At 44.6% G+C, this 132,593-nt stretch overlaps 3 protein-coding genes and 1 pseudogene across 6 annotated transcripts; 1 reads left to right on the top strand and 3 right to left on the bottom strand.

Annotated features, from left to right (window-relative positions):
• Positions 1–25,784: 25,784 nt before the first annotated feature.
• On the bottom strand, positions 25,785–36,102 carry METTL2A (methyltransferase 2A, tRNA N3-cytidine). Of its 3 annotated transcripts, XM_081108829.1 has the most exons (9): positions 35,981–36,081; positions 35,688–35,779; positions 33,720–34,078; positions 32,173–32,222; positions 31,789–31,849; positions 30,597–30,736; positions 28,723–28,829; positions 27,053–27,118; positions 25,785–26,385 (listed from the first exon to the last, which is right to left on the bottom strand). In XM_081108829.1, exons 1-9 carry the CDS (start codon positions 36,073–36,075, stop codon positions 26,228–26,230), a joined length of 1,128 nt encoding a protein of 375 aa, XP_080964955.1. In that variant the 5' UTR covers positions 36,076–36,081; the 3' UTR covers positions 25,785–26,227. The 3 variants fall into 3 exon arrangements, with proteins under 3 accessions (XP_080964955.1, XP_080964956.1, XP_080964957.1); XM_081108830.1 differs by lacking the exon at positions 27,053–27,118 and having other exon boundaries at positions 35,981–36,102; XM_081108831.1 differs by lacking the exon at positions 35,688–35,779 and having other exon boundaries at positions 35,981–36,084.
• Positions 36,103–40,257: 4,155 nt separating this feature from the next.
• Positions 40,258–59,109, bottom strand: EFCAB3 (EF-hand calcium binding domain 3; the record flags this gene model as incomplete). The annotated part of the gene is made up of 9 exons (XM_081110697.1): positions 59,024–59,109; positions 53,992–54,068; positions 52,028–52,171; positions 50,661–50,732; positions 49,203–49,323; positions 46,294–46,487; positions 45,756–45,940; positions 43,255–43,377; positions 40,258–40,584 (listed from the first exon to the last, which is right to left on the bottom strand). The coding sequence occupies exons 1-9, from the start codon at positions 59,095–59,097 to the stop codon at positions 40,258–40,260; spliced, it is 1,317 nt and encodes a 438-aa protein (XP_080966823.1). The 5' UTR covers positions 59,098–59,109.
• Positions 59,110–72,594: 13,485 nt separating this feature from the next.
• Positions 72,595–126,739, bottom strand: ITGB3 (integrin subunit beta 3). The gene is made up of 15 exons (XM_081110195.1): positions 126,532–126,739; positions 110,228–110,313; positions 102,162–102,357; positions 101,067–101,319; positions 99,345–99,507; positions 98,298–98,459; positions 95,885–95,980; positions 95,388–95,477; positions 94,552–94,686; positions 90,958–91,387; positions 85,609–85,831; positions 84,592–84,692; positions 82,223–82,342; positions 77,014–77,180; positions 72,595–75,432 (listed from the first exon to the last, which is right to left on the bottom strand). Exons 1-15 carry the CDS (start codon positions 126,596–126,598, stop codon positions 75,367–75,369), a joined length of 2,355 nt encoding a protein of 784 aa, XP_080966321.1. The 5' UTR covers positions 126,599–126,739; the 3' UTR covers positions 72,595–75,366.
• On the top strand, positions 92,418–93,822 carry LOC308532349 (leucine-rich repeat flightless-interacting protein 2-like; annotated as a pseudogene). Its single transcript has 2 exons — positions 92,418–93,317; positions 93,584–93,822. The product of its transcript is annotated as a leucine-rich repeat flightless-interacting protein 2-like (transcript).
• Positions 126,740–132,593: the final 5,854 nt, after the last annotated feature.

Genomic DNA, 132,593 nt, shown 5'->3' with positions numbered 1-132,593 from the left:
ACTTCAAGTGGAGTTTCTGCCTTTTTTTCTTCCTGTAATTTCTTCCGTATTTTAACAGAACACAGACCTGCTGAAAGGGCAAAGGATGACAGTTTCCTTTCTGTGAGCCAACCTTCCAAGCCTTTGGGCAAATTCAAGCACTGTGAAAAAACTCCATTAAACCAAGAGTCACCTTGTTCCAGACCCAAGCCAGGTTGGGAAGTGCACACACATATTTCCAAAGATAAGTGTTTGACGGGGATGGAGAGAGAAAGTTGGGGACAAAGGATAGGAAAAAAGGGCAAAATGAAGGACTACCAAGAGAGCAGGAGAACCAAGAGGCTGACAATGGACATATGACTTGCCTTCCACCCCCCAAAAGGAAAGCAAATGAGCCAACCTTTTTCATTATAGTGAGTGATCGAGAAAGTTAAGTCCTACCCTACCCAGTTTGGTTCAGTGGATAGAGCATTGGCCTGTGGCCTGTGTTCGATTCCGGTCAAAAGCATGTATCTAGGTTGCATTCATCCCTGGTGCTGGTCTGGGCGGGTGCAGGAGGCAAGCAATAGGGGTGTGTGTGTGTCTGTCTTTCCCCCTCCCTTCCACTATCTCTAAAATCAATGGAAAAATATCCTCAGGTGAGGATTAATTTTTTAAAAAAAGTTAAGTCGTTAAAATGACACTGGAATGTCTTAAATGAGGAGAGAAAAATTTAAGGGAAGAGCTGTCAGCTGAGTTTCAGCCCAGTTCTTCCACAGACAAGCTGTATGGGCCCCTGACCTAACTTTTTCAAGTTTTGCCAACCTCACCTGTGAAGGAGGGGTTTAGACTAGAGGATTTCTAAAGGCTGTTCCAAGTCTGAAAGGCTATTATTCCCTTTTTTAAGTTATTTAAAGTAATCATTGAAACACAGGGAAAGACGAGATTTTTAGTTTATCTTTTCCTGGTGCATTTTTCTCTGCATGTTAAAGAACTTAACGCTGTCATAGGCCTATTCACAGCCCCACTCTAAATTTAACACTCATCCCAATAGGAATTAGTGTAGGAATTTAATGAATTTGCTTACCACAAAGATTGGTGCTTCTATTTATAGGCACCATGTAAATGAAAGTGTCAAATATCAACAGTAAGAAAAAGAGCAGATCATAGGCTTCACCCTTTCCCAGAGAAAGATGGATAATAATTTCAAAATAAAATCTGTTGTCAAATGGTTCCTCTTACAATGTGATTTAACCTTGGGTTCACGAACCAACTTGTTTAAAGTATGTTTGCTCACATGGCAACTTCAGGGACTCAACTTGTCATGAACTGGCAAATGGTGACATGCCACATGCAAAGGCCCAATCCTTATCAGCTGCAGAAGGCTCAAACCGGGATCCAGCTAGATATGCACACTGGTCATCTAGTCCTTTTTGCCTTTAGGGTGTATATGACAAGACCTCTAGATTCATGTTCAGATTCCCACAGAGAACCATGGAGCTGGTAGACATACCTCAGACTAGTTAAGGTGATCCCCAAGGTGTGCTCTGCAGGCCTTGACAGGTTAATATGCTTTCAAGGGAGTAGATATTATATTGGTCCTTGGGAAACTCTGGGTTAAAGTTAAGTGGAATTCTTTAAGACTAGTTAGAGCCTAAAATGTATAATGTGCATATGGCAATCTCCAGGAGAGGGACTAGGGTATTGAATGTTTTCCTACTTGATTTTGGAACCACCACCTTAGTTCTTGGTTTGTTGGTTGGATGCTTCAGGTACTCGAAGTTACTCTAAGGAAGACATTGGGAGAAACTTGAGTAGTTTAACTCCCTTTTGCTCATCCACATACACCACACTAATGATTGTCCAGTGTATTCTTGAATGTTTCATTAATATCCACCATCTTCAACGAAAAGATCCTGGCATTTGATACTGAGCAAATTGATAGTGCTCAGAAATCATTTTTTTTAAATATATTTTTTATTGATTTTTTACAGAGAGGAAGGGAGAGGAATAGAGAGTTAGAAACATTAATGAGAGAGAAACATTGATCAGCTGCCTCCTGCACACCCTCTACTGGGGATGTGCCTACAACCAAGGTAGGTACCCTTGACTGGAATCGAACCTGGGACCCTTCAGTCTGCAGGCCAACGCTCTATCCACTGAGCCAAACCGGTTAGGGCAGAAATCATTTTTTTTAAGAGGAAGGAAGAGGGAGAGAGAGATGGAAACATCAATGATGAGAGAGAATCATTGATTGGCTGCCTCCTGTACACCCCCTTCTAGGAATCGAGCCCATAACCCAGGCATGTGCCCTGACCAGGATTTGAACCATGACCTCCTGGTTCAGAGGTGGACACTCAACCATTGAGCTACACCAGCCGGGCAGTGCTCAGAAACCTTAACTCTTTTTCTTTTTTAAAAATATATTTTTATTGATTTCAGAGAGGAGGTGAGAGATAGAATATCAATGATAAGAGAAAAATCAGTGATCAGCTGCCTCCTGCACCCCCCACACAGGATGGAGCCTGAAACCTGGGCATGTGCCCTGACTGGGAATCGAACCAGGACCCTTCAGTCCTCAGGCCAATGCTCTATCCATAGAGCCAAACCTACTAGGCTTAACTCCTTTTCTAAAGGAGCCTGCAGGGTGGAGGTAAGAGGATAAACTTCCCAGTCAAGGTCCTTGGTTGTTTTTGGGTTTTTTTTTTTAATCTTCACCCGAGGATATTTTTCCACTGATTTTTAGAGAGAGTGGAGAAGAGAGAGGGAAAGACAAAGAGAAACATCGATGCCTCCTGCACAAGCCCAGACCAGGGGCCGGGTCAGGGAGGAGCCTGCAACCGAGGTACGCGCCCTTGACTGGAATAGAAAATGGGACCCTCCAGTCCGCAGATTGATGCTCTATCCACTGAGCTAAACTGGCTAGGGCAAGGTCCTTGATTTTAATCTTGACCCTGCCTCTCACCAACTGAGTAGCCTTAAGCAAGATATTTAACTTCTCTAAGCCTCAGTTTCTTTATCCATAAAATGGTGTTAAAACCTCACAGGACTGTGGAAGATTAAATGAGATTATATATCATCTTGACAGAGTAATTCCTGAATAAATGGTCCCCAAACTTCACACTTCTGCCAAGGATGTATACATTTGTCATTAGATTGCTTTAGCAATACAGAGTTTAACTCCAGAAACCAGGCTGCCAATGGCTTAATGTCTTTTAGTGGTACTGTTTTCTTCAGAACAGAGAAAGGACTTGATGTCTCTCTAATGAAGACATTTGTTGGGGGGAGTAGAGAAAAACTTAAAATTTGCCTGACCTGTTCTTCCTCGACCCTGAGAATGGAGGGTTTCTAGTGGTATGAAGAAAAAGGAAGTTAGTGGGGAGAGAGGGGGGCGTGCTAGAAGGGGGTCAATGGGAGAAAAAGGGGGACATATGTAATACTTTAAACAATAAAGATTTAATTTTAAAAAAATAAAAGGACCTTCAAACTTTAAAAAGAAAAAGGAATTCAGCAAAGGCAATATTTCCATTATAATTTCTGGGCAGAAAAGTATAGGACATTAGCGTATTTGTGCTCAGGCAGAACTAGGTTCCAGTCTTGTCTCTTCACCCCTCGGTTCCTCATCTGAAAACTGTGGCTTGCATACATAATTCCATGAGTGGCTTTAGTTAAACTAGAAATAATGATGGGAAATGCCGTATAACCTGACATATGTAGGCATTTAGTCAATGATATTTCTTCTCCCATTCCTAACAAAATGGAAAAGTATCTGTTTGCCATGAAAGTACACTACAGATTTAAAAAATTCAGATCTCAGCCTGTTTTTCATATCCTCCTACTGCCCAACTTGCTTCAGAAACCCTTCTTGAGCAAGTCTCCTTGACATAGTTTGCTTTATTTATCAAGTCATGCATTCTTCTGCATAGCCCACTGATACTGAAACAGTCTTCTTTGTTCTCCTGAAGAGCATCTCCCTTCTCTAATTTTCTCTTCCAACTCCTCCTCCAAATGTCACTTTTTAAAAAATATTTTTTTATTTTAGAGAGAGAGGAAAAGAGAGAGAGAGAGAGAGAAATACCAACTCGGTGTCCCACGTACCCATGCATTTGTTGGTTAATTTTTGTATGTGCCCTGATCAGGGATTTAACTTGAAACCCTGGAGCACTGGGACAATGCTCCAACCAACTGAGCTACCCAGTCAGGGCTGTCCCTTCTTCTTAATAACTGTCTTTTCCCTGCATTGTGTATTCCTTCTTTCCAGCAGCCTAAATGTAAAATAGAGAAATAGAGGGGCAAAAGAGAATAAAAGCCACTGAAATGTAACATAAGCCCCCTCCCCTTAAACTATTGAATCTACATATTGGTCTTTCTGAGAAAGAAAACTTTAAGATAGGAAACAACAGCAAATATACCGTTTTTATGGATATGGATACTGATAAAAGTACATTATTAAAATCTCAGTCCTTTCATTCACTTTTCATATTACACTTCAGTAATCAACCTTCAGACAAAATAACCAGGTCATGAGGTAAAGGGGGCCCAAGCCTTGTGCCCACAGAGAAGAAAGAAGGGGATCACTGGTTGGGGGCAGGAGCTTGGGGATGGTCAGCCCAGAAAGGCAAGTCAGAATATTGGTGTGTTTTGTATAGCCTCTGAGCTAAGAATGAGTTTTACATTTTTAAACGGTTGTAAGACCATCAAAAGAAGAATATTTCATGACACATGAAAATTATATAAAATTTTAGTGTTGGTGTCCATAAATAAAGTTTCATTAGGACACAACCTCACTAATCCTCTATATATTGTCTGTGGCTGCTTTTGCACTCCAGTGGCAGAACTGAGTAGTTTTGACAGGCCTGCAAAGCCTAAAATATTTACTGTCTGCCTCTTTACAGAAAAAGTTTGTTGACCTCCGCTCTAGACCAGGGCTTCCCAAATTGTAAGGAGCATATGTATCCCTTGGGCATCTTGCCAAAATGCAGGTTCTGGTTCAATAAGTTGAATGGGGCTTGAGATTCTGCATTTCCCAAAACTCCCAGGTGCTGCTGCTGGGGTTTGCAGACCATACCGAGTAACAAGGCTCTGAAAGGCTTGTCTGTTACATCAGGGTTTTTTTGTTTTGTTTTGTGGTGTTTTTTTAAAAAATATATTTCTTTATTGATTTCAGAGAGGAAGGGAGAAAGAAAGAGAGATAGAAACATCAATGATGAGAATCATTGATTGGCTGCCTCCTGCACACCCCACACTGGGGATCGAGCCTGAAACCCAGGCATGTGCCCTTTGCCGGAATCGAACCTGGGACCCCCCAGTCCGCTGGGTGATGCTCCATCCACTGAGCTAAGCCGGCTAGGGCTACATCAGGGTTTTTTAATGAATGATTTCTAAGTAAACAAATCTTAGAAAATATGAACAGTTGGAGTGTAACCCACGATAACAGCCTCAAAAGGATTTTCCATGTTGTTTGGGCATCACGTGACAGCCTGAATGGTCGCGGAAATGGATTTGCTAGCAATTCCCCTGAGCCTAAAGGGGATGCAGCCCCACAGCACTCCTGTGATGTGGTGCTTCCTGTTATTTGCCCTAAACTTATCAGTCCAACTAGAGAAGGGCCTTCTTTGTCCTGGTATTCCAGGAATTGGGAAAGAAGACTGAGTTCACCTTATCCAAGTTATTCTTGATTTTTTTCATCTTCAGGTAAGTCTCCTCTCAGCTCTACCTTCAGTGACCAATGCTTCTCAGGGTGACAAACCCTTGGAGAGGCAGCTGGGGTTCAAATCCCAGCCCTGGAGGTACATGATCTAAGACCTGGAGATGCATAACTTCTAGTGCCTCACTTTCCTTATCTGTGCAGTGGAGGTACTTATATAAAGCACTTGGCATACTGCCGGGTTCTTGGTAGATGCCTCCAACCTGAAAGCATCGAAAATGTAACACATCCTAAACCTGCTCCCTTCCCAAAGCTGACACGTTTTAGCAAATGCCCATTCCATTGTTTTATTATAGCGACCAAAAACCTTGGAATTATTCTCTCTTCCACTTCCATTGTGAGTTCCTCCACTCCAGCTTCACCACCGGCTCCCACCCAGGGCCTTTGTACTCACTGTCCCTCTACCTGGAACACCCTACAGCATGTGCCTCGCTGGGCATGGCCACATGTTATTACACTGCATGGAGTACGTCCTATCTCCTATGTATATGTGATGATGAGGTGGAGCTGGCAAGTAGCTGCCTTTCCATGATAGAGTGAGAGGAACCTTCAGGCTCTTTCAAGAGATGCCACACGAGGCTTTTGAGTAGGAGGATGTGAGGAGGACATTTTAAAAAGGAGTAGAGCCCAAAATGAAATCCTTGCTCTCTCGTGCATGCTAATGGGAGAAACGGACAATAAACGCATAATTACACGTCGTAGGTAATGACTGCCATGAAAACATAGAAAGCAGGTTACATGGGTAAAGTGCTAGATTCCAGTGGCAGTGTGGATCCTACTTTATATGGGGAATTAGGTCAAGAACAGCTGCTCTCTGATAATGTAACACCTAAGCAGGTATCTAAATGAAAAGAAGGTACAGCCTGGCTGGTGTGGCTCAGTGGTTGAGCATTGATCTATGAACAGTTCGATTCCCGGGTCAGGGCACATGCCCAGGTTGTGGACTCAATCCCCAGTGGAGGGTGTACAGGAGGCAGCCAATCAATGATTCTTTCTCATCAATGTTTCTATCTCTCTCCCTCTCCCTTCTTCTCTGAAATCAATTTAAAAAAATTTTTTTTTAATGAAATGAAGGTGCAAACCCTATCACTGTCTGGGGGAAGAGCCTTCCAAGCAGAACAGTGAGTGAAAGTACCATGGGGCCAGAACTTGGGTGGTTTGCAACAGTTTAGGGGCCTCCTGGGCTTTCTGGGCCTGTGTGACAGAGTGAGAAAGCTGCCTGCTGCTGAGTGCAACACACGGGGCGACCACGATTTCACCAGGTCTTGACATAAAGCACCAGGTACTTTATGCTGTAGGGAGTTTCAATGTCTTGAGCCTGTGTTTAATGCCTAATCCCAAAGGATAGGGATTATAACAAAAGCACTTACTGAGCATTTATGTGGCAGGCACTGGAATAAAAGCATGTTCATTATCACATTTAATCCTTTCAACCTTGAGGGAGGCCCATCTTACAGATGAGGAGGAAGTGGAGAGGAGGGATGAAACCTCCAGCCACAGCTCATGGGCAGCTGAAAGGGAATTCTCTCAAAGACGGTCTGGTTCCAGAGCCCCAGCTACTGGCCCCCTGCTCTGCTGGGTTTTGAGCTGTGTCATGTGCACATAGGACTCAATTCTGCCCCTCCTTCTCCGAGCCCATTCCATCTCATCATTTCCAGGTAGGTCTTAGTTTGCCTGAAAGGCTGTGACCCTAATAGAATGCTACATTATTACCCATATAGCTGGTTTCAGACTCTTTTCTAGGCATTTCCTTCCAAATGAGTAGGCCCAAGTAGACCCAGTAAATAGTCCTCCCAATAAGCTCCCACTTTTTTTTTTAAGCTCCCACTTTTAAAAATATTGAGTTTAAAGAGAAAGGAAGGGCAAGGAAGAGAGAAACATGGACGATAGAGAAACATCAATTGGCTGCCTCCTGCACGCCCCCTACTGGGGATCAAGCTGTAACCCGGGCATGTGCCCTGACCAGGAATCGAACTGGGACCTCTCTGTACATGGGACAATGCTTAACGAACTGAGCCACACCAGCTAGGGCTGGTTAAGCTAACTCTTAACTTTCATTCATCTCCTTCAGGTTTATTGTTTCATTACCCCATATTTATTGTTTCCCACAATTTCCTTACCAGATAGTTTCCGCTTCCTTTGTAGGTTTAGACATGGGCAGTCGGTTCATTACTCAGGTAAGACTTATCAAATTCACCATCACCCAAAACCTAGTTCTCAGTTCTTCAGGTCCCCTTGCACCAGAGTTAATCCGACTCAGGACGAATTAATCAAAATGAGAATGGTGCACATCTGAGTGCCCCAATTCCTTCATTTTGAAAGAAAAGTATGTCTGCCACACAACATCTGACCGACCAGCAGGCTCTCCTCATGGGAAAGCTACTCAGGAAGGCCTCGGGGAGCAAGGAGAAAGAGCAGGATAATCTTAAGGGCTCCACTGAATCAAGCTATATTTATCTACTATTCCCATTTCCTCGAAATAGGGCTCTGTCTCATGGAATTACACCAAAGCCCTGCTTTTTTTTTTTTTTTTTTTTTTTTTACAGCTCCCCCTCCCCCCACCTCTCTCAGATGCTGGATTGGCAGATCACACCTCTTCTGCAACCTCAAACAATGTATAGGCTTACACTTTCTTAGGCACCTGTTTTTAGCCAACAGTGCGTCTTTGTGGGTTGCTGATCATCACTGTGGAGTCTTCCAAGTTTTGTTCTTAGATTTTATAGGTATCTTGGTGAGGCCTCAGGTTTAGACTGCTTTAACATACATTAGCAAAAAAATTTAGGAAAGTTACTTCAATTTCCTCATCATCAAACTTAGAACCAACATCTGTCCTCCTCCCAAGGTTGTTCTATGCACTTAGCCAGTTAAGACAAGAAAGTATTTTGAAATTTTTTGGGGGGCGGGGGGGGGGGAGTGTGTAAATGCAAGATGAAATTATTCTTTCAAGGTAATTATTCTTTCAATAATAAAACAATAGTTGCAAGAGGGAAAGAGAGGGTGACGTACAGCCTTGCTCTGCAGTCGGATTACCTACCTACATGGCAGCCCAGTGTCTGTTATCAATAGGAGTGGGGTTCCATCTGGTCCAAGAACCACTGCCCTAAAAATACTTTACTCTCTCAACGTGAAGCCATCCACAGACTAAGTGTTATGTTCCCCTGGTGTCCCAGTGCTCTTTCCTAAGTCCAGACTTAGTTGCAGAGTAAATGTGATGCTGTGAAAGGAAGAGAAGACACAGAGTCCTAAGTCCTGGGTTGGAAACGGCTCTGCCACACACTCTTGGTGAGGTGCAGCCAAGTGTCATTCACCTGCCTAAGCCCATGGCCTCCCCGACATTAAAAAGGGGCTGCTCAACCCTACCTGGTTTGGCTCTGTGGATAGAGTGTGGGCCTGCGGACTGAAGGGTCCCTGGGTTCCATTCCAGTCAGGGGCACATGCCTGGCTTGTGGGCTTGATCCCCAGTAGGGGGCGTGCAGGAGGCAGCTGATCAATGAGTCTCTCTCATCATTGATGTTTCTCTCTCTCACTCTCTGAAATCAATAAAAAATATTTTTAAAAAAGGGGTGGTGGCCAGCGCAGGTTTGGCTCAGTGGATAGAGCATCAGCCTGCGGACTGAAGGGTCCCAGGTTCGATTCCGGTCAAGGGCATGTGCCTGGGTTGCAGGCACATCCCCAGTGGGACATGTGCAGGAGGCGGCTGATCGATGTTTCTCTCTCATCGATGTTTCTAACTCTCTATCCCTCTCCCTTCCTCTCTGAAAAAAATCAATAAAATATATATTTTTTAAAAAGGGGGGTGGTGGTGGTGGCTGCTCAGATGACCTGCCCCTCAGAGCTGCTGTGAGGATGGGATGCAATAACCTAGGTTAAGAAAGATAAGCAGTGTCTGGCAGGTATAAGACAGTCCAAGATGCTTATTTAAAATAATAAAACTATCACATCCTGGGTATTAATTAGTCTGATGAGAGAAAGCAGTTTATTATTAGTCTTCTCAAAATGCTTGCTTTCTTCAGAGGTTTTAACTTTGGCCTGACATACCACACTCTTCTTTTGTATGTTCATTATTTTTTGGTGTTTTTATCATAACAAAATATTTGGAAGCCAAAACAGGTAACTGGGCTGGGGGCTTTCTTGGTCACTGTTGTAGCCACCTAGACAGTGGTGTTTAGCCCCAGGTTTCTTAAGTGGCAGCCAGGGCAAGACTTTACTTTTGCTATGACTTCCAGTCTCCAGTGTCAACGTTGCCAGGATATCACATAGTAACAGGTTCCCAAATCTGATTACGAAGTTGGCATCTTACTGCCCAGCTCATTCTGCTCCACTCCTGTATCAGAGCAGGAAATATCCTGATAGGTTCTTCTCTCCTCACATGAACACAAGACTCACTGAACCACCAAGTATTTCTTCCCTGGAGAGCCCCTGACTCATACCCACAATGACAATCCAGGAGCTGGACTGAAGGACCTGCAGCCACCCCGACAGTAAAAAGGGGCTCCTCACACGACTGCTTTTTCTCATCAGACAAATTAACACTCATGCAGTAATATTTTTATTATTTTAAACAAGCACCTTGGAATGTCTTCTACATGCCAATGCAGAGTTCGGCTCATGCTGTGAGAGCTGGTCCTGTGCCCTTGTGAGCCCTCCATCTCCTGCCCTCTCCTCACTGCACTCCCCACAAGATTGGACTCCCCCAGGATGCAGGCCTGAGCTGAGTTCTCCAGCCCCTGCTGACCCGTCTCCTCCCTGGAAGCAGTATGAAAGTGCGCGTGTTAACAGATTCCTGTGAGGTGCCCCGTTGTCCATCAGGAGAGTTTCCGTCTTATAACTGGGAAAACAGACGTGGTGGGTAAAGGGCAAAGAGCCTGACTCAGGGGCAAGGATGATCTAGTATCCAGCCCAAGCTCTACTCTGCTGAACTCTAGGAACTTGGACTGTTATTTCATCTTCCCAGCCTCAACTTCCTCATCTGTAAAATGGGGATACAGTACCCATCTTAGTGGAGTTAGGCCAACTAAAGCATCAAGCACAGTGCCCAGCAGTTCTCAACCTGTGGGTTGCGACCATCAGAAAACACATATAGCATATCAGATATTTACATTACGATTCATAACAGTAGCAAAATTACAGTTATGAAGTAGCAACGAAAATAATTTGCCGAGACCGGTTTGGCTCAGTGGATAGAGCGTCGGCCTGGGGACTGAAAGGTCCCGGGTTCGATTCCGGTCGGGGGCATGTACCTGGGTTGCAGGCATATCCCCAGTGGGGGATGTGCAGGAAGCAGCTGGTCGATGTTTCTCTCTCATGGATGTTTCTAACTCTCTATCTCTCTCCTTTCCTCTCCGTTAAAAAATCAATAAAATATATTTAAAAAAAAAAAAAGAAAATAATTTTATGGTTGGGGGTCACCACAACATGAGGAACTGTATTAAAGGGTCGCGGCATTAGGAAGGTTGAGAACCACTGGAGCCGAACAGGCAGTTAGGAACAAGGTTTCCAGGAATGATGGCTTCTTTCTCATTTAAAAAACTCACTTTCCCAATTGTGTTGACTGATGCGTATTGATCATGCATATAATTTTCTGTATTTAAGTTTTCAGGAAGTCCCCAAACTAGATCTGAGCCCAGCACCTAGCTGACTGAAGTTTAGCTGCCAGAGGCCCTAGCAGCACCAGCCACAGAGGTGGGACCCAAGAGGTGGGGCACCAGCCTCTTCCCAGCTGCTACATTTTGGGGGACAGCAATTTTTTCTATAAAGGGCCAGACAGGAAATATCTTAGGTTTTGTGAGCCAGACTGTCTATGTTACAAGTAATCAATTCTGCTATCGTGGCAGGAAAGTGGCCACAGGTGACATGTAAATGCATGACTATGGCTATGCTCTAATTAAACTTTACTTGCAAAGACAGGCTGCTGGGCCTGGTCAGATGGCTCAGTTGGTTAGAGCGTTGTCCCATACACCAAAAAAGGCTGGGGGTTCCATTCCGGGTCAGGGCACATACCTAGGTAGCAGGTTCAATCCAGGGTCAGGGTACCTATGGTAGGCAACTATCGACCGATGTTTCTCTCATATCAATGTTTCTCTCTGTCTCCCTTCTCTCTCTAAAATCTAAAACCAATAATAATAAAAAAAATCCTGGGGTGAGAATAAAAAAATAGACTGTTGGTTGCCAGGGACTTTGCTGACCCTTGCATGATTCTCAACTTTACCACGCAGCAGAATCACCGGCTGGGGCCGGGTGTGGAGGGGGGGGATGGGGAGGGCTTTTTCAAACACAGATTGCTGCGCCCCACCCCCAGAGTTTCTGACAAATCCCAGAAGAGGGAACCACTTTGAGAACCACTGGAGCCTTTTCCACCCCTCTTCTTTCTCTGTGCACCTAAAACACTTCAACCCTACTGTGAATACAGCGTTTATTATGTTCTATTGTGGTTAGTGGTTCGTGTGTGGGTCTCTGGGATCCTTAATCACCTTCCTATCCTAGTGCCTGACAATAGCAATTGCTAATCACTGGCTCAACTCAGGTAGCGTCCTGCCCCCTTGGGGGACTGTTCTCTCTGGAGCTCTGCTACCTGGGCCCAGCCCTGCTACAGAGAAGAGGAAAGGGGACTTTACCCCCTGCCTGTCCAGAAACAGACTCGGAGAGGAAACATTCCCTGCTCAGACTAGACCTTGAACCTGGACTGTTTCCTAAGGAAATAAAATGAGGATGGATTGGGGTTTTGGTTTAATTTGTTACTTTTTGCTTCTAAATGGACTATTTTACTTTGTGATGTGTGAGTATCGGGGTTAAATCCAGAGAGCTGTCTGCTGGGGAAAACCACTATTTGTGAGTTAGAGACTCAGCAGGCATTTAAAATGACCCGCCGTCAGGGCTTTGTCTCAAATCAGACAGAATCAAGTTGGGTTCTGATAAAAGAGGAACAGATGAGTCCTTTCCCCATCTTCGGTGGCATGAGTGGGTCAACCTCCCTCTTTTGGAATTTACTGCCTACCTCCTGGTTTTTATCCCCAAGGGTGCTCTGCAAGGAGGGCCAGGTATGGACCCACATGCTCCCCTCCTCTCTTTGCTGGTTGGCAGGAGCTCCCCAGCGACAGGGGCCACTTGGTCATGGGCTGGCTGTACAAGGCAGGTGTAACAGTAACCTTCTCTTTCCGATTCCCAGGCCTGTCTGATGGAGAATTCCTTTCGTCTTTGAAGTTTCAAGACCACCCCTACCTACCTAACCTCACTCTCTCCATTCCAAAATAATAGACGCCAGGAGGAGGGACTCCTTCCCCTCCCCGTCATGATGGGCTCCGTGAACACTGCCGAAGGCACAGACATTTGCTGCTTATTTAGACTGTAGTGCAGAGAAGCCAGGACACGGAAGTTAGCACAGCAAAGAAGCAGGAATGATCCCAGAGTGGCTTAGCACTCCTCCTGATATTCCCCGTCCCGGAAACCTTGTTACCCCTGCCTGCCAATCAGTTCTGCATCAATAAACTGTATGTTCTGAGCGTTGCCAGATGAATGAAAGGAGAGCGGCTGTAGACTGATCTCTGACCCTGGCACGTAAACAGCCTATGGATTGCACTTGACAGCTATTAAAGAAAAGACCCAGCAATTCTCTGATGCCTTTTTGCCTTAATTAGATTGAGCGTTCGTAAGCTATGGGGAAATCTTCAATTTGAAGAGAAAGACCCCACAAGACAGGAATTCTCATTCCCACTCATTCATCCATTCCAACTGTCAGTCAGTACTCACTGACACTTGTCGAGCGCCTGATTGCCTACGCTCAGCACCGTGCTAACCTCTTTCCAGTAGAGTGGATGCGAAAATTCCCAAAGGCCATACTGTGCTCGCCTGCAAGACAGTGTCCAGCCAGGAAGTCAAGAGCACAAGCTTCTGCTCAGACATATCTGAACTTGAATCTGATACTGCTGGGTGACCTCTGGCAAGTTACTGAACCTCTGTGCCCTCAGTTCTCTCTTGAAGTTAATAATACCACCCGCCAAGGGTTGTCGAAGTGAGACCATCTGTGAAAGCATTCAGCACAGAGCCAAGCTCCCAGCAAGCACATCCATCACAATGCCCTGGGCTCAGGGGCCAGCTCTCAGGCGGAGAGGCTCCTTCCCCTCCCCTGGCACCCTGCCAGTCGCTGGGGAGCTGGTGACACTCACGCTCTCTGCCTTCAAAAACTGCTGTGGACAATGCTCTTAGTTTCTTCATCTATAAAATGGGGTAGCGGTGAGAGTCCCCTGAGAGGATCTGGAGAGAGCATTAGCACAGAAGCCTGAAAATGCACCTTGCCGGAGGGAAGGACTACGGGAATACTAGATTCCGGTAGCAGCCTATGGCTTGTCATCAGATGCCGCTGCAGCCCCGCGGGCTGTCTTTAATAATAGATATTTTTAAATTCCTGAACCCACTTCATGCTATATTTGCTCACACATGGAGGTTTATTCAGTGTTAATCACATTAATGTGCTGCTTCATTTCACGCTGTGCAACGCCAACTTCAGCAAGAGCCGGGAGGGAGCAGAATTTACTCTCAAGGGGACCTCATACTGTGTTCACCCAAAAGGCGCCTCGTCAAGGCATCTCAGAGCCCCAGTGACCTCTGGGCCACCCCCTCATTCCCCTGGGGGGCCCTGAAGCCTTAAGCAGCCTGCCTTTCAAGTGTCTCTCTATATATTGGTTTTTATCCTCAATTAGAAACCTCTTGGGCTTTTTACTAGCTGTCTTTAATTCTTAAACAACCCAAATGCATGCTATTCAGTCAAAGCTCCCCACAAGGTGTCATAAAGGGACCCTGAAGGTACAGGGGTTTAGAGGGCCCTTAGAGGGCTCCCAGTTCAACCCCCTCATGTTACAAATGGAAAAACTGAGGCCCAGACATGTAAGGATTTAAATCTCTCTGTTGGCTTCTTCCCTAAGCCAACGAATAATCTTCATTCCGTGTTAAACATAAAACAACAAATCCACTAGTTTTTTCTTGTCCTTGTGCTCCAATCTACTTGCCCTCCTGGCCCTAGTCAGCCGAGAGCCTCAGATCCCACTTTCTGAAGAAAATAGAGGTCGTCAGATAGGACTTCCACCACCAGTGACGCCCTGGCCCAGCACAGCACCTCAGCGCATGTCCCCCCACGGCCAAAAGCTGCCCTCCCTGCGCTCAGGGCCATCCCCTGCCTGCCCAAGAACTGTGCCCCACACCTCTCACCCCTTTCTTACATCACCAATCTCTGCCTTTCCGTGGGAACATTCCTGTCAACATACACACATGCTCTCATTTCTAAAAATTTTGTATAAAACCCCCCTTTGACCTCACATTTCCCTCCAGCTACTTACTATACAATGTCTTGCCTTGAAAACGACACTGTTTTACCCGAGCCGGTTGGGTTTGGTGGATAGAGTGTGGGCCTGTGGACTGAAGGGTCCTGGGTTCAATTCTGGTCAAGGGCACTTGCCCAGGTTGTGGCTCAATCCCCAGTAGGGGGCGTGCAGGAGGCAGCATCACTGATGTTTCTATCTCTCCCTCTCTGAATCAATAAAAATATATTTTTTAAAACTATGCTATTTCCACTTCTTCATCACGTGCCATTCACTCTAATTTATTTTCCCATATCTTTAAGGACAAATTTAAGCATACAGCAAAGTTGATTGTATTAAAATAACCTCTACCCAGATTCTCCAATTAGCATATTTGCGCTCTTTCTCTGATCGATAATATACCTGTATATAAATATAATTTATATGTAAATAATAGATATATAAGTATATAGATATATGTATGTTTAGCTTGTTGTTATTGCTGAACCACTAGAAAGTATCAATCATCCTGGTCCTTCACCCTTACATACTAAAGTAAATACTACAACATGTGTCTCCTAAGAATCAGAATTCCCTCTTACATAACACACAGACCATTTCACATACAAGAAATTTACACTGATACATAGTATCTATAATAAAATTGTAATATGCTCATTAGACCGACGACCTTCCAGACGTCCTTCCAGACGAAGCCGGGGCCCAGGTCCCAGGTGCCTGGCAGTGGCCAGAGGGCAGCCTGGGTCCCGGGTGCCGGAGGGAAAGCTGGTGCCGGCAGCCGGGGGAAGGAAGGCCTACTCTTGCACGAATTTTGTGCATCGGGCCTCTAGTTTAATATAAACTCCATTTTCAGATTTCCCAATTTACCCCCAAAATATCCTTCACAGCATTTTGAATCGGATTACAAAGATGAGGCCACCCCAGTTTAAATTCCAGATCCACCACTCCACCCATTTGTCAAGGTCAGGGTAACCTCATTGCCAAATCTAAAGGGCCCCTCTCTGGTCTCCGCAGGGACTGAGCCCCTGAGGAGCCAGGGCACCTTATGTCCCCTCCCTCCGTCCTTGCCCCTTCCCTCCACTAGTCCTCCGGGTGCTGGGGCCTCAGCTTCTGTGCAGCCCCTCCTAGGCCCTGCTCTAACACCGGAGATCTGCTGCTGCCACCCCACTCCCGGCATCCGCCCCCTGCAGCCCTGACCCCTCCCCAACGCCTGACTGATGTACCCGCTGCCTTCTTCTCAGCATCTCCCTGGCACGTGCCATGGGCCCCAGACTTACCATGTCCACACGGCAGTCTCCATGTCTTCCCTCTTTCCCATCTCAGTGCAGCATCACCCGCCATCAGTCCCTGTTCCAGCCTTCCCTCTGTCCTGTCTGGACTCTGTTCCCTCCCCCGTCACCCCTGCCACTGCCGCTGCCATGGTCCGCCCTCCGCTGCCTGGAGACGCCGGCCCCTGCACACTCCTGCCCACGCCCTCCCCACAGCGCATTTCCAGCCGCGCTGACCCCCGAGAGGGTCACCCAGCGCTCCCCCTGGTCCTGGGCACAGCCAGCACGGGCGGCTCCCGAGGCCCTGTCCACCGTCCCGCCCGTGGCCGACACCCGCCTGCCTCGCTCAGCGCCTTGCAGGCCAGGGCTCGCCCCGCTCGCTCGGGCTGCTGTTGTACTGGTCTCCCCTCGGCCTGCCATGCTCTTACCTGGGGTCTCCGTGGCTGCAGGCTCCTCGGTCGTCATGGCTGCCCGCCCGCTCGGATGTCCCGGGAAGGGCTCTGATTGGCTTAGCCCGGGGTCACATGCACACCTCTGTCCAATCATTTGCGGCCGTAGAGCAGGTCGCTGGGCAGAAATATGGCTGCCAGGAGCCATTCCGGTTCCCTCCGGAATTGGAGGGCCAGAAAGGGGAGCGGTTCGTGGGGGAGGGTGGGTGATGGACCCCACGCACGGTCTCCACACCTCCGCCTTCTCCTCAGTGGGCTGGTCTCGGCAGCAAGGAACCTACTGGGCCCCAGTGGAAGCTTGCGCGGGGCTCATCCTGCGCCCTCCGCACCCCGGAGCTCTTCCTCCTCTTGATTGAAGCCCTAATCCAGCACCGACATTCCCCCAAGGTGAAAGCCAGAAACGTCAAGGTTATTCTAGGTTTCTTCTCGCAGACTCCCTCGCACACCTCATGCCCACCCCCGGTCCCATCCACGGAGTGGGTCCCTGGGGCCCCTTCCTGTCCCGCTTGCACAGCATCGGTTCATCGGCCTTTTGCAACTGGTGGAACTTTCCGCTCAGGGACCTCCCCGCGCTGGCCGCCGCCACACACACACACACACACACACACACACACACACACCCCGCGCCCTCACCCCCTGTGACTCTCTCTCTCTCCATCTGCATTGCTGTCGGGGGTGACTTAAATGTCCCTGCAGTGATTCTCTTGTTCTTTTTCAGTTTCTCTGCTGGCCCGCCGCTGCCCGCAGGATGAAGCCGCAACTCCTCAGCGTGACCTGTGAGGCCTCCGCCGCCTGCCTGGGAGGGACAGAGACGGAAGACAATTCTAACTCTCAGGAGACACTCAGAGAGCTGCCCCAGGCACCGTCCTTCTGAAACAGCCACGATCCTGCCCACTGGCTGCCCTTCTGGTGAATGGCTTTTTGTGTGAAATTCCATCCCTTTCGCCAGACGCCTCACCCCGTTTCATCCACCTGGAAAAACCCTTGGTCCTCCAAGACCCTGCCGCAGATTTCCTGCTCTGTGACAGCCTCCCCAAGAAGTCCCGTCCTTCTGTGCTCCAGGGAAATGCAGTCATAGCAAGAAGCATATACATAGAAAGTATTTCCATGAGAACAATGTTAAAAGGCTGGATTTCATTCCTCAGTGCCCCAAATGTTACCGTGCCAAACTCCTTACCTATTGATATTTCTCCCAGGTTGCCTCTCGTGCATACAGAAATGCTAAAAGATTTCACACACCATTCTTCCCACACATATGTTTCCCTGGGACAGCGCGACTTGGGCAGAGGAGAGCTGGAGTGAAGCTTCGCCCACATCGACCTCCATCAGCTCTGCCCTTCTGTCTGGAAGGCCAATGCCCATTGAGGGCCTGGCCACATTGTGACTTTCATGGGGCCTGGGCACTTATGCTTTCATGGGCTCTTTCCTCCATTAAAATACTTATATATTTAGAATCTTTTTCTCTCCTCTTTTTGTATATTTTATAATCTTGTTGATATAAAAACAATCTAGGCTGCCTTCATTATCACATATTCATTACTATCATATTCATTTTTGTTCTGGATTTAAAATAACTTAAAATGAAAACATTTTCCAGGGTCCCTAAAGACAGTGTGGGCCCCAGGCACTGCACCCCAATGGAGAAGCTGACCCTGACTGAAGGCACTGGAAACCTCCCTCCTCACTGCTTGAGTCCCCCAAGAAGAAATGGAGATTAGTGTTTTCTGTTACAACCTTATCAAGACTCACTCAATAACATGTCTTTATTCTCTCCAGGCAAAAATTGCCAAGGGACATACCATTGATCCATTTGCTAAATACACAACATATAACAAAGTGTGTCTTACACAAATGAGTCTTGTAAATGTAGAGTTGCCCAGAGAGGTTGGCATTTGATGCGATTTTCTGCAAGGAGTTAGGGTTGTGTGATGGGGCCCACTAGGGCGGAAGGATTATTATTACTGTTTATATCTGATTCATAGTTAAGGAAACTGAAAACCAGAGGAATTTATTAACTGGGCCAAGATGACACAGAGAACAAATGAAATGGCAACTCCAGGATTTCAACTCCAGTCTGTGCTCTTAGGAGCTGCTTTGGACAGATTGAGTTTGAGGTACCCAAGGGCTTTCAGGGGAGAGAATTATCCAGGAAGTATTTAGATAAACTAGTTCAAGAGTTTAGTGAGACCTTAGCTTGCAATATATTTGGGAATTATCTGAGTATTGGTGGCATTTAAAGATTCAAAGATCAGCTCATTCATTCCTTTGCAGTCTCTCTATACGATGGGGTCCAGGCCAGTGGGCTTTCCTAGTATTATTTCTGCATCTTTCAACCATCCTGATGGGGCCTCCTGCTTCAGGGAGCTGTGCAGCCTTGTTCTCTTGCTGGACCTCACCCTATTATTTCCCAGGTATGCCTGGTTTCTGGGAAACATTTTGAGGTCACCTTCTGTCCAAAGACCCTGGGCTATTAGCTCTGGCCCTACTATTTTTCACTGGATTAGATGACAGAATTTGACTTTTCCTCACTTTGACGCCTGATGCTGTCTACAGACCAAGCTTCTAGGTGACATTCTATGCACTCACCCACCCAGCAAATATTTATTGAACACCTACTATGTGCCAGACACCATTGTAAGTACCGAGGATACAATTGTGCACAAAGTAAACCAAGTCCCTGACCCCAAAGATCTTACAGTCTAGAGGCAGGAGGCAGACAATCAGAACAGTGCTACATGTCATGAGGAAGATAGAGCCACATGATGTAATGTGACTGAGGGACAGTGGAGACACTGGCCAAGGGTGTCGACAGGGAAGAACTCTGGGCCTTCAGAGCTAAGTTATGGTCACCTCTGCAACCGGCCTGAGGAGCAGAGAGAAGGTCCTTAGAGGGCCTTGGGCAGCGGGGTGAGCACACACTTTCCGGGGCTGTCCTGAGGCCTGTCTACATCTCTGCCCCGGGGTCCACAGACCCCGTCTCCTACTTGTGTTTTCTCATTCAAGTCAGATTGAGTCGCTGATTCTTGCAACCAGAACCCTGTACTCTGTGGTCTTCTGAAATTAAATGCAAACCATGTGTCAGTGGGTGTCTCAAGAGGTGGGAGGGTACTGAGCAGGGCAGTCCTCATTCATGAGCCCCAACCAAGGGCCAGGTGCTGTGCTAAGTGTTGAGAATACAGAGTTCCCCCAAGGAGCTCATCATTTGGTGAGCTCCACTGAGCGTCAGCCTTAATCACACAATATACAGAGTAATGGGAAGCAAGGATGAGAAGGGTGTGTGTGTGGGGGGAGGGGGCTTGCTGAGGGCAGGGTACAGGGTACGTCAGGGCTTCCTCCAGTCCTGCTCATCCCCTTGGAGGTGTTTTTCTAACATGTTATTGCTGATTAATGTTTAAAATATGACTCTTTCTAAGGATATTTTAAGATTTTATGAAGAAATCCAAACCCAGAGAAAGAAAGATGGGGAATGAATCAATGCAATTTGGGGCTCATCTCAGGAAGAAAATGCCAACCTTGAGCTTTTGGTCAAGACTTCTGGCTATTGCCGTGGCCGGTTTGCCTCAGTGGATAGAGTGTGGGCCTGTGGACTCAGGGGTCCCAGGTTTGATTCCGGTCAAGGGTGTGTGTCTTGGTTGCGGGCGCATCCCCGGTGGGGGGTGTGCAGGAGGCAGCTGATCCGTGTTTCTCTCTCACCGGTGTTTCTAGCTCTCTATCCCTCTTCCTTCCTCTCTGTGGAAAATCAATAAAATACATTAAAAAAAAAAAGACTTCTGGCTATTGTGTCTTAGGGTCCCCCACTGGAGCATAGGATCTGGTTGTGGCTACCTGTCGTATAACTTGGTCACACAGTGCAGTCCACTAACTATAGTCTAGAGCAGCGGTTCTCAGCCTGTGGGTCGCAACCCCTTTGGAGGTCGAACGACCCTTTCACAGGGGTCGCCTAAGACCATCGGAAAACACATATATAATTACATAGTTTTTGTGATTAATCACTATGCTTTAATTATGTTCAATTTGTAACAATGAAATTGGGGGTGACCACAACATGAGGAACTGTATTAAAGGGTCGCGACATTAGGAAGGTTGAGAACCACTGGGCTAGAGACAATGTCCAATCTCAAACCTAGAAATTCATTGAAATAAAGTGAGGTGGCTGTGATCTACCATTTCCGTGTTTTTACTAGCAAAATTCACCACCAGGACTTCTTCCACCTTTCAAATCATAACCTGCACACAAAATTAAGACACATACAGAAATCTGTTATGCATTGATGCAGCCAGGCTCTGAAAATAGCAGCTGCAGCCACAAACCGAAGAACGGGCCTTTGTGAAGAGTGAAAGAAGCTGTTTGTCCTGAGCTCATCTTGTAAGCTACAGATAGAATTCCCCACTATTACTAAAATAACATCTTTAAGCGAAGAGAGGAATCAAATAGAGGAAAATAGGATGTCTTAGTCCATTAGACTTGCCTTTCCTACTAAGGTTCCAAGGCCCTAATTTTCCAATCAGAGCCCAAGAGAGTATGAACTTACATGAAGGCAGGTAGCAGACCATTACAAAGCATAAGTTTGACGGCATTAGCAGAGGCCCGGGTCAAATTAAAGTACAAAAAATCGGAGATGAATCACTTTCGTGGTGTAAAGACCCATGCTCTCTGGGTGATCATGTTACACCCTGACCCTGAACACCACCTTCAGGAACATGGATCCACTCAATGGCTACAATGCACCTGTTTAAAATTAAATTGTCTCTCATTTTTCAAACAACATTGAACTTGATCTCCTCAGCCAAATTAACACTACTTAGGAAGATCAGTCAGTTTCAGAAACACTTCTCTATTAGACTTGAATCTAAACCACACAACTTCCTGAGCAGTTTCACACGTGGAGCTACCTTCCCAGCCAACAGTGCACTTTTCATTTTGCATTAAAAATATCAAAAGAAGCCGTTCGGAGTCAGCCTGGTAGTCCAGTCTGTTTGAGTGGCACTAAGGTCATACTTTAATCTACTCTGACCATGTTTAATTGTCCTCTGTTCATCATTAGCAATTCCATGGCTGAAAAATTACGCAAAGTCCCTTAGGGAGTTCAAGTTAGCCTGACATAATCAGGTAGCTTAGCATATGGCAGAGAAGAAAAGGGACCACGGTCAGGAAAAGGCTCATCTGTTTTACCTAAGCCGAAGGCTAAGTCAGATGCCAGGAAGATGGAATAAAAACTGTTCTTATTGCCCGGCCAGGCTGCTCAGTGGTTGAGTGTTGACCTATGAACCAGATCATGGTTGATTCACCGTCAGGGCACATGACTGGGTTGCAGGCTCCATCCCCAGTAGGGGGCATGCAGGGGGCAGCCAATCAATGATTTTGTCTCATCATTGATGTTTCTATCTCTTTCTTCCTCTTTGAAATCAATAAAAATATATTAAAACAATTAAATAAACAAAAAAAAACCTGTTTCTATTGCTCTGGCCAGTGTGGCTCAGTTGGTCAGGTGTCATCGTGTGCACCAAAAAGTTGCCAGTTCAATTCCAGTTCAGGGTACATGCCCAAGTTGCGGTCTTAATTCCCAGTAGGAGGTATGCAGGAGGCAGCAGATAATGTTTTGCTCTCACATTTAAAAAAATATATATTTTTATTGATTTCAAAGAGGGAGCTAGAGAGATAGAAACATCAGTGATGAGAATCAACTGGCTGCCTCCTACATTCCCTACACTGGGATCAAGTCTGCAACCCAGGCATGTGCTCTGACCGGAACTGAATTGTGATCTCCGGTTCATAGGTTGACGCTCAACCACTGAGCCACGCCGGCCGAGCTCTGCTCTCACATAGGTTTCTCTCTCTAAAATTATTTTCGTTGCTACTTCATAACTGTAATTTTGCTACTGTTATGAATCGTAATGTAAATATCTGACATGCAGGATGTATTGTCATTGTTACAAATTGAACATAATTAAAGCATAGTGATTAATCACAAAAACAATATATAATTATGTATTTTCCGATGGTCTTAGGCGACCTCTGTGAAAGGGTCGTTCAACCCCCAAAGGGGTCTCGACCCACAGGTTGAGAACCGTTGCTTTAGAGGGTCTTCAGTGGACCATGAGTTAATGCATCTGTTCTTCATTACAAAAGATAAATGAAATACCATCCCAGTGATTCAGTCTTTTCCTTTTAAATACATTCCTTGCAATGAAAAGATGGGAGCTCCCTTCCACATTTTTTACATTCATCAGGTGAAGCCAACCAAAGTAGATGTTAGCACAGGGGCAGAGAGGTGGTGGCCTCTGGGGGCACAGGACCCAGGGCAGGGTGAGGAGGGTGTCTGTATAAGTGGTGGCAACAGTGGCTTGGAGTTGGGAATCAGAGCCCTAGAGAGGTGTGGGCATTTATGTGTGGGCAGTGGCAAAAGAATGATTGGTCCAATACAGTGTGGATCATGGGAGTTTGGAATTATTGGAAAAGGGAATTGCAAGTACAGAGAGGGAGAATCAAAACTAGAATAAACTCTGTGGTGTTGGATTGAAATCAAAGGTATTGATCTGAACTGATGGTTTTCAATATATTTAAGTACAGAAACATAGATGTGAGTATATGTATAGGTACATACATATATCCCTCAGCTCCACCCACTTAGGTGGCCTGGGAACAGGAACACCACAATAGCAATAAGCACACTTAGCTTGGTTTCTAAATACCTTTCTCCACTAAAGAAACATCACTCCTTGGGGGAAATGGCTGATTCAGACTGGGGCGGAAAAAGTACAAGATGAGCCTAGAACAACTTGTGCTTGAAGTGCTCAAAGAATAACTGGGACACATCAAAAGGTTACAGAAGCACTTGAAGGAGCTCCTGCTGGCCGAATCTAGGACAATATGAACATTAAAATATTATAGTAGCCCGGCCGGCGTGGCTCAGTGGTTGAGTATCAACCTATGAACCAGGAGGTCACGGTTCGATTCTTGGTCAGGGCACATGCCTGGGTTTGCTGGCTGGATCCCCAGTAGGGGCATACAAGAGGCAGCCATTCAATAATTCTCTCTCATCAGTGATGTTTTATCTCTCTTCCTTTCTGAAATCAATAAAACATATATTTAAAAAAAATATGATAGTACGATAGTAAACCATTGAATAAAAAAGAAACCCGTGAGTCCATATTAAATAAAAGGATGAGAAAATAAAGTCTTCCTTATAGACGCCAACCAATAAAGATAGGAGTAACGGGGTTAGAATCTCTATGTGACCACCATTAGAGTAGCAATCAGGCAAGAAACAGCAAGATGCTGAAACCAGGGGATAAAGTTTGGTGAGGAATGGGTATTTGTAGTCTCAAAACACTCCCCTACAAAGTATTTACTGGTAATTTTTCGTGGAGAATCCCCACAGACACCACCTCAATTAAATAATCAAGGTTAGCCCTGGCTGGTTTGGCTCAACGGATGGAGCATCGGCCTGTGGACTGAAGGGTCCCGGGTTCGATTCTGATCAGGGGCATGTACCTTGGTTGCGGGCACATCCCCGGTGGGAGGTGTGCAGGAGGCAGCTGATCAATGTTTCTCTCTCATCGATGTTTCTGACTCTCTATCCCTCTCCCTTCCTCTCTAAAAAATCAATAAAATATACTTTTAAAAAAATAATAATCAAGGTTAGCATCACCAATGGAGTAATTAAAAAGCATGTATCCTAACAGGAAGGAATGGGAGCAGCACGGCATTACCTGATATTCCTGCCAAAAAGGCAGAACTTGGACCAAATCATAAAGTATCAACAAATCCAATTTGTGGGGCCCTCTGCAAAATAGCCTGTAATCTTCAAATGTCAAGGTTATGAAAACAAGCTTGAAGGAGGCTGAGACATCACTACCAAGTGCAACAAAATGGCTTTCTAAAAAAATAAAGTGATAAAGGCCATATTGGGACCATTGGGAAAACTTGGTTATCTGTGGGTAAGAGCGTTTCCATGTAAACTTCTACTTCTGATAGACTTATTTGGTGATATAGGAGAATGTCTTACAACAGGAATTACATCCTCTTAAAAGTGATTCAGGAAAAAAGTGACTCTTCCTGTAACATTCTTGGTACTATGCTTTTCTGTAAGTTTGGAATTATTTTAAAAATTGCTTGTCTTTTCACATATAAAATAAAACAATTAGGAAAATATTTAAGTTTAATTTGAAACTCCAAAATGTAGGAATGAGGAATTGACATTTTTTATTTGGTAAAATTAAGAATATATAATGCCCTGGCCAGTGTTCTCAGTGGTTAGAGTGTTGGTTGGAGTACAGAGGGGTTTCGGGTTCGGGCACTTTTATCTGAGTTGCAGGTTTGATCCGGGATGCATTCGGGAGGCAACCAATCCATGTGTGTGTGCGCCTCACCCTCCCTCCCTCCCTTCCACTCTCTCTAAATATTAAGGAAAAATATCCTAGGGTGAGGATAAAAAAAAAAAAAAAAAGGAATACCAAAGGTATTGGTATTGCAACCTGGTGTTGCTTAGTGGTTGAGCATCAGCCTATGAACCAGGAGATCACGGTTCGACTCCCGGTGGGGTCACATGCCCAGGTTGTGGGCTCAATTCACAGAAGGAAGCATGCAGGAAGCAGCTGATGATTCTCTCTCATCATTGATGTTTCTATCTCTCTCCCTTCTCCCTCCCTCTCTTTGAAATCAATAAAAACATACTTAAAAAATATATAACATCATATAACTTATAGACCAGCCGTGGGCAAACCACGGCCCGCGGGCCGGATCTGGCCCCTTTGAAATGAATAAAACTAAAAAAAAAAAAAAAAGACCGTACCCTTTTATGTAATGATGTTTACTCTGAATTTATATTAGTTCACACAAACACTCCATCCATGCTTTTGTTCCGGCCCTCCGGTCCAGTTTAAGAACCCATTGTGGCCCTCGAGTCAAAAAGTTTGCCCACCCGTTATAGACCATAAGACAAAAACACGTAAAAATAATAACTGAAAATAAGCAGAACATAAAAGGTAACACTGATGACGATCACATTCAGAAGTGAAGTGGCTAAAATAAAGTTCTCTCAATTCCTTTTGTGTCAAACATTTAAGGACACAATAAAAAATAACACAATTTTGCTAAAAATGAAGATCCTTTTAATTTTTGGACACAGGTTACTTAGAGAAGGGAAAAGTGCTTAAAACACCTTGGAACCAGGTATTTGCATTTCAAATAACTTAATGAAACATACAGTCAAATGGCACTTTATCATACATGATACTTGCACATGGAAATAATTTCTTGATGCCTTTAAAATTCCCAATTTCCATAAATACTTCGGTTATTAAGATACTATAAAATGGCAAGAAAGATTTTTTGAGATCTCAATAAGAAAAAGCTGGAGGAAAGTATACATTAAAGGGCTTCACAAATAGAAAGCGTGATTGTTTGAATCTTGATAAAAGTAACTTTTTCCTAGGTCCAAGGCTCAAGTTTGTTTGATTCCTTGCACTGTCCAACATCAACAAGACACCAGTTGTGAATATTCTGTTAAAAAGCCAAGGAGCCCCATCCTGTCAGGAGCCAGTGTTGGCCAGAAGAGGTTTGCGATATTTGCACTGAATCCAAACTCGGTACATTGTCAGCTGTTTCCCTCGGTTCACTTGCAATCGGCGATCCACCAGGTTCTGAACCTTTTCCAGTCCAGCAGTCGTGAAAAGTGTGTCCAGTTCATCTAGTTTGGAAAATAGATGTTTATGTATTATGGAACCTGAAGGGAGAGCTTCTCTAAGAGTCAGCTGATAGGGAGGTGTTTTCAAGAAGGGCTCTATGAATACCTTAAAATTACATGTAAAGATTTACCTATATGTCTGTGAAAGTCCTTTTTTTGTTTGTTTTTAAGAAGAGAGATTCTATCACTTTAACCAGGGGCTCAGAAAAATATGTGATCTGACAAAGGTCCCAGCAATGGAGTGTTCTTAAGGCACTGGTGGAGAAGGAAACTGCAGCTGGGCGAGCAGCAGGGGCGAGCAGTTCAGAGTGATATCTGGAACCCAGTGAATGGTGAGTTCCCCTAACTAAGGTGCATCTCAGGCACAACCCAGATTAGAGGGTGAAACAGCTGCCCTGGAGTCTTGCAAAATGGGCTAATTTCCCCGTTTTGAACAATGTGACAGAGAGGAAGGGCAGATAGCAGAAGAACAAGGCGGAGGACTGAAGACGTACGAGCTGAGCCTATCTGGAGAACAGTGAGCAGTTCAGGTTGGCTGTGAGGGACGGGAAAGGACAGGAAAAGGTTGTAAAAGGTAGGAAGGCCAGATGACCCTACTTCTGGAAGTCCACCGAGGAACACTTAATATACTTTGGAAGTATTGACATAAAGATGAGTGTTGTTTCCATACCTTGTGTGAAGAAGTAAACTCTGGTGCCATCACCTCTCACATAGAAATTTTCAGATAGACACTGACCTGCAGAGCAATGTGGCAAAAATCAGAGAAACTTTAAAGCACTTCCTTAAATTTCATTGTCAATCAAATGCACACCACAGATCATCTTCCTGGGCAGAGAACAGAATTCTTCCTTGCTTATACTTGGTACTTTGCAGGGATCTGCAATTTTTCTTCTACAAAGGAATGGTGCTTTGGAGAAGAACAGCCAAAGGGAATAATCAAACTGCAGGCTAAGTAACTTATACATGTGACTCTCAGCTCCCTGGTTCTACAGTTCTGTTTCCTGCTGAAACAGGTTGTGTTTTCGCCTTTTCCCCGATTAAATAAATACCATCCACTCTTTGTTAAAAAAAAAAGGGGGGGGGGGGAGTGAGGAGGGAAGAAAAATAAAATAAATAAATATCAAACAATATCGCTAAATTTAAGTCTAAGCCACCAATACCATTTTGGCGAGTGTCATTTTGCATGTCTCTCCATGTGTCTACACACATATTCATATATATAACACATACTCTTTATATGTTAGACATGCTCTCCCTTCTGCTGCTAACTCCCGACTGTATATCAATTTAACACCCTGGTGTGTAATCCTTCACCTTTTGAATGTCAACATAATCTCACTTGCTTTACTTACCTACGTTTCTCTCCCCAGCTACTGTTACATGTGGGCTCAAGTCTGAAATACTCATCTATGCACTGCTCTTCTCACTTGGAAATAAAATGGAACACCTCTTCCCAAGACCGGCAGCATGCCCCTATAGAGGCACTCACTTTGTTTCCAAGATATTGCTCATGTATGTATTATGGCTGGTTCTTGAAAAATTCCCAAAAGGACTGTTGGACTGAGTAGATAATATAGGGTAGCTTTTTAAAAGGCCATAACAGAGTGGCCAGTGTGGCTCAGTGGTTGAGCATCGACCGATGAATCAGGAAGTCATTGCCTGGATTGCCGGTCCGGCAGGGCACATGCCAGGGTTTCAGGCTCAAACCCCAGTAGGAGGTGTGCAGGAGGCAGCTGATCAATGACTCTCTCTTATCACTGACATTTCCATCTCTCTCTCTTTCCTTTCCTTTCTGAAATCAAAAAAATAAATAAATAAAAGGCCATAACAATTTGTTTTACCAGTAGTGGAGAAACATCTCTTTGAACCGGCCAGTAATAGGTTTAAGAACTGATATCTCATTGTTTCTTTTATTCCCTTGAAGTTTTGTTTTTGGCCATTTGAATATGTTCTTCTGTGAACCAAGTCTAAAATATTCCTTCCCTGCTTTTTGGGTGGGTCACTGATCTTTTCCTTATCGATTTGCCAAGAGTCCCCTGAAGAGCACAGATATTAAGTCTTTATCTGTTTTATGCACCAAAAAGACTTGTCTTTTAACTTTTTAATGACATCATTTGCCATCACATTTAAAATTGTTTATGTAATCAAATGTCTTTTTCTAAAAATAGCTCTTTTAAAAGTAGCGGCCTTGGTTAAAAAGACCTCCCTAATACCTAGATTATACAAGCCTTCAAAAACAGACCATCCTTGTCATGTACGAAGTGGTTTTACATATGAGGCTATAATTCTAGTGTCTATTCTGATGGCAAAACTATTGTTTTGATTATAGTAGCAAAATACCTTTTTTAAACCGAAGTTGAGCCATGTCATGGCGGCCATAGTCTCGCAGAAGCATCATCCCTCCAGGCTTCAAAAGCCTGCTCAGCCTACTGATAGCCTTCTGCATCCTGTGGGGTACAGGGAATGAAGATCAGGCCTCTTTAAGGATAACGTTCCCTTTCTTTTTTCTAAAAATATTTTTTATCAATTTCAGAGAGGAAGGGAGGGATAGAAACATCATTGATGAAAGAGAATCATCAATAGGCTGCTTCCTGCACACCCCCTACTGGGGATGGAGCCCACAACCCGGGCATGTGCCCTGACAGGGAATGGAACCGTGACCTCGTAGTTCATAAGTGGACACTCAACCAGGTTGGGCAAGATTCCTTTTCCTTGCTGCATATTCTAAAAAGACCGTGGACTTCCTAACCCTGAAGTCTTAGATCCTCTGCCCTTGCTTTAGTCAGAACGGGAGCAGACATCCAAACTTCTGATGTGCCTTCTGGGGCCTGCTAATAACTGAGGATAACCTCCTTCTGTCTTAGGGCTCCACCATTGGAAAAGTGGCACACTCTGCCTGGCTCACTTCCTTCTCCTCCTGGGATTGCCTCCTGAGGAAGCCATCCCTGCCCTGTGCTCCCACCACCTGCTATGGGACTCTAGTGAACTCATCGTCCTTTCCCCTCTAAGCTCAAGCTGTTTGAATGCAGAGCTTTCCATTTGTTAAGTAAAGACTGAACCTCAAGAACTTACAATTTACATGGTGACAGTCAGTATGCAAATGATAACTGAGCAAAGTGCTTCATATTTCCTACTGCACTTTTCATATTGAGGCGTGGTACAGGATTCTGCTTTTCTAACTTCAGAAGTATAAACACCACAAACTTACAAAAAACCATCTGAAAGTTTATTTAACTACTGAATAACTTATTTTTAACTTTAATGCTGCATTTCAGTCCACGTAAGTTTTTTAAAGGTGTAGCATTTAAACTTCTGCAGTTACTAATGTTTTGAGCCATGCCAGGCACTTTAGGCTGTTCTGTATCTACTTTTACTGCACACTCACAATATTCCTGTCAGGTCAGATGACTCAATGCTATTCTAGAGGAAAGACGGGCTGGAGAAAATTAATCACTCCCCCGGGTCTCCAACCAACACTGCTTCCTTGAGACGGTATTTTACTAGGAAGACAAGATGTCTATGTCGATGCTTTAACGGTATCTTTTAGGGTACAGCAATTGTCTTTTACCTAAATTGATTTTATGAAATTCTACTATACTTGTTTTCCACAGAACTCAAGTATCAGAGAATAGCTGAGTTAGGCTTCACTGTACATTCTGTGCTGTTAATAAGCTTGGTTTATGCCCTTGCTGGGTAGCTCAGTTAGTTAACACAACATCCCAATATGCCAAGGTTGTGGGTTCAATCCCCGGTCAGGGCACATCCAAGAAGCAACCAATGAGTGTATAACTAAGTGGAATAAAGCAACGTTTCTTTCTCTCTCCTTTCCCCTCTCTTTAAAATCAATAAAAAAAAGAGAGAGGAAAAAAAAGCCTTGGTTCACTTGAAAAGGCCAATAATGAGATGTTGAAACAGCATGCTGAGATTATCAATATGAAATTTCTCCAAATACCCATTAAAGATGTCCCCCCCATTCTTTGGGGATATTATACCATAAAAATGAAAAGAAGAATCCACCAATGAAGTCAATAAGCAGTTTTAGAGGCTGAAACAAAAGTTGGACTTCAAGACAAATTCAGGAAAACGGTTGAGATGCTTCTATCACTTCAGATGGAGAGGCTTCTTTCTGTCTGTCAGAACATTTATTTTTATTTAGGGCCCAACTGTGATATCAAGGTCCATGACTAAAGCTTTGCTTTTTTTATACTACTTACTTGTCTGGAACAATCGCTGAAAGAACAAATATGAGGATGATAATATCAAGACTATCCTTGGGAATCGGGTAACTCTGATCTTCATCACACAAATCATGAACAAAGGCAAAACACCTTGCTGCATCATATGCTGAATTTGTCTGCAGATAATTGGAGGAGAGAGACACCACATGGGTTAGAAAATGTTCACAGAGCCTCAAGGTAAACTAATCTTGCTTTAAGTCTAACTGCAGTTACTTCCCTCTGAGGAATAGAGCTCTAATCATTAAGGCACACATTCCTTTTTTTGTTGTTGTTAATCCTCACTCGACGATATTTTTCCATTGATTTTTTGAGTGGGAGGGAAGGGGGGAGACACACAGAGAGAAACAGCAATGTGAAAGAGACACATTGACTGGTTGCCTCCCGGTTGGGGATCAAGCCTACAACCGAGGTATGTGCCTTTGATCAGAATCGAGCCTGGGACCCTTCAGTCCGCAGGCCAACGCTCTATCCACTGAGCCAAACCGGCTAGCAAAAGAGATTACGAGCTGGGCTGGGTTAACCAAGACCGGAGTCTTTGGTACAGTCATTCTGGTGAGGTTCTGAGAATACCTGAACAGGGTGGACTTGTAAGGAACTGGGAGGGGCAAGCATGTGGGGGCCATGTGCAAAACCAGGGAAAACCTACTACAGAAAGCTAGTCTGCAAAGAGAAAACTAATTTGAAAAAGGTAAGTGAGCACTGGGCAATGAGAGATAGGACACTATGAACTCGAGGGAGGTGTAGTGATGGAAGGGGCGGCAACGCCTCACTGGCAAGCCAACTAGCCTTGATATCGGACACCGCTTCAGGGCTGAGTTTCAGTCCTGGCTACACTTGATGCTCTTGGGTTCTATGACATTCCACTGTACTGGTTGAGTTTGTCTACATGTTTCTGCGACTTGTAACACAAAGAACTTTGGCTGAACAATCATCTCATTTCAATCCTTAAAAAATAAGTTAGGAGAGGTCATAAGAGCTGCCCGAAGTTACACAGCTGGCAAGTGGCAGACTCTGTATTTGTCTGACCCTCTCCTCTCCTCCAGGCTATTTCAGTAAATCTTTGACTTTTAGACCACAGTACAGTAAGGAAATAGCTAGAAACCATGATTTTTAGAAGACCCTTCCCCTTTAATCAGTGGAAATTACTGAAAGGAGCCACTGCACTTACCTTGACCAGTTGTATAGCTGTGGAAGAAAAATCACAACAGTAAACAAAGAGTCTTGGGTCACTGAAATGGGAAGAAAAAAAACAGCAGAAGAATTACATTACAAACTGGATTATGTCTATCCTCTTTCCTGAGTAACAGGGTTAAACTATAACAGTACCATATACTAACAATGTAAAAGGTTTAAATCTCACTGATTTCCTTGATGACAAAGGTTAACATATAAATCAGATTAAGTCAAAACAATCTATAACTGGATAATGTAGAAATGCAAATCTCCTGTAACCTATGGCTCCCAATAACCAGTTATATTTGATGTAAAACTTTTGATAAACAACCCCTCACTTTCCTCCTATTTGCTGTCATAAACTTCACAACATACTTACTTGTTGATTTGTAAAATTGGAAAGACTGTGTTTCCCACACCACAACCAACCTGCAGACAGAAATGAATTATTAATCACAGAACTTTCCAAATCAATTACCAAAGCTAGATAAATAATCAACAATAGATAATCTTGCCCACTTGTGTTAGGGATGATGTAGTGACCAGAGCTAAACAGTATCTATGACATTCCCTGACCTTGACCTCAGGAACAAGTACAGAAGTAGCATGGGCTTTTATTAGCCGAAGGGTCTAGAAAAAAAAGGTATGGGTTGCTTTTACTTTAAAAAAAAATTCATTTATTGTCAACAGGGTTGCTTTTACTTTTTCTTTTTCTTTTTAAATATATTTTATTGATTTTTTACAGAGAGGAAAGGAGAGGGATAGAGAGCTAGAAACATCGATGAGAGAGAAACATCGATCAGCTGCCTCCTGCACACTCTCCACTGGGGATGCGCCCGCAACCAAGGTACATGCCCTTGACCGGAACCGAACCTGGGACCCTTGAGTCCACAGGCCGACACTCTATCCACTGAGCCAAACCGGTCAGAGCTGCTTTTACTTTTTGAATTCTAGTGAATGGTCCTGTAGATGAATTATTTTCATATTGAGCTCTACTATATCACAGAAAAACATTTCTAATAGACTGGGAAAATTTAATGAAAAGGGAACCATGATTACAATGTCCTTAAATACAGTACTGGGTGTGGCAATAATAAAAACAGTGACCATTTACTAAGGGCTTACTATGTGCCAGACACTATTCTTAACTATTTTACATAAACCATTTCAACACATCCTCAAAAAACTATGAGGGAAGGAGGGAGGGAGGGAGAGAGAGCCAGAAGCCCCATTCTGCTTGGGGAGGGTAAGAGGTACAAGGCCATGCCACAGGACTCAATCTCAAGGCTAACCAGCTTCCAGTGGAGTAGGTAGTCATCATTTGTGAATTTACATTACAGCACCGAGCTAGACACTTTTCCAGGTCTACCCTGGCCTCTGCAACACCATTAATAGAAGTTGCCTTGGTGCCTGGGACTCTTCCAGATGGCAGGTGCAATACAACCTGTAACTTTCAGATGCAATATGATGTCCTAGGTAGTACCTCAGGTGATCTATCTTTGTTTGCCACAACCACCAAATATCTTGGTCTACATTTAGGGCATTTCAGTTAAAAAATGGAGGTGAGGCTGGCCAGTGTGGCTCAGTGGTTGAGCATCAGCCCATGTACCAGGAGGTTGTTGGTTCAATTCCCAGTCAGGACACATGCCCTGATTGCGGGCTCGATCCCCAGTAGGGGGCACGTAGGAGGCAGCCCATGGATGTTTCTCTCTCATCGGTGTTTCTATCTCTCTCTCCCTCTACCTTCCTTTCCCTGAAATCAATGGGGGAAAAAATTTTTTTTTTTTAATGGAGGTGATTCCTGGCCAACATAAGGGTCAAGTCTTCTGCAGACAGATGTCACTTTGTGGTCAGCCTCTCTATGCTGACCATGTGCACAACATTACAACTTTTCTAGCCTACTACCAGGACAAAAAGAAAAGTTACCTCGAGTATTCGGTAGGTGGCTGAGGATCCAGGAAACTCATCAGCAGAGATTTCCAAGTGACTGAGTTTCTGAGTTACCTTCTCTTCCACAGGAAGAGTCTGTGTTTTATGCCCAAGGCTGTTTGAAGAGCACTTGTGCTGTTCTTCTGTTATTAAACCGGGTCCATCCGCATTGCTCCCACATTCAGGCACTTCGCTCCTCTTATTCTCTGAGAGCAAATCCACCAAGTGATTTTGGTTCTGAATAGGTGCCAGCTCTGGGAATTCAGTGAAAAGCCAATGCCTGTCCTTGAAAAATCCATTTTCATGGATTTTGTAGAAGTCATTCCAATATTTGTGGGCATTAGTCTCATAATCAACTGTAAATGTTTAAGAAAAGATTTTAAGAACCATTTCTCAACATTTTATTTGTATCTACTGTCAACTGTCACCTTGCCATCAAATGTCATTTTATACTGAAAGTATCCTCAATGAGAGCCATAGTCTCAGAGATGGAGATCATTTAGTGCTAGACCTATCATACGTGAATTCCCTCCATACCTTGCCCTTCTATGGAGTCCAACTTCTGCCTAGGCAGAACTACCTATCAATTCTTCTCCCACATCTTTGGATGGCTCTTAGCTATCAGAAAAGTCTAATGTTCAAAAAAAAAAAATCTGTCTAATAACTTCTGGCCAAAAGGTCCCACCATTTCTCAGGACCATACAAAACAACTCTTTCGTGCTTGAGGGCAGTCATTTCCCCTCTAGATCTTCTTTTACAAGCTAAATATCCCAGGTTCTTCCGTTTGTCCCCCATGTGAACTCAATGGTTTTGATACAGGCAGCTCTTCTTTAAATATGTTCCTTTGTCTGTGGTTCTTTAGAGTGTGGATACTAAAAATGGAAAGAAGGTAAGAGGAAAACAGAATGTTGACACGGAAAAAATGTCTTCAGCCGAGTAAGAGTTTCAACGACAGAAGACAGGATATATATACTAAAGAAGCGTGGACTGTTTAAAAGAAAGCTTGGAGGTGATCAAGCTTTGTTGAAGGTGATCAAGGGTGCTCTAGATTTCAGTTTTCTGCTCGTTGCCAATACAGGACCTTGACTAGTGTAGTAGAAGAATAAAAATCTAAGAAGTCGGGTTTTAGTTCCACCACTGCTACTACCAACTGCTTACCTCTGGGTAAGGCACTTCATGTCCTGGGGTCCAAGTTTCTTTAATTGTAAAAAGAGGTTATTGGATCACATGATTTTCAAATTCTCTTTCACCTTTAACTTGCTCTGTCAAACTATGCAAGGTAAATATTTTGTAACTGGGATCTTCTAATTGTTGCACAGAACTCTTTCAGTGGGAGCTACTCTCCAACTGCTAGTCCTACCTTCAATCATCTCTTAGGACACAGGCCCAACATAGAGTTTTAGCGTCTAGGAATATTTTGCAGTGAAATCATCCCCCTCTCCGGAAGCAGTCTCTTTTTCTTTGGCCAGACTTCTCTCCATTCCGTTTCTCCCATCTTTCCCTGCCAGGGGCCCCAAAGCCTCACAGCCAGTACACAAAGAAAAGACACATAATTCACCCGTCATTAGTCCCCTCTTCCAACATTTAGAAGCCAACCACTTGATAGCTTCAGTGGTAACATTTCCTCAGGCAAAGTGTAATCATGCGGAAAATACCTCCTCTAAAACAACCGTGGCGATTGCCAGAGGCCAGCCATATTAATACGGGTCTAGTCAACATAATTAAAAATGTAAGCACTAGAAAACAGTATCAACCCTCTTCCCCCCCCCCCCCAAAAAAAAACACCCTCTATGCCCTAACATGACTTGACCGGGGTACCCCATTTCCATCCTCGCACATCTCCTGTTCTACCCCCGAGCCCAGTTGAACAAAAGGCTCTCGGCAACCTCGGGTGTCCGGCCTCCCGGAGGGCGCGTCCAGCAGGTCGCTGGGCGGTGGGATCCCCTGAGAGACCCCGGGGCGCACCTTGCTTCTCCGGGCAAACCCGCTGGGTGCTGTTCTCCCGGACTTTCCGCTGCGCCGCCGCGGCCTGCTCTGCCGACCACTCCACATTGTCCCTGGGAGAATCAAACAGCCGCTCAGGGGCCTCGCGTCCCAGCTGCGGACAGGCTGGGTCGCCGGCCTCGGAACGCCCCTCCCCGGGGAGCAGAGCGCCTGGCGGGCAGCGGGACCCGTGGCTGCGGCCAGGGGCTCGGCGGGGCGCCCAGGGCGGGGGGCGGAGGGCGGGCCGCCGGCCGCACGCGGGGCAGGGCGGTTACCAGGCATTGTGGTGGAAGACCCGCGCCGGGTCGCTCAGCAAGCGGCTCCCGAACTGCGGCCTCTTCGCGCCGGACTCCGGGCTGGAGTCTGCCATGATACCGGAGCCGGAAATACCTGCCGCTCCGTCACGCGAGAACTTCCTGCGGGCCACGCCCCCTTCCGGAGGCGCGGGGTCCGGGCGGGAAAAGAGGGGGCGGGGCGAGCCGGGTGGCCGGGGTCTGGGTGGCCTCTGGTGGACTCGCTTGGTGGCGAGAGGGCGGGAGACGTTCCACTGGAGCCCCCTTCCGATGCTGGGATCCAAAAGGTCCCCGTTGCACGCAGGTTGGAAGGCAATTCCACGGTAGAGCCGATTGGCCAAAAGAATTGAGGAAGGTAGCTCGCAGCGGGAGGAAATAGGGCAATTTTCCAGCCTCTAGAATCAGCTTTTCATAGTGCGAAAAGCTATGAAATATCCATATACAATTTGGGGGGTTGGGGGAAGTATAGGAAATAAATAACCGAGGAGAATACTTTAAAGTTTTTTTTTTTATAACCTGTTTGAATTATCCATATCCAAGCTTATTTTGCACAGTCCAGAATCAGCCGTGGGCAAACTACGGGCCGATTCGGCCCGTTTGAAATGAATAAAACTAAAAAAAAAAAAAAGACCGTACCTTTTTATGTAATGATGTTTACTTTGAATTTATATTAGTTCACACAAACACTCCATCCATGCTTTTGTTCCGGCCCTCCTCCGGTCCAGTTTAAGAACCCGTTGTGGCCCTCGAGTCAAAAAGTTTGCCCACCCCTGGTCCAGATCATGCACAGATATAGTTTTGTGACATGAGTACATCTCAGCCTTACATTTCTATTTGGATAATTACTACACACCGATTCTCACAAGAGCCTAGAAGAAAGTAGGCTGTCAATAGAAGATAAAGCTAGTTGAGATGATTTCCAGAAGAGGGATGACTACCATTTGGGAGAAGAGAAGGATTAATGACTTGAGGAGAGCAGTACTAGACTTAGCACACGGGTAACCAGTGATCATTGTCTCCATTGCAGATTCTTCCCATAGTCAAAACTAAGGGGAGCCCTAGCCGGTTTGGCTCAGTGGATAGAGCGTCGGCCTGCGGACTTAAGGGTCCCTGGTTCAATTCCCGTCAAGGGTACATGCCTGGGTTGCCTTGATCCCCAGTAGGGGGCATGCAGGAGGCAGCCAATGAATGAGTCTCATCATTGATGTTTCTCTTCCTCTTCCTTCCTCTCTGAAATCAATAAAAATATATTTAAAAAGAAAAAAAAAACCTAAGGGAAGCAATGAGATTCTTCTATACCTCGCCCACCAAAGAAATGGGAACAATTCCCAGACTCTCTCTAATCATCAAGAAAAATACACGAGTGAATAAAAAAGATAAGATAGTAAAGAACTTGTACTTTATTTGAAGACAAAAGACTCTTGCATTGTCATAGTCTTTTGAAACAATTTGAACAAAACTCCTTTCCAAATAAATACAAGGATTTTTATCTTTTCTCAAGGCTAGCTGTTTGCAGATATGATGGTTGGTTTATGCTTATTCTTGGCATCTTATTCTCTCATCTACAGACTTTTTTTCTCTCCCTACACCAAAAGCTATTAGGGCTCAATTGCCTCACTTTGTAATTTCTTGCAGAGAGCTGACTTTTCAGTTACTTATGTTAGTTTCAATAATTGGAGTCTTTAAAATGTCAATCAAGTTGGGCCCTATTGATGATATGTGTTTTTTTTGAAAATTTTTAATTATTTTATTTTCCCCCATCACCTTGTATCCTCCTTGTATTCTTCCACCCCCACCCCATGAAATATTTTAAAGTATCCTAATACTTAACTTTCATACAATCATCTTTGACCTCTACAACTAATTTTTCTTCATCTTTTGAAGCACTTAAATATTTTCTTCCGAAAAAAATTTGGAAGACATGGCTGATGAATCCTCTATCATTATCAGACTTCATACCACCCTTTGTTACAGAGGAGCTAAGGGTCCCTCTGCTGGTGAGTAGTGAGAACTCTACTAGCTCAGTGGGTGGCATGGGTTCAAAGGATGTAAAGGTTAAGAGCTACAGTTTGGATTATTGCCTTGGGTGTCAACCCGGGGCAGAGGTAGTTAACTGTTTCATGCTCTTCTTTCAGTTTCAATCAGTGGAAATTTTGGTTGGTGTAAGTATGTGCTCTGGAACGGAAGGGCTTGGGGAAAGCACCTTGCTGTGATAATTTGCTTTCAAGGTTTCATAGAACCTGGACAGCACTTGCAGCAGCCCTAGATAATTGAAAAGGCTGGTTTTAAAACTTTAATTTTAAAACAGATTTTCCGTTTTGTTTTTATTTATTGCAACATAAATATGTATTTATTATAGAACATTTAGAGGGTATAGGTAAGACAAAAGAAAAAATCCCATCTCATCCTTCATTTAACCCATTAAACATTTTGGTTTATATCCTTCCTTTCTTTTTCTAATTTATTTGTAGAAATAACTTTTAAGTTACTTTCAGAACAAACTGCTCCGTGCCCCACTTTTTTTTTTTTACAGCTTCATAGAGGTATAATTTACATACAATTAAATTCATCCACTTCACGTGTATGGTTCAATGAGTTTTTGTAAAAATCTGTATTTGTGCAGCCACCATCATAATTAAGTTTTATAACTAACCCATAAAGTTCTCTCATGCTTCTTAGCAATTGTAGCCTGCTTTTAAACTTAATAATAGCGTGTGGATATCATTCTTTTGTTTGAAATATTCTTTTACAACATCATTTTAATTATCCTGGTACTGTTTTATATAGTTGTATCACGATTTATTGGACAGTTAGACTTCTTTAAGTTTCTTACCTAAAAATTCAACATGATAAACATCCTTATAACAAAATCATTTTGTACATTCATGGTTATTTCTTTAGTGATAATTTCTAGAACTGGAAGTACTGAGTCAATGGTTATAATTAGCTCCATTACTAAGCTCTGTGAGGTCAGGGCATTTTATCTGTTTGCTTACTGTTATATATCCAGATCCTGGATCCAGGGTCCAGCATACATAGTATGCAACTCAATAAATAATTGGCGAATGAATGGCTGAGTACCCATTGCTATACTGTATTCCATCAGAGAGATGCTAGTTTATACTGTCACCAACAATATGTGGCAATTTAATATAAAGAATATATTACTGTACATTTTTTATTTTCCAGGACAGATCTACTTAAAATATTATTTTATTATCCCCTTGGTCCAAGGAAGTATCCCAAGAATTCTAATATTTTGGCATCCAAATTAAATCTCTTAGATTGCCTGTTACACTCGCAGCCATACAAAAATAAACAACTCTTATCAAACTATAAATCTTTTTTATATTTAGATGGTTTTGAATATTCAAGATAACACAAAATTACTTCAAGGCTATTTTATTAAACAGTTTGCTACCTTCATTCTCTTTATTAATTTTTCCTGGAATGTTATAATTTTACATTATAAGCCACTGGCACCATCAATATGGAACATGTCCTTTCCTTTTTCTATTATTTATTTTTTCCTTTTTCTATAATGGAAAAAGTGTAATGGGTGATATACACTTAAACATGATTAAAATAGTAAGTTTTATATACGTTTTCCACAATAAAATAATTACAACCCCCAACTTATAATATAGTTATTATGTGCTGCTTTATTCAGTGTATTAAAGGGCAACAACAAGAAATGTAATGGGTGAGAAGGGCTGTTTTTAAGAGGGCCTGAAGGTATGTGGCTAAATGAGCCTTAGGAACACCCACATTTAGTCAAGACTCCATGGGGAATGGTGAGATTATTCCCTGAAACGGAAAGGTCATTGTCATCCACTGCCTCAGGCCACCCTGACAAATAATAAAAAAAAAAAAAAAAAAAAAACCTAATGCCATTTATAGTCACATAAACTCAGATGTTTATTGCTGGGAGGGCCCTTAGGAGCTCACAAGGGTAAGTAGCTCTGTGTCCAGGTAAGTGCCTGCTTTCAGTTTTCCTCCTGCCCAGGCAGTGTTGAGCCAGAGCCAGATGGGGGCAGCAGAGGGCAGCTGGTTGCTAGGGAAATAACTGAATGACATTTATTTACTAGAAACTATTAGAAAAGGGAAACCATATTATGACAAACTTTTTTACTGGTTAGAATTTAAAAGATGTCAACATTTCCAGCTGCTAAGAATGTACTAGACAAAATCAAAGAACCATAATTTTGATATCTATGAAAAAGTAGAGTGAAATGAGCTGCTTAGAAAATGTAGAAATTTCATTGTCGAGACCCTTTGAAACCTTTCCGTTTTCTTTTTCTTCCTGTTTCTATGTCACATTCACTGGTATCTGAAGAGGAAGAGACTGAAGAATTGTGGAAGGAATTTCTATTCATGCAGGCATCAAACAACCTTAAGTCCTTTGGGGAAAGTAATTCTTGGCATACATTCCAGGACCATGTATAAGTAGAAAAGGTTTCATAAAAGGACTCATTTTTAGTGTCTACTCCAACCAAATCCCCTCGGATCTTATGCCAGAAATTTAGCATTTCTTTCCGGTGCTCAAGAGCAGTTCCTAAGTTATAGATTTCTATAGCTCTCTTCACCTGTAATGAGAAAGCAGAAGTTTACAGTTGTTATTTTAAAATATCTTTGATTTGTGGACCACAATTCTAAATATCCCGAGAGTTATGTTGAAAGTCACCGAGTTTATATATTGGAGGTGCCTCTTGAGGAGTTAGGAGTTGATGGACAATGAAAATAAATTACTTTGGAATAATGAGATTATAAGAAATTTTATAAGAATATTAATAATACAATAGACTAAAACAAAGAGGAAATGTGGGATGGCAATAGGCTCTGACTATAAGAGGAGTGCCAAGAATGGCTCTCAGTCCACCCTAGGTTAGGGAGGGAGAAGATGCTGAGCTGTGTAGGTCCTCAAGGATTTTGTAAAATTGAGAGTGGTGACAGGAAGGTGTTCCAGGGAGAGGGATTAGTATAAGCAAAGGCTCAAAGGCAATAATAAATATCCTGGTGTTGGTGGGGGAGGGGGGTAGTGCACTTTGCTATTGCTAAAGCATCAAGTTTAAAGTGGGAGGGAGTGATGAAGGCAAGGCAGGCAAGGTCTGCTGTACCAGTGATTGGCCCTTAGACTTGGTCTCCCTTAGGCTGGGGAGAACCCTTTCCTCAGTGAGAATCACGCTGTAGTGAGCCACTCTTTCTGATGGATGTGAGATAAATTCCTCGATTGTGTGGAGCATGAAATATACTTGAAAACCCTGTCATCCGTAAGAGGGAAGCATTCATTCTTAAGCAGGACAGTGATATAGTTGGATCTCCTGTGTGGAGAATGGGCAGAGGGGAGCAGCTAAGAGGTAGGGCTACAAGGTTGGAGATTGTTGTCTGGCTGGACCTGATGAAGGCTTCGGTTAAGGCAGTAGGGATAGGATGGAGTGAAGAGGACAGACCTGAAAAATCTTCAGGGGAATGAGAATAGCCAGAGTTGGTGATTGGTAGGTGTGAGGAATGAGGAAAATGTGTAACTTAAGGATCACTCCTGGCTTTCTAGTTTCAGTGACTGGGAAGATGGTAGACATCCACATCTGAGATATTCACCCAAGGAATAGCCAATTTGATGCAGATAATGAATTTGGTTTTGGACATGTCAAGTTGGATATGCTATGAGACAGTGGAGTAGAAATGTCTAGCAGTCAGAGAGGTAAGACAGCAGTACTGGAAAGAAGTCCGGACTAGTGACAAATTTATAAATTATTAGTGTATAGGTGGCAGTTGAAATACGTAGGGTAGATCAATAGTCCAAACAATACTCATCCCAGCTTTTCCTTCGATTAATGCAGAGATCCCCAATATTCTGCTGTGACTGGGTTACAGGTATGCCAAGTTATTGATCTTCCCAAGCATCTCAGCCCTTGGGGCATCTGGTGTGCCAGCCTGGAGGCCTTGGGCTCTCAGTGGCCTTCACTGAAGTTACATTTATCACAACAATTACTACCGCTCATTTCCTTCTCCCTGTCTTCCACCCTTACTCTAAGCTCTGTGAGGATAGGAACTGTGTTTTTTCTCTCTGGTATCTCCTAATCCCAGAACTTTGTTAACAATGGATAAATATTTACTGAACAAATGAGTGGATGAGCGTATATAATGAGAAGAGCAGGAGGATGACACTAGAAAACAAGGAAATATTAAGACTTAGGGATGAACATTCAGGAAAGAGGAGAGAAAAGGACACAGAGCTACAAGGAGAATTGAAGATCCAGTATTGTAAAGACCAAGGAAGTAGAAAGTGTCAAGGAGAGCTTTGTCATTAGTGTCAAATACAGAAGGGAGGCGGAATAAAATAAATACACCTCAGTCTGTCTCTGTGGCCTACAAAAGTAACTAAGAAGTCAGGTCACAAAAATAGACAGGTAGCATAGACTTGTGGTTACAAGTGCAGGTTCTGGAGCCAAGCTGCCAGTGCTTATAATTCTGGCTCTATTATTGCCTAGCTGTGTGCCTTTGGGCAAGTCACTTAACCTCTCTGTGCATATCTGTAAAATGATAAGGAAAGATAACAGTGCCTACCTCAGAGGGTCATTGTGATAAGTAAATGAATTAGTGCATGTGAATTAGAGCACTTGAAGAACACAATGCCTGGCACCTAGGAAGCTCACTTAAACTATTGTCACTATTATTCTTTTAGCTATTGTAATAAAGATGCTTTAACTCATCATGATTCCTTGGGTGTACCACTCACTGTGATTATTGGTTTAGTATCTTAACTAGTAGCGATTTCCAGCATGAAACAAATTAATGTCCCAGAAATGATGCTGGGTATGGCTCCATAGGTGATTAGCAGGATAAATTATAACAGTTAACATTGGAATCCATTTGATTATAGAGCAAGAAATGTCATTATGCCCAGCTGGTGTGGCTCAGTAGTTGAGGGTTCACTCATGAACCAGGAGGTTACGGTTTGATTCCTGGTCAGGACACATGCCTGGGCTGCTGGCTCAATCCCCAGTAGGGGTGTGCAGGAGGCAGTCAATCAATGATTTTCATCGATGTTTCTCTATATCCCTCTCCTTTCCTCTCCGTGAAATCAATTTTAAAAGTAAAAAAAAGTCATTACAACAGGTAAAAATTAGAAATGATCTATGTCTTATTTTAAAGACAGAGGAGAAAATACCCTCTTGGTTTTATGGTTATAGTATTGAACTGGAAAATATTTTTGTCAATGCTTTCTGGGAAGGCATTCAACTCTGAGTACTCACATGCGGTTTAAGAGCAGCTGCCTCAGCCACTGTCCATTTCTGCTTTTTCTTCAACATTTGGTCAATGGTGAGGATCTCAGTTGGGTAGCCGGAGGGAGAGTCGGGAAGCTTTATATTTGCTGCCTTGATGCGCATTTTAAAAGAAGGTTAGTGATGTATTTTAGTTTGAATTATACAACAAAGACATAATAAACAGAAGTATATTGTATTATGAAAGGGTTTGTTATGATTTATAAGGTTATTGCTAAAGCACTTCTCAGGTGTTTTGGGGTACCAGGTATTGTCCCATGTGTAGATGGGCATTTAGCAACTTCTCTTTTATAATGATAAAGCCTTCTCATAAGAGAAGTATTGACTTTGAGATGATTTATGTATGGAATGGCTATAGAGGGTAGAGAGGAGCCAACTCCATCCTTACTCAAACTTTCCAAGCCATCACAGAGCACTGAAATGAATATGCTCTCCACAGAGTACAATGTATATTACTCCCAGACTTCTCATGGGATCAAGCCATCCATGTTCCTTGTTCCTGGGCTGCTGAACAATACAGTAGAAATCTTGTGAATATACTGATTGCTTTTGTGAAAATGTATATTGCCTAATTTCTTCCAAACCTTCAGTGCTGTTTGATATTACTTTTCTTCATTCACTGTTAACAGTCTTCATAGTGACCACTAGAAAACTAGACCTTCATACTCCCTCAGATTGTCTCTTCAAGGCTATCTAATATGAATCCTTTTTACTCTTCTTTCCACCTTAGGATTTCTCCATCCTTGAACCTGGTTTTTCCTCCTTCCTCTTATATGTGAGTTTTTCCTAATTTCCAAGGCCAAAATCTCCCACTGTGTCTTTATTTGTTCTCTGGACCGTATCCCTTCAATTATCCTCTTCCTAGGGCCAACTTCATGGGTGTGTGACCTATGCAATTACATAGGACCTCAAACTTAGAAGGGCCCTGAATTCAGCTTAATGTTCCACGGTTGCCGTCTTTATGTTCTTAATAATTTTGGACAAGGGTCCTACATTTTTATTGTACACTAGGCCTTACAAGTTATATAGACAACTCTGTCTCTGCCCCTCATTTATCCAGTTTCCCTTTTCATTGAGCAATGATTTTCAATGTTGGCTGCATGTTGGAACTTTAAAAAATACTGATAATGGGGGGGGGGATGAGGACACATTTGTAATACCTTAACTAATAATAATAAAAAAATAAAAAATAAATAAAAAAAATAAAAAAAAATACTGATAAACCATATTGTCAACGACATTTGCCTGTGGGTGTGACTTCATTTGGAGAGCTGAAGACAAAGTCTTGACTTTAGGTCATTTGTGATCATCATGAGACTCATTTAAAATTTTTTATTTTTATTTTACTGTGGTAAGAACTCTTAACAAGAGCTCTATCCTCAACACTATTTTTAGTGTATGATACAGCATTGACTACATACACAGTGTTGTAGAGCAGATCTCTAGAATTTATTCATATTGCATAATTTTGACTTCATCCCTATTTGATGAGCAATTCCCTATTTTTTTCTCCCTCCTCCTGGTTCTGGGACTCTTAAACCTATGCCTACAGGGACCTTTTAGGCATGTTATAATGATGTGAACCACACACGGATCTCTGAAACCCAGAGATGCTCCACAGGGTGGGCTAGTCTCTAGTCAAAGCTTGATCTTGTTTCGAAGGCTGGAAGGCCTGCGACAAACCAGAGTAAGGACAGAGCTGGAAAGAATATCCAGAAACCAGGGCATACTTGCCCGAGACCTTAAAACTCATGATGATAAAGTTACCTTGAGAGGAGGGAAAATAGATTAGAGGCAACAGATCTTGAAGTAGATCCAGAAGGTTCAGCTGGGAGTATAAATGAGGTTCCAGTCCAAGGGCAGAACAGCCCCTCCAACACAACATTGTTCCTTTGGGTTGTGTCTGGCCCAACCACCATCTAGAGCCAGTTGAGGAAGACCAAAATGCAGCTTCTGGTCCCCGAGTTGATGGAAGAACAGTTGGAGGTAGGACCTGAGGGCCTTTTTATTATTATTCTTGTATTCCCCACCCCCCAACCCCGAAACCTAGGATTGTATTTTTCAGTAAGTTTAACTATTTGTTGAAATTAAATATTTATACCTGAGCTTAAATTTAGGACTATGTCTATGGAATCTGGTTTGAAATAAAATGACTAAAAATATCTGTCATTAAAAAGCATGTTACTAGTTCTGTTAAGTTAGAACTTAAAAACGCAAGTATTTAGCCCGGCTGGCATGGCTCAGTGGTTATGCATCGACCTATGAACCAGGGGGTCACGGTTTGATTTTGGTCAGGGCACATGCCCGGGTGAGCTGGATCCCCAGTGTGGGGTGTGCAGGAGGCAGCCAATCAATAATTCTCTCTTATCATTGATGTTTCTATCTCTCTTCCCCTCTCCCGTCCTCTCTGAAGTCAATAAAAGACAACGCAAGTATTTAAATTAACTGATGTGACAAAATCTAAATCTCACCTGTGTTTTCCAATCTCTTTTATGGAAAAAGTAGTTATCAAAGAAACTCAGAGGCTCCTTTCTTCTAAGCATTTCTAATTTATGCATGTCTTTGAATGGCTTTCCCACTACCAGCCCATCCACATTAGGAAACAACGGAAAGACGGGTATTTTTGAATATGGGTTATCTGAAGGAGGATTGCATCCTAAAAAGATAAAAAATGTTATCACACACACACAAAAATGTTATCACAAATAATAAGAAATTCACATGAAAGACATACATGTGGCATCTATTTTGCTTTGTCTACACTTCTCTGTGCCATGACCCATTTTCTTTACTCTCCTGTGACCTCCACCCCTCCACTTCCTGAAGACTCTCAGCTTCATCCAGGTATCTGAGCACTCAGGTAATATATACATTTTTGCTTTCAAATGATATCTGGGTAGATAGGCCGTGGTCCTGCTCTTACAGCACTTGGCCTCTTGTATTTATTTCTGACCATTAATATATAAATAAATCCTTTACAATAGAGGGGAAAAAATAAATGGCTCTTACTCCTGAGCTCCTCAAGATATTTGAATAAATCTTTTTCTTTCATTATTGCAATCCGAGTAGCATTAGCAAAGGCAGTTGTGCTTGAGGTCAGAGGTGTGCATATGTCTGTCTTAAATCTCCTTTTTCTATAATCTGTAGGGGAGGGATTCCACAATATTCCTGCAGTGGTTTCTTGGAATTTTCTTTGAAAATAGCTAAAATAAATAAAGGAAGAAAGAAATCCAGAAATTAATTTAAAAAATGCTACAGTTCCATTGAAAAAGTGCTTGTTAGACAAATGGGGGGTGGGGGAGGGGGAGAGTCAAATTTCAAGTTATATATGCTGAATAAATTTATTTTAAATTTAATTTGCATAGTCATTCACTATTACTTACTGAATGCCTGTTTCTGTGACATTTATAGAATATCTACTGATAACTGCCACAGGCCATCTGACTACTTTATTTATTTTCTAGAGGTCCAGTGCATGAATTTGTGCATGGGTGGGGTCCGGCCAGCCTGGCTCCAATTGGGGCAGATCGGGGCTGGGCCTGTTGGGAGGAAGAGATGGTGGGAGGTTGGCCGGCCGGGTGGCTGGCCGGCCCTGATCAGGTTGATCATGGCCAGGCTGGCTGGGGGGAGGGGTCGCAGGCGATTGGCTAGCAGGCCCCACCCCTGATTGGTGTGGGGGGCAATCGGGGCGGAGCTGGCTGGGGACAGGGGCTGCAGGCCGATCAGTGTGGTAGAGGCCCACTGAGGGATGGGCTAGCGGGGGGGGGGGGGGGTCCATAGGAGGCTGGCCGGCAGGCTCCCGCCCCTATTGGGATAGGGGGGTGATCAGGGGTGGGGCCAGCTGGGGGGAGGGGCTGTGGGCCGATCGGGGTGGTGGGGGCCGATCGAGGGTGGGGTGGCTGGTGGGAGGGATCACAGGAGGTTGGCTGGCTGGACCCACCTCCAGGTCAGGCCAGTTCACTGGGTGCAATGGGTGTCATAATGACAGGTCATTTCGGTCATTACAGTGTTCCAGTCACTGGGTATATATATATATATATATATATATATATATACACACACTAGAGGCCCGGTGCACAAAAATTTGTACACTCAGGAGGGTCCCTCAGCCTGGCCTGTGCCCTCTTGTAGTCTGGGACCCCATGGGGGATGACCACCTGCTGGCTTAGGCCCACTCCCCGGACCTAAGCTGCAATTGGACATCCTTAGCGCTGCTGAGGAGGCGGGAGAGGATCCCACCACCACTGCTGTACTGGCAGCTGTCAACCTGGCTTGTGGCTGAACAGAGCTCCCCCTGTGGGAGCACACTGACCATCAGGGGGCAGCTCCTGCATTGAGCGTCTGCCCCCTGGTGATCAGTGTGTGTCATAGTGACCAGTGATTCCCAGTTGCTCTGGTGTTAGGGTCAGTTTGCATATTACCCTTTTATTATATAGAATAGAGACTTGGTGCATGGGTGGGGGCCGGCTTGTTTGCCATGAAGGGTGTCCCGGATCAGAGTGGGGGCACCGCTGGGGTGCCTGACCAGCCTGGGTGAGGGGCTGAGGACTGTTTGCAGGCTGGCAAAGCCCCCAGCAGGGACCCTCACCCCATGAGGGTGTGGCCATCCTGGGTGAGGGGCTGATGGCTGTTTGCAGGCTGGCCACAGCCCCCAGCCACCCAAGCTCCCAGTGGAGGCTGGCTGGAAGCAGGTATCTGGGATTTATTTGTCTTCTATAATTGAAACTTTGTTGCCTTTTGCGGAGGCCACAGCTGGCGGGAAGCTTGGCTTCCTCCATCGCCGGGGCAACCAAGCCTCCGGCTTGCTCCAGTTTTGTGGCTGCTGGCCGCCATCCTGGTTGGGTTAATTTGCATATAATCACTCTGATTGGCTGGTGGGCGTGGCTCAGGCATAGCAAAGGTACAGTCAATTAGCATCTTTGTCTTTTATTAGTGTAGATATATATTTTTAAATATATTTTTTATTGATTTCAGAGAGGAAGGGAGAAGGAGAGAGAAAAATAGAAAGATCAATGATAAGAGAGAATCACTGATTGGCTGTCTCCTGCACACCCCACACTGGGGACTGAGCCCACAACCCAGGCATGTGCCCTTGACCAGAACTGAACCTGGGACCCTTCAGTCTGCAAGCTGATGCTCTATCCACTGAGCCAAACTGGCTAGGACCCATTTGACTATTTTATATGTGTAGTTCCTGGGCTCTGGCTTCCTTCCTCTTTCCCAAGACCAACCAGGTAGTTCTTGGCTGAGTAGCTCAGTTGGTTAGAGCGTCATCCTGATATGCCAAGGTTGTGGGTTGGATCTCATCAGGGCACATACAAGAAGCAACCAATGAGTGCATAAATAGGTGGAACAATAAATCAATGTTTCTCTCTTTCTCTCTCCTCTCCTCCCTGCTCCCAGGAAAAAGACTCATTTGGGTGTGAGAATGCTTCCTCATCTTCCATTCATTTTGTATCTGGCTCTGCTCCACTCCAAAGGCTACTTTGGGAAGTCTGAACTTGCTGTGCCTTCTCTCACACTCAAAGGACCTCTTGAAAGCCCCTAGTAGTTCTAGCATGAATGGGAGTGTTTGTATTTAAACTAGACTTCCAAGCCCACCCCAAATCATCCTTGGAAAAGTCTTATTTTCCTGGGATTCCCTAGCTTAAGGTAGGAAAGGCTGAACTTTCTTAGCTGTCTTAGGTCCTTAGTGGGGACTGGAGATGGTCTGAGGTCAGCCTTGCAATATCAGAGCTGGGCAGTACTGTGGGGATAAAGTAATGAAGTCTCACGTTGTGGCACACGACCATCTGCCCACACATCTCCTTTGTTTTGGAGCAGACCCTGTGAAGTAGAATGTTAGTGAAAGGAGACTGCCTTGTTAATATCCTCCTAGGTGCTTCTGAAAAGGTCCTTTTTGCCCCTTTGTCACTTACCTTACTAATTCTATTATAGCCTTTCTGGGTAAGGCTGAAATCTCTACAAGCTTTGATAGAATTTCAAACAACAGGATCCCTGGGTTGCCAGCAAAATCTAAACACTTGTCTTTTTCTGGAACTATGAAGGGGAAAAAAAGATTCAAAATGTTTTCTGGGGAAAAAAATCATCTATCAAAGAAGTACTAAAACAACAGTCTTTTTTATTGTATTTACAAAATTAATACCAAATCAAAGACTTGAGAATTTTAGAAAAACTTTCAACATCTGTTCTATTATAGAAAGGTCATTTTTATTTTATTTTTTTTATTTATTTATTTTTTTTAAATATATTTTATTGATTTTTTACAGAGAGGAAGGGAGAGAGAGATAGAGAGTCAGAAACATCGATGAGAGAGAAACATCGACCAGCTGCCTCCTGCACATTCCCCACTGGGGATATGCCCGCAACCCAGGCACATGCCCCTGACCGGAATCGAACCCGGGACCCCCCAGTCCGCAGGCCGACGCTCCATCCACTGAGCCAAACCGGTTTCGGCTAGAAAGGTCATTTTTATTATTGAACAGACAAACTAATCATGGAATTGAAAAAAGACTCTTAGTTCAATGGTCTCTAAGTAAATATAGTAATACATTTAACACAAACATGAATTATATGTTAAGGACAATTGTCCTGTTCTAGGTAAAGGAGTGGTTGGTAAATATAGCTCTGGCTTGCAGGCAAATCCTTGTTACTATAGAGGTACTAGAAGCAATAAGTTCTGTTTGCGCTAAGGACAGTGCATAGCCTATGAATGGGTATATTTTCAAAACAATATACAGTATCTGGAATTCGGAATGTATTTATCCTAGAAAACATGATATGAATAGGATTAGATTTTCCAAGGCACCTGTTAAACTCATAAACAAACCATTAGAGGACTAATAAAAATATTTACTTTCATATTATGTATGACCTTATGTGAGAATATGCTCTCTAACCTCTAGCAAACTCTCCACAGCCCTTGCACTGAGGGCAGAGGCTTCCCCAGGGTGAGGAGGATATTTTGGGGGAAAAGTAAAGTATGTACACCCAAATTTGCATGAGACAGAGCATTTTTCTTTTTTCTAAATTATTTTCTTTTATAGAAGGAGTGCCTCTCAAAGTAGCACATGTACTCAGTAAAGAATTAAAATACTATAAAAGATGTATTTTTCTATACCACTGCCTGAGTGCTCTCATTAGGGATCAAAAAATAGTATCTCCTGGAGAAGGACTTGTTACAGTTAAGTTAAATCTAAAACTGTATCAATTTGCTCAGCAAATACAGTTTGGGAGAAGCAGTACAAAAGTAAGTCACATTCCCGAGTACACATTCTTGATTTGTCTCCTCACTGGAGGCTGAAATGAATGATATTTACTATGCAGTGAATTGCAACTACTTCATCTGCTATATATTCCGTAGTATCTCTACTTACCCACAGCTCTAAGGAAGCGGTCCTTATCTGTTAGCACCTTTATAAAGTCTGAGAAATTCACTTTCCCATCTCCTGCAACAGAAATCTAAGCCTCAGAACAAGGATATAAGATGTATTTTAATTATCAAATTATATTTTAAATATAAAAATTAAAACATCATGGGCCATCTAATAGTTAAAATCAGAGCATTTTAGGGTTGGAGATGTGCTCAGGTCTTCTTGAAATGATCTTAGACACTAGTCACCCACAGCGCATCGAAGCAATGGTGGGGTGTAAACATCAAAGCAGGGGCTCCTAACCACGACAGTCCTATCCATTCACTCCTTTCCTAGAGACTTGCCATTTTGCAAGGAACCCACCCCTGCTTTCCACTCTATACCTCTAACATTTCTATTATTATAACATCCCCAAGTTGCACATTGTTTCCTCTAAAATTAAGTGCTATTAGAGTTGTGTGTGTGTGTTTCAATGAAAGAATAGAAAGATTGGGCAGTTAGTAGAAACAAGTGAAGCTTTAACTAACTGGTGACATCGACTCACATGGGGAACTGATGCAAATTGAACAGGGCACTGGCAGCTGGGTGGGGAGAGGTGTGAGAAAATAATATTCTGAATATATTTCCCACACAACATATCAGTTTGGACTACTAATCAGTAGGTCAGTATGTGCAAAGAAAACATTATCTGCATGCTATAAAAATATCAACAAACAGCCCTAACCAGTTTGGCTCACTGGATAGAGCGTCGGCCTGAGGACTGAACGGTCCCAGGTTCGATTCCGGCCAAGGGCATGTACCTTGGTTGGGGGCACATACCCAGTGGGGAGTGTGCAGGAGGCAGCTGATCGATGTTTCTCTCTCATCAATGTTTCTGGCTCTCTATCCCTCTCCCTTCCTCTCTGTAGAAAATCAATAAAATATATTTTAAAAAAATATCACCAACATTCTGTGACATTTGAAATTCAATATAGGTGGGTTGTAATGATGGAAGGAAGATTTGTCGTAATTATGATTCATACAGAAACAAAGGGCTTGGATTTCCTTGACGACATGGCATTGTGAAATTGTCAATGCCTTTGCATCTGTTATTGTAAGGCACTCTCCAAAATGTACATGATGACAGGTAATCTGAATTCAATATTGAAATATGGCAACCACTTTTATTTTCCACACAGGATTTTTCAAAGAAGCAATACATTGATTTCATAACTTGTACACATACCTCACTGATATCCTTAAAGAGAAACCCATATATAGGTACTTTTGGCAAATAAGTGAGGTTCATTTCTCATGTTCATAAGGTCACTGAGAAAAATATATATTTAAGGAAAGCTTTTATGAGAAAAATAAGAAGTTTAAGTACTCACCGTCAATATCAGCATATTTTAATTCATTATAGACATCATGCTTGGTTAGATGCATTCCCACTTTAGCTAAAGTGCACATCATTCCATGAAAATCAATACAGCAGGTTTTATCCTTGGTAAAGAAGTTGTAGGCATCTTGGAAGGCTGGGGAAGTGGAATTAAGTTAGGACAGTTGTTCAAGAATACATACATATTCTAATGGAACTAGGACAGACAATACAGTTGATTGGAGATCATGTTCTGAAAATATATTGAGAGAAATATGAGTACTTAATAGACATTCCTTAAGAAGGATAGTGTCCTTGCATGAGTTTTGAACTGGAATCAACTAGTTGGTGGAAAACCAAACATGTAGGCAAAATGACCTTTGAAAGATGTCCACACCCTAATTATTGGAATCTGTGAACACATTACATTACATGACAAAAGGGATTTTGCAGATGTAATTAAAATAGAGGATCTTGGATTATCAGAGTAAGGGCTTGACCCACTGTTGCTGGTTTGAAGATGTGGGAGGGCAATGTGATATGGAATGCAGAAGGGACTGAGAAAGGCTCTTGATTGACAGCCAGCAAGGAAATGGGGACTTCAGCCCTACAACTGTATGAATTGAATTCTGCCAAACACCTGAATAAGCTCAGAAGCAGATTCTCCTCCAGAGCCTCCAGATAACAGGCCAGGCTGACCAACACCTTCATTTCAGTGTTAAGGCCTGGAGAAGAGGAACCAGGCAGCCCACCTGACTTCAAACCTAGAGAAATCTGAGGTCTGTATGTGTTGTATAGACACAAAGTTTTTTTTCAAAGAAATACTCAATGCATTAATTAACTGGAGCCAAAATTACAATGTAGTTTCTAAAATTAGCAAATGAAGAAATAAACCCAGAACAAAGTATATCCCAAATGGCACCAAAATAAAACATTTCATATCACATTCAATTGTTAGCATCTTCATGTACAAGAGTGATTAATTCTATAGAGATAATGATACCTGCCTTCTAATTGTGTCTAAAGTTTACATCTTTCTCCCTTAATGAAAAGAAGGCTTCTCTAGGGCTGGATCCATCTCTGACTTGTTTCTATTTTTCGTAGTATTTTGAGCATGTTAGTAGGCATTCAGGCATTAATGCAGCTTCATCAACAATTATTTATTGCATGCCTTCTATGTACCAGAGGCTGCTCTAGGTGCTGAGGAAACATTTGTGCACCAAACAGAAAAAGATCTCTGCTCTTTCATAAATATGTAAATTAGATAATATGTTAGAAGGTAGTAAGTGCTATAGAAAAATGGAAAAGTAAAGGTCAGAGGACTGGGAGTACCAGGGATTGAGGGATAGGTTGCTTGTATTAAATAGGTGAGAGGGAGTGGATATCTGAGAGAAGAAAGAGCTAGAGCAAAGGCCCTAAGGTGGATGGGCCTGGCATATTCCAGGAGCAGCAAGGACATGAGTGTGGCTGGAGCAGAGTAAGTAAGAGGAGAGGAGGAGCAGGAGAGGTCAGAGAGGTAATGTGCATGTAGGCATGGTTATGTTTTAAAATTTATTTTAAATTTTACATCATATTGGTTTTAATTTGAAAAAATCTTAATTGACTTCAGAGAAGGGAGGGAAAGAGATAGAAACATCAATGATGAGAATCATTGATCAGCTGCCTCCTGCATGCCCCCTATTGGGGATCTAGCCCACAACCCAGGCATGTGCCCTGACTGGGAATCGAACTGTGATCTCCTGGTTCATAGGTTGATGCTGCAACCAACTGAGCCACCTGGCTGGAGTGGAAGATGTTTACTTGAAAATAATCCCCCTTCTTTCCCACAAATTAGATATTGAATTAAAATTTCTCTCTCTCAAATAAGAGGGTACAGTAGATAACCCTTGAAATCCCTAATCTCTCAGAGAAAAAACTTATCAGATATATTAAGGGGCTTTTGTTTATGTTTTCATTTGGGGGAATGATTCTCTTTACCTTGAATTTGTGAAGCACTCAACTTCCTTTCTTTGTGCCCTAATTGGCATGGGAGAGATCCTGGTAAAACTTTATCCCTGAGAAAAGATTTGAAAAGATTGAATACTTATTTGAAACGAGCAAATATTAGTTCCATTCATCAGTTTTTGCTGACTGGAATGATTGTAAGCATCACAATATATCTACAGTCATACCATCTAAGGGACCTGTTAGTCACTTGCCAGAAGCTACAGGGTGGACAGTGAGAAAATCTTGGCACTGAGGTCCAATTCCCTCTGTTCTTTACTTGCCCATCACCCTTACCCCCTTAAAAATATCTGATTTTTTTCATTTTACAAAAGAGGAAACTGAGGCTCAAAGAGAATAAGTGGAAGACCTGGGACTCCAACAAGGTTTATCTGACTCCAAAGCTCAAGAATCCAAGCCTTATACTATTTAAGCTGTTTCAAATTTTTAACTAGTTTAAGTAATCTTATGGTGAATATCCTTATAGCAAAAGTTTGTATCCATGATTATTTTATGACTTTAATTGCCAAATTATATTTTTTACCAGCATATGAAAACTAGAGGTAGGTCTCTCTCTCTCTCTCTCTCTCTCTCTCTCTCTCTCTCCCTCTCTCTCAGCACAGGACTGGGAATGATTGGTCACTATGACACACACTGACCAAATATATATATATATTTGAGGCCCGGTGCATGAAGTCTGTGCACGGGGGAGGGGGGGGGGAGGGCGGTCCCTCAGCCCGGCCTGCACACTCTTGCAATCTGGGACCCTTCAGGGGATGTCTGACTGCCGGATGTCCCTGCGGGATTGGGCCTAAACCGGCAGTCGGACATCCCTCTCGCAATCCAGGACTGCTGGCTCCTAACCACTCCTCTGCCTGCCTGCCTGATCATCCCTAACCACTCTGCCTGCCTGCCTGATTGCCCCTAACCATTCACCTGCCTGCCTGATCACCCTTAACCACTCTGCCTGCCTGCCTGATCTCCCCTAACTGCTCACCTGCCTGCCTGATCGCCTGCCTGCCTGATCACCCCTAACTGTCTCTGCCTCGGCCACAGTGGCTTCGTCCGGAAGGACGTCCGGAAGGTCGTTCAGCTGTCCGGTCTAATTATCATCTTATGCTTTTATTATTATAGATAGATATTTTGTGTAAATTTGCAGTACTTATTAGTGTAGGGACATAAAAATATATTATGAAAAAATGGGTTTGCTTATAATATGGTAATTTCCAAAGTAAACTTATAATAATTACTAGAGGCCCAGTGTACAAAAATTTGTGCACTCGGGGGGGAGCCCTCAGCCTGGCCTGTGCCCTCTTGCAGTCTGGGACCCCTTGGGGGATGACCACCTGCTGGCTTAGGCCCGCTCCCCGGGGGATTGGGCCTAAGCTGACAATCAGACATCCCTCTGGCAGCCCAGGAGCCCTTGGGGGATGTCCACTTGCCAGCAGGGAGCAGGCCTAAGCTGCAGTCTGACATCCTTAGTGCTGCTGAGGAGGCGGGAGAGGCTCCCACCACCGCTGTACTGGCAGCCGTCAGCCTGGCTTATGGCTAAGCAGAGCTCCCCCTGTGGGAGTGCACTGACTACCAGGGGGCAGCTCCTGCATTGAGCGTCTGCCCCCTGGTGGTCAGTGTGTGTCATAGTGACCAGTCATTCCCAGTCCTGTGCTGTTAGAGTCAATTTGCATATTACCCTTTTATTATATAGGATAGAGGCCTGGTGACCCGGTGGGGGCCGGCTGGTTTGCCCAGATCAGGGTGGGGGTCCCCCTGGGGTGCCTGGCCAGCCTGGGTGAAGGGCTGATGGCTGTTTTCAGGCTGGTCAAGCTCCCCCCACAGTGAGAACCCTCACCCCATGGAGGTTTGGCCAGCCTGGGTGTGGGGCTGATGGCTGTTTTCATGCTGGCCACACCCCCTTTAAGGTAGGGGGGTCCCCACTGGGGTGCCTGGCCAGTCTGGGTGAGGGGCTGAGGGCCATTTTCAGGCTGGCCACCCTCCCCACCTCCCCCAGCAACGGAAGCTCCCAGCCTCTCCTTTTCTTCTTCTTCTTTATTCTGGGGTTGATTTACCTTCTCTAATTGAAACTCTGTTGCCTTCAGTAGAGCTCAAAGCCCCGCGGCAGGCGGGAAGCTTGGCTTCCTGCTTGTTCCAGCTCCTTTGGCTGAAAGCAGGTATCTGGGGTTTATTTATCTTCTATAATTGAAACTTTGTTGCTTTCAGTGGAGCTCAGAGCCGGCCAGGAAGCTTGACTTCCTCCATCACTGGAGCAACCAAACCTCCTGCTCGCTCCAGCTCCATGGCTGCCGGCCGCCATCTTGGTTGGGTTAATTTGTATAATTTGCATATAGTTGCTCTGATTGGCTGGTGGGTGTGGCTTAAGGCATAGCAAAGGTATGGTCAATTTGCATGTTTGTCTTTTATTAGATTAGATTATAATTTTATAAATTAATTTTATTTAAAATACATTTAGTGCCCTCACCGGTTTGGCTCAATGGATAGAGCGTCGGCCTACGGACTCAAGGGTCCCAGGTTCGATTCCGGCCAAGAGCATGTACCTTGGTTGCGGGCACATAACCAGTAGGGAGGCAACCATAATCAGGAGGCAGCTGATTGATGTTTCTCTCTCATCGATGTTTCTGACACTCTATCTGTCTCCCTTCCTCTCTGTAAAAAATCAATAAAAAATATATTTTAAAAAAAACTATATGAAAAAATAAATAAATAAAATACATTTAGTTTTGATATGAGTAGAACTAAAAGTTTTTAAAATATGGGATGTCTTAGTTTTTTTTTTATAAGAAGCAGTTTTAAAAAATGACACTAGGAGAAATACCAAACATGGTAGTTGAATTTTAAAAGTTATGGTTTATGAATTTACTACCCTCCATGTATCTAGTAGATTCAACTTATTTTCAAATAGAGACTTAAAGAAAAAGGAGGCAATAGGGTCTCATAATGTACCATTCTCAACTTTTTTGACTTAATTTTATCTAATTAACCTTATTTTTTCAGCTTTTACTAACATTGATTTCTTCTTCTAGTATTTTCTTTTTATTTCCTACCTGAACTTCTGAAAACTCAAGTTTGCCTTTATTTGAATAGGTTATTTTATATTTATTGTATATCTAAAGATAAATAATTTTTTGGCATTATATAAAAGATGCAGTTGTAGAAATACAAAGTTCTCAAAAAGCAAGAAAGAGCCTGGCCGGTGTGACTTAGTGGTTGAGCATCGGCCCATGCACCAAGAAGTCACCCTTCAATTCCTGGTCAGGGCACCTACCCAGGTTGCAGGCTCAATCCCCATTAGGGGACTTGCAGGAGGCAGTTAATTGATGTTTCTCTCTCATCGATGTTTCTATCTCTCCCTCTCCTTTCCTCTCTCTCTAAAATGAATAAAAATATATTTTTTAAAAGAAGCAAGAGGAAAATAAAAGGCCAGGCAGTATAAAGTGTTGTTTGTTTGTTTGTTTTTAGCTAAATTAAAAAAAGGATAGTCTTGGCAGAATTTCAAGCCTTATCTTGGATCAAACATAGTGTTATTATTTTATAACATTTTAAAGATTTGGGAAATCTTAGATTTGGAGCAAACCCCGTCTAGCCTCACATCTCATGTAGGAATTCAATCTCCATGTGGTATTATCTAGACTTTGCTTGATTACTTTCAGTGACAAGGAAGTCACAACTTCAATGCAGGATGAGATGAAGGGATTGGGCTACTACAAGGTTGTCTTATCCGCATCCCTCTGGAAAAATAGTATCTTCCTCTAGCAATGGCAGGGTCAAGGATACTAGGTCCTAGCCTGTTTGGCTCAATGGCTAGAGCATTAGCCTGAGGGCTGAAGCGTCCTGGGTTTGATTCCAGTCCAGGGCATATACCTTGGTTGCAGGCTCAATACCCAGCCCTGGTTGGGGTGGGTGTGGGAAGCAACCAATTGATGTGTTTCTCATGTCGATGTTTCTCTCCCTCTGTCTTTCCCGCTCCCTTCCACGCTCTGAAAATAAATGGAAGAAAATGGATAATAGGAGAAATACTCTCAAAGTGGCAAAGAAAATGGATAATCGTGAGAGAGGAGAGAGGCTTTTCTTATAATTTGATAATGAACAGATCAGGCTTTCACTTTCAGTTATTAGTGGCTACTGTTTATTGGAATTTGTTATCATCAGACTAAGACAAAGCTATTGTTAAGTGTCACGGGCAAACCTCCCTTCCTAATTTTAGTACAAGCTTAGGTCAGCCCTAATTTTCCAGATTTCATTTTCTTTTTCTTTTTCATGTTGTCCTGCCCAGCCACCTGCTTGAGACAGCCCATAGCACTGCTCTTCCCACAGGCCTGCTGCCTCCTGACCCCCCACACTGCCATCTTAAACTAGATTTCATTTTACTGGCCATATTTGAGCTACAGACTTTTTCTTTACACTCTGACTTGCTTAGGGGCTTAGGTCTTCTTTATGATCCTCTAAATGGATTATCTTTTAAAATGGCACTCAAAACGTCTTAATGTATAACTGACAACTTCTTATGCCCTCTAGGGTATTCTGTCCCCTCACACAAAAATAGCCTCTCATTTGGGAGAACAGGAAGGAGAACTCTTTGTCTCTCTAATCAAAAAGAATATGTGTACTTTTCATAAAAATCTTTATCTTCAATTCACATTTGTTTCATAACTCAGTTTATCCCAGAATAGATTTGTTGTTGTTAATCCTCACCTGAGGATGTTTTTCCATTGATTTCTAGAGAGAGTGAGAGGGAAGAGAGAGACAGAGAGAAATATCAACTGGTTGCCTCCCACAAGGTGTCAAGCCTGCAACCAAGGTATGTGCCTTGACCAAAATTGAACCCGGGACACTTCAATCTGCAGGCCAATCCTCTATCCACTCAACTAAACTGGCCAGGGCTCACAGAATAGATATTTTGAAGAGCATTCTAACTTGTTTCATCACAGCCTTTATGGATATTTAATATATTCATCACCTTAATAACTCCTTACCTTAATATATTTATCACCTTAATATGTTCATTACTTACCTCTTGCCATGGGCGCTGGGTATTTTTGTTAGAGGAACCAGCTTAAATTTTGGCTTAATGTCAGAAACCGCCATTTGGCCAGTAACTCTGTCTGGAATTCAGAAGGTACAATTAAGGCTCACATTAATTTCTCTATAGTACAACCTTCTTTTGCAACGTTCTCAGCTCAAGACCTGAAATTTGAAGTCCAGGGCCTCAAGGCATGGTAAGATGTATAAATTAAAGTTAGAGGTTTGTGCAAAGTTGGAAAGCCATGCGGAAGGTCCCCTTGGAATATGTAGAAAAAATTATTTCAGGACAAAATTTATTTTTGAAATCAATGGGACATTTCATGTTATAACTGACAGAGAATAAAATGTTATAGCACTTCCAAAATACTTACCTGTTTATATCTTGGATACCTGAGTAGTAGTAAGTAGATTTTTCCAGGGTTTCCTTCTGTGAGATCCCTCTGAAACCCATGTGATTTATTATGAACCCATAGATCTTAAAAGTAGGATAGGAGTGGGATACAGTGCTGTTTTGTTACCCTGCACCGTCCTGAATGGACTCAACCACTCTGGCCTCCCTCGTCCTTCTTTTCCACTCTGCATAGTTAGAGAGTTGGGGCCTATGAACCAGAAGCTGGGATGGTAGGGCTGCCCACTTTTATTGTTGGTTTTATCTCTGCAATGATCTTTTCAAAATGTAGAGTGTATTAGGTGGTTCATTGAGAAGAAAACTGGGTTACTGACTTAGGAATATTAGACGATTATATACTACTAAACTGTGAAGAAAAAGTCTCTGGTTAGAGTTCGATCAATTTTCCAGGTCTTCATCTCAGAACCTAGAAAGCAGTTGTTCCTAAACAACTCAATGACATGTGCTGAAAATCTGGAAACCTACCACAGAGCTGCCACTCCGGAGAGGATCACAATTTAGGCACTTGAAAGGTGCTGTGAAGTCATTCTCATGGCTCAAAATTATCATTCCTTTAAAAAACTATTTTCAACATCTCATAGAGATTATACATTTTTTTTTAAAAAAGGACTCTATAGATTCCCACAAAATTCATATATTTATCTATTTTTAGACCATGCTACTTACCACTTCTGGGCTTCAATCAGATCAAGAATCCCATAAAGGGTTTGTTCCATCATACAACTGTGACCTCATCCACTTCTTAGGCACAGGCTCAGGGTCAGAATGACCCACAAGTTCCTTCTAGCTTTAGAGCAACTGTGTTTTCAATGTGGTTCATTCAGCACCCTTGAGGTATGTGTGGGTATAAATTACAGAATCAGAATGTTGACAACATTGGGATTTCAGGGAAGGCGAACAACAAAAAAAATACTGTATAATATATTTTTAATATATTTTCACATTAAACATTAGTGAATTGAAAATTGTTCAAGTACAAATTTTACCCAACACTTTGTTTGAATGGTGATTAAGAACAATTTCATTGATTGTTTAAACCTAGGAAGAGGGACCAAAAAATAAAACTCTTATTGGTTTGTAGTCTATAGTATTATTGGAAAGAGAACTTTAAAAAGAGCAATTAAAGAAAGGATTATGATTGTTTTAATCAGAAACTTTAATATTCAACATCTAATATGTCTTGCGGTATTGTAAATCCCCAGCACTGGAATTAGGTGTGTGTTTTGTTTTTTATAGTAGCCACCCTGATACCTCAGTGTGGTTGGATTTGCATTTCCCTAATGATTAGTGATGTTGAGTATCTTTTCATATGATTATTGGCTTTTTGTATATCTCCTGTGGAAAATGTCTATTCATGTCTTTTGACCACTTTTTAATAGGTTTTTATTATTGTTGTTGAGTTATAGTTCTTTACATATTCTGGATATTAACCTGTAACCAAAGATTTGTGATTTGCAAATATTTTCTTCATTCTATAGGTTGCCTTTTTATTCTGTTGTCTATGTTATTTGATGCACAGTCTCAAATTTTTATGTAGTCCAAGTTACCTATTTTTACTTTTATTGCCTGTGCTGTTGGTGTCATATCTAAGAAATCATTGCCAAATCCAATGTCATAAAGCTTTTCTCCTATATATTTTTTTGAAGACTTTTATAGTTTTAGGTCTTATGTGTAGGGAGAAGTAAAATTTTATATGTAGCATATAGCTCTGAGGGAGGAATAGTCTAGCGTGAAGGAAGAGCAAAAGCATGTAGAGTAAGCATAGATCAGGAGACAAGGAACAGTTCAGCCACATTAGAGGATGGGATTATATGAGGATAGTGGGAGCAAAAAGATTAAGTATATTGGTTTGGGGTTGGTTATTAGTACAGAGATGACAAATTTCATCCCCACACAAGTTTAATTTGGCTTATACATCTTTTAAAAAGCTTTTGAATTTCATAAGTGAACACATGCCTAAATTAACTCTATGACTTCTCATGAAAAAATCCAAAGATTAGAAAATATAGAGCCCACATTCTTGCTTAGTTAATAATTGGCAGGAAAAGCAACTTCACCCCTTTAAATGGAATTTAAGATTTCCTGATTGCCACAATCCCTGTCATTTTTTTCTAGTCTCTTATACCAAGCATGTCACTCATTTAACTTGGTTTTTGCGTCATTTTTTCTAGTCTTATACCAAGCATGCTACTCGTTTAACTTAGTTTTTGTAGACACGTGTACATCTTGATTGTTGAGCTAAGGGAATGTGGACTTTATTAGAATTGAGGAATCCTGAAGTGATCTGAGTAGAGATGTTGCATGAATATATCTGTTTTCTATGGGAATTAATTCAACCACATCAAAGAATTGCCTAGGTTCATTGCCTAGGAAGTGAATTAGAGGGGGCAGACTATCTGGTATTAGGCTTCTCCTTATGTAGTATTTTTTTATGTTATTTTCACATTTTTTTTCACTTGAGGAGTAGGATATTTTTTCCATTGATTTTTAGAGAGAGTGGGAAGGAGGGGGGGGAGGGAGGGAGGGAGAGAGGGAAAGAGAGAGAGAGAGAGAGAGAGAGAGAGAGAGAGAGAGAGAGGAAACATCGATGTGAGAGACACATTGATTGATTGCCTCCCTCATGTGCCCTGACCAGGGACAGGGATGGAACCTGCAACCCAGGTACATATGTACCCTCAACTAGGAATTGAACCCACACCCTCCAGTGCTCAGGCTGATGCTCTCTAACCACTTAGCAACATCAGCCAGGGCTGTAGTACTTTTCATTAAGCAAGAAAAAGGAGTTCTATGGGAAAAGGTTATTTCTCAATGTTGTTTATAATTTGTGAACTTTGAAAATCCAATATCTTAGGTAATGTCTAGTTCATCCTTGCAGTTAAAGATGTATAAGCATTAATGAGAAGAGAATCTCACCAGTTGTAATTACATTTGCCAGGTTCCATTGTGTAGATGTACCACAGTTTTTTATCCACTCATCTGCTGATGGGCACTGAGGCTGTTTCCAAATCTTAGCTATTGTAAATTGTGCTGCTATGAACACAGGAGTGCATATATTCTTTCTGAGGAATGTTTCAGGCAAACATGTTCTCCAATGTAGTGGGCTCTCTTGTTATTTTGTTGAGGGTTTCTTTTGCAGTGCAGAAGCTTTGTATTTTAATGTAGTCCCATTTGTTTATTTTCTCCATAATTTCCACTGTCTTAGGAGATGTATCGGTAATTTGTAAGATGTACGACTTTTGGTGCCTATGTTTTCTTCTAGGACTTTTATGGTTTCACATCTTACAGTTAAGTCTTTTACCATGTTTCCAGATCTTGGCTATTGTAAATAATGCTGCTATGAACATAGGGGTGCATATATGCTTTCTGATTGGTGTTTTGGGATTCTTAGGATATATACCCTTTTGATTGCTGGTTCAAAAAGCAGTTCCATTTTTTAATTTTTTAAGGGAAATCCATACCGTTTTCCACAGTGGCTACACCAGTGCACTAGGGTTCCCTTCTCTCCACATCCTCGCCAGCACTTGTTGTTTGTTGATTTATTGATAGTCGCCATTCTGACTGGTGTGAGAATAAAAACTACCTCACTGTAGTTTTTATTTGCTTCTTTCTAATTATTAGAAAAAGTAAGATTTGAAACTTGCTACAGTAACAATAAATTACCTTCTAAATGTACTTATGCATAAAGAATAACTCTAGTTAATGAGGCAGAATGATGGAAAATTATTGGTATAGTTTGGATCAAATCACTATAAAAATATGAGGATTCACAGAGTCAATATATACACCTATGACCCTTACATTTCTTTATGGTGAGCTACTTAGTGGCAAAGACTGCCTTTGTCATCTTAGCACACTTACAGTCGAACATAAAACCTGGTATGGTTAAGGCTCAATATATGTTATTGAATAAATTGGAAGATGGGGGAAAATACAAACAGCTGAAACCAGAAATTCTGCATATTCATACTCAGGTTTAGTCACTAGATGGCATTAAATATTTTAAAAGTCATGTTATACCTAGAAAATGTCTTGAGTATATAGAATTTCTCATAATATCCCAATGTTAGAATGGGTAAAAACAATTCTAAAAATTTTCTAAGGCCACATATAAAGGTTTTATGTACGTATGATGAACTTTTAAAAATGTATATATTTTTTTATTGATTTCAAAAAGGAACGGAGATGCAGAGAGAGAAATATCAATGAGAGAGAATCACTGACTGGTTGCTTCCTACACCACCCCCCTCCCCCCATTGGTGATTGAGCCCACAACCAGGGCATGTGCCCTGACCAGAATCGAACTGTGACCTTCTGGTTCATAGATCAATGATCAACCACTGAGCCACTCCGGCTGGGCGATGAACTTTTGATAACCCTAGTCCATTGCCTACCCCATTGAACAACAACAACAAAACCCCACAAAAATTAATGTGCTGCATGAAATAAGGCACAGACTATTCCCTATTTCCAAGAAACTTTGAGGAGTATACTTCAAGGAGCACTATGCCACTATTTTTTAAAAATATATTTTATTGATTTTTTTACAGAGAGGAAGGGAGAGGGATAGAGTTAGAAACATCTATGAGAGAGAAACATCAATTATCTGCCTCCTGCACACTGCCTACTGGGTATGTGCCGGCAACCAAGGACATGCCCTTGACCAGAATAGAATCTGGGACCCTTGAGTCCGCAGGCCAACGCTCTATCCACTGAGCCAAACTGGTTAGGGCACCATATCACTATTAAAACCATTAAATATTTTGGCCAAATTTGTCCCAAGAAACTGTGAGGAGTTTACATAGGCCAATTTTTTGGAGACTGTAAAAAAAATAAAAAGAGAGACCTTGAAAAATTCTATGGGAATGTTAGAGTTAGTGAAGATAAGGGATTTTCGAAAGCAAGAAATTTCCTTATTTTTTATAATGTCTATTTGAAACATAGAAAGAATACTTGCAAACTATATTAGTTATGAAACATGATAACCACCAAACCACTGTGAACCCACCATTTAAAAACATTGTTATAATACCATTAGAAGCCCAATGCATGAAATTCGTGCAAGAGTAGGCCTTCCTTCCCCTGGCTGCTGGCACCGGATTCCCTCCGGCCGCCGGCAGGCACCCAGGAACTGGGCTTTCATGGCAGCCCTGGCTTTGTCCGGAAGGTCATCTGGAAAGACGGCCAGTCTAATTAGCATATTACGCTTTTATTATTATAGGAGATTTCATCTGCTTCTGTGCTTTTCCCATTTCATTCTCCTGCTTGCTCCATAAAGAGCACAGATGTTTAAAAATTTACCAACCTCTTGCCCTAGCCAGTTTGGCTCAGCAGATTGAGCCTCCACCTGTGGACCAAAGGGTCCTAGGTTCAATTCTGGTCAAGGGCACATACCTTGGTTGCAAGCTCCTCCCTGGCCTGGGCCCTGGTGAGGGCTAGTGCAGGAAGCAACCAATCAATGTGTTTCTCTCACATTGATGTTTCTCTCTTGGTCTTTCCTTCTTTATTCCACTCTCTCTAAAAATCAATGAAAAAATACCCTCTGGTGAGGATTAACAACAACAACAAAAATTTACCAACCTCTTGCTTTTTACACATAATTTTAAACAGGATAAACAAATTATTCCTTAATTTTGTTTTCAAGCTCTATAAAATTGTTATGCTATAGCAATCTGAGACTTGCTTTTTCATTCAATATTATATTTCTAAGACTCATCCATATAGTATATTGCAATCATTCATTTTCACCGCTAGTATTCCATTATATGCCAATTATATGTACCACAATTTATTGTTTGGAGGATTTTTTTGTTGTTGTTAATCCTCACCTGAGTATATGTTTCCATTGATTTTTTGGGAGAGTGGAAGGGAGAGGAAGAGACAGAGAAACATCGATGTGAGAGGGACACATCGATTGGTGGCCTCCTGCATGCCCCGACCTGGACCAGGGCCAGGATGGAGCCTGCAACCGAGGTATCTGCCCTTGACCAGAAGCTAACCCGCCACCCTTCAGTCCTCGGCCAAACGGGCCAGGGCTGTTTTGTTTGTTCATTTTTGCTACTGAGATCAGTGCTGCCTTGAGCATTCTTGAACATGTCTCCTTGCACATTAGTGCAAGAGATTTTCTGGGATTTATAGGTAAGAGTGGACCTTCTAAGCCATGGGTTATGAAAACCTTGACATACTACCTAATGTTTTTCTTTTTTTAAAAAAATATATTTTTATTGATTAAGATATTACATATGTGTCCTTGTCCCCACATTGCCCTCTACCACCACCACCCCCACCCCCCCCGCTCATGCCCTCACCCACCCCCCCGTTGTCCGTGTCCATTGGTTAGGCCTATATGCCTGCATGTAAGTCCTTTGTTGATCTTTCCCCCTTACCCCCACCCTCCCCTACCCTCCCTCCAAAGCCCGACAGTCCAATCAATGCCTCTCCGTCTCTGGATCAGTCCTTGTTCATCAGTTTATGTTGTTCATTATATTCCACAAATGAGTGAGATCATGTGGTATTTATCCACTCTCCAGTTCCATCCATGCTGTGGCAAATGGTAAGAGTTCCTTTTTCTTCTTCCTCTTCTTAAAGAATACCTTTCAGCATTTCATATAATGCTGGTTTGGTGGAGATGAACTCCTTTAGCTTTTTCTTATCCGTGAAGCTCTTTATCTGACCTTCAATTCTGAATGATAGCTTTGCTGGATAAAGTAATCTTGGTTGTAGGTTCTTGCTATTCATCACTTTGAATATTTCTTGCCACTCTCTTCTGGCCTGCATGGTTTCTGTTGAGAAATCAGCTGACAGTCGTATGGGTACTCCCTTGTAGGTAACTGACTGTCTTTCTCTTGCTGCTTTTAAGATTCTCTCTTTGTCTTTTGCTCTTGGCATTTTAATTATGATGTGTCTTGGTGTGGTCCTCTTTGGGTTCCTTTTGTTTGGGGTTCTCTGTGCTTCCTGGACTTGTAAGTCTATTTCTTTCACCAGGTAGGGGAAGTTTTCTGTCATTATTTCTTCAAATAGGTTTTCAATATCTTGCCCTCTCTCTTCTTCTGGTACCCCTATAATTCTGATGTTGGTACGCTTGAAGTTGTCCCAGAGGCTCCTTACACTATCTTCTCTTTTCTTTTTTCTTTTTCAGTTGGGTATTTTTTGTTTCTTTGTATTTCAAATCTTTGACTTGATTCTTGGGATCCTCTTGTCTGCTGTTGGATCTCTGTAGATTATTCTTTATTTCAGTCAGTGTATGCTTAATTTCTAGTTGGTCCTTTTTCATGTCCTCCATGGTCTCACTATACTTATTGAGGGACTCATTAAATTTATCAGCGGTTTCCATAAAATTCTTGAAAAACCTTATGAATGTGGCCTTGAACTCTATATCCAGTCGTTTGCTTTCCTCCATTTCTGCCATTTGTGACCTGTTTCTTTGTCTCCGCATTTTGGCTGCTTCCCTGTGTTGATAGAGTGGCTTTGTGTGCTAGGTGTCCTGTAGGGCCCAGTGGCTCAGCCTCCCCAGTTACCTGAGGTGGACACTCTTGGTGCACCCCCTTGTGGGCTTTGTGCACAGTCTTGTTGTAGCTATGCCTTGGTTGTTGTAGGATCACTGGGAGGAATTGACCTCCAGGCCAATTGGCAGTGAGAATCAGCTGTGTCTGCACTGGGAGAACTTCTGTGCTGGAGACACCCTTCTGGGGCAAGACTTGCTTCAGTGGAGCTTTGGTGCTCACTGAGACTGCATCCTGAGTGTGTCCCTTATGGATCTGAGGAGTTGTGATCTGGATGGCCCCCCTCTGACCACTGGGCACAGTGGCTCTTGGATCTAAGGAGGTACTAATCAGCAGGAGCTATGAAGAGAACTGCAGATTCCCCTTCCTTTTTTGGAGTTTGGAGGTGCCCTGATGAGGCTCAGGTGTGAAGCAATGCAAGCTGCTGTGGGGCCTTGGGCCTTCTCTTAGAAGTTCTAGGTCTGTCTTGCCCAGCTGCAGTTTGTTAGGTAATTACAGGTTGCAAATGGCCAGGGCATTCATATGCAAAAGCCTCTGCCGCAGCCGGGGCGGGGTCTCAAGGAATCAAAGGGCGGAGAGAGCAGCTATGGCGGAGCCTCAGCCCTGCCCTAAGGAGTCGGGAGTCCCAGTGTCCCGGCAATGGTTGCAAGCACCTCTGAGGGAAAGCCGCTCTCAAGCTCGCCCGCTGCCAGACAGTCCAGTTTCTCCCCGTATGAGTCCTGGGTTCCCAGAGACTTCCCGGAACTGGATTTCAGAGCCGTCGGGAGCTTGTATCTCCCTCCGGATTAAAAAAGACAGCCTCGCTCTCAGGTGCCAGCCCCTTTCTCCGCGCGTGAGCCCCCGTACCTCTGCACTCCACCTCCGCAGCTCCTCCCGCTCTCAGTGTGCTTTTCTTTCCTTCTAGTTGTAGAATTTACACTCAGCCAGCCCCCCTGTAGTTCTGGACGATGTCCACCTTGTGTTTTTGATGCATTTATCAATTGTTGCGGGAAGCAGCAATTTCCCGGTGTTTATCTATGCCGCCATCTTAGTTTCTCCCCTACCTAATGTTTTTCAAAGTGGTCTTACCACTTTCACCACATTTACTACTTGGACGAACAGGCTTCTTAATCTGTGCCCATTGGTGGGTATGCAAAGGTTATGGGTGACTGTGGTCTCTGCTTAACAAAGACTGAGAGGCTATCCTCTGCACCAAGAACCTGCGCCCTGGAGGATCCCACAGGCCCCGCCCCGGAAGCTTCCGGCCTGGCCTCGAGACAAACTGCTGCCCAGGGCTCTCTCCTCCCTCTCGGTGTCGCCCAGGGAGCGGGACGCGTCCCCAGCACGGTGACCCCTCCTTCTAGAACTACCGCCACTGGCCCCTCGCTAGGCCCTGGACTGAGTCTGTCTCGGGCCCTTTATGGAGCCCTCGCTCTCCTTCGTAAACGTTCTACATTCTCCCTCGCACCATGTGGCACTCGCCTCCCTCAGCCTCGGAAGCTCTTCCTTCCCTTCGCAGCAGCGAGTCTGGCCTCCCCACCTCTGACCCCTGAGAACCACACTTTCGGCCCCTTGGGTTCCCTCCCTCCCTGCCACCACCCTCACTCCCTGCCACCAGCGCCCGGAACCCAGTTCCCCGGCGTCTGCCTGCTGGTCCTCACCTCCAGTCCCACAGTACCTCGCTCCGCTGCCTTCACGCGCTTCCGCTCTGTGATGCCCCGCCCCCAGGTCACCTGACCCAGCGCGAGGCCCCGCCCATTTAGCACCTCCGCCAGGGGCTCCAGGGCGGGAACGAGGGCTCAGCTCTGGGCAGACTGGACTGCCCTGTGCGTCGGGGTCGCGCTGGTCTGCGCCACCTTTTAAGGGCCTGTGACCTCAACTACTATAGTGGCGGGCCTCCCTCTGCGTGCTTTTCTTCCCGCGCCTGGGCCTCCATTTCGCCCTCCGTCCTTCATGCTCCTATTCTTCACACAGCGCTGTTCGTTCTCTGGCCCTCTGTTTCGCCCTTGTCTGGCTCCATTTCAATATTACTTAAATGGACAAGAAGTAATATTGAAATGGGGCCAGAGAATGAACATGATTTCAGAGAGGAAGGGAGAGGGAGAGAGCGATAGAAACATCAATGATGAGAATCATTGATTGGCTGCCTCCTGCACGCCCCCTACTGGGGAATCAAGGCGCAACCCGGCCATGTGCCCTTGACCGGAATTGAACCTGGGACCCTTCAGTCTGCAGGCCCCTGCTCTATCCACTGAACCAAACAGGTTAGGGCTCTTGCCCATCTTTGAATACTTCCCACCTTCCTCTTTTTCTAAACCATTCCATCCTCTTGGTTCTTCTGCTCAAAAGTGAGCAGCAGCTGGAAGCCGTTTGTCCCATTGCTTGGCTGACATTTGTTCCAGGCTTCAGAAGACTAATCCTTACTTTTGGGAGACACACTAAGGGTTTTCTGTTTGTCTGTTTTTGTTTTAATCAACTACTTTTTTCCTGCATCCTGCAAATGAAATGATACTAGTAAAAGAAAAGACAAAGCGTTTTTTTGGTTTTTTTTTTCTGGCTTTTCCTAGTTATGATGTTGTTAAAAGGTTGTGTAAAGCCAATTCGGTGAAGTTAATCATTTGCAAGATTTGCTAGAGTTGTAAATGCTCTGTCAAGCAAAGAGTGTTTTGAAAATATTTCCTTCCCAAAGCCCACAATTTAAAGTATCTTTTCTTTAAAAACATGCAAGGAATTTGTTCACATGAATTGATCCAACCTAAGCTCTCCATTATTTACATTGTGGTGAATAGCATGGGCTTTATAGACAGATCTATCCAAGTTCAATTCTTAAATATTTATTTAATGAATGCAGTGAGGCAAGTTACTTATGCTTTCTCAGTCTCAATTTTCTCATTCTTCCAGGATTGTGATAATTAAAAATTGCATACGCGCTCAATAAATGTTACAATAGTTAATTCCTTCAGTGATGCTACTTTGTACCTTAAGCACTCCTATGTAGGCATTTTTTAGTACTTTTAAAGAAATAGATGGTTAGTGATTTTGAGAGGAAGGGAGAGAGAAAGAGAAACATCAATGATGAGAGAGAATCATTGATCGGCTGCCTCCTGCACATCCCCAACTGGGGATTGAGCCCACAACCTCGGGCATGTGCCCTGACCAGGAATTGAACCATGACCTCTTGGTTCATAGGTCAATGCTCAACCACTGAACCAAACAGGCCAGGGTGAAAACATAGTATTTATTCTGAGCAGCCATGTGCCCAACTAAAAATTAGGAGTTTTAATATTATGTGAGAAGGGGAAAACATATATGGAGGCACAATGGGTGATTATAAGGGTCAGGAAAAGCAAAGTCCAGCATATATCCATCAACATTTTTCCTTTTTTAACAAAGTATTTCCATTAACCACCAAATGATATTTACACACCCATTACCCTGGCGTCTTCAAAGAATAAGCCAATTGTGTATGAGTCATGGGAAAACCCATCTAATATATTAGGTAAAACACAATGAATAGTGAAACTTTTCCTTTACAAAGTTCTTTTCAGGGACATCAATGGAGGTTTTGCCTTTTAAAGGCTCTTAAATACCCTAAAGGTTGCTTTCTAGATACTTACATTCTGTGTGCATTCTTTGGTGTATTGTCAGAAAATACACAACTGATGAAAATGTTTCCTCTATGCAAGAGGTTGGAGAGACATCATTACGACAGCAGCTTCATGGAACACAATCATGTTTCCTGACCTATAATTTTCCTTACACATAGAAACCATTCTCATTAAGTGGATTTAAATTTTTTTATTTACCAATATGGTTAACCTTGATCACACGCATTTATTATTATTGTTATTTATTTATTTATTTATTTATTTATTTAGAGAGGAAAGGAGAGGGAGAGAGAGAAACATCAATGATGAGAGAGAATCATTGATTGACTGCCTCCTATATGCCCCCTACTGGGAATTGAGCCAGCAACCAGGACAACAAGTACTAAATGGCTTTTTTTGTTTGTTAATCCTCACCCAACGATATTTTTCCCATTGATTTTTAGAGAGATTGGATGGGAAGAATGGAGAGACAGAGAGAGAGAGAGAGAAACATTGATGTGAGAGAGACACATTGATTGGTTGCCTCCTGCATGCGCCCCAACCAGGGTCAAGGATCAAATTTGAAACCCAGGTACATGCCTTTGGCCAGAATCAAACCCCTGACCCTTTGGTATATAGGCCAATCTTCTAACCACTTAGCAACACTGTTCAGGGCCTAAATGGCTTATTTGCTATTTCTTCCTCACATCAGTATGAAAAATGAGTGCACTAAAATTCTGAGACAACCTTCTTGTAATTGGTCCCAGTGGTTATTAGATGACTCTTACTCTAGAGTCAGACTACAAAGGCCAAGAGTTAAGGGATTACAAATATGATTTCACATGTAGCTTTTCATTTAGTTTCCACATAAGGTCCTCCATTTTCATCCAGACATTTAGTCATTAGTTACCATAATGTAAATAAAACAGTGGGTCTTACAAAATTTCATCATAAAAGGACTCAGTCTATGTTCACATAATCTTTTTATGCCATGCACTCTATTGTGTTTAAAAATTTTACATTAGTAAGGAATGTAAGACTCAAAGGCAGCAATTATGTTATGAGTGTTCTGTAAAATACTTCAAACCCACTCTGCTGGCGCTCAATACATTTTAAATTGCAAAAAGTGAACGTACGTATTCTAAAGTCTTATTCTGGCATCCTATTGGATGACAACGTTAACGATTAAGATTTCAATCCCATCTCCCATGAATACATGTGAGAGTATTTTCTTGCTTCAGCTTGGTACCCATAAAAAGTTTTCTTAGATGCCTGCCAAGTATTTTGTTAGCTGCCCTCCCCTCCCTGTGATTCTGATCTATTATTTTTTTTAGTTTTTCATGGGAACTTGTGGCTGTGAGTGAACCCAAGAGCCTCTGATCACTTACCTTGGAAAATGGATTTTCATTTTGTGAGTATTTGGTTTTCTTAATCTGCCAGCCAAGGTATGTTCTTAATCTTTTAAGTAATTGAACTGACTTACTGGAAATTTCTTTCTAGGCCAGAACAATAGGTATGTGAATCCTTAAATCGGTGATTCTCAAACTTGAGCGTTTGACAGAATCACCAAGAGGGCTTATTAAGACACAAAATGCTGGGTCCACGCCCAGATTTTCTGAGTCAGATTTTCTGGGGTGAGGCCTGTGAATTTTCATTCCTAACAAGTTCCTGGGTAATACTGATGCTGATGGTCCTGGGACCACATTTAGCCCTTAAATAAAAGGGCAGTTAAATGGTCCTGTAAATAATTTACCATTAAGACTTATTTTACCAAGTTATGCTTCCTGTAAACAGAACCTAGACTAAATTGACAGACTGTTCTGTTGAGGCTATGCAAGTTCCTAAAAATCCCCAATTAGAAAAAAAAAAAAAAGTAACTCTTAGAACAGTCATAGCCTATTCATTTTGAAAATGTTATTAAAGTGTAAAGAAAAGCTCTAGGTTCTGAAGCTAACTTTAGTTTCGGTAGTAATCATTCTATTGCATTTGGAAACACCCTTGTTCTAAAATAATCATTTTTTCACCCAAAGGAAACAGAAATAACAACACCGGAAGCACTGGGCAGCCTTAGGCCACTTCTTTTTGAAAAACACATTTAATTCATTGTTGCACAACTCAAACAGAGGTGGTGGTTAGGAAGTCAGGAAAGCACTTAAGTCATTTCGACCAGTGATACTTAATGGAGAGAAGTATCTTGAAATCAGGAATATCTGAATGACAAAGAACTGACTCCTTATGTGACAACTTGTCAGGAATGGTCAAAGTTTCCCGTTACTGTCCACAGACCCTGAGACTGAACATGAAATATCTCCAAAAGAGCAGAGCACGAATGGCCTTTTTGCGCTATGTTATCTGATGCCAAAATACTATTCAGATGTTCACCCCACATGATGCCAAAACTCACTGCTATATGCTCTCTCCCGAACACATTACAGGTTCCTCCACACATAGACAAACAGTGCTGGTCTTCAAGCCTATGAGCCTCATTCCAGAAGCTCACACAAGATTCCCATTGATGTTTTAGTCTATTGGATACCTATTCTTTCTCCTTTGATATAGTTTCTTTATATAAGCCATCTTGTCTAAAGAAAATGTACTACTACTCTAATGGACTCTTGTCTCCCTAGCTGAAGGTTACAGTTAGGTTCTAAACTTCTTGGATTCCTTATCCATCCCTCATTTATCCCTCCACTATGTTACCATCCCCTACAGTAAAGGGTAATCCGTGGATCAGACAGGGCTCAGTCATTTTCCCCATTCCGAATTCCAAGGCTTATTCTCAAGGTTAACACCTGGATACAAACCACACATTTCAGCTACTTCTTATGGGTGCCTCTTCCCTAATATGTGGATGCAAATGTGTGCAAAGTGAACTAAGAAATAGGAACTAAGTGGAGCTTAAAGACTACAGTGTCAGGAGATGTAACTGTTAACAGAAGTTGGAGAAGAGGCTCTAAGACAGGATAGAATGAGGCTTTTTCATTGAGTAACATCTGTCATGTGGAATGACATCTGCTCTTGCCAAAGCCAGGTCTCTCTCCCAACTAAAAAAATAAACAATATCAACATCCCACAGAATCTTCATGGTGAGTTTGATCTCAAAGTAAGTCCCAACATCTTAGAATTCTATCACTAGAAGAGACCTTCTACACTGACTGGTCCAAACCCATCATTTTTCGAACTAGAAAACTGAGCCTCAGGGAGAACAAAGTGACTTGTCTTAATTACGTTTAAAGGTTCCTTAACTGCAACATTGAGGCCAGATCTTAGATTTTCTGATCATCAGATCACTATTTATAGATCCTCCCCTTTTTCTTGGCGACTGAGAGGGTAGTTGTTAATGTAAACACCAATGGAGCAACTGCTATTGCTATTGGCCATTTCCCTCCTCCTCAGGAAAGGACCAGCATGTCCATGCATCCATCCCCACAGGCTTCCAGGATAAGAAAGCCTTTTCAGATCCCACAACTGGGCAATGACTTGCTCTGAGTGATGCCACGTGGGGCTGTCTATATCCAGCCCAAGTCTCTGTGGCTTTTTTATACTCTCCTTCCTTGTCATCAAATAAAATTACAAATATAATACAATTTGTTTATATACATGGTCCTTTAGTTTAAGCTTCGTTGTGGTTCCAGGTGCCCCAATGAGAAAAAGAAAAGAAAATTGCACTTGTGACCTCTCAGATTAACGACTGAGTTAAAATGAGGTTGCCCAGCCCGAGGGAGAATAGGCCACACATGCTGATACAACTGGCCCATCATTTCACCCTGGCACTTATGCCCAGCACAGACTCAGAGACCCGTGGGAATGACTCCTTCTCAAGACACCCCAGAGGTAGATAAAGGCAATCAGCCCTGTGGATGGATTTAGCACATAAAAGCACTGGGTAGGGTGTGTGGAAGTGCCTTGGACAAGGGGCAGAAGGCCTGAGGGTGGGCCAGACCTCTGGCTCTAACTATAGCACCCATTTCTGGGAGGAAAAGCTTTTGGCCATGAAAGTCCCAGTATGCAGCAAACATCTACAGCAGTGAGCATGTGGAAGTAGGAGGTAAGAGGCAGTGCTGGTCTAAGGGTGAAACATTTCTAAATGAACCTCTAGGATGGAGCTGCCAATGGGACAAATCTGAAGGGTCATTTTGAGCTGCGGGACCCTGGCACATTCCCCAGGCCATGCATGACCCCTGGATGGCCCTGCCATCCTCTCTCCCGACAGATCAAAGAATTCGGTAGCAAGGACTCCCCTACGGAGAGAACCATACTGGATTGAGGCGATAGCCAAAGGCACAGGCAGCTCTGATGATTCGGCTCTCCCCTGAATTCTCCTTCAGCCTGAGGGAGGGGAAAGGAGACGGGAACAGGTGACACAAGGCTACAAAGCCCAGCAGTTCCTGCCATAGCTGCTGAGAGGCAGGCCCAAGACCCATAAACTCAGGGCAGAATCAAAGTCCCGTTCTCTGGAATGAGAGGCCTCAGCCCTGGTCTGTTCTTCAGGGAGAATGGCCCGAGAAGGAAAGCTGGCTTCTCTCTGAGGTAATGAAGAACATCTGCTCAGCTACGCAGGTCACCCTCAGGTTAAGCAGGAGGAATCCCTGAAGGAGGCGTTCTGAGGACAAAGGCTGAGGAGCTCTGCTGATCTGGGACACGCCACAGGTTTTAAATTACACATTCCCCCATACGCAGCCCACTCACACGCACTCATGCACAGAGACCCACGCTTCCACGAATTCACATTCTCCCACCCCACCTCACTCCAAGTCCCCAATCCCGCCCCACAGATACTGTCCCCTGTAAACATGACGGCAGAGATGCCCACAATCCTGGGACACTCTGCTAGTGATCTGAGGACGACTGCTTGTCATTAAGTGCCCCGGTAGGTGATGTTGGTGAAGGTGGATGTGGCCTCTTTATACAGTGGGTTGTTGGCCTGTGGAGAGAATAGAAAGGGGTCTTACAGTGAATCTTCAGTTCTACCCTGCCCTCAAAGCTTATACTTTCATCTGAGAAATTTGCCCAAGAGACCCTTCTCTGGGATACACCATCAGTGAACAGGTTAATGCTTATTGTACTCACACATTCACTCTTAAGATGGGAATGGATTTTAAAAGAGAGAGAGAGAGAGAGAGAGAGAGAGAGAGAGAGAGAGAGAGAAGATGGAATGCCATCCTGCCACTATTTCTAAGGGGTTAAATTCATTCCATCCCTTTTTGGTGATCCCAAACATTGCAGGATAGCTTTGAACCATCAGTTCCTCCCTCTCTCCAACACTCTCTCTTTTGCCCTTTTCCCTTTATTGTGACCATGCTAGGCAAGTAGGCAGGGAAGAGAGATGTGGAAAATGGTGTTTGGAACATAGAGGGAAGTTTTTACACAAATAATTCTGAATATGTTCTCATCCCTTCAAGTACTACCCACAAACTGTCATGTTATCAGGAAAAAGAAAGACCCTCCCTAGATTTCCCAAATTACTTTCCAGTAAAAAGTGACAAGTGCCATAAGGTCTGGTGGCCCTTGTGGGAGCTTCAAGAAGCACAACACATTCTCACGTGCCTCAGAGGCTCAGGATTTCTACATTTTCTGAACAGAAACATCTCAGTTTCTTGGGACCCTGGGGTACAAAGGCCTGAGGTCCTCATCCAATGGGAACAAACTTATAGCCTAAACTTGGACAGTCAGGGAGTCAAATGGCCATTTGGAAGGTCCGGAAAAAAGCTGAAATGAAGATGAGCCAAAGGAGAATTGAATTAAATTAAGTATATGGAAGGTTCTCAAAAAATGCTTGTTTGGATTCAATTAAGATAAACTTCAGGGAGCACAAAATTTAGAAGCTATCATCATCATTTGAGAAAACAGAAAAGAATACTGGTAAGATGGGATGACATCCTGCTACTATTCCTAAGCGACTGACCCAAAAAGGGGTAACCTAATCCCCCCCCCCCCTTCTCTGTACTCAGTTTCCTTATCTACAAATGACTATAAAAAGGTTGCCTGCCACATAGGGTTGTTACAGGGTGAAATAAGTCAATTCATGTATCAGTTCTTGGTACCTGGTAACTCCTCGGCAAATGTTAGCTATTTTAATATTTTGTTCCTGTTTGTGTTTAATGCTTTAAACCTCATTAGCATATAATGTGTTATGTATTCTATATATATATACTCTATGTTCTCCATGTATATATTCTATGTTCTCCATGTAGGATTCTCAAGTTTGTCTGTCTCCCTCCATTGGACATTGTTTCCTTTTCATCTCTTCATCGTGTTCACAGCAGAGTCGGGCCCTACCTGTGCTCAGCCAGTACTCACTGATGTGGCTGGCCTGTGGTGGTAGAGAGAGAATCAGGTGGTTTCCAGGAAGCGTAAGGACAGCGGAACAGTTAGACCATCGCCCAGTTTCCAGATCAGAGGCTAAATGGAAAAGTACTGGCTGAACCTGGCCACCATACGCATCTGCTGCGACCACTTCAGGCTCCAAGCCAACAGCTTAAGAAAATCCAGCCCAGTCTCTTACCGTGTCCCATTTTGCTCTGGCTCGTTCTTCCTCAAATTTCGCAAACTCCTTCCGATCATGGATGGTGATGAGGAGCTTCCAGATGAGCAGCGTAGCAAGACCAATGAGCAGAATGGCCCCCATCACTGAGAGCAGGACCACCAGGATGTCAGGGCCCTTGGGACACTCTGTCCGGAGATAGCACAGAGCAGGGAGGTTGTGATTGGAGCAGAAATCACTCGAACTGGCTACAAATAATATCTTTTTTAAAAGATCTTATTGATCTTTTTAAATTGATTTCAGAGAGGAAGGGAGAGGGAGAGATAGAAACATTAACAATGAGAGAGAATCATTGATTGGCTGCCTCCTGCATGCCTCACACTGGGGATCAAGCCACAACCTGGGCATGTGCCCTGATCAGGAATACAACCGGGACCTCCTGGATTTATAGGTCAATGCTCAACCACTGAGCCACGCTTGCCAGGCTTAATTACTATTTAAAAGGAGAGGGGGGCAACCTTTAGGACAGCAATCATCTGTACTGAGTGGTTTAAATCAGGCAGTGAGCCTGTCACCCATAGGCAGAGTCTAGTCTATTTGATGTGGGCTCACACAGTATTTATTAAACATTTTATTTTAATGGCAACATGGATAATCAGGAGTCTCCCCCTAAAATTTCAGATTCTTCTTTTAAAAAATCCAATGATCTAGAAACACTGAAGCTATATTTTTACAGGGCAGCAACTGGTGAGGGCTGAGGAGCAGCTGCCCCTTTTATTTATTTGTTTGATTTAAATATGTTGTTATTGATTTGATAGGAAGGAAGGGAGAGGGGGAGAGGAAGAGAAATATCAATGAAGAGAGAGAATAATCAATCGGCTGCCTCCTGCATGCCCCCTACCGGGGATAGAGCCTGCAACCCGGTCATATGCCCTGACTGGGAATTGAACCATGACCTTCTGGTTCATGGGTGGACACTCAACAACTGGGCCACATTGGCCAGGCACAACTGCCGCTTTTAGATGGGACATGTTGGCCACAGTCCTCACCACTTGCTCTTTTCTCCGCTAAACAGTAGCAAAGTGTGGCTTGCCATTGAATCTGTGCTACTGTGTGTGGGCTCTGGAACCAGACTGCATGGGTTTGAATCCTGGTTTACCACTTACTTTGCTATGTGGCCTTTGATAAATTAACCTTTCTGGGTGTCTGTTTCCTGTTTTACCATCTTTAAAATGGAGAAAGTAGAGCACTGACTTTGAAAACTTGCTATGAGGAATACTTAAGGAATTAAAAGAACTCAGAACAATGCCTGGCATAGCATTAGTGTGCAATAATTATCAGCTACCATTATCGGTGGTGTTCTTGTTATACCTGGCTGTGATCACTAATTTATTTACTTAGCTCCTGTAAGTATTTGAGTTTGCTACCCTAGTCCAAATATTTACATCCCCGAGGGCTGGGAACCTGATGACCTTTTTCAGCATATTCAGAGACCAGGCGGCCTGCCAACCAAGACAATATTTTGGGTTCCTTCCCAAAATATGTAGTCATCTAAAATCCTAACCCTATTGAGAGCTGACTTCCTCTTCAACCCCAGTCAACAACCAACACAGACAGAGGTGCGTCACCCCTCTGAGGGCCAGGAGAAGTATGCTCAGCAGAGCTCTGCTTCCCATAACCACAAGTGTCTGATGGGTGACCTCACGCTAGCAATTTCTCAGGTGTTATGTAATTAAGTGTTTGTATATATGCCTATTGATGGGTCTGAGGAGGAGGTCACACCCACTTTCCACACTGTCTCCCACCTTCCTCTCTAAACATGCACCCTATGTTCACCACACACTGTCCAAAAACAACCACCACCACAAACCCACGCTGGCATTTTCCCAAGCCACCAAATTACAACCTGTCTATAATTAAAGGAGCGCCTGGAGAGAAGCTGTGAGGTTCCAGTGTCTGAGTTCCCAGGGGTGAAAGGCTCAGTTCTTCTGGGAAAAAACAATTACGAATTCTCTGGAAGATTGAGGGAGGGCCAAGCCCCCCAGTCCCAAAATGAAATCTCTTCAATTCTGCATGTCAGTATGGGCAGGACAAGTAGAATGCCAGGAGGTCTTTGTGGGGTTGGGGATATCTGTTAACCATCTGTCTTGAAAGGGGTGGATGGCAGGCTTCCCACAGGGGGTCTCTGGAGAGTCCTTCCAGCCACAGTGACGAGGACCCATGGTGGGGTCAGGAAAGACTGGGTAAGGTTAGCAGATTTGACAAAAGTACAGGAAGTCCAATTAAATTTGAATTCATAACTTTTTAGCATAAGTATGCACCAAATATTGCATGGACATACTGTATTTTATCAGGCAATCCTATCCAGGAGCAATGAGGGCCTCGCTAAGGCCTAACACCACTTAGTCAATGCCAAACCCTTTAGCACTCGCTCTACTACCCTGCAGTGGCTCCTGTCTTTCAAAGAGAGCCTCTGCAAGGGCATGAGTTAGGGAAGAGAACTAAAATAATCTCCTTCTATACTTCAGTAGAATGCTACATTCTACTCAAAGCCAGAGCCCCTGAAAATGGTTTAGGTTGGGTAAGAGGAGAGAGAGGCAGAATTTGGAATTTCAAGGCAGTAAGACAGGAAATCTGGGTCTGGGTCCTATCTCCTAATGTGGAGGAAGAGGCCTACTGTCAGTAAGTCAGAAAAGTTATCCCCCTCCAGGGGTTATTCGAACCATCCCAGGTTATCATCATCTTTGTTCTCTACCACTCCAGGTAGAAGGTTCCAGTCTCAGAATACCCAGCCAAAAGATTTGGTAAGTGACACAGCAGAAGCAACAGCAACGATGTAGCAAAGAGATGAAGTAATCTGCAAGATTATATACCCAGAGCTAGGTAAATAAATTTTTGAAAATAGCTGGGTATAAAAGCAAGAACATACCACCCTTCTGAAATGAGAAGGGGAAAAGGTACCCATAAGGTGGGTGTGGAAAACCTGTGAAATGGTTCAACACAGATGGGTGTGAAAGTGTGAGACGTCACATCCAAATAATCCACATCTGCTCACCATAGATACACACCCAGACTTCTTTCTCCCCTTCCCCATGTCAGCTTTCCCTTGAGTCACTAAATAAAACTGAGGTGATGCCCTTTCTTTCTCTTCCTTTTCCCTTATGAAGGGTGAGAGCTCTGGAAAAAGTGGATGAAAAACATCACAGATGGGGGCACCATGCTCTCCCGTACTCATGGTGACAGCAACAAGCTGGGTGACATCGCTGTAGCAGCCCTTTGCCCACTTTCACCCCCTTCCTTCCGTAAGCAGCCAAAACTGTCCTAACAGATATCAAGATGTATATAAGCCTGCCTGTCTCCTAGGAATAACCAGTCCTATTGATTCATTCACAAGCCATTTATTATCTTCTCTGTAGATGACTGAGCCAAGTATGGGGATATAACAATTGATAAGACAGGTAGTTCCCGTGTTTATGGAGTTTATAATCTACTGAGAGACATGGTGACTGAAGAAGCAATTCAACAGTATGATGAAGGCCTTTTAAGGGAAGCAGGGCTGCTATGGGAATCAAACAGGAGCACTAAACCTGGTCAGCGGAATGAGGCTGGAGGGGGCCTGAGAAAGCTCACTGAGGCAAGTGATGTGTCTAAAGCATTATCACTTCAAAATATTGGGGTACACCACAATTACCAAGAGCATTAATAAAGAACACACAGGCAAAATTTTGTGGAAATAGGTCAGGGCTCAGGACTCTGGATTTTTTTGTTGTTTTTTTTTTAACAAGAAAACATAAAAGTTTCATAACCACTGCTGTAAAGCAGGTGTCAGCAAACTGGCCCGCAAACAAAGTGCTGCTTGCCACCTGGTTTTGTAAGTACAGCCAGACTCCTTCATTTACATGTTGCCTATGGCTGCTTTCCTGCTACAGTGGCAGAGTAGTCACAGCAGAGACCACATGGCTCACAAATCCAAAAATATTTAACATCTGGCCCTTTACAGAAGAAGTCTGCCCGCCTCGGTCAAAAGAATGATTTGAAGAACTCCCTACAGCTGTAAAGAATGTAAACCGACCAACTTAGCCTCTGTCAGCGGAGATTGTTCCTTCACTCCCTTAAGTTATTTTTTGTTGTTGTTGTTAATCCTCACCCAAGGATATATTTCTATTGATTCTTAGAGAGAGTGGAAGGGAGGGGGAAAAACAGAGAGAAACATTGATGTGAGAGAGACACATTGATTGGCTGCCTCCCACACACTGCTCCGACCAGGGCCAGGGATCAAGCCTGCAACAGAGGTACGTGCCCTTGACCAGAATTGAACTCAGGACCTTTCAGTCCATGGGCTGATGGTCTATCCAATGAGCCAAACTGGCTAGGGCACTCCATTAAGTTCTTGTCCACCCCCCACCATACCATGGCCTTTATCCCTCACTCCTGATTTACAGGCCTGTCTCCCCCATGGTCTGTGAGTGCCACGTTTGCATCTGCCTTATCTACTGTTATATTCCCAGCACCTAGCCAAGTCACTGGCTGATATATAATAAGTGCTCAAAACTATTTTCTAGTGATTTATATCTTAATCAATTGCTTAAGGGAAAGGAAGAAGAGGAAGGTAGTAAGGAAAAGCAAGCAAATCTACTGTGTTGGATGGTGACAAACCTGTGATTGGTCTGTATATGATGACATGAGTTCCACCTGCCTCCAGAGGGCCTTGAGAGCAAGCACTATATTTTCAGTGCTTAGGGAAGCCTTGGGTTGGTAACTCAAACCCTTTACCATGTCTCATAGTGAACCTGGTAAGGTCAACACCTCAAACCATCAGGCCTTCCTCTGAGGCAGCAAGCCGGTTGCTCTTGGCAACCATTTAACTTATAGTAGAGCAGATGCCTTGTGCAGAGAAGTCCTAGAATTTAAATTCCTTACTTCTTAACATTATCACCTCAAAAAAAATGCTATGATATATTTTGTTCCTTCGTGGGATCCATATTTACATTCTTCCTCTCTTTATCCACCTTATTTTTTTATTTCATCAATTAGGAAATCACTTTCTTGCTAATATTTGTATTTATATATCGTCCATACCCAGATGACAGGCCCTACCTTATCACGTGTCCTAGTACGGTCAGGCTTAACCTGGCTGTTCCATTTAAGAGGCATGATAGATGAAATAACTGCCTAACATGGTTCTCCCTCTCCCTGGGGGCAGGGCCAGGGGCCCTCGGGGTTCACTCACCTGGCTCTTCTACCACATACAGGATGGACTTTCCACTGGAGTCTTCATAGTACTGGAATCTGATGACACAGTCATCCTCATTCTTGTAGGTGCAATTCACTGCATCCTTGCCAGTGTCCTCTGGAAGAGAAGGGAAGATGAAAGAATGAAAAAAAATTGGTCAATTCCTGGAAGATGGGGTCATCTCCGAACCCCACTCATGGAATTCCTGTGAAATTATGCAACAGAAAACCCTACGCTTGACATTAGGCAAGGTGCCTAATTTTGAGATGGCTGTTGTGCCCGGCAATTGCCTCCAAATGATCCTGACTGATGTACTTTGTCCCTCACCGCCCCATTTTGGTTCTTATTCCTTCCTCAGGAAGGAACATGATATAATAGTATTACACAATCTGATTCAAAGCTTGGCTCTACCACTTACCAGTTGTGTGACCTTGGGTAAGTTACTTGACCTCATGAATTCCTCTTCCTTCATAAATAAAAGGAAAATGATACTCTCACCTCACAGAGATGGTTGAAAATTAAATGGCATAAAGTCAAGAGCGGGTGTTGCATTCCCTCTCTTTATTTCTCTGCTTGCTCAATGATTCTCAATAGTTTGTTCATTTAGCCCTCAGAGTTCCTCCATTTCTGCTTCTGACCCAGTGTGTCTCTCCAGAGCCATCCTCTCTTCTGATTCCCATCATGTTTTGTAGGTTTCATCCCTTCTCATTCTAAAGCCTGTGATTCTGACAGTGAAACTATGGGTTACCCTCTTCCAGCTGCACCATGCCCTACACCAGTGGTTCTCAACCTTCTGGCCCTTTAAATACAGTTCCTCATGTTGTGATCCAACCATAAAATTATTTTCGTTGCTACTTCATAACTGTAATGTTGCTACTGTTATGAATCGTAATGTAAATATCTGATATACAGGATGGTCTTAGGCGACCCCTGTGAAAGGGTCGTTTGACCGCCAAAGGGGTCGCGACCCACAGGTTGAGAACTGCTGCCCTACACTGATGAAATTGATGGGTAAAACTGACACACAATGAGATTAAGCAAATGTGTCAAGGTCACTCAGCAAGTAAGTGACTAGCATGAGTCTCAAAGCACAGTCTACAAACTTTAACTCATTAAGTCTTTAATTTAGTGAACCAGTGGCATTCTAGTACTATGTAAAGAGTAAGAATTTCAGGGTTTATTTCTAATCTTAACTCACCACTAATTTGCTTGGGCAAGTTACTTAACTTTCCTGAGATTCAATTTCCTCATCCTCAAAATGAAGATAACAGTAGTTCTATAGTTCTACTTTACTAGGTTGTTGGGAGAAGACGATGATTATGTGCATGAAGAGATATTTTTATAACTTTTATAAGTTATAAAATTTCATACAAATAAATATTTATTTTTATGATTATCATGGCAGGTAGGGTATAGAAATACTTAACAACTAACCTGTAATACCCATCTAGTCTAGATAACAAAAATATCTCACATCTGAGCAGCCCCTCCTCCCTAAACTGATCATAGCAAGCATAGTGTCCTCCAGAAAAAAAAATTATTTCTTCAAACTCAATCCGCAAATCACTCTAATTCCAGCCCCACTTCGGATGTTTGTCAAAGGATCCAGACATCTGACCCTTTTCCATAACACCCCCACCTAGAAGCTGACTGATTGGCTGTGTCTTTCTGTAGCTCTCACTGAAAACATGTTTCCTGCCTTCGTGGGAGATTATTATCTCCAGAGAGATCACCATCTCCCTGGCCCCACCCAATGCTACCTGGCCCAAAAACAATATCAGATGTGCTGACAGCAGCAAAGATCATTTTCTTCAGGTCAAAATGAAGTACAAGCCAGAATAGCTGCAAACAAGAGTTGCTCCCCACTTCATTTGTCTATTCCACAAGGGGCTCTAGAGAGCCACAAAGGCTTCAGATATGATTTTGGCTACATATCTGTAAGGGTGAAGGTTCTCCTCCAACAAAGCTGAATGCCTGGGCATTCTTAGTAAATGCTTACTAGCCTACTAAGCCAAGACTGTCGTGGGTAACTACTCTCCCACTCTGCGCTTCAGTTTCTTCATCTGTAAAATGGGGGTGCTTTCTCTTTCTTTCCTTGAGGAGATATAGTTCAGTTGCCTGATTTATACACGCTTTGAAAGTTATTTGCAGGATCTTGCTGAGTTTGTGGGTTCCAGGAATCAGAAAGGGGAGGATCGGCTGAACAAATTAGTAGAAGTGAGAAGGACTCTCTAGTCAGCTTTCATTCAGTGCCTACTGTGCATCAGGTCTGCATGCCTTTGAGGTCAAAATTACTCCCCCATGTTACAGATGAGAGTTGGATAGTTTCTGAGATTAAATCAGAAATACTGACAGGCTGAACTTACTAAGCTCCTTCACAGACTCAACCTCATCACGACAGTAACGGTTGCAGGTGTTTTCCATGTATAGAGTTCCGCGGTCGAACTTCTTACACTCGACACACTCCCTAAGGAAAGAGGGGAGGAGGAAAGAGAGCACAGGGATTAAAGCAAGCTGGGAGCAACCCTGAGAGTGTTTTAGTCTGGCTCTGACTCCATACACCCAGGAAGCTGCTCCAGCTCAGAGAACAAACACACAAACAGAACCGTCTGTAAGACCCTCCTGGGGCCCAGAGAGTCAAATCTGGAGCTCAAGGCCTGGCAGGCAGAGGCCTCCAGGCAACGTCATTAAGTTTCTCCATCCGAGGCCATGACAGGAGGGTGAACGCTACAGCACTTCTGGGAGCCTTAAAGTCAGAACCAGTAACATAGTTTGGGGACCCAGTGCAAAATGAAAATGTCAGGCCCCTTGCTCAAAAATTACTAAGAATTTCAAGTCAGTGACAGCAGTGTATTAAAGCCGGTGGGGGCCCTTCTAAGCACGCGGCCCTATACAGATGCTATTTCTCTTACCACTCTTAAGTGGAAGGAGAAATGGTAGTGCCATGAACTTGGGCTGCCAGAAGCTTCCTCTGATCTCCAAATGAGGGACGATTGTACTGGTGGCTTAGTGTAGCTCCAGCCCCACATCTCCCACAGAATCAGAACATCAGCACTTGAACGTTCCCCAGAAGTAATCCAGTTTAGCTTTCCAACTCAGGGATTCAGGATGCTACCCTAGAAGAGGGGTTTCTCCAACTGGAGTCCAGCTGGTACTACACGGACTCCTTCATGGTTGACTCCACCTTCACCTTTCCCCAAAGTTTTCAGTGAATGGGGAAAGCTAGCCATGTGGCTGGAACAGACTCCTCCCCATACAGCTTTGGTGAGGAAGAGACCAAACCTGGAGAGTTGGGGATTCTAGTCTGGGGGACCCTCTCCACACACACCCACCTTCCCAATCTCACACCCAACTCTGTCCAACTCACTCCCCTGCTCACTCACTTCTTAAAGGTGCAGGCATCGGGGCAGGTGGGACACTTCTCACAGGTGGCCCCGTAGGAGCCCGGCTGGATGCAGACGCAGCTGCCGCACTCGCACTTGCCCCGGCCGCTGCACAGCAGCCCGTTACTGGACATGCAGGTGTCGGTGCGCGTGGTACAGTTACAGTAGTAGCCGGTCCAGTCGGAGTCACACAGGCAGTCCCCACAGCTGCACTGGCCATGGCCTGAAGACACACAGCCCACGGGGGCAGAGCAGATGGTGAGGGCCCCAACCCCACATCAGTGGCTCAACCTGCTTCCCAGCTTTATCTCTCAGCACCCGCCTCACATTACCACACACTAGTCACCACACGGAACTGCTCACCGTCTTCTACACTATCTTCATATCCCCATGCTTCTATTCATGCTGTTCCTTCTGTCTAGACTCCTCTCCTTCCTGTGACCACTGCCAAACTCCCACTCACCCTTATGGCTCAACTCAGATGTTCCTTCCTCTCTGGGACTTTTTCTGACCTTCACAGGCCAAATCAATAGTCAGTCATGTGTTCTGCCAGCACTTATATGTATGCACCTCTATTTTAACCTTCACGTTCACCCTTTTGCTTGTCTATCTGTTTCTCTTTCTAGATTGTGAGTTCCTTGATGGGAGAGCACATATCACATTAATTTTTAATTTTTTTCAATTACAGCTTACATTCAATATTATTTTCAGATGTACTTTACAAAGTGTTCCCCCTGATAATTCCAGTACCCAACTGGCACCAAATATTAATGTTTTCATCAATGACGATTAGCATAACATCTGATAGGCATGCAATTAATGTTTATTTATCCACTCATTCAACAAATATTTACTGAGCTCACACCACGTGCTGGGCACTGGAGATTCCACAATGGACAAGACAGGCAGGGTCCCTTCTCTAATGAAGGTTATATCCTAGTTAAATTCCTGGAAACGTGTGCTCTGTGTTGTATTGCTGCATTATTGTACAGAGCCATCGGCCCTAGTTGAAAAGACCTATTCCCTTTACTGCATGTGTGTAGGGATGGGAGAGAGACTAGGGTGGAACTTACACTGTTTAAATGCTGACAATATCTCTCAGTGCTATATTCCCCTAATATTTATTTAACAAGGCTTTAAAACATGGCTCCTAAACCTGCATAAAGGTGACTCATGCCCCAGGACTCTGAATCAGGAAGAAGTGGATGAATAATAAAAATCTGATTGTTAATCAGAGGAAAGGCAGGGAGCAAGGGGGAAGTAACCTGAATTGGTCTGAGAGAGCAGACGGGCTGCATGCTGCTGGAGGAGGGGGTGTCCATGGCCAGGCTCAAACAGCAACAAGCTGGTCCCTCTTTCTCCCCAGTGGGTCTTACTAATGTCTCTCGGCCACTACAGGTCCCTCTGCCAGTGACCCCAGCACCATCCGCTTGTAACCACACTGGCATTCAAGACTCAGACACACACCCTCACTGCCCTGGAAAGAAATGTCTATTTCCCACGAAGGATGGGAAACACAACCTCATCTGCCACAGCTACCCAGGATATATGCAGAGCAGAGACACTGGGCTGGCAGAAGGTGGAGAAAGAAGAAAGAGGTTGGGTTCCCTAGAGGTACAGCTTATGGGGAGATTCTTGTTCAAGTGACTTAGTAGAAGGGAGGGAGGGATGCAGGGCAGACGTCAAAGGCTGGCAGGAGTGTGGTTTCAGTTGGAGACTCCCTTTGGCCTGATCCCATAGTGGGCTCCGGAGGTGAATGGCACCACAGACCTAGCCCACCTTTGAGGCAAAGGACCTGGCCTTGTGTAACCCCTTATCCATCAGTCATTGGCCAAGGTCTGAGGGCAAGACAGCTCCTGTCAGCGGAAGATAATTCTCCAGAGAAAGGGCAGCTGTGCACTATTATGAGCAGCCCCAACAGCGTCTGGGGAAAGGGTGTGCCAGCCAGCAGAGTGGGGCCCACAGTACCCACTACACCCACCTTTTGGCCAGGGCTCCCGGCCAGCGAAAGGCCGACACCACAGAGGCCTGGCAGCCCTCAGAGACCTCAGCCTCCTCAGAAACCCTTGTCCCATAGTGTTTCCTTTGTGAAGCTAAACAAAGTGACCTTTGAGGAAAGGGTCCGCCAGGCTGGCCAGGGAGTGAGGTTGGAGGGGAAGTGGCAGGCCAGAGCCAGCAGGCTGACCCCCAGCCCCGGCAGGGTCAACCCCGAAAAGGAAGCCACAGTGTAGTAATGTCACAGGACTGGCGCCCCTCCAGCAACAGGGTGGCTGAGTCTGGGTTCATAGGAAAGTCAGAGGAAGGGGGGATAAGTGAAGAGAAAGTGTGAGAAAGAGGAGGAAAGTAGGGCAGCAGGCAACAAGGAGGGGCCCTTATTTCAGGTCAGGGAAAACGCAGTCGCTCTTTCCATGCAGAGCCCTTCTGAGATGATAGATCTCTCTGCTCCTCTCCTTGATGAGCCAGCCCTTCCTTTGATATCCCACCTCCTCCACGAAGCCACCCAGGCCTCACGTGTCCACAGTGAGTCTCTGTGAGGGGAACTCCCTGAGGACTTCTCTTCTCGGATCTGGCAGGTTGTGCCTTGTGTTGTGACTTATGCTCAGGTAAGTGAATGGAGGGTAAACTGTCTTATCATGCCGCTCTACTGCACATCACTACAGCACACAGCACAGAACCTGGCTCCCGAGGGCAGGGAGGCGATCAATCTCTGTACATGGATGTGGCAGGTGGAAGGGTCTCACCAGGACAAAGATGCACTCCCTGTGTTTGACAAGGTGCAACCACGAAGGCCATGTGTGCCTCCATTGGGAAGGAGAGGAGCGGGGAGGCCAGGAGCTAGAGAAATGGCCAATCATAGCCCTCCTGCCTCATGAGCCCCTGTTTGCAGCAAACAATAGACTACGGGCCAACAGCTCTGGGGAGGGACAATAGCCAGCTGGGCTATAAGCTCGGAGAGGGTAGGAATCATGCACGACCCCTGCTCACCCATATGGACTGGGTGCCTGGCACAGGGCAGGTGCTCAATGATTGTGTGTCCCTGAGTATCTGTCACTGGGGAATGTGATGACGCACCACAGGGTCCAGCCCTGAGACCAGTGGGCACCCAGAACTCTGGCAGGAAGTGGGGGAGGGAAGCCTCCGAGAGGCTGCAGTGGCTGCTGTGGTTCCCTCATGAATTAGGCTGCAGCACATAGAGGACAGGCTGTTCTTGCCCTGGTGGGAGGCAGGATCCGGGGCTGCGGACCCCAGCAGCTATGTTTCGTGGCTTCAGTGGGGCTGGCAGCCAAAGGAAACACTCTGCTGGGATCCCTCCCACACTAGGCCAGGAACAATCAGGCCATGGAAGCCTGATGCACCTCCCTCTGTCCCTGGGGCCCACAGTGGGCTATCTGTAGGCCTCTCCTCCGACAACCCTCTCCCCTTCAGCCCCAATCTCCCCCCACAAGGGATCTCCCAGGTCAAATTTACCCATTCCCTTTGGTACTTTGAATATGATGTAAATATCATTAAATATTAAAATGAACTTACTCCTGCCTCATCTCCTAATTCAAACTGCTAGTGTGTGTGTGTGTGTGTGTGTGTGTGTGATATCTCAATTAATTTCTCTGATATCCTTTTTTCCAACCTTTCTCATACTTCATTGGCATGAGTAAAGGAAACAATGTTGATAATAAACAGGAGCCATTTTTATATTATTGGACATGCTTTAGAATGACATAGATTTACCTTTGTCATCAAGTCTTCTTAAAGGCTGATGTTAAAGTGAACATCTGGTAGATGAGCTCAGCTGGTTAGAACCCCAATGCAAATGAAGCCAACTTGGGTCATGGATTTGGTCACCATAGAAGCCAATTATAATCTGTTTGATTGGCCACACAATACACCCATAAACCAGTCCCAACCAATTTGCAAACATCTTCAATCTGTCACAAGAGGGATTAAGCCACAGTGGTTACAGCCCATTAAAAAAAAAAAAGGAAGGGCTGGCTCATCAAGGAGAGGAGCAGAGAGAGAGATCATCTGAGAAGGGCAAGCTGCATGGAAAGAGCGACTGCGTTTTCCCTGACCCCGTTCCCCAGTGCCCGGGAACAACCCAGACGGCCTATTTGCCTCCTAGAGCAGTGATGGCGAACCTATGACACGTGTGTCAGAGGTGACACGCGAACTCATTTTTTTGGTTGATTTTTCTTTGTTAATGGCATTTAAATATATAAAATAAATATCAAAAATATAAGTCTTTGTTTTACTATGGTTGCAAATATCAAAAAATTTCTACATGTGACATGGCACCAGAGTTAAGTTAGGGTTTTTCAAAATGCTGACATGCCGAGCTCAAAAGGTTCGCCATCACTGGCCTAGAGTATTGTCAGTGCAGATAAAGACTACATCAACATCAGCTCAACTTTTTCTGGCTGGGAAGTACCCCAGGAGTGGTCTTTGGGACAAGGAGAAGCTAGTCTGAGATGATCAATGGGCCAAGATTTTACTGAATTGTTGTAATGAGAAGGGCAACAACGCAGTATCCTGCAGGTAGAAGGACTCAATATCATAATCCCCAGTCAACAGGCCGGGACTCTCCGCGGCAGTGCTATTCCGTATACATCTGTGCTGTCCACCGTGGCGGCCACTGGCCACGTGTGGCTCCTGAGCAACAGAGGAACTGAGTTTCTAATTTTAATTAACTGAATTGATTAATTTGGATTTAAATAACCACATGTGGCCAGTGGCTACCATTTGATCAGCACAGATCTAGAATCCAAAAAGTAATAGTAATACCCATAGTGACAACAAAATAATGCCAACACTTAATAAGAGCTTTCTGTTTTCCAGTCATTGTGCCAAGTGTACTTCGCTCATTAAATGTGCTCCAATGCCTTGGGTATCCATTACTATTTTCCAAGTCTTTTTGTGATGAAAAGATAAATCCATGTAAGACAATTATTACCTAGTTTACTATATATTCTGACATCATGTATTTTCCAAATCTATAAATACTAGAAATTTAATTACCATCAGTTAGTGATTTTTTTTTCCCCCTTGAAAAAGGATTGGTTCGTATCCTCAAAACGATGAGGAACCAATGACTTACAATATTTTAGGTGGAGGGTAGATGAAAGAAAAGAAAAAAACTATCTTCACCTTCAAGTTTCCCCACTCCTTCCTACGAGCAAATTTCCCTGTACCCCACGAGCTGAGAGGAGGGAAAGAGAACCTCATTTCTGTTTTCTCCCACTGGAGTAAAACACCATCTACTCAGCTCTGCCCCACAGGCCTTCCTGTGCCACCTCAAGCTCAGATGTGTGAGTGTGTGTGGGTATCAGGATGGGAGGGACATGCAGTTCTACTCACCCGAGCACATCTCTCCCTTGTAGCGGACACAGGAGAAGTCATCACACTCGCAGTACTTGCCCGTGATCTTGCCAAAGTCACTGCTGTGGCAGATGCACTGGCCACAGAGACACTCGCCCCGCTGGCTGCAGACAGGCTGGCCCTCCTGGGGGCTGCACTCGTCCTGCTGGGAGGGGCGGTAGTCCTCCTCTGAGCACTCACACTGGGACCCCAGCCAGCCAGGCCCACAGCGGCACACCCCACACTCAAAGGTCCCATTGCCATTGTTGCAGCGGCGGCTGTAAGGCTCGGCATGGGCCTGGCAGGCACAGTCACAGTCGAAGGTGACCTGGATGGTGAGGCTGTCTTTGAAGCCCACAGGCTTGATGGTAAAGGACTTTTCCTTCTCCTGGGGGCAGCCTCGCACCTTGGCCTCGATGCTGAAGCTCACCTGGATGGAAAATAAGATTGTATTCAGATACAGGTAGACCCTATTAACACTCCAGCCCTGGAAATAAGCTGTTCTCTGCTCTGCTAGGGAATACCCAAACGAGATGCCTTCCCACACCAAAGTCTGCAAAGCAAAAACAAAAGCCCTGAATAGCTGTGCAGTGGTGACATATCTGGCTGGGTGCAGACAGGTGTTACAGGTATGATAGAGAAGGTCGGTTTTTTAAAAAATATTTCTTTATTGATTTCAGAGAGGAAGGAAGAGGGAGAGAGATTGAAACATCAATGATGAGAGAGAATCACCAATCGGCTGCCTCTTGCATGCCCCCTCACTGGGGATTGAGCCCCCAACCTGGGTATGTGCCCTTGGGCGGAATCGAACCTAGGACCCTTCAGTCTGCAGGCCAATGCTCTATCCACTGAGCCAAATCAGCTAGGGCTGAGTGTGTTTTTATATTCCACATGTGAAATAAACCAGCTCAAGCAGAACAGAACCTATGATCTTGTGAACTCCCTGCTCTGGCCAATGAAGCTACCTGGCTGATTACATCACCCCAGCAAGACAGACAAAGCAGCCTTTTGTACCATACAATGCCTCACAGTGGCCATCCCCAGGCTCAGGATCTACTATTCAATTTCCACATAACATTTCATCACTGTGCAATCAAACACATTTCAGGCCAATACTTCTTACATGAGGTATGTGCAATGTGCCTAAAATAGACAGATGGATGGGTGGAGATAGATATAGATAATAGAAATATGGATATATAGTGCCCCGGCTCCTCCCGGGGCCTGAGCCGTGGCGCCCAGGGGACACCGGCGTGACTGGCTGACCGGATGCCGGCACCTGGAGCTGCCGTGTCCAGCCCGGCCCGCCTGGCGTGGGACCTAGGACCGAGGTCACCCTCTGCGCCCCTCGCCCTTTGCTCCCTGCTCTTCTTCGCCCCAGCAGACTCCCGGCCGCATCCAGGGACAGGGCTGAAAACAGACAGAATCATTTTTCAGAGTTAAAAGACGATCAAGACAAGATGGGCACTCCTGGCTCTGGAAGGAAAAGGACACCTGGGAGAGACACCTGGGAGAGACCGATTTTCTGCAGAGATGAAGGTCTGAGTAACTGCCAGAGAGGCAGAGGCAAGGCTGGCAGCGAAACAGGCTGCCTGGGGCAGAAGCAGGAGATACGCGTGTGAGAGAACGGGAACGGCAGCAAATCGAGTTGGATGAGAAATCTGACAGACAGCATGCTGAACATTACACAAGACCTTCATCTCGAAATCCTGCCTCAGCAACAACCCCTCTAAGTGGAAAAACATCCAGACGAGGAAGCAGGGACACCAGCAGCTCAATAGATCCAGACACCTCATTAAGTGAACTGCGGGATCTGTCTGAAGTGGAAGAAAAATATAAGAAAGCCATGGTTTCTAATGCACAGTCAGACAATGAGAAGAACAATTTGATCTACCAGGTAGATACCCTCAAGGCTGTTATTGAAGAACAAGAGGAACAGATGGCAAAATTTTATAGAGAAAATGAAAACTCAAAGGAGTTAGAAAGGCAGAAACATATGTGTAGAGTGCTGCAGCACAAAATGGATCAACTTAAAGAAGGCCTCGACAAAGAGATGAGCTTATTGAGAAACATGGCTTAGTTATACCCTCCGACGGCACTCCCAGTGGTGATGTCAATCATGAACCAGTGCTTGGAGCCATCACTGTGGTGTCTCGGGAAGCCGCTCCGGCCTTGGAGTCCGCAGGAGAGGGAGGGTCCTCTAGATGTAAGGCTATGAAAACTTGCTGGAGAGAGGAAGAGCTGCTATCACAGGTTAAAAACCTGAAACTGCAGCTAGAGGAGGAGCAGCAGAAGCGCTCCAGGGGCGATGGCTCAGACTTGCAGTTCATCGAAATGCAGAGATGCTAATAGACAAATTAGTGAATAGAACAAGAACAGATGCAGAGACATAGAAGCATCTTTTAGACCATCAAACCTCAGAGGGAAGGGAGGGGAGGGTGGGGGTAAGGTGGAGAGATCAACCAAAGGACTTATATGCATGCATATAAGCCTAGCCAATGGACACAGACAACAGGGGGGGTGAGGGCATGAGTGGAGGGATTGAGGGGCAATGAGGAGATAAGAACACATATGTAATACCTTAATCAATAAAAAAAATAAAATGGTAAAAAAAAAAAAAAGGCAGAACAGGTTATAACCACCTTGGAGCAAAGTATTAGGCGGCTTGAGGGACAGGTGCTGAGATCTAGAACTGCTGCTGAGAATGCTGAGAAAGATGAACTGAAAGCAGAAAAAAGGAAGTTACAACAAGAGTGACGAACAGCACTGGACAAGATGGAGGAAGTGGACATGACCAACAGCCACCTGGCCAAGCGGCTGGAGAAGAGGAAGGCCAACAGGACAGCACTTCTGGCCCAGCAATAGGGGGGCCACCATCTACCTGGGAGCTCTGGGCCCCACCCAGAGGGACTGACTTCTGCCCATTGACAAACCCCTCTCCGTGCTGTTTGAGTTTGTCATTCATACAGCCACCTTTGTATTTTATAATTTATGAGAGAATGAAATAGGTTAGAATCTTCAAACAAATTATATAAATATCCCCCTCTTTCCTCCACCTGCCTTCACCAACCCGTCTCCCCTTAGACAGAAACAGAGGAGAACCAACAACTAAGTAAGGAAAGCCAGAGGGTCCGGAGGGGCAAAATGAACATTTGCATTCTGAAATTCCATCAGGGTGGGTATTTTCACCTGTTCCATTTGCTATTGAATCTTCAGCAACTAGAACAATGTCTGGCACAAAGTCAGTGCTCAATAAATACCTATAGAAGACTACCATTTTATACTGTGGAGGAAAGAAAGGCTTTACCTTGGGGGGTGGGGCAGGGTTGGAGACGGGTTAGGGGCTGAAGGTAAGAAATATTTTCATTGGCAATCAACTGTGTATAAATAAACAGAGGTAACCTCAATTAAAGTTTTAAAAAATCCTGACAATGAAGTTCACTTAACAGATAAAGTTTAGGCAACAGAAGCCTTAGCTCCATTGTAGGTGATAACGACCTGCAGGAAGAAGGTGCAGGGAAGAAGGAAGGGGTGGGGTACCCACAGACATCCCAGGGCACAGGCCAGGGTCAGCCCCTGCCCAGACCTCCTTACCGTGTCTCCAATCTTGAGTCCAACACAAGACTTCAGGCCTGGGATGACCTCGTTGTTGAGACAAGTGGCATTGAAGGATAGAGACAACTCCTCGGGAAGGTCACGTACCTCCAGCTCAACTTTAGAGCGGATTTTCTGAGCAAAAGAAGGTAAGGAAATGGACTGAGAGGAAATGGGTAGGTGCCAATTCCATCCCAAGCAGAATCTCCCAGGCGGCCCTGGACTGACCCTGCAGTGCCAGATGCTGAGGTTCACTTGGAAGTTGCCAGAGTCCCCCTAAGAGCCTGTTACCTACTATATTTCCAGCCAAGGCTCTGCTCCCTCTCTCTCTCCTCACTTGTGTCTAGGTGAGTCTGGATAACATCTAAACCAGCCACATCCTCCTGTAGGCCTCCTGGATGCGCGAAAGGGAAGTGCTAATGCTGGTCTCCTTGGGTAGTAGCCATTTCTACCTAATTTTTTATCAGCCTCACCTTCCCTGTGGCTCAGCTCCCTACTTTTCTCTTTTGTTGGAGCCCAGCTCTCCCTCACTCAGTCTGCTCCTCTAATTTCAGGACTCTGCTCCTTTCTCATCCTCACCCCCATCCTCTCTTTCCCTTCTACCTCCTCTAAGCTCTTCCCCCATTTTTCCCAAGCTCCCTGGCTTTCCATTCTGAGCCATTTCTTTCTCAGAAGGCTGCATTCCTCGCAGTGCTGGCCATCACCTGGCCCCTCGATGAACAAGAGGAAGGGTGCAAGGTAAACTGGCAGCCATGACTCACAAATCTGAGTCCTCCTGGGTAAATGCCAAGTGAGGTGCACTCTTAGCCGGCCCTTTCCCAGTGTAAGACACTTACCCCATAGGAATCAACAATGAGCTGGAGGACATTGCTGGAATCTGCAGACAGAGTCCCCACTGTAGTCCCTGGGATGAGCTCACTGTAGTTCTAGAAAGGAAGACGAAAATATCCAAGACTGACTGAATAAAGGTGGTGGTCCCCAAAGGCCCTCCCCTAATCAGATGAAGGGTCTTGAAATGAAGATTGAGGAGAAAGAGAGGATATCTGTCTTGTCACTGCCAGGAATAAATCTAGCAGTTTTTCAGCACTGAGCAAAATTAGAGAACACCTCTCACACCCCTTACCCCACTGACTTGCTCCCTTCCCCACAGCAAACATTGACACACCCATACTGCTAGGTCAAAGCTGGAAAGGAATCATTAGCTCCTGGGAGCAGGTTGTAGGAGCATCTTTCCTGGTTGGGAACCATGGTCAATGCTGGTTCCCTAAGATAAGTCCTCCCATCACAGCCCCACTCCCACTCCCATTCTAGGAAGCCCTGATGGCATAGTTACCTGATAGAGTTTGACTACTGCTTCAGTCACCGCAAAGATCAGATTGATGTTTTTCTGGGACAGCTTCTCGGTCATCAGCCCCAAAGAGGGATAATCCTATAAAAAGAGAGGATGTGAGTCCTAGCTGGTTTGGCTCAGTGGATAGAGCATTGTCCTGTGGACTGGGGTGGGGGTGGGGTCCTCAGGTTCGATTCCAGTCAAGGGCACATGCCCGGGTTGCGAGTTCAATCCCCAGTGGGGGGCATGCAGGAGGCAGCCAATCAATGATTCTCTCTCATCATTGATGTTTCTATCTCGCTCTCCCTCTCCCTTCCTCTCTGAAATCAATACAATATATAAAGGAGGATGTGGAAGTTACTTACGAAGTCTATTCACTTCCATCTCTGGACTGTAAGCCTTAGAACTTGGCTGACTTGAGCCATGGCCCAGACATTGGTGGTACTTACATAAACCTTTCCACCCCGTGATCAATGTGAGGCAATGGGGCAAGTGGCAGCAAAAACCCAGCTGTGAATTCCAGGGTGAAATGAAGAGTTACAGGCTGGTGGTGTCAAAACTAAGCACCTCTTTCTTCCTACCTGAATTCCGGGCATTCCTACCGAGGAACTGCTTCCATGGGCCAGGTATTGTTAGACCTTGCTCTGAAGCTTCTTTTTGTTTCGCAACTACTGGCAAATGCCTTGGCTGGGTGCTTGCAATACTCCACCATGTGGTCCTTCCGCCCTTCCTTTCCAATCACCACTCCCCGCTCTCCCTCTTCCACTTACCACTGGCCTGGCCCATTCTCTTTCTCCCACCTGGAGTGGCCTTCTTTTTGGCAACCCTGCTCCTGCCTAGGGACGCAGTTCAGGTGCTGCCTTCCCCAGGAGGCCTTCCTTGACCATCCCAGCTCATGAGGAGCTTTCCTCCTTTGAATATATAAAGACCTCATTTAACACTAAGCATGCGCCTGGTGTTACTGGTAACTCATTCCTCATCTAAACCAAAAACTCCATGAGGGTAGCACCTCTATATAGTCTCTCTATCTGCCTCAGCCCCTGGTAAGGAGTCTTACCTAGAAGAAGTGTCAGTGGTTACTGACTCACCCATTGCTGGGTAGTGCTCTACTTAGATATGACTAACACTGAGGAATTCAAGTCGCAATGGGGATGCTGGTGAATTGTGAACGTGTCTCTGGGATCCTAGACCTCCCAGGGAACTCATGAGACCATCCAGCTGAGGCTCCTGCCTTAACACAGGTATACCTTTAAGCCACGTAGACAAGGTAGTTGCTATATTGTCTTTAAGAGATAAAATGAAGAGTTCATACCTCCCCCAAGATGCCCAGAGTATCAGCACTCTGAGGATCTGTAAATTCTCTTTATGGCATACATCAATTTCTCTTGTTTCCATTTGAATCCCTTTCCTCTTATTTAGCCTTCTATGATCATAGAAAACAACTTATAAGAAGGCTTCTCATATCTCAGCTAAATCATCCTTTACCCTTCATTCTTTCAAGCTAAATGATTCTGAGACTTTTCCTCACAGGACTAGCTCTCCATGCTTTTGATGATGTTTGTCTATTTTTTCTCTACTTTTTTTTTTTTTTTTTTTTTGCTTAAAGTATTACAAAGGGTATTACATATGTCTCCTTTCCCCCCCCCCCCCCCACCCTTGACAATCCCCTGGCCTCCCCTACCCCCCAGTGTCTTATGTCCATTGGTTATGCTTATATGCATGCATATAAGTCCTTCAGTTGATCTCTTACCCCCTTTCCTGCCCCCCTACCCTGCCCGGCCTTCCCGCTGCAGTTTGTCTCTGTCTACTTCTGATAACCAAAAGTGAGGATGGTATTCCAAGAAGGGCTAATCCATGCAGTAGACGAGAAGGCCTGCTTTCCAGCTGGACCTGCAAAAGTCCTCCGGGTCCATTCTGGATGCTATGATGCTATTGCTTGTGCTGGAGGCAGTGGAGATAGTGGTAATACTGATCACAGCCAGGCCCTGAATACAGATTGTACAGGTTGTACCCTGAATAAGAATGTCCAGTTGGGGGTGGGAGCAGGCTGAAATGAGCCCTGAACCCTGGCCAGAGGAAGGGTTTCCATTTTCATATTCATACAAAGACTCTGCCTGGGTTAGGGCAGCTGGCCACGGTAAATGGAGAGCATAGGTGGTGTCAAGATCCTCAACATGACCTGGCCAGCGTGGCTCAGTGGTTGAGCATCGACCTATGAACCAGGAGGTCACAGTTCGATTACCAGTCAGGGCACATGTCCAGGCAGGCTCGATCCCCAGTATGGGGTGTGCAGGAGGCAGCCAATCAATGATTCTCTCTCATCATTGATGTTTCTATCTCTCACTCTGTCTCCCTTCCTCTCTGAAATCAATAAACATATATTTAAAACAACAACAACAAAAATCAAGAACCTCACCATGGTAGTGGAAGCAGAGTAATGGTTGTCACTGCCAACGTGGCACTGCCCGTCATTGGGCTGGACAATGCCTGCTAGCCTTCCATCCAGTGCTATATGGGTCTTGGCATCAGTGGTAAAGACCAGCAAGTGGGATGCATCATTCCTCCAGCCAATCTTCTCCTGTTTAAAAAAAAAAGAAAGGTAAAAGAGGGAAAGCAACTTTAAAAATATTTTTTTATTGATTTTCAGAGAGGAAAGAAGAGGGGGAGAGAGAGATAGAAACATCAATGATGAGAGATAATCATTGACCTGCTTCCTCCTGCACGCCCCCCACTGGGGATCGAGCTTGCAAAACGGGCATGTACCCTTGACCAAATTAAACCCAGGACCCTTTGGTCCGCAGGCTGACGCTCTATTCACTGAGCCAAACCAGCTAGGGCGAGAAAGCAACTTTAGATGTCTCATTGGCAAAAAACAAAGATCCAAAGGACCTCCCTGCCTGAAGGTCTGGACAAGTTCTCTTGGTGAAGGGCCTCAGTCCCAGTCCTTGGAACACAAGTTGAAATTTCCCAACTCAGGGGTTTCTGTTTCTTAGGAAAACAGTTTCGTGGCTGATTAATTCAAGCAGCTGAGAGACAGGATTCAATTCCAATGATAATCACATGGCCCGCTTAGAAACCCACCTGCATCTGCAGAGCTGAGCTGGGCTAGAAGAAATCCTTGTTTAACATCTTCCTGCTTACCTGAGGTTAAGTTAACCCAGCTTGATCCTGAGACACTTTCAGAGAAGATGAGAAAATGCTCTCCCAGAGAACATCTGCTACCAAGTGGTTCAAAAAATTGTCAGCTCTCACCAGGGAGCAGATATAAGCAGAGGTTGCTTATCAGGAGCAATTTTTTTGCCTATACTCATTTATTTATTTATTTATTTATTTATTTTTTTGCCTATGAAGCTCTGCTTAATTCCTATCTCTTATTTCACATAGAAATCCGCACAGTAGAACCACTTCATTCCCCGTTTGACCTGCACTAACCACATTGGCACCCCATGCCCTCCAAACTCACATCACAGACTGTAGCCTGCATGATGGCATCAAAGCCACCCTCTGGGCCGTCTCGGTTCCGTGACACACTCTGCTTCTTCACCTCCTCGTTGAAGCGGTTCACCTGGTCAGTTAGTGACAGCACATGTTTGTAGCCAAACATGGGCAAACAGGCGGTCTTCATACTGGGAAGGGAAGAAGATAACTTAAGCAGACAGCCTGATGGGAAAGACTACATGGGGAGTGGGAGGGGGAAAAGGGGGAACAAGTATGGATAACAGGATGATCCATATTTGTAGAGAACTGGCAATTACCTAGAGTCTAGGTCCTAGACCAGGGGTGGGCAAACTTTTTGACTCGAGGGCCAGAATGGGTTCTTAAACTGGACCGGAGGGCCGGAACAAAAGCATGGATGGAGTGTTTGTGTGAACTCATATAAATTCAAAGTAAACATCATTACATAAAAGGGTACGGTCTTTTTGTTTTTTAGTTTTATTCATTTCAAGCGGACCGGATCCGGCCCGCTGGCCGTAGTTTGCCCACGGCTGTCCTAGACGATTACCCAGTTTAGACTCCAAACCCCTCAAATGACCACACTGACCTTACCTCCAGCTAGCCTAGAGGGCAAAAGAGTGAGCTGCAAAACTACATTGCCTTGGTTCAAATCTCAGCTCCTCTACTTATAAGTCATGGAACCCTAGGCAAGTTTCTCTATACTTAACCTATAAAAATGGGAAATGAGAGCACATATTTCATAAGAGTTACTGTAAGGCTTCAATGAGTTAACACAAAGCACTTAGCTCAGAGGCTCTTGTTGTTGCTATCACCTTATATTTAATATTTCTCTAAAGTAACATTAACACAACAATAAAGCAAAAGTTTCACCAATAACAATGTCCCTGAACCATCAATAAATTGATGGGTCTGTGCCAGACAGGAGCATTTCTGTCCCCAGCCCAATGGTTTGTTTGTTTAATTGATGGCTGATATCTTAACTGGGGAACCTTACAACTCAGAAGCTTAAAAAGGCATACCATATAACTTTGAAAACTCAAAAATAAATCTGTACTTGTGAGGCCCAGAAACCATCATTAAAAATTGTTATGGATTTTCATAGTCTCCACCAATTACATAATAAGCATTTTAACCTTGAAGACTCATACTCTTGATGAGTAGAACAATGATGAAAATAACAATGAAATCAATCCTTCTGAAATCATAATTCCTCTATTTACTTATCCATAAATTTCTCTCTACTTTTGATCTTATTCCTGCTCCCCACAGCATTCTCTTGTCTCCAGTTTAGTTGTGACCAAGACCAAGAAGCTGATAGATTTTTTTTTCTAGGTCTTCAAACAGCTTTTGAGACCTTTTGCCACAACACTCAGATCAATAGGGTGGTTCACTTGCTGGACAGGAAGACTAAGGTAGAGAGAAGGTATGATTTGGCCAGAAGGTAGCCAACAAAGCTACCCTAGAATCTACTACCTTGAGTCATAGAAGTTGTGGAAGTTAATACACTTCAGACCCTAGAAAATGCGGGAACTATGTCCCACCCTGAATCCCATAGCACCCACTTGCCTTATACATAGATAGTATTTCCTTAAATTCTCTTTGATTTAATTAGAAAAGTCACAATCAATGCTTCTAAAAGCCTTCTAAGGAAGGATTCTTCCCTCTGAGGTCTCTTACCCCTATATTCTTTGCCCCCATGCCCTGCCTTGACTTCTCCAGAAGGACTTACTCGTAGCAGGGGTTTTTGAGGGCCTCTGGTGGGGAGATGTACATGTATGGTGATGCAGGCTTGTCCACAAAGGCCCCAAAGCCAATCCGCAGGTTGCTGGTGAGCTTGCGCATCTGGGAGGCCAGCTTGGTACCCAGGTTCTGGATGCTCGACAGATCATCTTTCATGGAGTAAGACAGGTCCATCAAGTAGTAGATGTCCACAGGGTAGTCTTCCACCTGCCGGACTTGGATGGAGAAACTCTTCGAATCATCTGGAAGACAGAAGGTTGTTAGTTTTTCTCTTCTTCTCTCTCAAAGACTTAACAAATGGATTTGGATGGACACAGGATTAAGAAACTTCTTGACCAAACCAAACTTGAAAACCCTGGTCCCTTCTCCTCTCCCCCTTCCCCTTCCAATCTCTTGACTCTCCCATTTTTAACTTTTCCATTTTAATATTCTCTACCTTCTCGAAGTGCCCATCTGCCTAATCCTCTGGATCCTAAGAGTCTACTACCCTGAGTCATTGAAGTTGTGGCAGTTACTATACTTCAAACTCTAGAAAAGGCTGAACCCATAGCACCCACATGACTTACACATAGAAGGTGCTTTCTTACCGTCTTGATTTAATCCGAAAAGTCACAATCACTGCTTCAAAAAGCCTGTTTCTTAGCTTAATTCTTCCTCCCTCTGAAGGTATCCTGCTTCTCTTTGCCCCCATGTCCCTGCCCCAAATCTCACATGGAAAGGGGGCTTATAAATTGCTTTCTCATCTTATATCTCATTTGAGCCTCAACACAAAGCACAAGCTTGGCAAAATAGGCATTGGGGGAAAGAAGGGACAAACGTTTTTTGAGTCCCTACTATGTTAGAAGGGTTGAGTAACTTGCCCAAGTTCAAGTAACTAATATATGGGAGAGTCAAGATTCAAACTCTGATCTTCTGACGCCAAGTCCCAACATCTTCCATTCTCCTGCCCACACCTTTCCCCACATCCTTCTCTTCCTGCCCCATTACCATTGTGAGTGTCTTCCCCAAGGCTTCCTGATCAGACCTCCACCTTGTGCCCTGTGTGCATCTGCCCGGTGTCTCCCCACAGTGAGCCCATCCCTACCTGGCCGAAGCCGGAGCGCAATCCTCTGGGGACTGACTTGAGTGATTTGGGAACTGTCTCCAGAGCCCTTGTCGCTGAGAGGCCTGGCCTCCAAGATTCGGACCTCACTGAGGGGGAACTCGATGGACTCCAGGGCACAGTTATCCTTCAGCAGATTCTCCTTCAGGTTACAGCGGGGTGAGCCCGGAGTCAGGGTCTGTAAAACAGGAGCCCAAAGAGCAGCCCTGTAATTGGAGCCATGGTGGTTCTCTGCCTCCTGCAGGCCCTGCTGCCTCCCAATGGCTGAGAGTTTATCCAGCATTTTGGGGCTGAACCAGCATAAATGAACTCGTGTGATCCATTATACAGAAGGAGAGAACTGAGGCCACAGAAAGGTTGGGTGAGTACTGTCTCGTGGATTGGTAGCCAGGAAGAGAGCCAAATCAGTATGATGGCTGTTAAGCTACTGCTTTTCAAAATCTGAAATGCAACCCACGGTGGGTCCTAAAAATCAATGAAGTGGGTCTCAACCATCTATTTATCAAATAAAATGCAATAGAATAGAATAGAAAGTATGAAAGTACATAAATAGCAAAAGTAAATATTGTTTTGTGGAACATTTATATGTAGGGGAGGAGGGTATAATACAGTGATGGCGAATCTATGACACGCATGTCAGAGGTGACACGTGAACTCATTTTTTTGGTTGATTTTTCTTTGTTAAATGGCATTTAAATATATAAAATAAATATCAAACATCTAAATCTTTGTTTTACTATGGTTGCAAAGATCAAAAAAATTTCTATATGTGGCATGGCACCAAAGTTAAGTTAGGGCTTTTCAAAATGCTTACACGCCAAGCTCAAAAGGTTCGCCATCACTGGATAATATGTAAAATAAATAATGATATGCAATTTCTTTCTGAAGGTCAAGGTCAAAGCAGTTTGGAAGCTGAGTGCATTAAGACGCTGACTAGGATCTGAGATTTATGAGGGCAGGGGCTGTTCCTTTTCTACTCCCAGCACCCAAACCAGGACTTACCACAGAGGTGATGGGGGAAGAGGTACTGGGCGGCAGCAGAGAGTGGGGGCTAAGCACACAGGAGCAGATTGACTGAGGCTACACCTCAGCATTGCCTCTTATTAGCTAGTTATTAGCATGAGTCACCTAAACTCTCCACACCTGTTTCCTCGGCGATACCGTGGCGACAGTAACAGCCCCAGCCTCCCAGGGATGTTAAGCAGGACAAAAGAAGACAATGCAGGTAAAACTCATAGCATGGTGCCTGCCACCGGATAAGCGATTAATGAAGGTTAGCTATTACTATGAGATGCTCTGTAAATAGTTCCTGGATAAATTAACGTTGAATAAGCTTCACAAGCTTGGGCAAGTCCCATGGTGCCAGATCACTGGCCAGAGTCCATCCTATCACTTTAAGCTTCCTCCCTCACCCTGGACAGAGAGCCAATTGATCACCCTTCCAAAACCCTGGTGTGTATCCCACCCTCTGGAGCTCTGTGCGTGTTTACACCTGAGTATTGAACGGGGGACATCTGCACTGGAAAGAACTCTGGAAATCAGGAAATAGGTTCGATCCTAGGTCTGCCACTAACTAGGCACGTGACCTCAAGTAACTCGTTTCACTCCTGCTGGCCTCAGTTCCCTCACCTATTCGAAGGGGCTTAGATGACTTGGTGTTTTCAGTCCCTTCCTGCTCTGACATTCAGTAAAGTTAGCCAACACTGTGTGGGCACAAGTCCATCGGGGCTCCTTGGCAGGCTAGAGGGACTGGCAGGAAATCTGGAAAACCCCACCCTGGCCCTATTTCACAATATCTAGGCCTTCAAGCCCTCAAACCAAACCTCAATCTCCACCCACCCCTCTCACAACCACTTCCAGAAGTCAGCTGGATAAGTCATACCGATCTCCCACAACAACTGGTGTGAACGTTTATGGAGCACCTACTGCATGGCAGGCACTGTGCTAAGCACTTTGCATGGGTTACTGCGGTCCTCCTGGTTACAGCTCTGTAACGCTGGAACTATGTTCATTTTACAAGTGAGGAACCTGAGGCTGGGAGACTTCACAAATGAGGAACCCAATCTTACAGGTAAGAAATCTAAGAAATTAAGTGACTTGCCCAAAGTTACAGAGCTAGGAAGTGGCAGAAGTGAGATGCAAATTAGATTGTCTGACTGCAATTATCCTCACAAAGTGATAAATGGTATTACATTCTGCATAGAGTGAGAACCCAGGCAGAGAAGCAGGAAGAGCCACACCAGAGAATGCCCAGGTAGGGAACAGAATGCAAGATGAGGATGTGGGAGGTAGTAGATCACATTCTGCCTCTTTAGCCCCCTCAGGTGACTGGTAGCTCAGGAGAGGGATTGGGCCACTAGGGGCTATTCATGTTTTAAAAGTCAGGACTCCACAGCTTAAAACCCCTCATGATGCTAGAAGTCTCCCTCCCTCTCCTGCCCAGCCCTCCTCTGATGGGCTGCATGGCTTCCCAAGGTGGGTGGAGAGATGAACAACACCATAGGGCTACACCCTGATGGTTTGTGTCCACCCAGAATTCATACGTTAAACCCTAACCCTCAAGGTGAAGGAATTAGGAGGTGGGGCCTGGGTCACGAAGTGGAGCCCTCTTGACTGAGGTTGGTGCCCTTCAAAACAAGCCCGAGAGCTCTCTGGCCTCTCTGCCATGTGAAGACACAGCAAGAAGACAGCCATCTATGACGCAGACGGTACCTTGATCTTGGACTTCTCAGCCTCCAGAACTGTAAAAATTAATGTTTGTTGCTAAGCCACCCAGCCCATGGTATTTTTGTTACAGCAGCCTGAATGGACTAGGACAAATAGCATGAGGACCACCCTGGCCCAGGCAAAAAGTAGGAAGAGCTTTCAGAAGCCAGCATCTTCCTTCTTTCTCCCAGGTATGTGGTCGAGAAATGACACCGGCAATGGGAAACAGTGCATAAGACTCAACCTTCCTGACTCAGAAGGTTCCAACAGGGACAGCACAGATCCTCCAAGCCTCTGAGAGGAATGAAAATCCCCTCTCTGCACTCAGCTCTGGCGAGGACAGAATGACAGAGGACAGGACTCATGAGCAGTTCGCATTTTTGTGCCCAAACCCCTCTTGCTGCCCCTGCCCATCTCTCCCGAAGCTTCTCCCTCAGGAAGCAGTCTCTTTCTTGCTCAGAAAACTCCCTACCTTATCTCCGACTCCAGCTGCCCACTAAGCCCCAGGGAGAAACCCTTCCAAAAAAGGCAATGACTGCATAGAACAAGAAGCACGGGGGAGCTGAGCCTTTCCAGGACTGAGACAGATGCTGAAGGAGAGAGGGAGGGGTGAGACCAGGACACTGAATGAGAGCAGCAGGCCATCCTGCATCTTCAAGCTGCAGCAGCAAAGAGAGGAAATGTGAGGAGTTTGGAGGAGGGTTTCCAGACCCCCGTTTTCTACTGGGACAGTGCATATTGGAAGGTTTGAAGTGCTAAGCCAGCCGTGGGCAAACTACGGCCCGCGGGCCGGATCCGGCCCATTTGAAATGAATAAAACTATTGAAAAAAAAGACCGTACCCTTTTATGTAATGATGTTTACTTTGAATTTATATTAGTTCACACAAACACTCCATCCATGCTTTTGTTCCGGCCCTCCGGTCCAGTTTAAGAACCCATTGTGGCCCTCGAGTCAAAAAGTTTGCCCACCCCTGTGCTAAGCCTTGCTGACTGTCCTTATGGTTTGTTATGAATTTCCTTAGAAATATAAACACTAAGAAACTAAAACTGTCTCCACCCCCCCCCCCGCCCCCCTTTGTGGTCACTGACACCAGAGGTCAGGAACAGAGCAGGCCTGCTCCTCAGTCACGCTCTCCCTGAGAGCCTCTTGCCCCAGAAGAATACCAAGGCAGTGACCTCAATACACTTGGCCAACATTCCTTTTCTCAATAGTCCAGGCTGAGTGGATAGAAAGAATGTCTCCAGGTTACTCAGAGAGGAGGAGGAAGGGTGGGATATTGAAGTTTCAGTTCCCACTGAAACCGGCTGTTACACAAAAAGGGCAAAAATAACCAAGACCCAGAGGAAGATTGAAGCAAAGAGGTGGGAGGTTCTGGCCCACGTGCTGTGTGAGCTGAACGCTCCCTCTCCTGGGAGAGTGACACATGCTGTTACTCCCATTCTCCATGAACCCCATCTTGGAAACTGGGGAGGTACGGCATGAATAACTGTCACTGCCCTGCCTATCTCACGGGGTTGGTCAGGGTATTAAAATAAGGCTGTGAATGTGAAATGCTTTCCAAATACAAAAATCTCAAAATAAGTCAAACATATTGAAATCCTTTAGGTATGATATATACAAACAAATAAATGCAAATAGAAGGTGACTCTTTTCCACTATTAGCATTATTACTACTACCATTTTGGTGTACTCTGTTCTTGGAGGACAAAGAATAATATGTGCTGGTACTTATTTTTCCCCCCAGAGAGCTACTAAACATCCAACCCAAATAAATTAACATTGTTCTCTAGATTGATATCCAGTGAGAATAAGAAATCACTTAAATGTACAAAGAAAGAAGTGTGGAGGGGACAGAAAGGAGGAGGGGAAAAAGAAAGCATTTTAGTTCATGGTTATTAGTATTCACACCTATTGTTTCACAGAGAGAGAAACACTTTTAATATTATACTTTTTTTTTTTTGCAATAAAAAGTTAGAGCAAAACTCTCAAGATAAACATTTATCCTCCAGATTAAAAAACAAAACAAAACATAAAAAAACAAAAACCAGAAAGAAAAGAAAAGCAGCGGAGAAGAATGAAATCATGTTAGTAAATAAAAAGGAACTGAATAGTGGCCTAAGCCCTTCCCCAGAGATGCAGAGAAGAACATAGTAATTCCTATTGGATTCTTCTACTTGCTAGAGACCCAAACCCATTCTTCTTCTTCATCCTTGGATGTCAAGCTGAGTGTGAGCTCGTCCACCTCCTTATGTGCAGTCAGGACTATATAAAAATTCCTCCACCTCAGGGTTGCCAAATTTAGCAAATACTTGGGACATTCTTATACTAAAAATTATTTCTTCTTTAATTAAAATTTAACTGGGTGTCCTGTATTTTATCTGGCAAGTTTAGCTCCACCTGACCCACCATGGCCCCAACGATCAGCCCTTTTAATTAGCAGTATTTGCCAAAGTTGCTATCATAACAACCCATTCTGATGTAATCGATACAGGATCCATCCTGGGAACCTTTATACTTAACCAACACCCCAGGTCATTCTCACCACCAGACAAGATTGGAAGTGTTTTGATTCCAACACGGAGCCAATGAGGGCAAGACCACATGTTGAATCTCTGTGTGAGGCCGGCCTCTTTGCTGGATTCACAGCCCAAGGACAGTACACCACCCCAACCCGTGTCAGTTTCCAACCCCCCAAGGACACACCCTATGCGATGGGCCCAAAACGCTGCACTCATCCACATTAGCTATGTTTTCCTATTGTGGGGCCAATGCTTGCTATACACACCCAGAGCTGCTGTCCTCGAGGACCAAGGGAATGCTGAGCCCAACCAGTTGTTTTTCCAGACTCTGCCAATCCTGCCTACAACAGCCAAGGTAGGGGAGGCAGAAGCAGTGGGCTCTCCAGGGTCAACTAATCAACAAGTCACATACAAAATGGCCCCCACGGCTCACTTTTGGTTTTTTTTAAGTCAACAGCCAAGGCACTTTCAACAGTTAAACAGCCTGTGCAGGGGAAACGTCAGGGAAAAAAGAACAGCCATGTTCAGGTTACAGCCTGGGATTCCCACCTCCCAGTCCTCCCTGGCTGATGTGTTTTGTCTCACAAGGGGCTCCTCCCAAATCCTCCTCTCCTCCTCCTCCCCTCCCCTTCTCCCTCTTGCTCAGAGATAGTTTTAGTCATTCGCTAAACCTTTGACCTCCCCCACTTTCCTGTTTATATTGCATTCTCCCAGAGAATATCTTAGTGGACTTTCTTCCTCCCCTCATGAATTGCTTTTGGTCCTAGTGTACCCATTTCCTCTCTGATTACACCCCCCATTCCTTGGCTGGTCCTACCTTATGCTTTTATCTCACCCTGTACCTTCAAACCCTGCCCTCCCCTGGTCTTTCCCAGGAGACAAAATTCACCAGGGTCATCCATCAATAATCTTCATTTGCATCTCTGAAATCTGGTTATGAATCCTAGGGGCTTCATTGGGTCAAGCCTCAGCATATCTCAGTTACACAGCTTGTCCCTATGCAGATCAAGAAAGGTGACAGACACTCTAAGAATATGTTTTCTTGCCCAGCCAGCATGGCTCAGTGGTTGTGTGTCAACCTATGAACCAGGAGGTCAGGGTTCGACTTCCTGTCAGGGCACATGCCCGGGTTGCCGGCTCGATCCCCAGTGTGGGGTGTACAGGAGGCAGCCAATCAATGATTCTCTCTCGTCATTAATGTTTCTATCTCTCTTTCTCTCCCTCTCTGAAATCAATAAAAATATATTTTATTTTTTTACAAAGAATATGTTTTCTCCCCCCCCCCCCCCCCCCCCCCCAGACTCCTCTGGGCCATAGTTGTCTCCATTTTCTCTTGCTTTGGGAGAAAAAGGAGGGCAGAAGATACTGAGCTGCTCCTGTGGCTACCCCACTGCCCCAGCCAGCTGCAGGCCACCCATCCAACAAGGCACCCTCCTCAGCTAGCTCTCCCATCTTCCAGGATTCAGCTACAGAATTCCAACTTCCTTGTAAAAAAAACTTAATACTATCAGGATGGTGACTAAGGGAAGGAGGATATGGCAAATGAGAAGGGAGGAGACCACATCACACTTGAGCAGCCAGCTCAGCCCAGAGGGGTGGAGAACCTTTGGGGTGGAGGGGAACAGCTCACCCATCCCCCTCTGCAGCCCCACTAGCAGCCCCAGGGAATGTTTCATTTGCTAAATGAAGTCAATGTGGCCCAGATGTTGGGCAGCTGCCTCTGGAAGCAGTTCCCGTGCTGAATTGCACACAGGCCAAAGCAGTGTGTTGAGCTGGCCTCTGCCTTTGGCAATTGGTCCCCTTGTAGAGGCATAAACACGGCCTCCCACTCCCACACACCCACCCCGCCGCCACCAGCAGCCTGTCAGGAAGCTGCCTTTTTAGGAAACTCAGTAGATTGGGAAGAGAAGCAGACAGAGAGAATGAGAGCCTGGGTTAGAGCAGTCCCAAAACTGCTGAGGGCAAGAACATGCTACCGTGACAGAGGGCGCCTCAGATGACTGAGATACATACAGCCATGCGGGGAGTTCAGGTAACCACCTGCTGGGGGCCAGGCCAATGACTCAGCCTCCAACTCTGTAATCACTGGAAACTCTCCAGCCACACTCCGCCTCCCCCCCTCCACCCGCCCCCCAAATAGGTCTTGCCAGCTCCAAATTCCTGTCCCAGCCACAAACACAACCATTCCCCCAGACACACTCATTCCCCAGGGCCCCAGACACAACAAACCCTCTGCCTAGACACAGCTAACCCTTTCCTGTCACCCACCCACCCTCATCAAATTGGTCCTTCCCTCATTGACACCTAGGAGAGGAAAAGAAGGAGAAAAGGAAGAGAGAGAGAAAAATAAAAGGTAAAGTCCTGGGGCTCCATCATCAGAGAGGAAAAGTAAAGAGAAAATACCTTCTGACAAAACATTCCCCCCACACAAGGGTAAGGTCCTTTTTCATTTGCCTTTTAAAATTCTGGGATGTCTGTAAACCTGCATCCCCACTGAACCTATAACCCTCTCCTGCCTCTCCCTCTGAGGTCTGAGGCTCTGCTTCTGTGGAGTATTCCACCCCAACAAGAAGTAAGCCAAGTGTGGGGAAGGGTGGCAATGGCTACAGCCAGTCCAGGAGGACCAACCAAATTGTCCAGGGCCCCGGGCCTTGTGGTGAACCCTGGATTGCCTTCCCGGCAGCACCCCATAACAGCTCCCTTCAGCATCCATCAATGGGAAGGCCTGCACTAGCATCTGAGTTAGATCTCCCATGGGTCTGTTCCTGCAAAAAGCAGCTAAGTCTGGGGAAATAAGTAAGGTTAAGTGTCTGCTCCTTACCTGATCTGAGCACCAGGCACACATGGGACTCACAGCCAGACATTGCTGGCAGGAGCTCACGCCTCGTGTGGTACAGATGTTTGGTCCTGCAACAGAGAGACGAAGGCATTAGCCCTAATCTGACTTGATAAAGTAACGGGCCTGCCCCATCTTCCCAACTTCCCCAAAGGCCCAGGTTTGCAGCTCTCAGATGCACACCATCTCACCCTAACCGGACCACAGACGTTTAGCTTCTTATCAAACACCTGCTGTTTGATAAGAAGAAGGACGAGGAAGGTCGGGAGAAACTCATCACTGACCGCCATTGATGAGGCCACAGTGATGGCAGGTGATGGAGCAAGGCTCAGCCATCGACCCAAGTGTCAGCTCATAAGCGATGGAAAGGCTTGAATTAGCAACTGGTTTGACACCTACACTGTGCAAATGAAAATCTGAGGCCCAGAGCAACGGCCATGTGTCCTTTCTTCAATTATTCTGATGACATATTCATAGTCATTACACAGGGGCTCCAAAGCCCTGATGCACCAACATTAACATGCAACCTAAATATTGGGGGGCTGGGATGGCCATGAAAGGCTCCCATTGGCCTACCAGAAAAAAAAATTTCTGGACTCTTATCAAACTTCCCAATACATATATCTTTGGATCCAAGCATAGACTGCTCCAGGGAGAATTGCAGAAATGTTAGAAAAGGCTGACGATATAAGCTGGAAGAACATGGAATTTTGGAGTTGGAAAGCCTGTACTTGAATCTGAATGCTCTTCTAACTACCTGTGTCATGACTTTGGGCAACTCAATAACCTCTATGAAATGATCATATCGATATCACAGGATGTGTACAAGAATTCACGGAGGTAAGGGAGAAGTACTCAACTGTCAACAATTTTCATACTGTCAAAGGACAGAGGAAAAGCAGGTGGGGGGAGGAGCAGGGACAAGCAGAGGGCCCAAAATAGCCCTGAGAAGCCCAGCCTGGAAGAAAACCTTAGGCTTTTACTTGGACAGAAAGCCGCCATCCTCCTTGCTTTCCCTAGCTCGGCCGGGTGAACCCTTCAGTGCCCCAGGAATGCCTTTCTCCAATATAAGGAGCAAATGAGAAAAACCCATTCTTCCCCATGACCCAGTTATCCTGACAGTTCCTTTATCCAGTTTGCTAAAGTGGCCTCTTTGCCCCAAGCCGGTGAGACTAGCAAATCTATTGGAGAGAAACCATTTTGACAGCTGGGATGTTTTCCCATTGTCTCCAAAACTTCTCATTGAGCTGAATGTCTTAGTCCAACTTCTGGACAAAAACATACCAAGAAAATGGAGAGAACCAAGATGGCGGCATAGGTTAACACCGGAGTTTGCTGCTTTGAACAACTATTTCAAAAGTGAAACTAAAAGACGGAACGGACATCACCCAAAACCACTGGAACGCTGGCTGAGGGGAAGTCCTACAACTAGGAGGAAAGAGAAACGCATACGGACACTCAGAGGAGGCGCAGTGCTGAAGTCAAATTCTGAGGTGCGGAGTGCGCGGAGCGGGCTGGCGGCGGAGGGCGCGGTTGGCGTTTGCAATCGGGAGGGAGTCGCAGACTCTGAGCTCCAGATCCGGGCGAGTCTTTAGGGACCCAGACTCAAACGGGAGAAGCGGGACTGCCTGGCTTCGGTCAGAGCGAGTGCAGCTTTCTCTCCGAGCTTTGCAGCGGGTGCTGGGACTCAGAGAGGCAGAGCCCCTGGGGACAGGACTGAGAGCCTCCATAACTGCTCTCTCCCGCCCACCCTGTTGATCCTGTGCGACCCGCCCCGCCCAAGCCCTGCACAGAGGCATTTGCCGGATAGCCTCAGGCAAACGCCAGATTAGCACCTCCCTAGAGGACAGAAATTCTCTCACTGCTGACACAGCTGATTCTCATAGCCACTTGGCCTGGAGGTCAAACCCTCCCTGGAATTAGCTACAACAATCAAGATTTAACTATAAGACCACGAACAAAGACCACTAGGGGGTGCACCAAGGAAGCATAACAAAATGCGGAGACAAAGAAACAGGACAAAATTGTCAATGGAAGATATAGAGTTCAGAACCACACTTTTAAGGTCTCTCAAGAACTGTTTAGAAGCCGCCGATAAACTTAATGAGATCTACAAGAAAACTAATGAGACCCTCGATGTTATATTGGGGAACCAACTAGAAATTAAGCATACACTGACTGAAATAAAGAATATTATACAGACTCCCGACAGCAGAACAGAGGAGCGCAAGAATCAAGTCAATGATTTGAAATGCGAGGAAGCAAAAAACACCCAACCGGAAAAGCAAAATGAAAAAAGAATCCAAAAATGCGAGGATAGTGTAAGGAGCCTCTGGGACAGCTTCAGGCGTACCAACATCAGAATTATAGGGGTGCCAGAAGATGAGAGAGAGCAAGATATTGAAAACCTATTTGAAGAAATAATGACAGAAAACTTCCCTCACCTGGTGAAAGAAATGGACTTACAGGTCCAAGAAGCGCGGAGAACCCCAAACAAAAGGAATCCAAAGAGGACCACACCAAGACACATCATAATTAAAATGCCAAGAGCAAAAGATAAAGAGAGAATCTTAAAAACAGCAAGAGAAAGAAACTCAGTTACCTACAAGGGAATACCCATACGACTGTCAGCTGATTTCTCAACAGAAACTTTGCAGGCCAGAAGGGAGTGGCAAGAAATATTCAAAGTGATGAATACCAAGAACCTACAACCAAGATTACTTTATCCAGCAAAGCTATCATTCAGAATTGAAGGTCAGATAAAGAGCTTCACAGATAAGGAAAAGCTGAAGGAGTTCATCACCACCAAACCAGGATTATATGAAATGCTGAAAGGTATCCTTTAAGAAGAGGAAGAGGAAGAAAAGGGTAAAGATACAAATTATGAACAACAAATATGCATCTATCAACAAGTGAATCTAAGAATCAAGTGAATAAATAATCCGATGAACAGAATGAACTGTTGATTATAATAGAATCAGGGACATAGAAAGGGAATGGACTGACTATTCTTGGGGGGGGAAAGGGGTGTGGGAGATGCGGGAAGAGACTGGACAAAAATCGTGCACCTATGGATGAGGACAGTGGGTGGGGAGTGAGGGCGGATGGTGGGGCGGGAACTGGGAGGAGAGGAGTTATGGGGGGAAAAAAGAGGAACAAACGTAATAATCTGAACAATAAAGATTTAATTTAAAAAAAAATCCTCAGATTAACTTAATTTTTGAAACAGAATAAAACAAATACAGTGCAAAAAAAAAAAAAACATACCAAGAAAATGGAGAGAGAGAGAGAGAGAGAGAGAGAGAGAGAGAGAGAGAGAGAGAGAGAGAGAAGTGTTAGGAAAAATTATCAAAAATTTGGAAATAGATGAAGGGAATACTTGGTGCCCTTCCAATATAACTCAGGGTGTTGACTAGTAGACCCACATGCTTAGGAATTATGACTTTCTAGTGGTGTGTACCTTTATTTGACTTCGATCAATTAGAATGCAACTCTTCAAGAGTAGAGGTGCACTTACAGAAAATCAATAACAATGGGAATGATTCTCCATGAGAGCGAGATATATGATTCTTACCCAGCAGCAACACACATGATTTCTGTCTGGTAGGAAAGGGAATCCCCAAAGGTTAGGGTTTATTGCCTTGCAGAACCTTAACCAATTTTGAATCACAATTTCTCTTTCTCCAGCCAGACATGAACACAGCCCCTCTTATTGGAAGAGTTCTGAGAGGAGCATAGCCTGAACTATTTTAGGAATCTGCTTCCCGTTGTTAAGTTTGCAATGGGATTGGCATCCAGAAGGGTAATTCTGGACATAAATGCCATCGATTTTCACCAGGGAGACCACGTGAAGAGTGAGGACGTGACCGTGGAGTACACTGTCAACTTACTGTTGAAAAATTTTTCCAGTGTATACATTTACCCATTCATTCTCAACTTAGCATTTCCCTGAGTCCTCGACTTGCAGCCACAATAGAAAGCCTCCTCAGATGTGAAATAAATAACAGCAAGACCCCTCCTTGTGAATGGGCAGTCCCTGTCCTCGGAGGATGAAGTGCTGCTGGGATTTGTTCTTTAGGAAGTTATGCCTGGGGAGTGATGGCTACCCAGTTCCCCTTACATCTCTTTTTAATGAATCACAGGTTGATTTCGTGAGAACCAATAACAACCACCCCCAATACCCCCCACCAAGGCCTGCCATCAAGGGCAAGTTCCTGGAATGCAGTGGCTGAAAGTGATGGACTCATCAGAAGTCTCTGTGCCTGGGCCATGCTGATTCAATGAGCTGCTGCCCTGAAGCCACCCCTCCCTCCTGAACATGTGGAAGGAGTTTGGGTCTCTGTTTCCAGTCATTCATAAGGCTTATGTTCCTGTTCAGCCTCCGGGGCCCAGACTCAGCCCTGCTGGAGAAGTGACTGGGAGAAGTCCTTCACCAGAACTCTGTCATTGCCGAAAACAAACAACTCCTACCACCCCTTTCCCCTCTAACAGTGTAGCCAGAGCAAGGAAACAAGGGGGACTGGCCCTGGTCCTCACAAGGTGATTAAAAGGTTCAATGAACCAATCTCTGTCAAACTCTGAGCACAACGGCTGGTGCAGAGAAAGCACTCAACAAATGCTTCCATAGTTGCTATTGTTTTTTAAAATATATTTTTATTGATTTCAGAGAGGAAGGAAGAGAGAGATAGAAACATCAATGATGAGAGAGACCTATCGATCGGCTGCCTCTACACACCGCCCTGACTGGGAATTGAACCATGACTTCCTGGTACATAGGTCGATGCTCAACCACTGAGCCACAGCAGCTGGGCGCTATTGTTTTTGTTGTTGTTGTTGTTTTATCCTGCAGCTGAGCTGTTTCAGGCTGGTGAAGGTTTTACTTTCTTTTTCCCCTCCTAAAGACAGTTCTACAGGACACCCTGAACACCGGGGTAGTGAGGGCATGGAGCCAGAAAGCCTCAGGCTAGAAGACAATGATCAATCCTCAGATCTGGCTTCTAAATGGAGTGAGGAATGTTGGGTGTTCAAAAATCCAAGCTAGGAGGGATGGCCAAGCAGAGCAGGCCAGTTAGAAACAATAGACAAGGGCAGCCAAGAAGTTTGCCTGGAAAGTAGTGGAAAGCTATGGTTTGGCACCTCAGCCCCATTCACAGAACCAGAAAAGAGACAAAGGGTGGGGAAAATGGAGAAAAAAGAAAAACAAGGAAGGGAGTTGGAACCAATGGAAGTCATAATGCGTCAATGAGAGCTATTTTGAGGACATGCTGTCCAATGAGACAGGATGTCAGAACGCAGAAACAGGCCACCCTCGTGGGGCCAGGGGATTTCAGGAGAGGGCTATCTGAGGGAGACGTGTTAGTGGGAAGGGAGGATGATTCGTACTGTAAACACTAGGGCTATCTCTCTTACTGTCTGCCAGAGAGTTCTGGCCTGGGTCCCCAGCCCTGCCACTGACTTTTGGCTCATCGCTAATTAGGTCCATGGGGATACAGGGTGACTCAGGCAGTGCCTGATCTTCCAGCGCAGTCACCTGGCTGGGTGAGTCATCCAAAAACAAAACATCTCATGCTAACTGCACTATGAGTGCACAAGTGGCTTCTCTAGAGCAAGTTGCTAAAAAAGGTTATTTTATTTTTGTTCTTTCATTAAATGTAGCAGCAGCTCAGTAACACAAGGAAGGGGAAGGAGACAGGCAGGTGGAGTTCCAGGTAACACAGACCTCCGTGGTCTGAGCAGAAAGCTCCAGGAAGCATCGCTCAAAGCAGTAGGAAATCCAACCTACCATGTAGGATGCATTCTGATTTTAGAGATTTTAAAATGTCTTTTTTAAATACATCAGAGCCAATTAAATATGGTCTTCAACATTAGAAGCCATTTGTATAATTTGCCTCCACCGATATTAACATGTGTTATGGGTTGAACTGTGTCCCCCGAAAAGATATGTGGAAGTACCTATGAGTGTGACTTTTTTTAGAAATAAGGTCCTTGGAGATGTGATCAAGGTGAAATCATTAGGGAAGGCCCTAATGTAATAAGACTGATGTCCTTATAAAAGAGATAGACTGAAAAAGAGAATGCCAGGTGATGACAGAGGCAGAGATTGTAGTGTTGCAACTGGAAGGCAAGGGACGCAAAGACTGCCAGCCGCCACCGGAGACAGGAAGATGCAAGGAAGGATTCACTCCGGAGTCTCCAGTCAGGGTCCTGCTGACACCTTGATTTCAGATTTCTAGATTCCAGAGAGAATATGTTTCTGTTGTCTTAAGCCACCCAGTTTTGGCAGCCCTGAGAACCTAATAGCAAATGGATTTGCATTTCCATAGCTAATGTGACATGTTTTTGAGGAACATTGTCCTGAAATCCTCTGCATAATTGAGAAAAGCCAGCCTGGAATGAGAACTTTGCTATGGTTAACCCACCTATGGACACTGGAAAAGAGGTTAGCTTTACACTTTTCTTCTCATATATGTCATGGTGTTAGCACTCATTCATTCATTTATGTACTCAACAAATTTTTATTGAGCATCTAACTATGCCCAGCACTCTCCTCGGCATTGAAGATACATTGATGAACTAAACACACCTCCAACTCTTGTAAATTTTAGTTAGAAAGATGAAAACAAAAGACATACACAACAACAAGTACAATTTCAAACAGTGGTAAATGCTTTAGAAAATAAGGCAGGATAGAGGAATCGTGACATTGAGAGGAGGGAGTCTCCTTTAGAAAATGTGGTCAGGAAAGGCTTCTCTGAGTTAACATCTCAAGATGATACACAGAAGGAAGTCATGGGACAATCTAGGGGAAGAGCATTACAGAAAAAAACTATGACAAGAGCTAGATGGACTTCAGCTTCTTAAAGAAATAGTAGGGCCCAGCCGGCGTGGCTCAGTGGTTGAGCAACAACCTATGAACCAGGAGGTCAGGGTTCCATTCCTGGTCAGGGCATATGCCCAGGTTGCGGGCTCCATCCCCAGTATGGGGTGTGCAAGAGGCAGCCAATCAATGATTCTCTCTCATCATTGATGTTTCTATATCTCTCTCCCTCTCCCTTTCTCTCTGAAATCAATAAAAATACATTAAAAAAAAAGAAATAGTAGAGAGAGAGAGGGAGGGGGAGAGAGACAGAGAGGTGGTAGGAGAAGCAGTCAGGAAACTATAGGTGTGGTAGGGAGCGCAGCTCTCGCGCTGCATGTGGTGGGAAGCCACTGGAGGAATCTGAGCAGAGAGCAGAAAGCAGTCATCCTGGCTGCTGAGAGGGAGCAAGACCAGAAAGAGACCAAGTGGGAAGCTATTACAATAATCCAGACAACAGATGGCAGGGTTTGGATTGGAATGGTCATGGTGCCGATAGTGTGGTCAGACCCCAGGTATATTCTGGGGACTTGCTGATGAATGGCTTGTGGGGCATGAAGGAAAGATGGGAAGGATTTTGCTCTGGGCAAGTAAAGCCCCTTGGACAAAGTTCAAATGTTTTGATCCACTGGTTATACACTTTCACTGACCCTTTAGCCAGTAGACCCTGCCCTTGTCAGTGAAGCCAGATCATGTCTGGTTATCATCCTTAACTGTGTGAACACTCCATGAAGCCCATTCCCAGATAGAACCCTGTCTTCTGGACGGTTGTGATCTAAATTAACACCCAGTCTCTGGGAAACACCATAAGGCAGGGGTGGGCAAACTTTTTGACTCGAGGGCCACAATGGGTTCTTAAACTGGACCGGAGGGCCGGAACAAAAGCATGGATGGAGTGTTTGTGTGAACTAATATAAATTCAAAGTAAACATCATTACATAAAAGGGTACGGTCTTTTTTTTTTTTTTTTTAGTTTTATTCATTTCAAACGGGCCAGATCCGGCCCTCGGGCCGTAGTTTGCCCACGGCTGCTAAGGGCGGGGGTAGTAAAACAATGAACGCTATTATCATGTGACAGAGGGAACAGTGCAGAAAGCATGCAGACTGGCAAGCAGGACAGATCTAAAGCCGCTTTTACCATGGAAAGCTGTGTACCCTCAGGCACACCCCTTCATGCTCTCTCTAGGTCCAGGGACTCTTTGATTCTTGGTCACATCCCTATTCAAGAGCTTATCATTGTTCCCTGGGCTTTAACAAGCCTAACCCACCATATCAGCAATGCACTGGAGACCCTAAGCAACTGCTTCCTCTCCCCCATGCTCCCAAATATGGGCAGAATACTCATGCCACGAGTTGTTAGGTTTAAATGAGATGACATCTGTGAAGGAACCATCCATGGCGGACGCTCAGTAAGCGCTGGTTTCTCTCCTCCTTACCTTTATGATAATCACTTCCTGCCCATCCCACTCCCCTCCGTCTCAGGGTCAGACAAAAGACAAGTCCTTCGTCTGTAATGGGATATAGGGGAGAAAGCACTAGTCAGGAGACAGGAGCCCCCGGGATAGGCCACACCAATGACACTGAACGAATTGTCACTTCACCTCAGGGCCTCCCTTTTTGCCTCTCAGTGAACTAAAGGGTGTTCAATCCGATGATCTTCAAGGTGCTGCCAGCTCTGGAAGTTTATTTTCCAATCAGAAGGCATCAACAGGGTGACTAGGATTCTAGGAGGTCTAGCCTCCCAGGGCCCAAGATCCCTCAAACAATGCACATGTGTCCATTTCTTCCTACTGGCTTAACTATTATAGTTTTTCTTTTCTTTTTTTCCAATTACAGTTCACATTCAATATTATTGTGTATTAGTTTCAGGTGGATAGCGTAGTGGTTAGACAATCATATACTTTACAAAGTGTACCCCCTGGTATTTCCAGTACTCACCTGACACCATATAAAGTTATTACAATTATTCACTATATTCCCTATGCTGTATGTTTCATCCCCATGACTATTTTGCACCTTTTTCACCCAGTCCCTCAACCCTCCTCCTCTCTGGCAACCATCAGTCTGTTCTCTGTATCTATGAGTCTGTTTCTGTTTTGTTTATTCACTTATATTGTTCTTTGGATTCCACATATAAGTGAAATCGTGGTATTTGTCTTTCTCTGACTCACTTATTTCACTTAGCATAATACCCTCTAGGCCCATCCAGGCTGTTGCAAATGGTAAGATTTTGTTCTTTTTATGGTCAAGTCATATTCCAGTGTATATATGTACCACATCTTCCTTATTCACTGGTCTATTGGTAGACACTGGCTTGCTTCCATAGCTTGGCTATTATAATAATGCTGCAATGAACGTAGGTGCATATATTCTTTCAAATTTGTGGCTTCGGTTTATTTGGATATATACCCAGAAGTGGAATCACTGGGTCATCAGGTAGTTCCACTTTTAATTTTTTTAGGAACCTCCACACTGTTTTCCATAGTGGTTGCACAAATCTGCATGAGGGTTATCTTTTCTCCATATGCTCAGTGGTCTAACTGATATTTGACTCAAATGTTGCATCTCAGATTCTGGAAAATGTTATCAGTACAGGCCCCACCTCCCATCTGATTCACTCAGGGCAGAGAAGAGGCAAGCCTGTACCAAGCTGTTTGAGGCCCAGCCCAGCAGTGCCCTGTTGGTGACCTTGGCAATCAGCTGTCCGGTTCTGCTACTTTTCCTCCTCCAGCTCATGTCTTGTGGCTGTGGACAGCAGACAACGGTGCTGTCACCAGTCCTCGCTGCCAATCTGTCTTGATGGGAAGGCAAATTGGGAGGACAATTTGGCAAAACCTATTACAATTTAAAATATTCATGTCCTTTGACCCCACAGCTTTAGTTTTAAAAAATCAGCCTATAGAAACAGGAACAAAGAGGCATAATAACGCACAAGGATATCGCCTGCAGTTTTACTTATAGTAGCAGGTAATTGGGAATGACCCCAGTGTCTGCCAACAGGGAATTGGTTAAGAAAATTCAGGTATATCCATATAACGGTATGCCTTCTGGCTAGAATTATAGCTCTTGGGATAAATAACGGCAAGCCATAAACTGACATAAAAAGATGCCTAATGTATATTATTAAGTGACAATGATCCTATTATGGGTGATCCTACTTGAGACATAACAATAATGATAAAAAAAACTATATATACTCCAGACTTCCACTAGCAAAGAGATTTAGGGTTGACCCCATGGACTGCTAAAGTGGCTACTAAATGTGCCTTTTGCTAAACATCTGGAGCTCTCGTCTAGGATGAAGTTTTTCAAGAATGTTTTTAGCTGCAGACCTTCCTTTTTTCCCTCCAAAAATTCTTACATGGAATTAATTCCACATTATTAATCAACGAAAGGGAAAACCTCTCCAGCTAATGGTGGGGAGGGGCAGGAGCAAACCAAAGTCTCCCTCTTCATCTCCCTTGCCAACTTTTCAGCCCCTGAGACAGAAAGAGACTGAGGCCCAGAGGTAAGACGACTTGTTCAAAGTCACGCAGCAAAATGATGAAAAAGCCTGCGAGCCACAAGTCAAATGCACGTTTCTCAATTCCAGACCCACCGTTCCTTTCACATTGAAGTGTTATTTTTTTTTTCTATATGAAAGAAAGTGGCTTTTGTAAGTTTTAAAAAAATGTAACACACGTTTAGGTAAAGGAATACACATACATATGAGAATTATATGTGCAAGAGGGAAAGATCTGAATTGAACACCCCATCTGATCAATGGTGGACATTATGGAATAGAATTAGAGGGGAACCAGCCATTTTTACTCTCCAATGTTTGACTTTCTTATAATGAGGACATTGCTCTCACTCTCTCCTTGAATGTTCAAATATCTTTACTAACTGAACTAAGAAACGCGGAGAGTGAGGGAAAGTAGTCTTTTTGTGGGAACAGGACAGAAAGCGGAAAGGAAAATTTGCAGTGGAATTTTTTTCAAAGATGCTACTAAAAATTTTTTTTAAGGTAGAATATCCCCAGACTTAATTAATAGTTTCTGGATCTTAGGATGTGACATACCATATTTGGCCATAAACTATCCAATGCTTTTAGGACCAAGAATAATAAAAGTGCTGGTTGCTACAGCTCTCCAATATCCTGAAGATATTACTACTCAGCACTTGGAGAAGCTAATGGCTTAACCTACATAGCCCAGACACATTCAATTAGAAAATTAAGAAATTGGAAATTGGATCCAGGTTTGATGGATATAGTCTCCTGCTTTCAGGGTAACCGTCTCAACACCTGAGGAAAATGAAGTAGCCTCAGATAACTTCTTAGCATTCTGATACGTGCAACACCAACCAAGGAATCTCAAATGTATCATACTACGTGAAGGAAGTCAGACTTGGAAGGCTACATACTGTATGATTTCATTTACATGACATGCTGCAAATAGCAGGACTATAAGGACAGGAAACAGATCAGTAGTTGCCAGGAACTAAAGATGGGGAAAGAGAACTGATGACAAAGGAGCTCAAGGGAACTGTTTAGGGCAGTGATTTTCAACCGGTGTGTTGTGGCAGGCACACTGGTGTGCCGCACGAATTTCTAAAACATGCCATACCTGACTTCTTTTCCCTTAGATTGTCAAATAAAAAAAATGACAACAACTAACATAACAATAGCTGTCCAGTGTGAATGAGTCAATATTGTATCTTTTTTTTTCCCCTCAGGTTGGCAAAAAATATAACATTTTTTTGGTGTGGTGCAGAATTTTAATAATTAGTTTATATGTGCCATGAGATGAAAAGGGTTGAAAATCACTGGTGGACAGTGATGGAAATATTCTATATCTCGATTATGCTGATGGTTACCTAATTGTGCATTTGTCAAAATTCATAGAACTATATGCCCTAAAAAGAATAAACTTTAGTGTATGTAAATCATTCCTCAATAAACATAACTTTTAAAAATGAGTGTTTCTGGAGATGCCGTGTGCATGGAGAGTTTCACATGTAAATAAATACCGGCGGTTTACACCGGGAGAATAGGCAGTGTGATCCCCCTGCTCCCACCTGCATTTCCATTTGTGACCTGAGCTCCACCAGGCACAATGAGCTTCCCGCTCAGGAAGGGTCAGGGTTCAGAAGGGAGAAGGGGGTGATGGGATAGAGCAGCAGGCCAGCTCTGTGGGCAGCAGAGGGGGCTGGGTCAGGTCCAGTGGTTTCTCCCTAAAGCTGCTCAGTCATTCCCGCAGTTAATTATCTGTCTGCTGATTCATGAGTTGTGGTTCCTGTGGGCATGCTTCCTCACTATTCCTGCCAACAAGGGCAGGAGGATTCTTAGGGCTGGGGAGGATGATAACCAGAGATCCCGAGTCAGGTGGGGAGTTGTGGAGGAGGAATTGCTATTAGGAAATTCCAAAGTCATATCCAGGCTCCCCCTCCTCACTGCTGCCTCCTGGCCCTCTCTTAGGTTGTCCCCAGGAGACCTCTGTCACTCACACTCACCATTTCGAGAAGGATAAAAGAGAGTGGCGCCCTCCTGTGTGTCTCCTCCAAGAAGGTAGTGGGGGAGACAGACGCTTCTCAGAGGGTCCCCTGACTTTCCAGCACCTTCAGATCAGAGGTCTAAATGGTGCAATAGTGCAAAGGTCCAAATGCGCAAAGAATTCACGGTCTCAGCTGTATTCGACTAATGCACCGATGGAGCGCTTGAAGGTCTTCTGTGAATGAATGCAGATACTCAAATATTGAGTTTCTGAGAGTGAGGTACGTCACCTCTAGATGCCTTTTCCTAACATTCCATAAGTGTTTATGTTGCTGACCATGTGCCAGGCATTGGACAAAAAATGTTGCCCAAATAGACATGTCCTTCTCCTCATGGAACCTGAAATCTCATGGACAGCTTTTCCTTTCCTCTCTACCCGGAGACAGAATTTAAGGTTTTCTCATGGACAAAGCAAATGCATGAGCCTCTCTCTTCCTTAGCTTCTTCTGCGGGTTCTTGTTGGGACAGAATGGCTGAGATATGCCGAGCCACCAACAGCGAATGGGTTGAAATCGAAAAGGATCCCTTGTTACATAGGTGTGGGACTCATTCTGGGAGCTTGGCTTGCACACACTCATGACCGCTCTTGCCTCCAGTACATAGTAGATAGCACGCATAGCAAGAATAAACACAAAAGTAGCTGCCATTTATTGAATAGTTGTTTTGTGCCTTTTCTCATTTAATTGGCACAATCATAGAAATATTGTTTTCTCCACTTTACAGATGAGGAAACTGAGAACTCAAGAGATTAAGCAACTTGCCCAAGGTTACACAGCCAGTAAGAGTTGAAATCAAGAATTAAACCCTCATCTGACTGGCTTTAAGCATAGCTGTCCCTTTCCCCAGCCAACAAGCTTTCCTCCCATGTCTCTTCGGGCCCTCAGAACTGCTGTAGAGTTTCCAAGATACAAGCTCAGAAGGAGAAATCAGCACCTCAGCTCAGAACAAATACGTTTAGATGCTGATAGCAAATAACACGTATCCATTAGGTCCCAAATTAGAATAAAGACCTACATATCGGGAAGCCACAAAACCCAATACTTCTTGGGTGATGCTGAAAAGATCACCTTTGAACATAGATTCCAAAATTCAATTCTACCCTCAAACAATCTCTCTTCTCTCCATACCAGCCCCTACTATTCTGGGAGCATCTCTTTGCCACCCACACCCAGCTCTTTCTGTGTCCCTTCAACACTGTGTGTCCCAACATAACACTCCTATTCTCATCCTACCACCTGCTTCCCCAGGATCTGATGATACCTGCAACCCAGCCACAGGTAGTGTTTAAGAGCATAAGGGTTTAAAATATAAAATATCTGCTTTTACTGGGGGCTGATTACTTGAAGATCTGGCTCTAGAGCCCATGCTTTTAAACACTATTCTACCCTGCCTCAGAAGGAGCCTGGGACTAGATCAGCAAAACCAGTCACCACTGCTGAAATCACCCAAATTACAACAAATCTGCAAACAGACCTTCCACAAGATATTGAATGAAAATTTAGGTATGTCGATGCAGTGGAATCCTATATGAATCATTACAATGTGTCAACCAGATCAACAAAAGATATACTAAGGTTGAGGGGTGGAGAGGAAAACACCAAAAGAACATATACACTCTTTATCTTCACTAATATTGAGCCATGAACCACACCAGGCTCTATCTTATGTTACCCTACTTCTAAAACTGAAAAAAAATATAATGATTAGACTCAGGATCATCCAGAAATTCAGAAAGCTGTGGATGTGAAAAGACAAGAAAGCAAAATGAAAAAAATGGTTTAAGTTCACAAAAGCAGGTTCTCCGTAAAAGACAGCTGAGTTGCCCTTCTGTATGTCCCCACTGCCCCCATCAACAGCAGGCCGCATCTGAGCCACGGCTCTAACAGCTCCCAGGGCAGAATCCTGGAGACTCACAGTTCGGTGCCATGGTCATCAGGCTGCTCATTGCAGACTGAAGACATCAGTTGACCTGTCTGTGCTTCCATCACATGGGAAGCTTCAGCAATAACAGCTTAGCCCCCTACATCTTATGTGTAACTCTTCCATGAAGATTGTCATTCACAGAATGTGGTGATGGTGTCATGGGTGTATACTTTTCTCCAAACTTATCTAGTCTTATATGTGATATAGGTACAGCTTTGTGTATGTCAATCATATATAATTTTTTAAAAAGATATTGTTGCCTTATCCTGTATAATCTCTTATACACACACTTCTTTTTTAAATATATATATAATCAGTGAGGAAGGAAGAGACAGAGAGAGATAGAAACATCAATGATGAGAGAGAATCATTGATTGGCTGCCTCCTGCACGCCCCCTACTGGGGGACCAAACCCGCAACCAGGGCATGTGCCCTTGACTGTAATTGAACCTGGGACCCTTCAGTCTGCAGGTTGACACTCTATTCATTGAGCCAAACCGGCTAGGGCTATACACACACTTCTTGAAGGTAGTCATCAAAGTATTTTTTTCAACAAAGTATTTTTGAATAGCTATCTTTTGAAATGGACTTATCAATAAATCTTACTTTCTAAAAAAAAAAAGTGCTTTTGCCCTAGATGGTTTGGCTCAGTGGATAGAGAGTGGGTCTGAAGACCAAAGGGTCTCAGGTTGATTCCGGTCAATGGTCCAGACCCTGGTCACGGCGCATGCAGGAGGTTAAATCGATGTGTTCCTTTCACGTCGATATTTTTTCTCTGTCTTTCCCTCGCCCTTCCACTCTCTCTAAAATCAATGAAAAAAAAATCTTCAGGTGAGTATTAAAAGAACACACACAGTACTTTCTGCAGGATCTAAATTGTTACAAGAAGTACCACTCCCTTCACTGAAAGTACAGTGGGGCCTTGACTTACGAGTGTCCCGACTAACGAGTTTTTTGAGATACCAGCTATCTCTCGGCTGATTTTTTGCATTGAGTTGATAGAGTAATTTGAGTTAACGAGCTCCTTAACGAGCTCCGTCTCGGAATGAATTAAACTCGTAAGTCAAGGCCCCACTGTACATAAATGAGCACTTGTAACTCCTCTGCACGGGAACCCAGAGGACTGTGAGCCAGTTTTCTCCGGGAAGGTCTCCGGGGCTCTGGAAGAACCACGGGCAGCGCCCCCAGGCTGCGCTGCGCTCTGCCCCTCCCCAGCACCAAGGACGCCCCATGCCAACTGCCTCGGCCGCGGGTGGTGTGTGCAGCAGCAGGCGAGACAAAGCCAGGGATCCGGGCCAGCTTCGGGGACCCTTGGCGCGGCGCTCGCAAACACTGGACACTGAGGATGCGAGGTCTGCGCCGGAAGCAGCGGCATCGCTGCCGCCCCGGGACACCGTAGGAGGCAGAGCCCTCATCCCTCCGAATCGCTCCCGCAAGGAGCCACCAAGTTTAAAAAAATAATAATAAATTAAATTAAATTAAAAGTAAAACCTGGGAGAAGTGCAACACAAGGAAAAAGAATTGCTGGCAAACCCGCGCGCTCACCCTCTCATCCGAGAAACCATAACCTCCGGCCTCAGCCAACGCGCGGGATCAGCCCCGGGAAGGCGCAGCTCCCCGCGCTGCCCCGGCCAGTCCCCGTCCCGCGGGCCAGGCCACCTGCGATGAGCGCAGCCCCGGCTGAATGCGGGGCTCAGCGCATCGCGCACGCCCAGAGCAGGCGCCCAACCCGGCTGAAGACTTCTGCGTCCCGGAGGACCCTCCCCTAGGTAGCCATCCCCCTGACACCCCGGGGCCGGGAAGGTCCCCCGGCTCCAGGCTCCGACGGTCCCAGCCTGGCCCCGCTCGCTCCGTGAGCAGCCGCGCGGGACCCGCCGTCCGGCTTTCCCCGCTGCAACTCTGCAAACTTGGCTGCGGCGGGATGCCCGCTGCGGATCACCTGGGGGCGGCGTTCCCGCCACCCGGAGCCTCACTCACCTCCGACGCCGACGCCCGCCAGCGCCCCCAGCACCAGCACCGCGGCCCAGAGCGGCTGCGCTCGCATCTCGTCCGCCCGCCGCCACGCTCCGCCTCGGCTGCGCCCGCCCGCCCCACAGCGAGCAGCAGAGCCCGCGGCCGCTTTTCCCGCAGCCGGAGGGGAGGGGACGCCGTGGGTGGGACGCCGCGGGGCGGGCCGCGGACTTGCGCTTCCTCCCCGAGGGCCCTTTTCTGGTCTCTGAGCCCGAGGCGGGGGGCGGCGGAAAACCGCGCCCTCTCTCGCAGCACCTGGATCCGCCGGCGAGCGCGGTTGGGACCCTGGGCCCGGCACGTCCTCTGCAGACATCCTGGGCCCAGAGCCCACACCCGTGCCCTTGTAGGCTCAGGAAAGCCAGGAGCATGTGGCCCCTCTCCGGACCTGGTCCCACCTCCTCAGACAACCCACAAGTCCTTCTCTTTCACCTGCATTGCACTCTCCCTCTGTACCTTGAGTCTCATTCATTCACACTTTCTTTCTTTTTAAAATACATGTTATTGATTTTTACAGAGAGGAAGAGAGAAGGATAGAGAGTTAGAAACATTGATGAGAGAGAAACATCAACCACCTGCCTCCTGCGCACCCCCTACTGGGGATGTGCCCGCAACCAAGGTACATGCCCTTTACCGAAATCAAACCTGGAACTCCTCAGTCCACAGGCCAACGCTCTATCCACTGAGCCAAACCCGTTAGGGCTCATTCACACTTTCATTCATTTAATTGACAAATATCTGTTGACTGCCTACTCCGTCAGGCACTGGTATAGACCTTTATTATTCACTTTTATTTTTCTTGCGTTGGTTTGGCTTTCAGATAGACTATAAGTCTCCTGAGGACAAAACCACATCTCAAGCTTGTATAAGCAATGATGTCCATAAAGTATCTACAAAGACTTGCTCACACATAGAGGTATCTGATAAACATTTCAGGGCACAGTCCAGTAGTTCCACACACTCATACACACGTACCAGATATACATTCCAAGACTCCAAGCGGATGCCTATAACTACAGATAGTAACAAATTTTTTCCTATATATATACTGGTACATCCACCTTTTCAATTAAAGGAAGGGTTTACAGCTTCTCTTTGACACATCCAAATTGCCAGCATCACCACTCTTGCACGTTGGCACTATTATAAAGTAAAATAAGAGTTACTTGAACATAAGCACTGTGATACTGTCACCATCTATCTGATAACCAAGAGTCGGGGGATAGCACAATACACCCTGGACAAAGGGATGACTAACATTCCTGGCAGGAGAGAGGGGTGGGGGTCTACACAAAACCGAGCCCGATTTAAAACTCACAAATTCATTATTTTTTGAATTCGCCATTTAATGTTCATATCAGACTATACACTTGATGGCGGGTAACTGAAACTACGAGAAGCTAAGCCGTGGATAAAGAGGGACTACTGTGTACTCTCTCCAAACAGACTCACAGGCTTTGGAGCTTTACCGTATTTGCCTCAAAGGCCTCCCGGTCAAGTCTTTCCTTTCCGTCTCTGGGTCTTCCCAGGACTAGAAACCTCAGGAAGACCCAAGGGTAAAATGCTAATAGCACCTTGAGGCAGGAGGCCACCAAGGAGTGGCTGGGGCTGGTGCAGGTTGTGGAATGGGGAGCCCTGAACAAAGCTTAAGACCTCAGAGGGACCTGGAAATCTCTCCAGCTCCTGGGCTCCCCTAAGGGCCTTCAGGCTGCCCGTGGGCTTCCCTACTCCCTCTCCTGAGACACAAGATGCCTGAAAACTGGCCCTGCCTTGCCCCTGGCGTTGCTTGCTCAGTGGTTGAACTTTGACCTATGAACCAGGAGGTCACGGCTCCATTCCCGGTCAGGTGGGGTGTGCAGGAGGCAGCCGGTCAATGATTCCATCTCATCATTGATGCGTCTATCTCTCTCTCTCGCTCGCTTTTTCTCTGAAATCTATATCTATATCTATATCTATATCTATATCTATATCTATATATTTTTTTTTAACTGGCCCTGCATAACCCATGGACACAGACAATAGAGTGTGAAGGCCTGGGGGAGGAGGGGGAAGTGGGCTGGAGGGAGTCAATGGGACAAAAAAGGGACATACATAATACTTCCAACAATAAAGAATTATTTTTTTAAATATATTTTATTGATTTTTTACAGAGAGGAAGGGAAAGGGATAGAGAGTTAGAAACATCGATGAGAGAGAAACATTGATCAGCTGCCTCTTGCACACCTCCTACTGGGGATGTGCCCGCAGCCAAGGTACATGCCCTTGACCGGAATCGAACCCGGGACCTTTCATTCCGCAGGCCGACGCTCTATCCACTGAGCCAAACCGGTTAGGGCAAGAATTATTTTTTTAAAAAACTGGCCCTGACTCAATTTTCTGCCTCATCGCCCACCCTAGCCCAAGAAGATACCTTTCCTAAATATTCTCAAACATTCTCTGCCTTTCTATCTGACTAATCTAACTTCCTTTTTGCCACCTGGAAAATTCCACTTATCTTTCAAAATCTCTCACATGTCTTCTCTTTCATGTGATCCCATCTGCTGTCCGCCCCTCCTCCAGCCCCACACTCTGTAGAGGGGGACACTACCTCCTCAGACCTCCCAAACATTAGGATACACATAGTGGTGACACACATCAGCAGTAATGTCACTAGCAATTTGCAAGGGGACAGGGGAGGAGCCAGCCCACAAAGCACACCTGGGCTTCCTAACCTGGGCTTTGAGGCTCCAGCTCCATATACCTCCCCTTGCTGGAAGAGACCATCAGCCAAAAGCCATTTTAACAGCATTGTCATAGCCCCTGGAGCAAAATCTAAGCCACATGACCTGATTACATCTCTGCCTAGGTATTTACTTATTTGCTTATTACATATAAAAAAAATTTTCTTTTCAGTCCACCAGGCACCTAGGTGCCTCCTCCACCTAGCTCTGCTGGCACCAACCACTTGGGGTGGGCACTGGTCCAGCAAACATGCTACCCAAGCCCCCAGCCTAGTCCAAGCCGTGGCCAAGGCTCTAGCAAGTTTGCAGCTCTGTTCCCAACCTCAGGGACCATGCAGGTGAGTCCCTGCCCAATTCCCAGCCCAGGGAAGGAAAGGGGCTAGTCCATATCCATATCCATATGCGTTTAGTATCATAATTGATGGCTCCATTTACATCTACCATCCATTATTTGTTCCATCTTTTTGGTTTCGCTGTTACTCCTTTTCTGCCTTCTTCTGGGATAATTCTCTCTTTTGATGCTTTTACTGGCTTTTTAGCTATACCTCTGCTCTGTGGTGTGTGTGTGTAAGGATTACAATATGCACCATGAACTTAACATACATAGTCTACCTAGAATTAGTTTTACACCATCTCATGCAATATGTAAGAACCTTATCCTATCTAGTAATAGACAAACATGGTAATTAACCATACCTCCGACATGCTTCCCATTGGCTAATCAGGGCGATATGCAAATTAACTGCCAACCAAGATGGCGGCCAGCAGCCAGGCAGCTGAAGCAAATAAGAGGCTTGCTTGCTCCAGTGATGGAGGAAGCCAAGGTTCCCCACCTGCCCCTGCCGGCCTCTGAGCTGCACTCTAAGAAACAATGTTGCAATTATAGAAGCTAAACAAACCCCAGAAACCTGCTTTCAGCCAACCAGGCCTCAGAGCTGGAGCTGAAACAGTGTTTCAATTATAGAAGCCAAACAAACACAGATACCTGCTTTCAGCAGCCGAGGTCTCAGAGCTGGAGCCGAGCCTCAGAGCTAAAGCTGCCTCTCAGTTCCAGTGACAGCTATAGAAAGGTAAATAAATCCCAGAATAAAAAAAAAGAAAAAAAGGAGAGGTTGGGAGCTTCAGTCACCCGCCAGCCTGAAAACAGCCCTCAGCCTCTCACCCAGACTGGCCAGGCACCCCAGTGGGGACCCCCACCCTGAAGGGGGTGTGACCAGCTGCAAACAGCCATCATCCCCTCATCCAGGCTGGCCAGGCACCTAAGCGGGACCCCCACCCTGATCCGGGACACCCTTCAGGGCAAACCAGCTGGCCCCCACCCGTGCACCAGGCCTCTATCCTATATAGTAGATGGGTAATATGCAAACTGACCCTAACAGCAGAAGGACTGGGAATGACTGGTCACTATGACACACACTGACCACCAGGGGGCAGACGCTCAATGCAGGATCTGCCCTCTGGTGGTCAGTCGCTCCCACATGGGGGAGCTCTGCTCAGCCACAAGCCAGGCTGATGGCTGCCAGTACAGCGGTGGTGGTGGGAGCCTCTCCCTCCTCCTCAGCAGTGCTAAGGATGTCCAACTGCAGCTTAGGTCTGCTCCCCGCTGGCAAGTGGACATCCCCCGAGGGCTGCCGGGCTGCTAGAGGGATGTCTGACTGCCATCTTAGGCCCAATCCCCCAGGGAGCAGGCATAAGCCAGCAGGTGGTCATCCCCTGAGGGGTCCCAGACTGCGAAAGGGCACAGGCCAGGCTGAGGGACTCCCCACTCCCCCACCAAGTGCACAAATTTTTGTGCACTGGGCCTTTAGTCTACATTATAAAAAGCCAGTGGCCATAATGCTGAAACAACCAAACAACCGGTCACCAGGAGGTGCATGGAGCACTTCTTGGGCCCTCTGGGGCAACCCACAGGCTCTGATGGCAGCAAGGCTGGTGGTCAACAGGTGGGCGGGGCGGCGGGCGTGGCAAGGTGTGTGGTGAGGCGAGTGCAGGTGGGAGGGGCTGTGAGCATGGTGAGGAGCACGTGGGTGGGCGGAGCCGTACAATTTCTCGCACAGGGCTTCTAGTAACTGTATAATCCTATTGACAAAACCCTATCCTCAGTACTATTAATGTCATATATCTTACTTCTAAATACATAGTAACTCACAATATATTATTTTTGCTTTAAAGAGTTGCCTCTTACATAAATTAAATAAGGAGACAAAAAATAACCTTTAAATTTACCCATATATTTATCATTTTTGTGCTCTTCATTTCATCCTCTAGTTCTGGGTTTCCATCTATTATTTCCCTTCAATCTGAAGAAGTTATATTAGAAAATTTTTTAATGAAGATCCACTATTTAACTTTCTTTGTTTCATCCTCATTGTTAAAATTAATTAGAATGACAATTACTTTTAAAATTACATTTATTGGGGTGCACAATTCTATGATATATCATCTGTATATTGCATATGTGCCCACCACCCAAAGTCAAATCCTTTTCCATCACCATATATTTGATCTCCTTTACCCTTTTCTACTCCCACCCCCTTCCCGCTGGTAACCACCATACTGTTGTCTGTGTCTATGAGTTTTTGTTTGTTTTTCTTGTTTGTTCATTGGTTGCTTTCCATTTTATAACCCACATATGAGTGAAATAATATGGTTCTTAACTCTTCCCGTCTGACTTATTTTGCTTAGCATGCTATCCCCAAGATCCTTCAATTCTATGCAAATATCTCGTTTCTCTTCATACTTTCACCCACTAATTTTAGCACCCATCAATGGTTCTTGACTGCAATCAATTACTGTGATGTTTGATTAGTAACGATTTTCTGTTTCCCCTTTTCCTTCTACAGCTATTGATTGGCATTCCAAAATAAGGAAGAGCTGCCCCTTCTTTCTCATTTTTAAAATTCAGCTATTTATTTATATCAGTATAAATACATGGATATTTACTTCATTCTCTGAGCTATAGTCCTTTACTATCACTATTTATTTGGTTACTCAAGTTGTCCCAGGTTTGTCTCTGCTTTTGTTTTCTCTTTATCTTTGGTTTCTCAGCAGCTTGACTTGTAAGGTGAACAGGTACTGTTTACTTTGTATTTATCCTGCTTAGAGTTGATGAGACTCTTGGATATATAAGTAGTTTCTTTTTCACCAAATATAGGAACTTTTTTGGTAACCTTCACCCAGGGATATTTTCTTCCATTGATTTTTAGAGAGAGTAGAAGGGAGGGGGTAGGTGGATTGAGAAGCCTCATGCACTCTCACTAGGGTCGGGGGATCAAATCTGCACCCCAGGTACATGCCTTTGACCAGGAATCA

Source organism: Myotis nattereri, assembly GCF_964212035.1.
Source record: "Myotis nattereri genome assembly, chromosome: 16".
NCBI classification, from domain to species: Eukaryota; Metazoa; Chordata; class Mammalia; order Chiroptera; family Vespertilionidae; genus Myotis; species Myotis nattereri.
This window is presented reverse-complemented; position numbering and strand designations above follow the sequence as displayed.

What these genes read in the sequence shown, in the direction of transcription:
- METTL2A (XM_081108829.1), bottom strand. Translation starts at nt 36,075, where the DNA reads ATGGCAGACTCCAGCCCGGAGTCCGGCGCGAAGAGGCCGCAGTTCGGG. An exon ending in GGTTTGCCCGGAGAAGCAAG is followed by an intron (nt 34,079 to 35,687) that starts GTGCGCCCCGGG and finishes AAACATTTACAG; the next exon opens with TTGATTATGAGACTAATGCC. An exon ending in TCAACTTCGGTTTAAAAAAG is followed by an intron (nt 27,119 to 28,722) that starts GTATTTTGCTAC and finishes ATTGCTCTGCAG; the next exon opens with GTCAGTGTCTATCTGAAAAT.
- ITGB3 (XM_081110195.1), bottom strand. Translation starts at nt 126,598, where the DNA reads ATGCGAGCGCAGCCGCTCTGGGCCGCGGTGCTGGTGCTGGGGGCGCTG. An exon ending in TGAGTCTGTGAAGGAGCTTA is followed by an intron (nt 82,343 to 84,591) that starts GTAAGTTCAGCC and finishes CTTCTCTTCCAG; the next exon opens with AGGACACTGGCAAGGATGCA. An exon ending in CCAGAGCAAAATGGGACACG is followed by an intron (nt 75,433 to 77,013) that starts GTAAGAGACTGG and finishes TTCTCTCCACAG; the next exon opens with GCCAACAACCCACTGTATAA.